Source organism: Lepus europaeus, chromosome 5 (genome assembly GCF_033115175.1).
Source record: "Lepus europaeus isolate LE1 chromosome 5, mLepTim1.pri, whole genome shotgun sequence".
Classification (NCBI taxonomy): Eukaryota; Metazoa; Chordata; class Mammalia; order Lagomorpha; family Leporidae; genus Lepus; species Lepus europaeus.
Window position 1 is genome coordinate 666,012 of NC_084831.1, and position 131,092 is coordinate 797,103.

Here is a 131,092-nt window from a genome sequence, read left to right on the forward strand (position 1 = left end):
GACGACGTCGGGAGAAGTTCCACCATTTTTCAGCGTTTTCACAAGTTCCGTTTATGCTGCCAGAAACCAGAAGTGAGGGACGAGACTGAACAGAAGTTAAATTTTTTATCATCTTTTTATAGGGAATTGCCCCAGAACTTCAAGTTTAAAAGAAAAACGGAGGAGGGGGAGTTTGGCTTGCGAGTTAACCCAAGCCCGGGGCACCTGCCTCCCGCGTGCGGAGTGCCTGGGTTCTACCTGGAGTCCAGCGTCCTGCTCAGGGCGCCCTGGAAGGCAGTAGGGGTGGCCCAGGCACTGGGGTCCCTGCCACCGGTGGGAGACCCAGCTGGACTTCTGCCTTGCTTGGGCCTCTGGGGAGTAAACCAGCAGATGGACGATTTGTCTCTCTCTTTATCTCTCGGTCTCTCTGCTTTTCCAACAGAATGGAGAAAAAAACAAAAACAAAAAACAAACAAGAAAAGCCCCTTCCACTTTCTTAGTTCTCTGGGTGTGGTGGGGGTCTGGCCAGCCCAGGCCGCGACGTGACCGCTCCGGGGCCGGAGTGAGTCCAGACCGCGGGACGTCGCACGTGAGCGGCGACAGAGCCCCCGCCCCCCGCCCGCCGTTCCTGGACCCTCCCCCTCAGCCCGCCCGCGTTCCAGGACCCCGGCCCTGGCTCGAGCAAGGGCCCCCGCCCCCAGCCCCGTCTGCTGCCCGCCGCCCCCACGTGGACACGCGGCTGCAGCGGGCCAGGGCAGCCGCCGGGGGTCCGGCCTTCGGGCGCGGGGCGGGGCCTGGGGCGGGGCCGACGCCAAGCTCCGCCCCCCGCCCCGCCGGTGCCGCCGCGTCGGCCGTGGAGGACAACTTCGCGCCGCCCGAGGCCGCCGGGCGTCCCGCGGAGCCGCCGGGGCGATGGCTTCGTTGCGCTGGCTGCTGCCTGCGCTCCTGCTGCTGCGCGCGCGGCCCCGCGGCGCCAGGTGAGCGGGGGTCCTGGCCCGAGGGCTCAGGGAGGGCGGGAGTCTGCACCCCGGGGCTGCAGCTGAGCGGTGGTCCCGGCTCGGGGGCGCCAGGAAGGCGAGGGTCCCCACCGGGGACACCTGGAGGGCAAGGGTCCGCACGTGAGTGGAGATCTCCGCACGGATTCGCCGCGGTACAGGGGTCTCCACCTGGGGGCACTTGGAGGGGCAGGAGTCCCTACCCGGGGAGCCAGAAATCTGGGGGCTCCGCGCGGGCCGAGACCGAGCTGGAGCGGAGCTGCGGACGCGAACCTAGGCGCGGGGACCGCGGGTCTCGGTCCCCGGTGTCCCCGCGGGCGCCCCTGCCGGCCGGCGCTGGCCGTTGGCCGATGCTGGCCGCAGCGCCCGGCCGCCCAGCTGCTGTCAGCATCCGCGGCCCCCTCCAGCGGGGGGAGAAGGGAGGAGAATCCGAGAACTGGGGCGGGGGCGCTCCCCTGCGGTGGGAGCAGGGCGGGACGCGGAGGCAGGTGCGTGGGCCGCTGGGGAGCTGGGGCCGGGTAGCCGTGGGCCCCCTTTCAGGAGCCACTGAGCTCCCGGTGAGTAGGTGGCCGGTGCCCAGCTGCCCGGCTGGGAGAAAGACCTCTGGGTCTCCGTGAAGTGCTAGCCGAGCTTGGGGGAAAGGTCCCAGCTGTGGCTCATGTGGGCTCCACTCTGCCCTCTGGGCGTCTGAATGGCCCCTGCACCCCTGGCCACCGTCCACAGCCCGCGAGAGGGGTCTTTCCTGGAATCATCTCTGTGCAAGCAAAACAGGCGGCCCGGCGAGGGGACTGCACCTGCCCGGCTGATGGCCCCTGGTGGCCGTTGGGACAAAATGGCTGGCCTCAGCCGCCGGTGTCTAGAGAACGGGGCGGGGGGGAGCTGGGGAAAAGGGGGTGTCACTTCCCTTGCTGGGGCAGGGGCCTGAGCCCAGAGGCCTGGGTCTGGCTGCAGGGCTGGAGACCACGGGAGCCGTGTCCTGCGGGACTCCCAGGTGACAGCAAGGGCCGGGGGTGAGGCGTGGCCAAGCTCATCCACGCTGGCTGGAGGGTCCAGCCCAGGCCCCCTCCACGGAGCCACGGCCTGAAGTCCCCCAGCTCTGAGCACACAGTTTGAGCCCAAGTTTGACTCCGAGACTCGCCGCCTGGTAAACCCCTCCCGGTGCTGGCTTCACGTTTGTGTGCCCTGCTCGCAGGGCCTCCAGATGCCCCTCCCAGTCCACGCGTGCACGGAGAGGCCTCCTGCAAGGCGCTGACCGGCGTCTGGCTCCCAGGGTGTCGCGTGCCGGGCACAGGGCCGCCGCACTGCCTCCCTCCCGTCAGCGTCAGGCTCCTCGTCCCTGGAGCTTTGCCGAGGGGTGGGGCCTGGTTCTAGCCAACCCTCCCCAGCCCAGATTCCTGTGGGCGCTGGCGGGGTCAGGGGCTGGGGCCTGCTTGGGGGCGGCCCTCCTGGGTTGCAGGCGCCCCGAGTCCCCGGAGAGGCTGAGCCGCGGTGCCTGCCGTGCCAGCTCACGGTCGCTGCTGCACGCGGCTCTTTGCCTTGGTAACTGAGATGCTGGCGGGCCTCGCGTTGCTCTAAAAGTGGAGCTGTCAGGATCCGTAGGCCGCGTGTGCGGGGGAGGATCCCACCGCAGTGCTGGGCTCGGTGATGCCCACCCTCCCCAGGGGCGCAGTGACGGGGGCGGCTTTGCTTCTGTGGGGTGGGGGCAGGAGGGAACCAGGCCCGATACCCAAGGTGCGCCCTGGGCAGAGGCCGTCGGTCCTCATGGTGCCCCTGGGGCCCGATGTGCTCGAATTTGAGTCTGAGTGTGGGCGCAGAGCCGCCTCCCCGAGGGCAGCCCCGAGGTCCCCATGTGTAGGGGGGGTGGACTAGGGAGCCCCTGCCCCTGCCAAGCTCCCCCAGCCCCGCCCGCTGCGGAGTTTGGGGCCGGTGCAGAGGGAAGGGGGTCGACGGGCAAGAGATGCGCCAGGGAGGACGTGGTCTCCTGGTGGCCTGGTTCCGGACAGGCTGGACGGCAGCTGGGCAGGTCCAAAAACAAAGCCCAATTCAAATCCCTTTGCCTCTGGCCTCAGGGGGACCTCCACTTGGCGTTCTTCATTGTAGGCCCAGGACTCCAGCTCTTTCCCCTGTCCCCAGCCCTGGCCCTGGGGACCAGCAGGGAGCAGCGGCTGACTGGGGTGGACAGCAGAGCCGCAGGCCTTGTCCAAGGTCACTTCCCCCACCCGTGACGATCAGAGGTTTGCAAAACGCCTTAGCAGAGGGACGTTCTGTTCAAAGACGGCTCCTTCAGAGCCCAGTCTGTGACAGAGACATGGCTCTGTGGGGGGGTGTCTGTGACAGAGACGTGGCTCTGGGGGGGGGGCGTCTGTGACAGAGATGTGGCTCTGTGGGGGGGTGTCTGTGACAGAGACGTGGCTCTGTGTGTGTGTGGGGCGTCTGTGACAGAGACGTGGCTCTGTGGGGGGGCGGTCTGTGACAGAGACGTGGCTCTGGGGGGGGGCGGTCTGTGACAGAGACGTGGCTCTGTGTGGGGGGGCGTCTGTGACAGAGACGTGGCTCTGGGGGGGCGGTCTGTGACAGAGACGTGGCTCTGTGGGGGGGTGTCTGTGACAGAGACGTGGCTCTGGGGGGGGCGTCTGTGACAGAGACGTGGCTCTGTGGGGGGGGCGTCTGTGACAGAGACGTGGCTCTGTGGGGGGGCGTCTGTGACAGAGACGTGGCTCTGTGGGGGGGGGCGGTCTGTGACAGAGACGTGGCTCTGTGGGGGGGGCGGTCTGTGACAGAGACGTGGCTCTGTGGGGGGGTGTCTGTGACAGAGACGTGGCTCTGGGGGGGCGTCTGTGACAGAGATGTGGCTCTGTGGGGGGGGCGGTCTGTGGAACAGAGAGACGTGGCTCTGTGGGGGGGCGTCTGTGACAGAGACGTGGCTCTGTGGAGGGGGGGCCTCTGTGACAGAGACGTGGCTCTGTGGGGGGGGCGTCTGTGACAGAGACGTGGCTCTGTGGGGGGGGCAGTCTGTGACAGAGACGTGGCTCTGTGGAGGGGGGGCCAGTCTGACAGAGACGTGGCTCTGTGGGGGGGCAGTCTGTGACAGAGACGTGGCTCTGTGGGGGGGGCGGTCTGTGACAGAGACGTGGCTCTGTGGGGGGTGTCTGTGACAGAGACGTGGCTCTGTGGGGGGGCGGTCTGTGACAGAGACGTGGCTCTGTGGGGGGGGGGCGTCTGTGACAGAGACGTGGCTCTGTGGGGGGGGCGTCTGTGACAGAGATGTGGCTCTGTGGGGGGGGGCGTCTGTGACAGAGACGTGGCTCTGTGGGGGGGGGGCGTCTGTGACAGAGACGTGGCTCTGTGTGTGTGGGGGGCGTCTGTGACAGAGACGTGGCTCTGTGGGGGGGCGTCTGTGACAGAGACGTGGCTCTGTGGGGGGGCGGTCTGTGACAGAGACGTGGCTCTGTGGGGGGGCGTCTGTGACAGAGACGTGGCTCTGTGGGGGGGCGTCTGTGACAGAGACATGGCTCTGTGGGGGGGGGGGCGTCTGTGACAGAGACGTGGCTCTGTGGGGGGGGCGTCTGTGACAGAGACGTGGCTCTTTGGGGGGGCGTCTGTGACAGAGACGTGGCTCTGTGTGTGTGTGGGGCGTCTGTGACAGAGACGTGGCTCTGTGTGTGGGGGGCGTCTGTGACAGAGACGTGGCTCTGTGGGGGGGGCGTCTGTGACAGAGACGTGGCTCTGTGGGGGGGCGTCTGTGACAGAGACGTGGCTCTGTGTGTGTGTGGGGCGTCTGTGACAGAGACGTGGCTCTGTGTGTGGGGGGCGTCTGTGACAGAGACGTGGCTCTGTGGGGGGGCAGTCTGTGACAGAGACGTGGCTCTGTGGAGGGGGGGCCAGTCTGTGACAGAGATGTGGCTCTGTGGGGGGGCAGTCTGTGACAGAGATGTGACTCTGTGGGGGGGGCGGTCTGTGGAACAGAGAGACGTGGCTCTGTGGGGGGGCAGTCTGTGACAGAGACGTGGCTCTGTGGGGGGGGGGCCGGTCTGTGACAGAGACGTGGCTCTGTGGGGGGGGCGGTCTGTGGAACAGAGAGACGTGGCTCTGTGCGGGGGGGGCGGTCTGTGACAGAGATGTGGCTCTGTGGAGGGGGGCCAGTCTGACAGAGACGTGGCTCTGTGTGTGGGGCGTCTGTGACAGAGACGTGGCTCTGTGGAGGGGGGGCCAGTCTGTGACAGAGACGTGGCTCTGTGGGGGGGCAGTCTGTGACAGAGATGTGGCTCTGTGGGGGGGGGCCAGTCTGTGGAACAGAGAGACGTGGCTCTGTGGAGGGGGGGCCCACTCCTGGTGCCTCTCAAACCCAGGCTGCTCCGGGGGCTTCTAGAACCCCCGAGAGTGTGATGTAAGGACCAGAGTCCAGGCAGGACGCACCGCCCGGCTCCCCAGGCACGCCTGTGGCCTCACCAGAATCCTGGCTCATCTCTCAGCTCCTCGTTCATGACCTCGAGTTGACCCGGGGGGAGGTCAGCCCTGGGAGGGGCCCCACCCCCTTCAATCCCGCCCTCAGCCTGGAGCCCTCCCTGCTGCCCCCTCTGGCCTCTCCCTGGACGCTCGTGCTCTCTGGCTTTGGGCTCTGGTGTGGCTTTCTCAGGGTGGTGGTCTCCTCCCCAGACTCCTGGCAGGCAGGGGCCTGACCTCCCCTACCACAACGCTTGTCAGTCTAAAGCCACTTGCCCGCCCCTCCCCCATGACACTCGGACCTCCACATGTGCCTGGTCTGTGACTCTGCCCATGGCGCAGCCACATTTCTGAAGTGGAGCCCACACCAGGGAGTCGGTCACCTGACGCGTGGACGGATGGGTAGACTGATAGATGGGTGGGTGGATGGGTGGATGGTGGGTAGGTAGTTAGATGGTGAATGGTTAGGAACAACTATTTTTTTAAAGATTTATTTTATTTTATTTATTTGGAAGAGTTACACAGAGAGAGGAGAGGCAGAGAGAGAGAAGTCTTCCATCTGCTGGTTCACTCCCCACATGGCCACAATGGCCGGAGCTGCACCGATCCAAAGCCAGGAGCCAGGAGCTTCTTCCAGGTCTCCCATGTGGGTGCAGGGGCCCAAGGACTTGGGCCATCTTCTGCTGCTTTCCCAGGCCACAGCAGAGAGCCGGATCAGAAGTAGAGCAGCCGGGTCCCCAACTGGCGCCCATGTGGATGCTGGCACTGCAGGCCAGGGCGTTAACCCGCTGCACCACAGCGCCTGCCCCAGGAACAACTTTTTAAAATGGTGTATGTGTTTACTTTTTGAAAGATAGGGAGAGATGTCTTCTATCTGCTCATCTGTTCCCCCCAAAGGCCCTCAACAGCCAGGGCTGGGCCAGGCTGAGGCCTGGAGCCAGGAGCTCCACCCAAGTCTCCCACGGGGTGGCAGGGACCCAGGTACTTGAGCCATCACACTGCCTCCCAGGGATCAAGTGGCGCTGGGTGGGGCAGAGAGGGAACAAGCCATCACTTGGGATGCCTGCGTCCCACGCTGGAGTGCTGGTTAGGGTCCCACCTCCGCCTCTGGTCCAGCCCCCTGCTGTTGTACCTGGGAAGGCAGCAGAGGGTGGCCCAAGTATTTGGACCCCTGCAGCTCCCACCTTTGGGTCCCGGGTGGGACACCCCACCCCCGCAGCCCAGCAGAATGAGCTCCCCTCCCCCACCCCTGCAAGGCCCAGGGCCAGGCTGAGCCATAGGAGCACTCGGCTGACGGGGGCGGGCCCCAGCATCCTGGCCACGCTTCTCTACTAACAACCACTCCTGGGGGCGGGGGTGGCGGGGAGTTCTCTGCCAGAGGCCGGCAGGGTGGCCGTGTGTCCCTGAGAGGGTCCTCCTGGGCAGCCTCCCCTGCGGGTCCATGGAGACGGGGGAGGCTGAGCACAGGACGGTGCAGGGGCTGAGGACGCCCTGGGCTCCCCTGTGTCCAACTCCTCATCCTGGCCCAGGTGCCCAGGCCGGTGCTGCCGCCCCGGGCCCTGTCGGTGACCACTTGGCCTTGTGTTCCCAGAGCCATGAACGATATTGGGGACTACGTGGGCTCCAACCTGGAGATCTCCTGGCTCCCCAACCTGGACGGGCTGGTGGAAGGCTATGCCCGCAACTTCCGGCCTGGCATCGGAGGTGAGGGGCCAGCTCAAGCAGTGGCTTGGCTGTGGGTGTGTGCCCGAAGGGCTCTGGGTCTCCCTGGGGGGCTCTGTTGGGTCGCAAGCCCCAGGCCCCCAGGGAAGCCGCAATGCGATGGCAGAGGCACACGGAGACCCAGCCCCCACAGAGGCCCCAGCTACGGCCACCCTGCTCTGCCGGGCTGGCCCTGGGTGGGGGGCCTGGCCTCAGCCTCCCCCCTTGCACTCCGTCCCCTCCTCACAGGCCCCCCTGTGAATGTGGCCCTCGCCCTGGAGGTGGCCAGCATCGACCACATCTCGGAGGTGAACATGGTAAGTGTGCAGCCGGCTGGCGCCCCGGGCTCGTGCCCCGGGCGAAGAGCAGGGGCTGAGCAGCACCCGCCCCGCCCGGCACAGGAGTACACCATGACCGTGTTCCTGCACCAGAGCTGGAGGGACAGCAGGCTCTCCTACAACCACACCAACGAGACCCTGGGCCTGGACAGCCGCTTCGTGGACAAGCTGTGGCTGCCCGACACGTTCATCGTGAACGCCAAGTCGGCCTGGTTCCACGACGTCACCGTGGAGAACAAGCTCATCCGGCTGCAGCCGGACGGCGTGGTCCTGTACAGCATCCGGTGAGCGGTCTGGGCGCAGGGCTGCTCCTGGCGGGCGCTGGGCGGGGGGCGTTTTGGCCCCCGGCCCTGGCGTCTGCTGGTGACGCCTCAGCTGCAGGGTCCCCAGGGCCGGAGCTCCTGGCACGTTAGGTCCGCATCTCCGAGTGGACGGTCTAGCGGCACGGAGCTTGTCTGCCAGGCCGTGCGAACCTCCGCTCTGTGCCGACAGCCCAGCCCCTGTCTCTGTCCCGTGCGTCTGGCGTCTGGCGCTGAGGTTCGTCCGAGCCGCTGCGAGCGTCACTCCCCTGCCTCCGCGCCCTGTGGTTGCTTCGTGCGCACGAGGGCGTCCGCCGCTGGTGACTGTGTGCTTTGCTCACACACGGGCCTACTGAAAATGGAGTTCTTTCTTAACATTGTCAAAAGCAGATTTTACGTAAGCTTTTGACTTCTGGCCGCCCCCGGGCCAGCAGGGCCCTGGGCAGCTCTGGGCCTGCTCCCACGTGGCCATCTGCAGCTGCTCGGGCCAGAGCTGGGCTGCTCCGGCTGGGCCCTGCCCCAGAGGTCCCCGGCCGAGCTGCACTTTGAAGGACGGACGGATAAAATCCCGTTCTTGAAGGCCCAAGCGCCCCCGGCCTTGAGCACGGCTCTCAGATATCAGAGAGCCTGAGAGGGCCCCTGAGCCCACCGTGGGCGGCAGGGGGCAGGGGAGCTGCCGGCTCCGGAGGGCTGGCCTTGCCCAGGTCCTCACTCCACGCTTGTCTGGGCAGAATCACCTCCACGGTGGCCTGCGACATGGACCTGGCCAAGTACCCCATGGACGAGCAGGAGTGCATGCTGGAGCTGGAGAGCTGTGAGTGGGCCGGGGGGGCCGGGGGGGGTGCCGACGAGGCAGTCGCAGGCCTGGGCAGGCCAGAGCGTGGACAAAGCCAGCTCAGGGGATAGGGCGGTGCCCAGGGCAAAGCTGTCACAGGAGTGGAAGGGGCCTTGGGGGGCGGTGGAGTGGGGAGAAGGCCGGGCTGAGGACTCCAGACGCCTGTGTGGCGCCGGCCCCGGCTGCCGGGACACGGTGTGCACCTGCTGACGATGGTGACCCTGCTTCTGCCTGCCTGGAGGTGCTGGGGGCTGGGCCCGTCCGGTCCTGCCCCTGAGGGCCTGGGGTGTGGGGCTGCCCGGGGCCGGGGCCCACTTGTGGGCCTGCCTGCAGATGGCTACTCTTCGGAGGACATCGTGTACTACTGGTCGGAAAACCAGGAGCAGATCCACGGGCTGGACAGGCTGCAGCTGGCCCAGTTCACCATCACCAGCTACCGCTTCGCCACGGAGCTGATGAACTTCAAGTCGGGTAACGCGGGCGCCTCCTGCTTGTGGCGGGACCCCGGCCGGCCGTGCAGGGCCCTGGGCGCAGCAGGAAAACCAGACTTCACAACCCGCCGAGGGGCACGGGCTCCCCCGGAACCAGGGCCTGGGGTGTGCGCCTTGCCGAGGTGGCCCTTTCTCCGTTCCCGGCCCTCGGGGTGTGGGGGCCTCTCTCAGGCCTCCCCTGGCCCTGCCTGTCCCCTCCACTCCTGCTGCCCCTTCCCCACCCTTCCGTGGGGCTGCGCTGTGCGGTGGGTGGCTGGCAGAGCCGGGGAGCCCTCGCCCCCTGCCCCGGGGAAGCCGAGGCACTGACAACGCTGGGCCTCCCCCATGCTCCCTCTGGGCGACCCTGCAGCCAGGCCTGGCCCGTCAGCCGGCGTGGGAGCTGGGGAGGGCAGGGTCCGGGGCCGCCCTTCAGCCTTGCAGTGGCCCCAGTGCCCACCACAGCCCCTCCTGCCCCGAGCCCCGGGGCGCAGCGGCCTGGTCTGACCGCAGGCCGTGCCCGCCCCCAGCCGGCCAGTTCCCCCGGCTCAGCCTGCACTTCCGCCTGCGGAGGAACCGTGGTGTCTACATCATCCAGTCCTACATGCCCTCCGTGCTCCTGGTGGCCATGTCCTGGGTCTCCTTTTGGATCAGCCAGGCCGCGGTGCCCGCCAGGGTGTCTCTAGGTAAAGCGGCCTCCCAGGGGCTGGCTGGAGGGCAGTGCCGGGGGCAGGACCCCCACCACGCCCGCCGTGAGCTCGGCGCCTCGTGCCAGCTGTCCGGGGCCAGCCTGCTCATCGGACTCTGACCTGCATGGAGTGGGGGGGCAGGGAGGCTGGTGGACCCTCGCTGTCTGGGGCCCAGGCCCACCGAGGCCGGGCTCCCACACGGCACTGCCCGCGTGACCCCCGCAGGCATCACCACGGTGCTGACCATGACCACGCTCATGGTCAGCGCCCGCTCCTCGCTGCCGCGGGCCTCGGCCATCAAGGCGCTGGACGTGTACTTCTGGATCTGCTACGTGTTCGTGTTTGCCGCCCTGGTGGAGTACGCCTTCGCACACTTCAATGCCGACTACAGGAGGAAGCGGAAGGCCAAGGTCAAGGTCACAAAGCCAAGGGCGGAGGTGAGGCGGAGTGCGTTCCCCAGGCCCCCGTGCAGGCCCCTCTTGTGACGGGGGCAGCTCTGGCGCCTCGCCTCGGCCCGCCGTGGTCGCGGCCGCCCTGACCCCAGCCCCTGCCCGGGCAGGTGGACGTGAGGAACGCGATCGTCCTCTTCTCCCTCTCGGCCGCCGGCGTCACCCAGGAGCTGGCCGTCTCCCGCCGGCCGTGCCGCGTCCCTGGGCACCTGCTGGGCTCCTACCGGTCAGTGGAGGTGGAGACGGGGGAGACCAAGGAGGAGGGGCCGCCCCGCCCCGGGGGCCCGGGGGGCCTCCGCGCCCGGTTCAAGCCCATCGGCGCCGACACCATCGACATCTACGCCCGCGCTGTCTTCCCCGCCGCCTTCGCGGCCGTCAACGTCGTGTACTGGGCAGCCTACACCATGTGAGGCGGCACGCGCCCCTCCCGCCAGGAAGACCCCGCTTGCCTGTTTCCCACTGGCCCTGGCAAACGAGGACCCCTGGGCCTCCCTGACTCCGACCGCAGCCTCCCCCAAAGCTGGCCTGCGGCTCTCTGCGGAGCGGCCGCCCTGGCTGCCAGGCCTCGCTCTATGGGGCGTTTGTGGACGGAGGTGGAGTGGGCGGTGGAAGCCGCGGGAGGCCACTGTCCCAGCATGGAATAAAGCCCTGGCCGGGGGCTGGCTCTGCTCCGACTGCACTGTGTCTTCTGGTGCCTGGACCACCCCCCACCTGCCTCCTCCCAGCCCGGGGCTCAGAGGATGCTCCTGGGTGGGGCCGTCTCTGCAGGCCCTCGGACCCTGCCCAGGCTCGCAGGGGGCTCGGGCCCAGGCAGCGGCTGACCTGGCTGGGGGACAGCTTGGGGAAGAGGAGTAGCTGGCCTTTGTAACAGCTGCAGGTGCGCAGGGGCGGGGCTCTCAAGTGGGCACAGCGGAAGGGAGGGAGCCCAGGGCTGGTGGAGGCCAGAGCCACGTGCTTCTGAGACCGGCCTGAGATCCCAGGGCTTGGGGCCAGCCTTGGGCCGGGCTGGAGGCCTGGAGAGCTTGAGGAGGCACTAACCCCTTGGCCTGTGGTCCCCAGCACCAGGGCACCGGGGCGGTGGTGACAGGAGCTCAGAGGCCCCAGCGACACCGGATAGATCCTCCCAGGAACTCAGGGTGATGGCGCTACAGCCTCTGACGAGCAGGCTTCCTGCTGGTCACTCTGTGCAGAAGAGGCATGGGGCAGCGTGCCGAGCAGCCGTCCGTGGCTGGGGTGTGGTGCAGGCCCGGCTGGAGGCCAGTGCCGGAGCACCAGGGTCCTTCTCAAAGCTCAGAGGGGCCACAGGCCAGCACCCACCGTCTACTTCTGATCAGGACCCCTCCCCTGCCAAGGACCCTCCCTCCCGGTGGTGGTGGTCCCTGCCCTAAAGGACGAGGCTGTTGGGGATGGGGTGGACGGGGCTGCAGTGACCGGGAGCTGCAAATGGAACGGAACGGGCCTTGGAGCCAGCAGAGAGCAGGTGGCCTCCCAGCAGAGACAGATCTGGGTCAGCGGCTGCGGGCACCTCCCGACGCGGGGAGGCAGGCGGGGCCCGGCCAGGGCGGGACACAGGGCAGTGACGTCCCCTGCTGTCCTTCTTCCCACCGTGGCAACCCGCAGAGCTGCCAGCCCAGATGGCGCACACGGCAGCCCGGCGGCCCCCTGCTGCCCGCGCGTCCTCTCACCCCGAGGGTGGACCTTTCCCGGGTGGCAGGGTCAGCGCTCCCTGGGCTTTGGGGGTGTGGGGGTGGGTGGGTGGGTTCCAGCTTTGCAGAGCTGCTGCGGGCCAGCAGGCTGAGCCCCTCTGGCCGGGACCCTGCCCCGCCCTGCGCCGCGCGCCGCCTCCCGCCCTCCTTTCGGCAGCTATTTAAAGCCAGCCTTTGTGCGGCCCCGGGCACCGCGGCCAGGCCCACCCGGGCAGCGCCTTTGCCGACTCCACAGCAGCCGCCGTGGCCGGCAGCCTGCGGGCTGCTCTTCTGCCCGCGTGCTCACAGGGCCGGGGAGGGGGCGGGAGGCTGGGCGCTTTGATGGCCGGCTCTCTTCCGGGGGGGGCCACAGCGAGGGCCGAGGGGATCCCCGTCTGCAGCCCCAGGAGCCGGCTCAGCACTGGGCAAGGCCGCTGGGGTCTTGCGTCTCACCCCCCAGGGATGGCCTTTGGGCACTGGCGGCTTCCTCACCCTGTCAGTCCCTGAGGCCACGTGAGAGGGGTGAGGGGGCAGCACCCAGCCCCTCTCCTGTGGCAAAGCCACGACCACGCCGGGGGTGGGGTCCTCATTTGCTGCTCGCCAAGCAGAGCCTGGGGTGAGGGCTTGGGTGCGGGGCGTGGGTCGGCTGCGTCCCTCCCAGCTCTGGTGGCCAAATCCAGCCTCAAGGTGTGGGTGCCTGGGTCCCGCTGGAGGCTCGGGGCAGGTTGGGGTGGGGGCGCGGGATCCGACCCAGGCCCTGTCCTGTTTTCCCGTGGGTGTCTCCTCCTGGTGTGGCGCCGCCTGGAGGGTCAGGCCCAGCCCACCCTGGGGCGACCTCTAAGGTCTGTGAAGGCCCTGCGGGGCGGGAATTTTGGGGACCCCATTCATCTTAGCACAGAGAGTGACCCCAGAGCCGCGGGCTGAGGTCACGGGGAGGCTGGGGTGTGAATCGTGAGGGGCCCCAGGGGGAGGGGTGGCCTTTCGAAGAGTGGGGGCTGGGGGATTTATCCTCCTTCACGGGCCACCCCCAGCCCCGCACGAGCCACCAGTGTCCGGCAACACCAGGGGGCGCTGTGGCCAGCACCAGGAGCTGCAGGGCTGCGGCTTGGGCACCAGGTCCAGCTCATCTGTGACTAAGCAACAGCCAGGAGAAGGCAGCCAGAGAGCCACTGGGAGGGCCATCTGTCCCCATGGGGCCACAGTCAGACTGGCCACTGCCTCCCCCACCCAGCCCGGCCGGCCAGCAGCCTGTGAGCTCAACTGCGATCGGTGGCCCTGGCCCGGTCGGGAGCTGCTGGCCACCTGCTCTCATCGCCGTCTTCGTCGTCGTCCCCTCTGTGCCCATCCAGAGTGGAGACCCAACAGGAGGCCCTGCTGCCTCCGGCGAGCTCTGGTTGCCCACGGGCAGTCCCTGGCGTCGTGCCGCCTCTGCCTGGGGGCTGGACTCTGCAGGGCGGGGGACAGGAGAGGGTTCTTGGGGCCCTGGGTGTGACCTCGGGTGGTCCCATGCACCCTCCGCATCTACGAGGGGCACGTGGGCCAGGGCTCCGTTTCTCGCTGGGCTTCCCTCAGCCACCTGCGCCTGGGGTCCTCCCTGCCCCGGCATCGCCATCGGCAGCCTCCAGCCTGCGAGCCTCCCGCCCCAGGGCCCAGGCGCTCTGATTGGCGGGGGCAGGGAGAGGCGTCCTGCCTGGTGGGGACCCCGGGCCCCTTCCCCGGGGTCTGGGAACTCCCGTAGCTCTGCAAGCGGCAGCTTTGTCACCCAGGGCCACCTTCCGGGAGCCCCCAGCTCCTCAGACCTCCTGGGGCCTCCCCGGCTTCCTCTGCAGCGTGGGGCAGCCGCGGTGCCTTCCTCCTGGTTGTCGTGGTCACCAGGCACAGGGCCCAGCGCCCAGCGCCACGCGGTGCCATTTTGCTGCTTGGCCAAGCACGTGGCTGCGATGGAACCTGATCAGCCGGGCTGGGGGAGAAATGTGAGGGCTTAGGCTTGGCTGCTCCTCTTCCAGGCCGGCTCTGCTGGGGCCCGGGAGTGCAGTGGAGTCTGGCCAGGTCCTCGGGCCCTGCACCCGCATGGGAGACCAGGAGAAGCGCCTGGCTCCTGGCTTCGGATCAGCGCAGCATTGTGGCCATCTAGAGAGTGAACCAGTGGATGGAAGACTCTCTCTCTGTCTCTCTCTCCTCTGCCTCTCTCTCTCTCTCCCTCTCTGTCTCTCTCTATCCCTCTCTGTGTAACTCTGCCTTCAAATAAATAAATAAATCTTGAAAAAGAAAGAAAAGAGAGCTCGTGCTTGGAGGACAGCCATCAGACCAGCAGAGGGTGTGGGGATCCCGGCCCTGTCAGCTCCTGTGCAACCCCGGGAGGGCGGGCCTCCGGGCGTGGCGCTGTCCGTCCACGAGGCCTCCCAGCCGAGACGCGGGGCGAGCCCACCTCCCCCAGGCCCGGGCTGCAGGAAGAGGCGAGCAGCCCTGGCCGGCAGCCACACGGGGTCAGAGGGCGGAGAGACGGCGGCTCCCCAGGGAACAGAGCTGCCAGGGAGCAACGCGGGGCTGCCCTGTGGGAGTTGCACCCTGCCAGAGGAAGGCGGGGTCAAAGGTGAAGCGAGGGGCCAGGCGCGGCTCTGCAATGAGCACCCGGAGGAGCAGCTCAGGGAGAGGGTTGGGGGGGGCATCCGTGCAGAGGCGTCTCCGCGGGAGGCTGTGGTTCTCCGAGTGCCCCAGGGTGTGTGTGAGAGTGTGTGCACACGTGTGTGAGAACATCACACGCATGAGAGCGTGAACACATATGTGTGAGCACACGTGTGTGAGCGTGTGCACGTTGTGTGCATGTGTGTGGGAGTATGTACACGCCTGTGAACATTGCACACATGTAGGAGAGTGCACACATGTGTGCATGTGTGTGAGCGTGTGCACGTGTGTGAGAGTGTGTACACGCCTGTGAACATCGCACACATGTAGAAGAGTGCACACGTGTGTGCACATGTGTGAGCGTGTTCACTGTGAGTGTGTGCACGTGTGTGAGTGTGTGCATGTGTGCAAGAGCTTGTACACACATGCATGAGTACATGTGCGCATGTATGAGAGCGTGCACACGTGTGTGAGCGCTGCATGTGTGCGCGCACATGTATGCACGTGTGGGCCCCTCCTTCACGGCCTGGGGCTCAACTTTTGGGGTTTGGCATGGGTGACTTCATGTTTTAGATGAAGATTTATTTATTTATTTATTTATTTGAAAGCAGAGCGACCTTGCTGGGCAGGGGTCACCAGGGGTCAGTGGGGCCGCAGCGGGCAGCTCCTGGAGGGGCAGTCTGGCCTCTGCCTGTGGGAGCCCCGGCCTTCGGAGACGAGGGGCCCCGGGAGCTGCTCCCTGCAGGGGAAGCTGGACGCTCTCCAGTGAGAGGCCCGGACACAGCCGGGCCACGTGGCCTTCCTGCTGGGCAGGGCCCTGGCCGCCCATCTGCTGGTTTGCCGGGGCCAGCATCAGTCGGCAGGGGGCCGCCTCCTTCCGTCCGGCCGGAGCTGCTCCCACCTGGCCGGAGCGAGTGCCAGGACGTGTGTGCTCGCCTCCATCCCAAAGGCCACGGCCCTGATGGTCACAGGGAGCCCACGATGGACTCGGGTCCCCTGTGCTTCTGGCTGCACTCACTTTGCCCTGGACGCCATGGCCGTCCCAGGTCCTGCCCTCCCGCCGTGGGCGCCACGGCCTCCAGGACTCGTCTGAGCGGAGCCCGAGCCCCGGCAGCGTCTGAGCAACGCCAGGTGTGGGGGGGCGTGGCCGCAGCCTGAGCTCCCCTCGACACACTGGGGGGAGGGGTGCAGCCCTGGGCAGGGGGCTCAGGCTGTGGGCTGGGAGACCCTGCCCACCCCACACCCCCCAGTCCCTCTCCGCGATCACTTGAGGTAACCACGATTTTGTCTATTTTTATGAAGCTAAAATAATACTCGTAGCAGCCCCACGCGCCTGCCTGCATTGCCATGGCGACCGTGGTCCTGGCACAGCCCCTCCGACCGGCTCCCACCAGGTCTTAAATAACCCCAGGCGGGGGATGGGGTGCCGGCGGGCAGGGTCCGACGCTGAGTGGCCACACAGGAGCGCAGCTGCCCATCCACCCACGAGGACCAGACGGGTCTGGCCCAGGCCCGGTCCTCAGTCCCCATGCAGGCCCCATCTGTGGCCATGTCCAGCCCAGAGAGAAAGCCGGGCAGCTCCCCTCCCACACCCTACAGCCTGGGTCCTGGAGCCGCCGCCTGGCTCAGAGGGGTCCTCCAAAGGGGCAGCACAACACAGCAGGTGCTGCTGGGTCCCAGCCGTGGGGCTGGGCCCCCGTGAGACTGGGGTGTGGGGAGCCCTGCCCAGCAGTGTCCAGGCCTTCCCTGCCGGGGCCTGGCGCCCTCCCAGCCCCTCTGCCCCTGCGCCCAGCTCCTACACAGCCCCTGCCTTGCGCTCTCCCCTGCTAGGTGGGGCCCCACCCAGCCTCCTCCAGGGCATGCACTTGACACACGGGTGTACACAAAGGATTCCACAGATGCACGCTGAACACGCGCACGCACATGTGTGCACACACGGGTTGTTGGGAACAGTCCTGGATTTTCTTTTTTTTTTTTTTGACAGGCAGAGTGGATAGTGAGAGAGAGACAGAGAGAAAGGTCTTCCTTTTGCCGTTGGTTCACCCTCCAATGGCCGCTGCGGTAGGCGCGCTGCGGCCGGTGCACCGCACTGATCCGGTGGCAGGAGCCAGGTGCTTATCCTGGTCTCCCATGGGGTGCAGGGCCCAAGCACTTGGGCCATCCTCCACTGCACTCCCTGGCCACAGCAGAGAGCTGGCCTGGAAGAGGGGCAACCTGGACAGGATCGGTGCCCCGACCGGGACTAGAACCCGGTGTGCCGGCGCCGCAAGGCGGAGGATTAGCCTAGTGAGCCGCGGCGCCGGCCCACAGTCCTGGATTTTCAACAGGGACCACGTAAAAGTAACCCCGTGACAGGGGTGACTGCTGAGGTGGCACCCTGGGGTCCATGCTGGAAGGGTCCTAGACCTGCCTGCTGGCCACCTTGAGGGTGGAGCTCCATCCACTGCAGGCCCTTGTTGGGGGGTCCAGGCCGGCCAGGGTTTTGAGGTTGCTGAGGGTCCCGAGTCCTGGACCCCAGGCTGGACAGAGCACCCCCCACATCTGCCACTCACCAGGACCCCCCAGGAGGCTGCCACCACCCAGGGAAGGAGCCCCTGCCTCCATGGCGCCCCTCCTGCGCCCTCTCCTGGGGAAGCCCAGTACTGCATGGGAGGGTCATGGGTGGAGCCGGGACCCAGCCTAGGGCCCTGCAGTGCCAGGCTAAATGTCAGCATGCAGGCTCCTGCCAGGAATGCAGGTGGGGCAGGTGCACCTGGGGCCGAGACGCTGAGTGAACATGCACCCAGGGTGCAGGCAGACACACGGACACAGACCCACAGACACAGACACACGGACACAGGCACAGGGACCCAGGGGTGCAGACGGACACAGACACAGGCACAGGGACCCAGGACCACAGGTGGGGCAGGTGCACCTGGGGCCGAGACGCCGAGTGAACATGGACCCAGGGTGCAGCAGACACACGGACACAGACCCACAGACACAGGCACATGGACACAGGCACATGGACACAGGCACAGGGACCCAGGGGTGCAGACACACAGGCTCAGACACAGGCACAGGGACCCAGGGGTGCAGACGGACACACGGACACAGCACACAGACACAGACACACGGACACAGGCACAGGGACCCACGGGTGAAGACAGACACACGGACTCAGATACAGGCACAGGAACACAGACACACGGACACAGGCACAGGGACCCACAGACATACAGACACAGGGCGCAGACACAGGCAGTTATACACCGGGACTCGGCCCAGCGGCCGGGGAGTGCAGCAGGTTAAGCCCCCACCTGAGATGCTGCAACCCGCCTGGAGGCGCCAGTTCGAGTCCCTGCTACTCCGCTCCGATCCAGCTCACTGCTGTGCCCGAGGGGAGCAGTGGTGGCCCAGGTGCTTGGGCCCCTGCACCCACATGGGAGACCCGATGCAGCTCCTGGCTCCTGGCTTTGGCTTGGCCCAGCCGGGACCACTGCAGCCATTCGGGGAGTGTCTCTCCCTCTCTCTTTGTCACTCTGCCTTTCGAATAAATGAATAAATCTTTTCTGAAAAACAGGCTCTTCACAACCTGTGGACACAGACACGTGTACACACACAGACACTGCACACACACGCGGGGGAAGTGGATGTCACCGTGTGACCCATGATCTGTGACACAGAAAGGAAACATCTGTGACACATGTCCTGTGCCGGTGTCCGCCGCGGCTCGCATGCCAGCACCTGTCAGTGAGCGCTCTGGGCTCTTCCTGTGCCCGCACGGCCGGTCGCACACTGGCAAGCCACCCCGCCCCGACCCCGCAGGCGCCTCCAGACACAAGTCCACATGCCGGTCCCTCTTCCTGGGGTCCCCCTCTGGAGGCGGGGTCAGAGGAGCGGGCTGGCCGCCTGTGTCTGTGACTTCGTCTTGTGCTGCTGAGCCCCGGCTCAGGACCTTGACGGAAGGAAACCGGGCGCAGGGCCGGCTGTGCCGCAGCAGAGCCAGGGACAGGCCCTCCCCCAGGGCCCCCTCGCCCTTCCCTCGGCTGCCACTGGGCGGCCACCCGGACCTGCACTGGCCAGGGGCGAGGCCCGGAAGTGGACCTCCCAGCTGTGCCTTCACCTCTGCCCACGTCCCTCCCCGTGGCCATTTCACACCCAGCCTGTGTCACCTGTGTCACCTAGGGGCACTTTCCATGCTGGAAACAACAGGTGTCTGTGGTCGGGAGAGGACAGTGGTCTGGGCCAGTTCTGTCCGGAGACGGCCGGGGTGGGAAGGACGCACCCTTGCTGCCCCAGGGCCCTGCCCTGCAGCTGCCCCTGCTCTGGGCTAGGGCTCCAAGTGTCACCTGCAGGCTCCGCCCACCCCAGGAGGCCCAGGCAGACCTGGAAACCTGAGCGGCAGCTCCAAGCCCAGCTCCCGCCAGGCCAGGCGCCCCAGCCTCCCCTCACCTGCGCTCCAGGGGACGGGGCCAGTGAGGCGGGGAGTAAACAGCCTGTTCTGTCACCAGGGCCTCCCCATGTGGCCTCGGCGACTCCTCCCCCTTGGCCCGCCCCCACCTGCCCAGAGGCTGCCCAGCCGGTCAGTGCTGGAGGAGGGGGCTGTGGACCCCGGGGGGCTCAGAGAAGTTTTCCACGAGCCCCTCCTCCTTGGGAACCTGCTATGTGGCCCTGGGGTGGGGTGCGGTGGGGAGTGGGACCCAGCAAGGCCTCCCCCAAGGTCAGGACCGCTGCCCACACCCCGCCCTCCAGAGCCAGACCAGAGGCCCCCTCTGGCCTCCCCTCATCGGGACAGGGGCTGGCACAGGGCTCCCTGCGGGGCGGCCAGGATCAGAGCCGGCACCTGCTTCCCTGGGTAGAAAGGGCTCCCGGGCCAGGCTTGCCCTTGTGTCCGGCAGGGCCTTGGGTGGGGCCTGTCCAAGAATGCTGTCCAGTGGACAGAGAGGGCCGTCCTGCCTGCAGGGGCAGACACTGTGGGGGGCAGTGGTGCTCTGGGGGTGTGGGGCCCTGTGGGGGGCAGTGACACTGGGGGTGTGGGGCCCTGTGGGGGGGCAGTGACACTGGGGGTGTGGGGCCCTGTGGGGGGGCAGTGGTGCCCTGGGGGTGTGGGGCCCTGTGGGGGGCAGTGACACTGGGGGTGTGGGGCCCTGTGGGGGGCAGTGGTGCTCTGGGGGTGTGGGGCCCTGTGGGGGGGCAGTGGTGCTCTGGGGGTGTGGGGCCCTGTGGGGGGCAGTGACACTGGGGGTGTGGGGCCCTGTGGGGGGCAGTGGTGCTCTGGGGGTGTGGGGCCCTGTGGGGGGGCAGTGACACTGGGGGTGTGGGGCCCTGTGGGGGGCAGTGGTGCTCTGGGGGTGTGGGGCCCTGTGGGGGGGCAGTGACACTGGGGGTGTGGGGCCCTGTGGGGGGCAGTGGTGCTCTGGGGGGTGTGGGCTCCCTGTGGGGGGCAGTGACACTGGGGGTGTGGGGCCCTGTGGGGGGCAGTGACACTGGAGGTGTGGGCCCCTGTGGGGGGCAGTGACACTGGGGGTGTGGGGCCCTGTGTGGGGCAGTGGTGCTCTGGGGGTGTGGGGCCCTGTGGGGGGCAGTGGTGCTCTGGGGGTGTGGGCTCCCTGTGGGGGGCAGTGACACTGGGGGTGTGGGGCCCTGTGGGGGGCAGTGACACTGGAGGTGTGGGCCCCTGTGGGGGGCAGTGACACTGGGGGTGTGGGCCCCTGTGGGGGGCAGTGGTGCTCTGGGGGTGTGGGGCCCTGTGGGGGGCAGTGGTGCTCTGAGGGTGTGGGGGCCCCTGTGGGGGGGCAGTGACACTGGGGGTGTGGGGCCCTGTGGGGGGGCAGTGGTGCTCTGGCCCTGAAGCCAGGTGCTCCTGGGGAGGTGGGGGAGGGGGACTGCAGGTGCCAAGGCCCTGGGGCAGCAGGGGGGGGGTGGGTGGCTACGGTGCCGTGAGCCAGGGTGGGGACTTGGCTTTTCTCCGAGAGTGAGGGGAACCTTTGGGGAACTTGGAACTCCTGATGGACAGATGGACGGACACACAGACTGGAGACAAGCCCGGCGTGGAGAGGGCGAGGCTTGGCCAGGGGTCACAGTGGAATCGAGGGCTCCACGTTGGGTGCTGGGACCGTGTTGGTGCAGCTGCCAGGGCCTGCAGACATAGAAATGTGTTGGAGGGAGGGGCCCCAAGGAACCCCTGGAAAGACCCTGGCCGGGCAGGGCTGGGGAGGAGGAGTGCCCAGGGGCAGGGGCCTCGGAGCTCGGAAGAGAACCGGCTGAAGCTGCAGTTCTCAAGTGGGGGCAGCCAAGGTCCGGTCAGGAGGAGAGTGACCCCTGAGGTGTGTGATCAAGTGCCCGCAGAGGGGAGGGGCAGAGTCTGTGCCACAGGGGCGCAGGGGGCGGGGCTGAGCGGAGGACCCGCAGCGCCTGGCCGGGCTCGGGGGCCTCAGCCACCGCTCGGGAGAGGACAGTGTCCACCAGGCCCTCCGCGGTCAGCCCACGGATCCGGACATGAAAGCTGAAGCACCGCGCAGGAGCGCCTGGCTCCCGCTGCCCGCCGATGCGCAGGTGCCGGCCGGGCTCTGCGGCCTGGGGGACCCTGGTGCAGCTCCTGGCTCCCGGCTCCGGCCTGGCCATGGCTGCTGCGGGCACTGGGGAGACCCAGCGGATGGAAGGTCTCTCTCTCTCTCTCTCTGTGCCTTTCCGAGACAACGCGGACGGCTGAGAAGCCCTTGCACCGGGTGTGGCCCGTTTCCCCCCGTCGCGGCGTCGGGCTCCGGGCTCCGCGGGCCGGGGCGGCCACACCTCGCTCTCCGCGGCCGCACGGCGCGGCCCCCGCCGGCTCCCTGCTGGCCGGACCGAGCCCGGGCCGGCGGGGCGGGGCCGGCCGCGCGCTCCCATTGGCCGCAGGTGCGGCCGCGCCCGCGCGCAGGTAGACACCTCCGCGCCCGCCATTGGGCGGTGCCGCGGGGTCCCCCGGGGATTGGCCCAGGTGGCCGCCCCGCCTCGCCCTCATTGGCCGCAGGTGCCACCGCCCCCGCCCCGGGACCGCCCGCCCCGGGACCGCCCGCCCCGCCGATTGGCCGGCCACTCGCCCGCGTCGGCCATATTCGGGACGGGCCGGAGCCCCGCGCGTCCCCCGCCCCCCGCGCGTCCCTGCCGACCGCGCCCCCGGCCCGCGCCGGGCTCCGAGGACGTGGCCCGTCCGGCCCGGGACTCCAGCACCGGCCGCTGCGCTCCGCGCTCCGGCCCCGCCATGGCCCGAGGGCGCGGGACGCGGCGCTGACGGCGGCCGGCGGGGCGCGCCATGCCCAGCAGGGCCGGCCCCAAGATGGACGGGAGCGGCGGCCGCGTCCGGCTGAAGGCGCACTACAGCGGGTGAGCGCGGGGCCGTCGGGGGCCGGGCCCCGGGCTCGGCGGGAGCGGCCCGCGGAAGCCTCCCGGGCGCGGCGGCCCGGTTGTTGACGTTTGCCCCGGGAGGTGGACCGCGGGGCGGACTGGACGGACGCCCGTCGGCGGGGACCAAAGTTTCCATCCGATTCTGGAAGCGAGGGCGGGGTTTGCGGACTTTCCGCCGCGCACCGAGTTTTAAAGCCGGGCCGGGACTTCGCTGCGGCCCGCGGTGCCCGGAGCGCCGCGCAATGGGGCGGGGAGCGGAGCCGCCGGCGGTCAGCGGCCCCAGGAGCGCAGGACGCTTGGCCGCCGCCCTGGGCAGCCGCGGCGCCTGGTGCTGCCGGAGGATCCTGGACAGCAGCCGGGGCGGCCGCGGCTTCCCGCTGAGGGTCGGCCTCGGGGTCCGGGGGTCCGGCACCCTCCTGGCGCCCACGGTGGCAAGCGGAGCCCCAGGCACGGGCGCAGGCGGCAGGGCTGGCACCTAGCGGGATCGCGCCCTGGAGGACACGGGTCAGCTTCTGGCCTCAGGGTGGACGTTGGGGGTCTGCAGTGGGGACTCAGGGGGCCGGCGTTTCTCCTGCGGTCCCCGGCCTCCTGCCGTGCTGCGCCTGGGAGGCCCCGGGGTGGGGGTTGGTGGGGTTGGTGCCGTTGGTGCCAGAGCCGGAGGGAGCAGGATTTCTGGGAGACTGACCGGCCAGGCCCCTGCCCCAGCAGGTCTCAGCCCTGGCTGGTGGAGTGTCCGCCCCGGGACGGAGGCCTCCGGCTCATGGATTCCATGCTGGGTGCCCCCAGCCTCTCCCAGGCTGTCCAGGTCCATCCTGGCCAGGAGCCAGCATTCTCAACAGGTGCTGCTCAGCAGTGCGGCCTGGTGGGAGGCACCCTGGGCTCTGACCTGGAGGACCCCCAGGCTCTGGGCTGGGCTGTTGGCCACCCCCTCCCTCTCTTTGGCCCCTGGGGAGGCTTCAGTTACTGGTGATGGGCAGGGGAAATTCAACCTGCGCACTCTGGTTTCTCGGCTGAGGCGGAGCCCCTCGCCCGTCCTTCCTCCCCCTCCCTTGCCTGCCCCTCTCTTTCCCTTCCCTTTTCCTCTTTTCCCTCCCCGCCCTTCCTCTCCCTCCCCTTCCTCTGCCTCCCTCCTCCCTCCCTCCATCCCCGCACCTTCCACGCTGAATGAAGTTCTGTCTGGCGGGAAACTGAGGCCTGGCCAGGTGGAGGCCCTTCTTTGGAAGGGGGGGGGGTCTTCGGCCACCCCTTCCCCTTTGTCCCCAGGGCCTTTCCCTGTCAGAGGGCCACCGGGAGCGAGAGGGTCCCCGGTGAGGGCGCCAGGCTTCAGGACCCTGCTGCTGCCTGCCCTGTGTCCAGCCCAGCTGGCGTCCTGGGGCCTTGGGCTTGAGGAGCTGGGCCCAGGACACGGGGGCCAGGGAGGGCTCACAGCAGCCCGCATGTCCCTGCCTGTGGCTGCTGGCACCGGAGGCCCACCCTCGCGCCCAGAGGGGCTGCTTCACCCAGGCCTGGGCGGGGGCTGGGCTGTGGTCCCCCGCGGCTGGGTCTTTGCCAGACCCTGGAGTTTCTGGGAGCTGCTGACCTGACCTCCGGTGCGGAGGCAGCAGGGGATGGGAAGAGGTCAAAGGTGAACCCCTGGGTCAGGCGGCCAGTGTGCGGGGCAGTTTGGGTGACCCCCACTGATGAGCCACATGACGGGCAGTGTGGCTGGGTAGGCAGCCGGGGGCACTTCCGGCCAGCACTGGGGTGGTCGTCCCGGGTGCCTGAGGCCAGGGGCTGCCGTGCAGAGGGACCCTGGGTGCCGGGGGCTCTGGGTGTTGTGTACAAAGCTCTGTGTAGAAACGTGCTGGGGTGTGCGTGAGCTCCGGCTCGGGCTGTGCTGGGCCTGGGGGTGAAGCGTGGGGGGAGGGCCTCCTTGTCCTTCAAGTAAACAAGTAAATAAGCAAGAACAGAGGGGCCTGTAGTAACCGAGGCCTCGTGGGGAGACGGGCAGCACCACGCAGGCACCCCTACCCCATCACTGGGGGGGCACCAGCAGACACCCCCACCCCTGCCCCACCCCTACCTCTGGGGGCACCAGGCAGACACACCCCCTACCCTGCCCCTACCTCTGGGGACACCATGCAGACACCCCTCCACCCCTACCTCTGGGGACACCATGCAGACACCCCTCCGCCCCTACCTCTGGGGGCACCATGCAGACATCCCTCCCCTGCCCCACCCCTACCTCTGGGGACACCAGCAGACACCCCCACCCCCACCCCTACCTCTGGGGACACCATGCAGACACCCCACCCCTACCTCTGGGGACACCATGCAGACACCCCTCCACCCCTACCTCTGGGGACACCATGCAGACACCCCCACCCCTACCTCTGGGGACACCATGCAAACACCCCTCCACCCCTACCTCTGGGGGCACCAGCAGACACCCCACCCCCGCCCCTACCTCTGGGGGCACCAGCAGACACCCCCACCCCTACCTCTGGGGACACCATGCAGACACCCCTCCACCCCTACCTCTGGGGACACCATGCAGACACCCCCACCCCTACCTCTGGGGACACCATGCAGACACCCCTCCACCCCTACCTCTGGGGGCACCAGCAGACACCCCACCCCCGCCCCTACCTCTGGGGGCACCAGCAGACACCCCCACCCCTACCTCTGGGGACACCATGCAGACACCCCCACCCCTACCTCTGAGGACACCATGCAGACACCCCCACCCCTACCTCTGGGGACACCGTGCAGACACACCCCCTACCCTGCCCCTACCTCTGGGGACACCATGCAGACACCCCTCCACCCCTACCTCTGGGGGCACCATGCAGACACCCCTCCACCCCTACCTCTGGGGACACCATGCAGACACCCCCACCCCACCTCTGGGGACACCATGCAGACACCCCTCCACCCCTATCTCTGGGGACACCATGCAGACACCCCTCCACCCCTACCTCTGGGGACACCATGCAGACACACCCCCTACCCTGCCCCTACCTCTGGGGACACCATGCAGACACCCCTCCACCCCTACCTCTGGGGGCACCATGCAGACACCCCACCCCCGCGCCCCTACCTCTGGGGACACCAGGCAAACACACCCCCTATCTCTGCCCCTACCTCTGGGGACACCATGTAGACACTCCCACCCCCACCCCTACCTCTGGGGACACTATGCAGACACCCCACCCCCGCCCCTACCTCTGGGGACACCAGGCAAACACACCCCCCACCTCTGCCCCTACCTCTGGGGGTACCATGCAGACACCTCCCACCCCACCCCTACCTTTGAGGACACCATGCAGATGCACCCCTACCATACCCCTACCTCTGGGGGTACCAAGCAGGTACACCCCCACCCCCACCCGTACCTCTGGGACACCATGCAGACACCCCTCCACCCCTACCTCTGGGGACACCATGCAGACACCCCCACCCCTACCTCTGGGGACACCAGGCAGGCACCTCCACCCCACCCCTATCTCTGGGGACACCATGCAGACACCCCCCACCCCTACCTCTGGGGGCACCACGCAGACACATACCCCTACCCCTACCTCTACCTCTGGGAACACCATGAAGACACCCCTGCCCTACCCCTACCTCTGGGGACACCATGCAGACACCCCCCCACCCCTATCTCTGGGGACACCATGCAGACACCCCCCCACCCCTATCTCTGGGGACACCAGGCAGGCACCCCCACCCCACCCCTACCTCTGGGGACACCATGCAGACACCCCCCCACCCCTACCTCTGGGGATACCAGGCAGACACCCCTCCACCCCTACCTCTGGGGACACCAGGCAGACACCCCCCCACCCCTATCTCTGCGGACACCAGGCAGGCACCCCCACCCCACCCCTACCTCTGGGGACACCATGCAGACACCCCCCCACCCCTACCTCTGGGGACACCATGCAGACACCCCCCACCCCTATCTCTGGGGACACCATGCAGACACCCCCCCACCCCTACCTCTGGGGACACCATGCAGACACCCCCCCACCCCTACCTCTGGGGACACCAGGCAGGCACCTCCACCCCACCCCTACCTCTGGGGACACCAGGCAGGCACCCTCACCCCACCCCTACCTCTGGGGACACCATGCAGACACCCCCCACCCCTACCTCTGGGGGCACCACGCAAACACACACCCCTACCCCTACCTCTACCTCTGGGAACACCATGAAGACACCCCTGCCCTACCCCTACCCTCTGGGGACACCATGCAGACACCCCCCCACCCCTATCTCTGGGGACACCATGCAGACACCCCCCCACCCCTACCTCTGGGGATACCAGGCAGGCACCCCACCCCCACCGCCGCGGGGGTTGGGTCCAAGCCTTCCAGCGCCTGTGCTTGGAGACTCCTGGACTGCGAGCTCTTGGTGAGGCTGCGATTCCTTCTCGGGCCTGGCCTTGAGGGAGTCCCTTCTGTCCACAGGTCGGGGCAGGAGGGGTGGGGCCACTGTCCCCTTCACCGGGTGTCCAGTCCCGCGGTGGTGGCCGCCTCCGACCTGGTCTTCCAGGGGCCCGTGCCCGTGGGGTCACAGCTGCAGGGCTGCCGCCTGCCATTCCCCCAGGGCTGAGAATTCCAGACCCCCCATTCATGCCCTGGGGTGTGGGAGGGGCTGTGGGTCCTTCACCTTAAAGAAGCCCGGGGGCGGGGGGGGGGCCTGCCCTCCCCATCCCCCAATGGTCACCTTTGGGCAGACGGAATCTGGGAGCCAGCAGGAGCCACTGTCTGGATTCCTCCTGGGGGCGTGGGGGGCCTCCCTGACCTTTGCTCCCAGGAGGTGGAATTTGTGCTGTTAATTTTTAAACACTGCACTCGGCCAGCGTTGCTGGTAAAGCCCCTGCCTGTGACCCCGGTGTAGCCCATGGGCGCCGGTTCGAGTCCTGGCTGCTCCACTTCGATCCAGCTCCCTGCTATAGCCTGGGAAAGCAGTGGAAGGTGGCCCAAGTGCTTGGGCCTTGGTACCCATGTGGGAGACCCTGATGAAGCTCCTGGCCTTGGCCTGGCCCAGCCCTGGCTGTTGCAGCCATCTGGGGAGTGGACCAGCCGGCGGAAGAGCTCTCTCTGGCACTCTGTTTTGTTTGGGACTGGGAGGGCTGTCGTCTTGGGCAGAATTTTGTCTCGTTGATCTGAGCAATGATGCGGTTCCTCGGGGATCCGCCTTTTTTTTTTGACAGGCAGAGTGGACAGTGAGAGACAGAGAGAAAGGTCTTCCTTTTGCCGTTGGTTCACCCTCCAATGGCTGCTGCGGCCGGCGCATCGCGCTGATCCGAAGCCAGGAGCCAGGTGCTTCTCCTGGTCTCCCATGGGGTGCAGGGCCCAAGCACTTGGGCCATCCTCCACTGCACTCCCGGGCCACAGCAGAGAGCTGGCCTGGAAGAGGAGCAACCGGGACAGAATCTGGCACCCCAACCGGGACTAGAACCCGGGGTGTCGGCGCCGCAGGCAAAGGATTAGCCTATTGAGCCGCAGCGCCGGCCAGGGATCCGCCTTCAGCCCCTGGTGACGGGCGTCCGTGTTCTCTTTGCCCAGGGACATCTTCATCACCAGCGTGGACGCGGCCACCACCTTCGAGGAGCTCTGTGAAGAAGTGAGGGACATGTGCGGCCTGCACCAGCACCACCCCCTCACCCTCAAGTGGGTGGACAGCGAAGGTGCGGCCCTGCCTTGCCCCGGACGCGGGCGCTGCTGTGGGCTCTGTGCCGTGCAGCGGGCAGGTCCTGCCTGCTCCGTCCTGTGCTGGGCGTCCCTGGCAGGTGGCTCGGCGAGGGGGAGCCCACCTCCCTCCCTCCCTCCCTCGCTCCCTCGCTCCCTCGCTCCCTCGCTCCCTCGCTGCCTCCTTTCCTCTCCCTCCTCTTTGTCCCCATCGCCCCCATGTCCTCCCCATATCACAGTCAGACACCCATCCTAGAATCTGGGGAGTGGGGAGTCCGTCCAGGGTGGACCCCTTCCCATTGGCTGACTGAGGATGCACCGAAGTGGGCGGAGCCTTGTGGAAGCTGTGTCTCTGTGTCCAGCCTCATGGTGGCCGTGTCTCTGTGTCCAGCCTCATGGTGGCCATGCCTTCCAGCCTCATGGTGGCCGTGTCTCTCTGTCCAGCCTCATGGTGGCCGTGTCTCTCTGTCCAGCCTCATGGTGGCCGTGTCTCTGTGTCCAGCCTCGTGGTGGCCGTGTCTCTGTGTCCAGCCTCGTGGTGGCCGTGTCTCTGTGTCCAGCCTCGTGGCGGCCGTGTCTTCCAGCCTCATGGTGGCCGTGTCTTCCAGCCTCATGGTGGCCGTGTCTCTCTGTCCAGCCTCGTGGCGGCCGTGTCTCTCTGTCCAGCCTCATGGTGGCCGTGTCTCTGTGTCCAGCCTCGTGGTGGCCGTGTCTCTGTGTCCAGCCTTGTGGTGGCCGTGTCTCTGTGTCCAGCCTCGTGGCGGCCGTGTCTTCCAGCCTCATGGTGGCCGTGTCTTCCAGCCTCATGGTGGCCATGTCTCTGTGTCCAGCATCGTGGCGGCCGTGTCTCTGTGTCCAGCCTCATGGTGGCCATGCCTTCCAGCCTCATGGTGGCCATGTCTCTGTGTCCAGCATCATGGTGGCCGTGTCTCTGTGTCCAGCCTCATGGTGGCCATGCCTTCCAGCCTCATGGTGGCCGTGTCTCTGTGTCCAGCCTCGTGGCGGCCGTGTCTCTGTGTCCAGCCTTGTGGTGGCCGTGTCTCTGTGTCCAGCCTCGTGGCGGCCGTGTCTCTGTGTCCAGCCTCGTGGTGGCCGTGTCTTCCAGCCTCATGGTGGCTGTGTCTCTCAGTGTCCAGCCACATTGGCTCTGGGTTCGCGGCTTGTGCTGTCCAGTGAGAGAGGACAAGGACCCTTCCCTGCTGTTGTTGCTCCTGTCCTGCTTAGTGGTCAGCGAGGGGTGGACTTGTGTCCCATCTGGGGGCTGGCTGGGTCTCACACAGGGGCTGTGGGCTGCGGCTGTCCCGGGACCGGTTTCGGGGTGGCTGAGCCCCAGCAGCCGACTCTGGCCTCGCATGCCCCCGACCTCCAGCGGTGTCCTTGCCCACACAGGTGACCCTTGCACGGTGTCCTCGCAGATGGAGCTGGGGGAGGCCTTCCGCCTGGCCGGCCAGCGCAGGGACGACGGGCTCATCCTTCACGGTGAGGGACGGCCGGCGGGGGGCCGGGGGCTGCCCACGTGGGCGCAGCTGTGCCTGGGACCAGGGGACAGAGGAGGCGTGGAGACCTCACCTTAACAGAACTGAAGGTGCTGGGTCCGTGCCGTCCGGTTTGGGTTTTCTCCCACCGTCTTGGTACTGCAAGGGGAGCTCGGTCCCCGGAGAGTCCAGCTGGGTGCGGGCGGGGGTCCTGGGCCCCTGCACCTGGCACCCCCACCTGTGCCCCTCCCTGGGCTCAGGCTGTCGGGTTGCCCGGCCTGCCTGCAGCTCTGGGATTGGGGTGGGGCCTGGGCTGCCCGCTCCTCGCTCCGCTGTCTGCCCCTCGGCCTTCCTGACAGCCGGTTTGCCGCTCTGCTTCCTGGGGGAGGTCGCAAGTGGCAACGGCTGCTGCAGCCACGTTTAACCCTTTCTGAGCCCCGGCTCCGAGCATCCATCGTGCAGGCCCAGAGTGTTAGGTGTTTAGTGCTGGGTGCTCCCTGTGCAGGCTCAGTGAGTGTTAGGTGTTTAGTGCTGGGTGCTCCCTGTGCAGGCTCAGTGAGTGTTAGGTGCTTGGTGCTGGGTGCTCCCTGTGCAGGCTCAGTGAGTGTTAGGTATTTAGTGCTGGGTGCTCCCATGCGTAGACTCAGTGAGTGTTAGGTGTTGAGTTCTGGGTGCTCTCGTGCGTAGACTCAGTGAGTGTTAGGTATTTAGTGCTGGGTGCTCCCATGCGTAGACTCAGTGAGTGTTAGGTGTTGAGTTCTGGGTGCTCCCGTGCGTAGACTCAGTGAGTGTTAGGTGTTTAGTGCTGATGCTCCCTGTGCAGGCTCAGTGAGTGTTAGGTGTTTAGTGCTGGGTGCTCCCTGTGCAGGCTCAGTGAGTGTTAGGTGTTGAGTTCTGGGTGCTCCCATGCGTGGACTCAGTGAGTGTTAGGTATTTAGTGCTGGGTGCTCCCGCGTGTAGACTCAGTGAGTGCTAGGTGTTTGGTGCTGGGTGCTCCCGCGCGTAGACTCAGTGAGTACTAGGTATTTGGTGCTGGGTGCTCCCTGTGCAGGCTCAGTGAGTGTTAGGTGTTTAGTGCTAGGTGCTCCCATGCGTAGACTCAGTGAGTGTTAGGTGTTTAGTGCTGGGTGCTCCCGTGTGTAGACTCAGTGAGTGCTAGGTATTTGGTGCTGGGTGCTCCCTGTGCAGGCTCAGTGAGTGTTAGGTGTTTAGTGCTGGGTGCTCCTGCGCGTAGACTCAGTGAGTGCTAGGTGTTTGGTGCTGGGTGCTCCCTGTGCAGGCTCAGTGAGTGCTAGGTGTTTAGTGCTGGGTGCTCCCTGTGCAGGCTCAGTGAGTGTTAGGTGTTTGGTGCTGGGTGCTCCCTGTGCAGGCTCAGTGAGTGTTAGGTGCTTGGTGCTGGGTGCTCCCTGTGCAGGCTCAGTGAGTGTTAGGTGTGTTTAGAGCTGGGTGCTCCCTGTGCAGGCTCAGTGAGTGCTAGGTGTTTAGTGCTGGGTGCTCCCTGTGCAGGCTCAGTGAGTGCTAGGTGTTTAGTGCTGGGTGCTCCCTGTGCAGGCTCAGTGAGTGTTAGGTGTTTAGTGCTGGGTGCTCCCTGTGCAGGCTCAGTGAGTGTTAGGTGTTTAGTGCTGGGTGCTCCCTGTGCAGGCTCAGTGAGTGTTAGGTGTTTGGTGCTGGGTGCTCCCATGCGTAGACTCAGTGCTAGGTGTTTAGTGCTGGGTGCTCCCGTGCGTAGACTCAGTGAGTGCTAGGTGTTGAGTTCTGGCTCTGCCCTGTGAGGCAGAGCCGGAGTCTGGGGGGCGTGGAGATTTCCTCCCTGTCCTGCGTTGCTGTCCCACCACGGGCTCCCCTGACGGTGCCTCCGGGACCCTCCCATGCTTTTGCCCTGAGGTTTCCAGGGGTCTCGCTCTCCCATCGGGGGTCTGGGCCGCCTGCATGGACGCTGACTCTGTCTCCCTCCCCTGCAGTGTTCCCCAGCACGCCGGAGCAGCCAGGCATGCCGTGTCCCGGGGAAGACAGTGAGTGCCCCCTGCCCCACCCCTGCTGCCTGCGAAGGCGGCGCTCGCCGTGACCCTCGCCCTGGCCTGGAGCCTGGCGATGCTGAGCCAGTGTCCGGAGGATTTCGGAGGCCCAGTGCCGTGGGCCCGCACGCTGGCTGCACGGGGAGTGGCCAGCCTGCTCACTTGATGGCAAAAATGCCGAGGGGCCTTGACCCATGGGAGGGAACGGGTCAGCCTGGGATGGTCAGGTGCTGGCCACGCCCCGCCTGAGTGGGGGCACTTTCCCTGGGTGTGAGGGATGGGCCGGAGGGGGCTTCTCGCCTGGGCAGGACCGGGTTTTGCCTGTGCTGGCCTCCAGGGCAGGGCCCCCTCCCAGCAGGGGTTCCCCAAGCCCAGCTCCCAGTGGGGGCTGAGGGTCGCACAGAGGCCAGGCGGGGATGAGTGTGGTGCCTGGGGGCTCCTGTGCCACCTGTGTGGGCAGCTTTCAGGTCCTTGCGCGCGTGGGTCTGGCCCTGGTGTGACCGTTCAGTGGGCATTGCCTGCGGCTGAGACCCTGTCCTCCACGCGTGTGGCCGTCAGGAAGGGTCTGGGCACCGTGGGCCTGCTGCTAAGGTGATCTTGGTGGAGACACTGCCCCACCCCAAGGGGCTCCGTCACTCAGGCCAGGGCCCCTGGGGGGATCCCTGCGAGTGGAGGTGGGGTGAGCCTAGGAGGTGGGGGTGGGGTGAGCCCAGGAGGTGGGGGTGGGGTGAGCCCAGGAGGTGGGGGTGGGGTGAGTCAAGGGAGGTGGAGGTGGGGTGAGCCGTGGGGGTGGGGTGAGCCGAGGCGGTGGGGGTGGGGTGAGCTGAGGAGGTGGGGGTGGGGTGAGCCCAGGAGGTGGGGGTGGGGTGAGCCGTGGAGGTGGAGGTGGAGGTGGGGTGAGCCATGGAGGTGGGGTGAGCTGGAGGTGGAGGTGGGGGTGGGGTGAGCCCAGGAGGTGGGGGTGGGGTGAGCCGAGGCAGGGGAGTGTGGAGCGCGTGGCCGAGCCTGCAGGAGGGCGCCATGGGCAGAGTGGGCCCTTGAGATGCTTTCCCAGGTGGCTGAGGCTGGGTGTGGGGGCAGGGCAGGCGCCTCCCTGCCCGCGGTCCCACTCCAGGCTCTGGCGTCCACCCACTGGGCACCCAACGAGCAGGAGTGACAAACAGTGCCAGCGTGAGAGTTCGGCTCCATCCTGCCACCAGTGGCCCCGTGGGTGGCGCCCTCCAGGTGTTCACGGCTTCCTGTCCACAAGCAGCGCTGCCCAGGGCCAGGGGTCAGTGTGAGGGCCGGCCTGCTGGGGCGTGGCGCTCACGAGGGCACCGGTGGAGGACGGTGGCAGCGGCAGGGGCTGAACACCTTCCGGCGCATTCCGCACATACTCCCCCCCTCACTTGTGAGTGCACTGGAGCGAAATATGCAGCCGCAGCCACTTGAGAACACTCACTCGTGGCGTCTGGTCCACTCACGGGGCTCTGTCTCCTCTGCCTGGCTGCGTACCTGTGACCTGCCCCAGCCCCGCCGCCCTCGGTACCACATGTAAGCAGGACCCCAGACCCACAGTCTCAGCGTGGTCACCATGGTAGCGGCTGAGTGAGGTCCCCCTGCTCGGCGGGACCTTGGGCGGCGAGAGACGCGTGGCGCTGGCCACACGCTGCTCTGGACACTGTCGGCCTTTGCTGCTCCTGTCCCTGCCTTCCACACTTGTTGCTTCCCAACAACCCCCATCCTGGCGGGCTGCCCGTGGCTCTTGGGCTGCCCGTGGGCTGTCCTCGCGGCTGGGCGTGGGCTCTTGTCCTGGCAGGCTGCCCGTGGCTCTCGCGGCTCTGAGGTCAGTAGAGTTGGGCATCTTTCAGGTGCTTCTCGGCCATTTGTTCATCCCCCTGGAGCAGTGTCTATGCAGGTCCTCTGCACGTAACATCCAGACACCTTTTGACGACATGAGGCAGACACAGGCGGGAGTGAGGGGAGCGAGTGGGATCTTCCACACCTGGGTGGGGCTGGGGCTGGGACCTCACTCACGTCTCCCATGGGGGTGGCAGGAGCCCCATCACACGAGCCACCACCAAGCCACCAGCACCGCGTCCCAGGTCTGCAGGGTAGAGAGCCGAGTCGGGCACCAGGCCCTGCACCCGGGGGGCCGAGTCAGGCGCCAGGCCCTGCACCCGGAGGGCCGAGTTGGGCACCAGGCCCTGCACCCGGGGGGCCGAGTTGGGCACCAGACCCTGCACCCAGAGAGCTGAGTCGGGCACCAGGCCCTGCACCCGGGGGGCCGAGTTGGGCACCAGGCCCTACACCCGGGGGGCCGAGTTGGGCGCCAGGCCCTGCACCGGGGACTCCCCGTGGGCTGTGGCGTCTTCACCAGCAGGCTGAGTGCCCTCTGCTGTGAGTGTGTTTTCCTGACAGCGAGTGCTGCCAGTTCTTTCTGTGAGAGTCCTTCAGAAAGTAGAGCTGAAAGATGCTCCCTTCGATGCAGGTCCTCACACTGCGCGTTTTCCGCGAACTTTCAGAGACCCCTGGAGTTCTGCGTGTTGAGTCCTTGCCCGATATACGATGTTTTCTCTCCTTTACTGGCTGAATTTTTACTCTATTAATACATTTTATTTTATTTTATTTTATTTTTTTTTTTTGACAGGCAGAGTGGACAGTGAGAGAGACAGAGAGAAAGGTCTTCCTTTTTGCCATTGGTTCACCCTCCAATGGACACTGTGGCCGGCGCACCGCGCTGATCCGAAGCCAGGAGCCAGGTGCTTCTCCTGGACTCCCATGGGGTGCAGGGCCCAAGCACTTGGGCCATCCTCCACTGCACTCCCTGGCCACAGCAGAGAGCTGGCCTGGAAGAGGGGCAACTGGGACAGAACCCGGTGTGCCAGCGCCGCTAGGCGGAGGATTAGCCTAGTGAGCCACGGCACCGGCCTGATAATACATTTTTAACAATTTATGAATTTATTAGAAAGGCAGAGTTACAGAGGCTGAGGCATAGAGACAGACAGAGGTCTTCCACCTGCTGGTTCACCTAGAGCCTCCTCCAGGTCTCCCACGGGGGTGCTGGGGCCCAAGCACTGGGCCATCTCCCGCTGCTCTCCCAGGCCACAGCAGAGAGCTGGCCTGGAAGAGGAGCAACCAGAACAGAATCCGGCGTCCCGACCGGGACTAGAGCCCGGTGTGCCGGTGCCGCAAGGCAGAGGATTAGCCTATTGAGCCACGGCGCCGGCCCCCAGTAATGCATTTTAAAAAATTATTTACTGGGGCTGGCATTGTAGCACAGTGGGTTAAGCCACCACCCACAATGCTAGTGTCCCATGCTGGTTCGAGTCCCGGCTGCTCCACTTCAGATTCAGCTCTCTGCTATGGCCTGGGAAAGCAGTGGAAGATGGCCCAAGTCCTTGGGCCCCTGCACCCACGTGGGAGACCTGGATGGAGTTCTAGGCTCCTGGCCTCGTCCTGGCCCAGCTTGGCTTTTGTAGCCATTTGGGGAGTGAACCAGCAGATAGAAGATCTCCCTCTCCCTCTCTCTCCCTCTGTCTGTAACTCTGCCTTTCAAACAAACAAGTCTTTTTTTTTTTTTTTTCCCAAAATATACTTGTTTGACTTACTTGGAAGGCAGAGAGACAGATCTTCCGGTCTGCCATCTGCTAGTTCACTCCCCATGTACCTACAAGCGCCGGGGCTGGGCCAGGCGGAGGCCTGGGGCTCCATCCAGGCTCCCACGTTGGGGGCAGGGCCCCCGGCACTCGGGCCACCATCTGTTGCCTCTCAGGGTTGGAAGCAGGCACGGGGATGTGGGTTGCAGGCGTGAGGGGCCACTGGCCTGCCACACCCGGCCACTGTCGCCTGGGGCCCTGTTGCGGGGTCGGCTCTGTCCTCTGGAACAGCACCGTCCTCTCCACTGGACATTGCTGGCACCCCTGAGGGGCCCTGAGGGATTACGTCTGGGCTCTGTCCTGTCTCCGTGGCCGGCCTGTCCGTCTGTCTGCCCACGGCAGTGCCACCCTTGTGATTGTTGCCTTTGTCGTGAGTTCTGCCACCAGGACCTGTGGGTCTTCCAGCTTTGTGCTTTTCCAGGGTCCCGGCGGCGGCTTTTCTGAGCCGGGGTTGGCTGGATCTGCTGAGTGGCCCGTCTGGACAGCTTTGCGCCGGCAGCCGTGGCCGGGGCCTGTCCCGCTGCCCTCTGCGTCCACGTCCCTGCAGTGTTTCTCACGGCTTGCCCCGAGTGTCTTTCACCGCCCGGGCCGGTTCCTGAGCGTTTTGTTCTGATGCTGTTGTAGGTGGGATTGTTCACGGTTGATGCCCAGAAAGCAGCCGATAGAGACAGAGGGGCAGCGACACGAGAGGGAGGGAGACAGGCAGAGAGAGGAGCCTCTGTCCGCTGGGCCGCCCCCAGACGTGTGCAGCAGCAGGACTGGGCCCCCGGGGCGGCAGAGACGCAGCTCCTTGAGCAGCGCCGGGACTCGATCCCAGGCCCTCGTGGGTGGGACGCTGGTGGCCAGGGCGCGGCCCGGCCGCCGGTCCCTGTGCCGAGCTCGTGTCCTCGTGCTGGGCTGCAGCCACCTACGTTTACGATTGTGCCGTCTGTGAGCCGACGATTTTACATCTCCTCTCCCGTGGCCTGCATGCGTGGACGTGGGAGGGCCAGTGTCCTTGCCTGCCCCCGGGCGGCTGGGGGCTCCTTGTTTCTGAGGGTTTCCCTCAGGAGGGCGCTGGGTTCTGCTGGGTGCCCCCCTTCGTCCTGGCAACCAGTGTCCTGCGTCGATGGACCTTGTGTCCCACGAAAAGTGCCACGTGGCCCTGGTGTGCCTCATTAACGTGGCGTCACATTGGCTTTGCTCCTGATCTGTGGGCAGCTGAGTGCGTCGGGGTTTCGCAGCGTGAGCGGGGTCAGCGTCGGCCGCTCCGAGTGTTGCTGAACTTGCCCACGGGGCTGCCTGGCCAGGGCGTCTCCGCCAACCGGTCTCAGGCCTGCCCAGGTCTCCGAGCGCCGGTCCCGGTCGATCTCTCTTTCCTCCAGGCTGTCAGGTTGTTCATGGAGCTCTTCGGAATCCTTGTCCTTTCCGAGGGGATTCTGGGGACGGCCCACTTGTGTCTGATGGAAGTGGTCCCACCCTCTCTGAGAGCCAGCCGCGGCCCCTCGCGCCCCAGTCACTCTGTCTCCTCTCTTTTCGTCGCTGGCCCCTCCTCCGACCTCTGGCTTTTCCCGGCCCGGAGCTGGACGCTGGTGGTGGGTTTGAGAGCACCCTTCCGTGTGGACGCCGGTCGGGGTGGACTTCCCGGTCAGTGCTAGGTCGCTGGGCCCCCGGGCTCTGTGGGTTCTCACTTCTGCTCACCTCTCGGAGTTCCGGGTTTCCACTGTGATTCTACCTTTGACCCGTCTTGTGTTTAATTTTCATGAATTTCCCAATTTTCTCTGTTACTGACTCATGTATTTATTGTTATTTGAGAGGGAGGCAGACAACAGATCTATCCACTGATTTTCTTCCCAAATATCTACAATGGCCAGGGCTGGGCCAGGGTGAGGCCGGGAGCCAGGAGCTCCATCCAGGTCTCCCCGTAGGTGCTAGGGCCCAGGTGTGCGTCAGCAGGGAGCTGGACTGGAAGGGGAGTGGCCGGGACTTGAACCCAGGGCACGGACGTCCCAGCCAGCGTCTAAACCACTGCCAGGACACTCGACGCCAACACTGGGTCGGACGCGGCCTGTGCGGTTGAGGTGCCTCAGAGGAAGCCTCAGAGGCAGTTCGGGGTCCCCCCTCCACGGTCAGACCTCAGTCCAGGCCGGGGCCCCGTGTGTGTGGACGTCAGGTTCATCTGTGGGGGTGCGGACAGTGGCTGGGCGCTCTGGTCAGCCACAGGGCTGGCCTTGTGTGTTCCGGGCACTGGGGGGGGACAGGCGGGACAGAGCAGGCGACGCCATAAGGGATCCAGGCTCCTGGTGGTTTGGTGGGCGGCAGGTCAGGACCTGCGGCAAGTCACGTGGTCTTGCATGGCTTGCTGGCACGGATGAGTGGCAGCCTTGTGGCCTGGGGGATGCAGTGGTCAGACCTGGGCCACGCACTGCAGGGACTGGTAGGCGTGGCTGCCCTCCTGGTGACACACGGCAGACGAGTCCCTAGCCCAGGAGCCATGGAGGCGAGATGCGTGTCCCCATCCCCCCTCTGTGCCTGTGGCCCCTGGGCCCCTGGGCCACCCTTGCCCGCCCAGACACAAGGCAGGGAGGCTGTAGGGAGCACCCAGCCCCAGCCTGTGCAGTGTCCAGTGCCACCGTGAGTCCTTGTGTCCTGGACACCCTGGCTTGTGGACACCTTGCTCCCGTCCTGCCTGTGTCCTCACATGGCCTTCCCTGGTCTCTTCTCACACGGATGCTGGATTTAGGGTGCATCTGGGTAGTCAGGGACAGAGCCCCCACCCGGCTCGTCTCAAGACCCTCAGCTGATGACATCGCCCACGGCTCTCAGCTTTCTGGGGTCACCATGAGCCCCACCACAGCGCTGCCCTCAGGTCCACCTGCCCCGTCTCCTCGTGGGGTTGGTGGGGCTGAGCCGAGGCTGGGGGGCCGTGGCCTGGGGCTGACGGTGGGTGGTGGGTTCACACCAGGCAGGGCGCTGGCCTGGCCCTGCTCGTCACAGCCCCACCCCCATGGCCCCGCCTGCCTTCCGACCCTGAAGCCGTGCCCTTCCTACACAGGTGAGCCTGCAGCAGCCCTGGGAGGGCAGGGGGCCGTGGCTGGGGCCAGTCCCAGCGGGCACGGTGGGAGCCTGAATGTCCATGGTGGCGTGTGGGCCCTGGGCTCTAACGTCCAGATGGCGCTCACTGCCGGCCCAACCCCAGCTCAGCCAGGAGCCTGCTGGGCCCGGTTTGTCCTCTGTAGGCGGGGCTGTGTGAGTAGTCGCCACTCAGGGAGACTCCCGCCGCATCCAGTAGGAGAGAACGTACCCCCCATGGAGTGCACGCCAGTCTGGGGTGGGGGTGGGGCTCCTGGGTGGCTGTTGGTGGGTGTTTGGTGAGTTGTCACACTGAGCTGTCGTTGGTTGTAGGTTTGGGGTTGATGCTTTGTTGTTGGTTAATGATGGGAGGTTGTTGGTTTGTTGTTTGCTGGGTGGTTGTTGAGATGTGAGTTGTTCGTTATCAGTGGGTGGGTTGTTGTTATTGGTGGGAGGTGGTAGTTTTGTGGTTTGCTGGGTGGTGGTTGAGATATGGGTTGTTGGTTATTGGTGGGTGGCAGTGGTTGTGGTTTTGTGGGTTGCTATTATTCATTCATTTATTTATTGACAGAGTTAGAGAGAGAGACAGAGAGTTATAGACAGAGAGAGACAGAGAGAAAGGTCTTCCTTCCGTTGGTTCACTCCCCTAATGACTGCTACGGCCGGTGCTGCGCCGATCCGAAGCCAGGAGCCAGGTGCTTCCTCCTGGTCTCCCGTGTGGGTGCAGCGCCCAAGCACTTGGGCCATCCTCCACTGCACTCCTGGGCCACAGCAGAGAGCTGGCCTGGAAGAGGGGCAACCGGGACTAGAACCCGGGGTGCTGGCCCCACAGGTGGAGGATTAGCCAAGTGAGCCATGGCACTGGCCTGGGTTGCTATTGAGATGTGAATTGTTGGTTACTGGTGATTGGGTTGTTGTTTATTGGTGGGTGGTGGTGGTTTTGTGGTTTTCTGGGTGACTGCTGAGATGTGGGTTGTTGGTTAATGGTGGCTGGGTTGTTGGTTGGATTTGGGGGTTGTTGGTGGCTTGTTGTGGTGGGTTCCTGGGTTGTTGGTTAATGGTGGCTGGGTTGTTGGATGGATTTGGGGGTTGTTGGTGGCTTGTTGTGGTGGGTTCCTGGGTCGTTGGTTATTGTGGGTGGTGGGTGGAGGGCTGCGAGCCAGCAGTGTCCTCCACGTGCGGCTGGGCAAGTTATCATGGAATCCTCTGGAATCCTTCGGAGCTAACAACTCGTGTGAGTCCCTGGAAGTTCTTTATTTATGGGTGTGTTTGTCCATTGTTTAGTAAAAACCCAATCTCATTCAGCTTTGTCTTCAATTATTTACAACAAACTGGAAAAGCTGGTTTTCCACCTAAAATAGGGCTCCAGGGAAGAGCAAGTGTGGGTTCAGCCTGGACGCCCTGGAGCCTGGTGTCCAGGGCGGACTTCAGGAGAGAAGGTGGCAGTGGGTGGGGCCGGCGTGCGTGGGCGTCACACGGGACACGTCTGCCTTCCCGCTCTAAGCCGCCTGTGGAAACGGTGGTCGTGCTGTTTAACGATTTCATTTTCCTTTATTTTCAAGATTGACTTAATAATTATTTGAAAGGCAGAGTCACAGAGAGATAGACGGATCCTTCATCCGCTGGCTCACTCCCCCAGATGGCCACAGCTGCCAGGGCTGGACCTAGCCACGCCTGGAGCCAGGAGCTTCGTCTGTGACCCCGTGTGGGCAGCAGGGTCCCGAGCATCTGGGCCATCACTGTGCCTCGCAGGTGCACTGGCGGGGAGCCCCGTGTGCGCGCGGATGCTGGCGGCCCCGATGCCACTTCTCAGTCGCGGTCCTGCTCTCTTGGGCTCTGCGGGCCACGTGCCCTCTCTCATGGCCGCACGGTGCAGCGCTGACGCTGTGTGGCAGCGGGGGCTGTTGCTGCCTGGGGGGCCTTGTGGGGCTCAGCACCCCAGTGCCCCTGCCTGCCAGGCTTCGGCCGCTGTGTCGTGTCGGGACCCAGGCTCACGTTTTCAGACGTGCCTCTGCACAGCGGCCCGGGAGCTGTGCTCTCTGGAGAAACGACCTAGGTCACACAGGGAGCAGCCGAAGGAGCTGGAGTTTGAACCCGGGCTTTGGCCAGCAGTCCACGCCCGAGTGCCGACAAACAGGTGGCCGAGCCCAGCTGTCCGGTGCTTAGGTTCTGTCCCGCAGCTGTGCTGAGGCCAGTATCAGGAGGGGCTTCCAGAGAAGGCTGTGGTCGCTGAGTTCCCAGGGGAGGGGCCTCCACGGCCACATGGGGGCACCAGGGGGGAGGCAGCGGGACAGAGAGAACCGTGTGGTTGCATGGGAAAGACTGGGTGTGGTGGTGGAGAACTCGGGCCGCCCAGCGTGAGTGGGAGCTGCAGCCCGGGGCCACTGGCTTGCCCTGGAAAGCCTGCTGAAGGGCAGCGCTGACCGAGTGCCAGGGCCACCCGGTGTGGGAAACAGGAAGAGCAGCGGGCGCTGTCGCCTCGCACCTGACGTCCCCTCCCCGGCCTCGCCCTGGCCCGTGCCGCGGTCCCCGGGGTGCGGGGTGCGGGGTGCGGGGCCGCCTCTGCTGTGCCGGCCGGCGTGGGTCAGCACCCCTCGGGCGGGCACGGTGGTCAGCGTGTGAGGTCCCGCGGGGCCAGGGGCCGCCCCCGCCTCGCGCTGGGCTGCGCGCGCCCCCGGCCTCCCCCGCGTCAGCCCCGGCGCTGCCCCGGCCCCGGCCCCGGCCCCCCGCGCCCCGCGCCCCGCGCCCCCGCCGGCGCCCCAGCCCCTGTTTGATGCGGAGCGCGCGTTTTCCTGTGACGTCAGCCCCTTCCCGGCCCGCCGCGCTGTAGCGCGCGCCTCAGCGCCTCCGCGCCTCCGCCGCCGGCCGCAGCTTCCCGGGGGAGCCGGCGCCACGGCCGGGCATGAGGAGGCAGGGGCGCGAGGGGCGGGCGGGCCGGCCCGCGCGCCGCTGAGGACCCGCCCGGCCTGCGGGAGGAGGATGCCCGGGAGCGCGGCCCCCGCCCCGTAGCGGAGCCCGCGGGAGAGGGTGAGGACCCGCAGGCCGGGGGCGCGCGGCGGGCGGCGGGCGGCGAGGCCGTTGTCCGCGCGGGTGACAGATGCGGGCGACGGCGGGGCCGGCGCGGGGTGCAGGGCGGCGGCCGCGGGCGCGGGTCCTGGGGCGGCGGCCGCGGGGCTGCGGGCCGCCGGTCACCTGTCTCCTCGGCCCGCGCCGCGCCGCGCCTGTGGTCTGGCCCGGCTCCGCGCTGACGCCAGCGTCGTGCTGGGGCCGGGGTGGCCGTGACGGCGGCGGCGTGCACGGCTCGCCCCAGCGGGTCCCGGGTGTCGGGGAGTGCGCGCGGCCTCCGCTCTCGCGTCCCGACATGGTTGGAGGTAGACCCGGGGCTGCGGGGCGGGGGGTTGCGGACGTCCATTTTGCAAGGTGTTTGTGGAAATAAAAGGAAAACAACAGAAACAACAGCAGCCTCCCTGCCGGCGCGGAGCTGCGGGGCGCCCCTCCCCCAGCCGCCGGGCCGGGGCTGCGGGTGGCTCCCGGGTTGGGATTCGGGAGCGCTGCGGGGCGGGGAGGGGGGAGCCCGAGCTGGAGGCGAGCTCGCCCGCCGGGCCAGGTGTCCGGAGCGGCTTGGTGCCGCACGGGCTGCACTGGCCGTGCCTGGCCCAGGCCAGCTCTCGGGTGTGAGTGCGTTGCCAGGGCACCGGCGCCGGCTCCTCCCTGCAGTCGGTGGGCTGCTGGCAGAGCCGAGATGGGGAGCAGAGGGCCCCCAACCCAGAGAGCCCTGGTGCACAGGGGCGGCCGGGCTGCTGGCGCCGAGTCTGGGTCTGCAGGGCCTCACCCCGTTCCCGTGCCGGCTCTGTGAAGTTATGTAAGGAGTTGTGCGCCCCTAGCCGGCGCGGGCTCTGCTCCCACCTTCCCGATGCCACCTTGGAGGCCACCACCCTGGCTCCCACTTTCCCGGGGGGTTGGGGGCACCTACGGGGAAGGCGCCCCATGTCTGCGTCCCACGTGTGCTGTCTCCAGCGTGGAGCTGGGGCCCGGGCAGCCTGACCGCCTCGAGCCAGCTGTGAGCCCTGCAGGGGATCCCACACGCGGCCCCCGCTGCCTCCCTCGCCCAGTTAGCCATGTGGTGAGGCCGAGGCCCGGCTGAGCACGGCACGGTCCCAGGACGCCTGTGGACGGAGCCCGGGGCAGCCCTGTGCCCTTGAGGGGAGGCCGGAGAGCGGCCTCGGGCTGGGCTGGGCTGGGCCAGGTCCTCGTTGCTCGGGGAAGGAGGGCTCTCGGGTCTGGGGGTCTTGGCACAGGGCAGCTCTGGCCTCTGGCTCCAGCCTCTTGCTCTTGTCCCCCTGCCGCCTCGTGCCACAGGCCCCTGCCTGTGCCATGCCCTGTGTTCTGGGCAGGGGAATGGCACTGCGGGGGTAGGGCCCCCAGCTGTGACTCCACGGAGCCAGCCGGACAGCCCAGCCCTGGCACCGTGGCTCAGGGAAGGGGTAGGTGGCGCCGGGTCCCGAGGCCGTGAGGCTGCGGCTCGCCTGCCCTCAGGCGCTGGGGTGAGACTCCGTCCGGAGCTTCCTGCCCGACAGTCACAGCTCCGCAGAAGCCCACTGGCGGATCTGGACATGGGGTGGTTTTAGGATCCCCCCGAATACACCAAGCAGGGCCCCTCCCCTGCAGCCACGGTCGCTGCCCTGCAGAGGGAGGCGAGAACGCCCTGCGGGAGCCATCAGAGCCTATGGCGGCCGTGCCCGTTCCCGCCAGTTCACGAGGCACAGGTGGGTGGTGCGGGGGGGGGGGGGGGGGGGAGACGGGAACCTGGCCTCGCCCTCGGTTGTTTAATTTTGTTTGAATGGCCCGTTTCACGGCTTGCTTTTTAAAATGTCGTCTGTTGGGGGCTTGGAGCCCTGGTCAGCTAGGTGTCTACCCCTCCCCGGGTCCCCCACCACCCTGGGTTGCTCCCTCGGTCTGCCCCTCTGTGGAACCGGTTGGTTGAGCGTTCGAAGGAGGCCGTTGTCGGCACAGGCGGGCGGCCCTGGGCCTGCTGCGCGCTGCGGGTGAAGTGTGGACGCACATGGGAGCTCGCAACTTGCACTTTTTGTCCCCAGGTGGGACAGGCTTGACAGGGAGATGCCTGCCCCCGCTTCAGGCTCCGGAGTCCTAAGAACGCGTTTGCGCGGCGGTTTCTAGACCTTTCCATCTGGGACGGTGCTGGTCTGGTCGGCTCCTGTGCCCTGGGGGGACCAGTGAGCGTTTGCAACCTGGGAGCCCTGCAGTGTTCCCGTGCGTGCCTGGGAATTCCGCGTGCTCCGCCCGTCCTCGGGACTCCGCGTGCTCCCGTGTCCTCACGTGTCCCCTGCTTGTGCAGCTCTGGTTGTGCTGATGCTGGTCCTGGTCCTCTCGGAGTTTTCTGGAAGTCCTCGTCCCGGGCCACCCTGAGCCACCTTGCGCCCAGGTGGGGGTTTAGTCCCCGCACTGCCAGGTGCCAAGGGGCTGGGCTGTGGTGTCTGGAGGTGCAGTCCCTGTGGTGGGTGCTGGTGGCTTGAAGGGTGGGGGGAGAGAGAGAAACACCACCTAGGCACACGCCTGTGAGGCCTGGCGCCCCCTGGGGACTCTGCCCACAGGGAGCCCTCAGCCGTGCACCTGCAGAGCGGGGAGCTGCACGACCCCCTTCTCTCTGCAGCGTGGCCTCAGGTGTCTGAGGACAGTGACGCGGGGAGACCGAGGCGCCCGCGGAAGCCACAGCCCTTCCCCCTCCTGCTGCCAGTCCCTCCCCTCCGGCAGGGCTGGGGCCTCCTGGCCCTCTCTCCTCTCCCTGCTGTCTGTGTCTCTCTCTCTGTGTGTGTCTCTCTCTCTTTCTCAGAAAGATTTATTTCCTTATTTGAGAGGCAGAGATAGAGAGATGTTCCATTCACTGGTTCACTCCCCACATGGCCACAGCGGCCAAGGCTGGGCCAGGCCAACGTGAGGAGCCAGGAGCTCCATCTGGTCTCCCGAGGGTGCAGGGGCCCTCGGGCCTGGGCCATCCTCTGCTGCTTTCCCAGGTGCAGTAGCAGGGAGCTGGATGGGAAGTGGAGCAGCCGGGGCTCAGACGTGCTCATGGAGGATCCGGCACTGAGGTGGTGGCCTGGTCTGCTATGCCACAGTGCCGGTCCCTCCCTGGTCCCTGCCCTGGGCCCCTGCCTTCCTCTCGTGGCCCGCTCTGTGACCTCAGCGTGGCCATGGCCTCATGGGACGTCTGATTCTGCGTCCGAGTGGACGTCCCCTCGGGTCGTGGAGGTGTGACTGCAGACAGATGCCATCTCAGTTTTTACATGTGTGGGGTTGATTTGCTTCTGGAAGTTTCTAGAATTTTCTCCGTATCCTCAGGTGGTGGTGCGGCCTGAATCCGGTGCTGGGAATGGCCAGGGTGGAAGCTTCAGTCGCCCGAGGACTGACCCTCTTTTGTCCTTGGGAGCTGCCCTGTTCCAGGCTGACCTGGACTGGCCCTCGGAGGGGCCTGCTGGCCGTCTTCTCGTCTGCCCGTTCGGCCGCCTGGCACGGGCAGGTTCAGGATTTCTCGTCCAGAGCATCCACGGAGTGTGTCCCTGAGACGTCCCACTTCCATGAGCTGTCTTGTGTCCTCTCAAGCCTCCTTTCTGAAGTGGAGCCCCCTGCCCGCTTCTGGGCTCACTCCCCGTGGCCAAGACACGGTGACATTGCTGGTGTGTTGTGGGCTCCCGGCTTCGTGTGGATGTCCCGCTAGTGCTCACGGCGCCCTGAGGCAGGCGAGAACGGGACCCAAGGCCCGCAGATGGGGTAGCCCAAATCACTCGGCTGGCGTGGCTGGGCCTGGGGCCTGCCGTTTGCCGCTGTGGCCCCCAGGGCACGGCTCCAGCGCCCTGCCCACTGATGCTGACAGGCGGTGAGGCCACTTGGCGGTGGAGTGGGTGGGGACACCGCTTTCTGGTGCTTTCCTCGGCCTCTTACGTGGCTGTTCCCACCCAGCTCCCTCTTGTCCACCTTGTGCCCGGAGGCCTTTCCCGGACTGTGGGCCCTCGCTTGCCTGCCCAGGTCCACTTAGCGGCCACAGCAGGGGAGCACCTGCCCGGGGCAGGCTGGGAGGAGCCCGGCCCCCCAGTGTGAGCTTCCAGCTGTGTGGGTGAGGAAGGGGCTCTGGGCACGGCCCCTGCTCGGCATCTGGCAGCCTGTGTCAGGGCCTCCACCCTTCCTTGGGGCCTGGTCCCTGTCCCCGTCCCAGCACTTGCCACCGCCACGCCCCTTGGCAAGGTTTGTGGTCCTGGCACTATGGTCCTGCCGGGGCTCTCAGTGTTCACCGGGACTAACTTTCCTGAAGCCAAATCACACAGGACACTGGCGCTGGGAGAGACCCCTGTGGGCGGCTGTGGCCGTGGCCTGGGTGGGCAGAGGATGGAGGCAGTGTTGGGGTGTGTGTGGCCTTTCCTGTTTGCTGTGGATCCGTGTGCGTTGGGAAGAGGGGGTCAGGCTGGGTGGCCCGGGTGGGGGGGGGGGCTTAAGCATGCGGCTTTGCTGGACCAAGGTCTGTTTTTTTTAATAGACTTTATTTTTCAGTGCTTCCTTGGGTCCATGGGAAAACCCAGGTGGTAGCAGGGGGCCCAGAGCCCTGTCCATTCAGTGCAGTGCCTCAGTGACGGCGGGGGGCCCGGCTCGGCCTCCTCCCTCCCTCGTGTCTTCCCCCTGCCCTTGGGGTGTCCTGGCATCCCTGGGGCGTCCTGGGGCGCTCTTCTCGGGGGCAGACGGTGGCTTCAGGTTGGGGCCGTGGCAGCTCTCGGGCTGTGGTGGCCCTGGTGCTGCCATGGCCTGCTGCTTCCTCCCTGAGGCTGCGCCCCCCTCTGCCCTCTGGACAGAGTCGCTGTGTAGCCCCGTGGCCCTGGGTGCGAGGGGTAAGGCATCCACGTGATCGCTGCCGTGGCCACACAGGGGCGCTCTCCTCTCCCGTTGGCTCGCTGCTTGAGTGATCTGTGCCAGTGTGGACGCACGGGCATGGTTAGAACCCAGTTGTTCCAGCCTTGGGCTCTGGGATGTTGGTGGGGGTGGGAGTGAGGGGAATGAGGGCCAGGCCCCAGCAGGGGTGGGGAGGGAGGGTGTATGGACAGGGTAGGGGCCACAGGATGCCCGCAGGGCCCAGGTCAGCAAGAGGGCCTTAGATGTAGGGGGCCGTGAGAGGGTCCTGGGGGTCAGGGGCCTGGGGAGATGAGCGGCCCAGCTCCGGGCCCTGACCGTGCCTCTCTGTGTCTGCTGTTCTCGGGCTGTGCCCCTCTTGGTTCACCCTCTGCGGACGGACGGGCGAGATCCTCTTGTCCTGGTCTCCTGTCCACCCTGCAGCGCCTTTCGCACCGACCGCTGTGGCTCCCTCAGGTTTCCAGATCACGCCAGGAAGGTGCTTCGGACACACAAGGGGTCAGCACACTTTGCCCAGCCTGCCCTGTGCCGGGTCCACCAGGAGGGCGGGAGGGGCCCTGTGCTGTGTCCACCAGGACAGAGGGGCTGGGAGGGGCCCTGTGCCGTGTCCACCAGGACAGAGGGGCTGGGAGGGGCCCTGTGCCGTGTCCACCAGGACAGAGAGGCTGGGAGGGGCCCTGTGCCGTGTCCACCAGGACAGAGAGGCCAGGAAGGGCCCTGTGCCGTGTCCACCAGGAGGGCGGGAGGGGCCCTGTGCCGTGTCCACCAGGAGGGCGGGAGGGGCCCTGTGCCGTGTCCACCAGGACAGAGGGGCTGGGAGGGGCCCTGTGCCGTGTCCACCAGGAGGGCGGGAGGGGCCCTGTGCCGTGTCCACCAGGACAGAGAGGCTGGGAGGGGCCCTGTGCCGTGTCCACCAGGACAGAGAGGCCGGGAAGGGCCCTGTGCCGTGTCCACCAGGAGGGCGGGAGGGGCTGGGAGGGGCCCTGTGCTGTGTCCACCAGGAGGGCGGGAGGGGCTGGGAGGGGCCCTGTGCCGTGTCCACCAGGAGGGCGGGAGGGGCCCTGTGCTGTGTCTACCAGGAGGGTGGGAGGGGCCCTGTGCCGTGTCCACCAGGACAGAGGGGCTGGGAGGGGCCCTGTGCCATGTCCACCAGGAGGGCGGGAGGGGCTGGGAGGGGCCCTGTGCCGTGTCCACCAGGACAGAGGGGCTGGGAAGGGCCCTGTGCTGTGTCCACCAGGACAGAGAGGCTGGGAGGGGCCCTGTGCCGTGTCCACCAGGAGGGCGGGAGGGGCCCTGTGCCGTGTCCACCAGGACAGAGGGGCTGGGAGGGGCCCTGTGCCGTGTCCACCAGGAGGGCGGGAGGGGCTGGGAGGGGCCCTGTGCTGTGTCCACCAGGAGGGCGGGAGGGGCCCTGTGCTATGTCTACTAGGAGGGTGGAGGGGCCAGGAGGGGGCCCTGGCGCTGCTTCCTGAGCGTCGTCCCACATGGGCTCGTGGCCCCATGGCTGTTCCACGTGGACGTGGCGTGTGCCACCTTTCCAGTTGATCTTTGTGCCTTAAAGAATAAGGCACTGCAGGAAGGTGAATTGGTGTGGGAACCATCACCGGTTCCTCCCTGCGGCTGACTCCTTCGTGCCTGGTGCTGAGTGCCCAACACCCACTCTCTGGGGAAGGGCAAGGTGCAATGGGGAGCCTAGGCCGATTCCCCGGGTGTGAGCTCCCGCACGGCCGATTCCCCAGTGTGAACTCTGGCACAGCCGATTCCCCGGGTGTGAGCTCCCCCACGGCCGATTCCCCAGTGTGAACTCCCGCACAGCTGATTCCCCGGGTGTGAGCTCCCGCACGGCCGATTCCCCGGGTGTGAGCTCCCGCACGGCCGATTCCCCGGGTGTGAGCTCCCGCACAGCCGATTCCCCAGTGTGAACTCCCGCACGGCTGATTCCCCGGGTGTGAGCTCCCACACGGCCAATTCCCCAGTGTGAGCTCCCGCATGGCCGATTCCCCAGTGTGAACTCCGGCACGGCCGATTCCCCGGGTGTGAGCTCCCGCACAGCCGATTCCCCGGGTGTGAGCTCCCACACGGCCGATTCCCCGGGTGTGAGCTCCCGCATGGCCGATTCCCCAGTGTGAACTCTGGCACAGCCGATTCCCCGGGTGTGAGCTCCCGCACAGCCGATTCCCCGGGTGTGAGCTCCCGCATGGCCGATTCCCCAGTGTGAACTCTGGCACAGCCGATTCCCCGGGTGTGAGCTCCCGCACAGCCGATTCCCCGGGTGTGAGCTCCTGCACAGCCGATGCCCCAGTGTGAACTCCCGCACAGCCGATTCCCCGGGTGTGAGCTCCCGCACAGCCGATTCCCCGGGTGTGAGCTCCCGCACGGCCAATTCCCCAGTGTGAGCTCCCGCATGGCCGATTCCCCAGGTGTGAGCTCCCGCATGGCCGATTCCCCAGGTGTGAGCTCCTGCACAGCCGATTCCCCGGGTGTGAGCTCCCGCACAGCCGATTCCCCGGGTGTGAGCTCCCGCACAGCCGATTCCCCGGGTGTGAGCTCCCGCATGGCCAATTCCCCAGTGTGAACTCTGGCATAGCCGATTCCCCAGGTGTGAGCTCCCGCACGGCCGATTCCCCGGGTGTGAGCTTCCACACGGCCGATGCCCCAGTGTGAACTCCCGCACAGCCGATTCCCCGGGTGTGAGCTCTGGTACAGCCGATTTCCCGGGTGTGAGCTCCCGCACAGCTGCCTTTGTGACGGCAACACCAGCAGATTTGGGGGGAGATGTGCACAGTCGGCCCTCGAGAGCGCTTCCAGCCCCCTACGCCCTGTCCCTGGGTTGGGGGCTCCTCTGTTGGGGAGGTGACGAGGGACCCATCTGTGGGCTCATCACTGGAGCGTCAGAGCCCACGTCTGTGGTGTCTGACTCGGGAGCTCACAGCAGGGCATCCGTCCCGCCACCCTGCCCCTCCACAGAGCAGACTTACAAAGATGGCGGGCAGCAGTTGAAGGACAGGTGTCACACCTGGGCGCGGACCATCCTGGCGCTGTAGGTCTGAGGGTGAGGTCTCCTCCGGGGCTGCCACACCGTGGAGTCCGGTGGTGGATTCCTTGTCCCAGTTCTCAAATGATGTCATTCAGTCTTTGGCTTGCGCTGACCTAGAAGCATTGAAGTATTTTTAATTAGAGAGAGAGAGACAGAGAGAGAGAGAGAGAGACAGGGAGGGGGGAGAGACAGAGGGAGAGAGGGAGAGACAGAGAGGGTCTCCGTATGCTTTTGGTTCATTCGCCAAATACTTGCAGCACCCAGGGCTGGGCCAGACCAGCGCTGGACCCTTGAACCCAGCCGTGGTCTCCCACGTGGGTGGTGGGGATCCACGTGCTTGAGCCACCCCCCGATGCCCCCAGAGTGGGCACCGGCAGGAAGTGGGAGTCAGGGCAGACCACCACCCCAACCACTGGGCCACACCCGCCCTCGCGTGGCTGAGTGGGCTGCGTGTTGGGTGTGCAGTATCTGGGGCAGCACGGGGGAGCTGCTTGATGGTGCAGACCCGGGGCTGTCTCCCAGGCCCCTGTCCACTGCCGGCCCAGGCTGGGGGCAGGGCTGGTGGTCTCGGGAGCCCCCACTACGCTCATGAAAATCCTTGAGGTCATTTGGGGTACGTGAGCTTTAGCTACCAGTATTTCTTTACTCTGGAAATTTAAAATGAGTAATCTTTATGTCTTCATTGAGTTGAAAATTGTAAACCCATTACATGCTAACATAAATAACATAATTTTAATGAAAAATGGCTGTTTTCTAAGACAACCCCCCCAGGAAAGGAAAATGTAGTGAGGGGGTGGCTATACTGTTGTGGCTGGCTGGTGGCCGGCTCTGGGCTCCCGTGGCCGGCTCTGGGCTCCCGTGGCCGGCTCTGGGCTCCGTGGCCGGCTCTGGGCTCCCGTGGCCTGCTCTGGGCTCCCGTGGCTGGCTCTGGGCTCCGTGGCCGGCTCTGGGCTCCCGTGGCCTGCTCTGGGCTCCCGTGGCTGGCTCTGGGCTCCGTGGCCGGCTCTGGGCTCCCGTGGCTGGCTCTGGGCTCCGTGGCCGGCTCTGGGCTCCGTGGCCAGCTCTGGGCTTCCGTGGCCGGCTCTGGGCTCCGTGGCCGGCTCTGGGCTCCCGTGGCCGGCTCTGGGCTCCCGTGGCCGGCTCTGGGCTCCGTGGCCGGCTCTGGGCTCCGTGGCCGGCTCTGGGCTCTGTGGCCGGCTCTGGGCTCCGTGGCCGGCTCTGGTAAACGTGGACTCCTCCTTTGTTCTTTCTCTGAGACAACCGTCGCTATTCGTCAGCCTCCCTGTCACTCACTGATCTCTGGCAATCTTTCAAAATTGGTGGGAGACGCCCCCTGCCCTTGAAATCATCAGCCAACATGGCCCCCACGGGTCTCTGGGGACCCCCCCGGGGCCCTGGCCCCACCTGGGCTCAGCCTCTTACCCCTGCCCCCTCATCTAAGAGCACAGTACACACCATCCTGTGTCCTGTGTGTTGGGTGTATAGGATTTGGGGGGCATGGGGGTGCTGCTGGGCAATGCCCCTGCCCGTGTCCCTGTGTTTGCTCCCCCTGCCCTGGTTTCTGCCTGGGCATTCTGAGTCCACTGCTTCAGCAGCCACGGCACCTGGGCTGCCGGAGCCGACCTGCACGGCTGTGTCCTGTCACCAGGTGGGGGTCAGGCACTGAAGGTGGGACAGGTTTCAGACGGCTGTTTGCACCCCCAGATTGACACGAGTGGGCTTGCGTGCAGTGGGATCCCGCCATCGGCTGGGCGAGGAGGGCAGGGTGTTGTGTGTCTAGAAGGTTCTGTGCCTGTCTGCACCACCCGTTGCAGGCAGAGGTTCAGCAGGGAATGGTGTGGCCAGAGGGCGCTGGGAGCCTGGCGTCTTCTGAGAGTGAATGACGGACGGAGGAGTTGGAAGAGCCTGGCTCCACTCCGGTTCTCCTCCAGACCCCTGGGCTTTGCTGCTTAGACATCTGGAATGTTCTGTGTCGTGAAGTGCTCCCGCGGGGGGCGTTTTCCTGAAGGACGTGGGACTGTGCGGCAGTGACCCACGGCCACGGCCACAGCCAGACAAGCCAGAGTGAAACACAGCAGAGGAAGCGTGGCTGCGCCACACGTGGCACCGGGCACAGCGTCGGCCCCTCCTCGGAATCGGAGCTTGGCCAGGGACAGGGCTCGGCTTCACCCCTGGCTCCCGGCTGCATGGCTGCACCTCCCCTTTGCCGTGGCCGGTGTTTGTTTATGGCAGTTCTCAGAATCTTGTCTGGAGGCGGCATGTGGGAGGGTCTCAGTCCCTCCCGCCCAGATCCGGGTTTGCCTGACCCCGGCCGTGCCGTCAGGGTTCCTTGTCCTGCCCCGCGAGGAGCAGCCGTCCTCCCCACTCCCAGTGGGATGGCAAGATTCCCAAAGGTTGAGTTTGTGGTACCACCTCTGCCGTCGCTCGTCACTTGTTGGAGACTAACTGCCCGACGTGGCTGACGAGAGCTTCGCGGAGCGGGTGTGCGCCGCCTGGCCATCGGGTTCCGGGCTCATCTCTGGGTCTCCCTGCCCCAGGCTGGGACCGGCTGTTTCTCCTAGGAGCCGGCTTCCTCTGTCTGGGGCGTGGTGTTCGGGTGCCAGTCCACGTGCTCACTGCTTCTGGGACGTGGCAGCTGCCAGGGCTGTGTGTGTGCCCACGTGAGTGATCTGTGCTCAGTGCAGGCTGTGGGCTCCACCCTGCAGTCCTGGGTTCGGTTTCCTTTCCCTGTGCTGTGGCTCCAAATGCCGGTGCCACGGGTTCAGAACCACTCCACACAGAGCCGAGAGGACACAGGGTGCTCACGGTTCCCGTGCAGTTCTGTCTGTGGGACGAAGCCCATGGTGTGGGGTGCACCCTGCAGACCTCCGCGGGGCTCTTTCTCCCATTGTTACAGTGCTGTGCACAGTGGGGTCCACGTGCTGCTCACACCCGTGTTACCGGCTCTCCTCCACTCTGACTTGTCGTTCATTCATTCATTTTATTTATTTATCTATTTGTAAGGCAGAGTTACAGACAGAGAGAGAGCGACCCTTCTATCCACTGGTTCACTGGCAAAATGGCCACAGCAGCCAGGTCAGCCAGGCCGCAGCCAGGAGCTCCATCCGGGTTCCCACGTGGTGCAGGGGCCCGAGCATCCGGCATCTTCCGCTGCTCTCCCCGCTGGGTCACAAGTGGAGCAGCCGGGACTCAAGGTGCAGCTCCGGTGCAAGCGGTGGCTTAGCCCGCGGAGCCACGCGCTGGCCCATGTGCTGACTTTACACAAGTGGATGAAATGCACGACTTGATTCAATGTTTTTATGAAAATGCATGAGGGGCCGGCGCCGTGGCCTAGCGGGTGAAGTCGCTGCCTGCAGTGCCAGCGTCCCTTGTGGATGCTGCTCCACTTCCCATCTAGCTCTCTGCTACGGCCTGGGAAAGCAGTGGAAGATGGCCCAAGTGCTTGGGCCCCTGCACCCACGTGGGAGACCTGGATGAGCTCCTGGCTCCTGGCTTCGGATTGGTGCAGCTTCTGCTGTTGCGGCCAGTTGGGGAGTGAACCAGTGGATGGAAGACCTCTCTCTCTCTCTCTCTCTCTCTCTCTCTGCCTCTCCTTCTCTCTCTGTGTAACTATGACTTTCAAATAAATAAATAAATCTTAAAAACACACACACACACAAAGCTTTCTGTAAAGAGCGAAGTGTGAAGACTGTGTCTGTGGGCTGAGGCCCGGCCGGACCTTGCGTCTGGGTTCCGCGGCACCTGTGTCTCTGCCGTGGGCGGCTTGGGCCTCATCAGTCCCCCAGGAGATTCTGGCTTGTCATTCCAAGAACAAGACAGGGCTCTGGGCCATCTGGGGTTTCCCTAAGAGGGGCTCCTCCCAGCGACCCATGCACCAGGAGGGGCCGTGTTTGGCCTCGGACAGCGTTGGGGTCCCTGGAGCAGCCTCCAGGCCAAGTGGTGACTGGCACGTGTTGGCCGCTGGGCCCAGGGTTGAAGGCGCCCTTTGTCCGGCCTGCTGAGGCCCTCCTGAATGGCAGCTTTCTCCCCTGCTGCGGGGGGTGGGGCCGGGGAGCTGGGCTGTGGTTCTGCCTGTCCCTAGCACAGCCCCAGGGAGGTCACCTCCTGGCTCCTCCTCCACCTGGCCGGGCCCCACCCCCGCACCAGCCAGGCAGCCAGCAAAGCCAGGACCGCAGCCCCGCTGCCCCTCACAGCCTCCACCTCCCCCATCCCGGGAATCTCTGCTCAGAGACCTTCCAGTGGCCCCCGCTCACCTGGGCCCCACTCCAGGTGCCTGGGGTGATGCTGTGACCCCCCCTTCTCCTTCCTGGGAGCCTCCCGGACACTGTGGCTCCCAGCAGCCTGGGGCTCCACCCCCCTCTCCTCCCTGGAGCACAGACGTCCGATTGGCCTAATACTTACACGCCGTGACGGAAGGACGCTTACAGTCCTCCCTAGTTAGGAGCCCCCGGTTCCTGACTCCACGCCCACGGGCCCCGGGGCCCCCATGCTGCCTCCGAGTGACGGTAACACCCAGTTGCTCTGCAGAAAGATACATGTGCATTTCTTTTTCTTTTTCTTTTTTTATTGGACAGGCAGAGTGGACAGTGAGAGAGACAGAGAGAAAGGTCTTCCTTTGCCTTTGGTTCACCCTCCAATGGCCGCCGCGGCCTGCGCACCGCGCTGATCCGAAGCCAGGAGCCAGGTGCTTCTCCTGGACTCCCATGGGGTGCAGGGCCCAAGCACTTGGGCCATCCTCCACTGCCTTCCCGGGCCATAGCAGAGAGCTGGCCTGGAAGAGGGGCAACCGGGACAGAATCCGGCGCCCTGACCGGGACTAGAACCCAGTGTGCCGGTGCCTCAGGTGGAGGATTAGCCTAGTGAGCCGCGGCACCGGCCACATGTGCATTTTTTAAAAGAATTTATTTTCTGTGTTTCATTCCCCAAATGCCCTAAACCGCCCGGGGAAGGCAGCTCAGTGCAGGCCCCTGGGGTGGCAGGAGCCCGGGCGCTCGTCCGAGGCTCACAGGTGCCTGGCAGGAAGCTGCAGTCAGATCCAGAGCTGGGAATCAGACCTGCACTTTGATAGGCAAGGCCAGAGCCCACCCGGGGGGTTTGTGCTTTAGAACCTATGAGACGAGGGCGCCTGTGTCGGGGGCTCTCCCCGAGACATGGCCGCAGCTGTGTTTCAGTCTCCCGGGAACCACGTGGTACTGGGGTGCTGGGCGTGCGCTGGTCCTGTCCCCCATCCCATGGTCCTGTTGTGCTCCAGTGGTGTCCGGCGTGTTCTGGTTTGTTCCAACATGTTCCCACGCATACCACAGCTGTGCATCCCCCCGCTCCACCCTGCTCAACGTGGGTTCAAGGACCTTGGAGTCAGAATGAGGCTGGTTCTGCCCTAGCCAGACAAGCACCCGGCAGTCACCTCTCACCACATTCTCCACGGTGTGCCACGTGTGCGCAGAGCCACAGGCAAGGGGTGCTTGTGGCTGGGGGCCTGGGGCAGGTGGGACGTCATGGTATCCATTACGGGCCCTCATTCGGTGGTCAGCCAGGGAGGCCGCTGGGTCCTGGGCCAGCTGGGGGCTGGCAGGACTCGGGGTCTGAAGAGGGTGCTAACCTGGTCAGGGTGTCTGTGAGGGGTGGGAGATGGGGAGATCCCTGACGTGAGGGAGGGGCACTTGAGCCGACACTGTGAGAGGGGTGGGCTCTGTGACCAGACCTGGAAGTGGTGTTCAGGACGGACTCGGGACACTGGGATCGGATGGGCGCTGTTGGTGTGAGGGTGGCGGGGTGAGCGCTGCTCGGTCACAGCAGTGGGGGTTGAGGGCAGCCACGCTCCTCTGTTTGGGGGCCACCCAGGCCCTAGGGTCATGGGTGGGTGGGCAGCGAGGGTGTCGTGGGTTTCAGGTCAGGCCCAGGGTGCCCCACGGGCATCTCCTCCTGTGGCTGCATCTTGCTTGGAAAAGGAATCCTGGTGGAAACGTTGCTGGGCCCCACCCCCACTCCCACCCCGGGGCTACAAATCCATGCCCCTTCTGTGGCTCCCTGGCCTGTGGCTGGCAGGTCCTGTCCTCTCTGGTCTTCCCGCAGCCACTGCTGGCCACTCCCGCTCTGTGGAAGCAACCCCCGGGCGTGGGGGCGGCCACAGTGAGGCTCCTGCAGCCCCCCGCCCCGAGCTCCTGTGTGTGGCGTGGGCTCGCGTGTGGAGAGCCGCCCTGGTTCTCGTGTTCTCCTGGGCTCCCGAGACCCGGCTTCGTTGTGCCCGGGCCCCAGGGGAAGATTGGGCTCGGAGGCTCCGGTGCCAGTTAACACGTTCAAAATAGCGTCAGCGGTGAGTGTTCGTCTTGTCCACATTTATCATTGCTGCTTAGAGTGGCTGAGCGGGCCGCCGCGGGCCCGGGCTTGGCTGCTGTTTCTCGTGCTCCTGAGGTCGCCTGGAGGCCTTTGGCTCACGGTGGTGGCAGAGACCAGCGAGTGAGGACCGGGGTCCCAGGGGGTGGTGCTGGGGGGCAGACAGGAGGCGGGTCTCCCCCGGGTGTGCAGCTGGCGTCTTCCTCCTCGTGGGTGCCCGTCTCACCAGAATGCCGGTCGCCATGGAGCCCGAGTGGTGGCCGCACAGTGGGTCATCTGCAGGACCTGACAGCAGAGGTCTCAGCTAGACGGGGTCGGTCTCAGCTAGACGGGGTCGGTCTCAGCTAGACGGGGTTGGTCTTGGCTAGACGGGGTTGGTCTTGGCTAGACGGGGTCGGTCTCAGCTAGACGGGGTTGGTCTTGGCTAGACGGGGTCGGTCTCGGCTAGACGGGGTCGGTCTCGGCTAGACGGGGTTGGTCTTGGCTAGACGGGGTCGGTCTCGGCTAGACGGGGTCGGTCTCGGCTAGACGGGGTTGGTCTTGGCTAGACGGGGTCGGTCTCGGCTAGACGGGGTTGGTCTTGGCTAGACGGGGTCGGTCTCGGCTAGACGGGGTCGGTCTCGGCTAGACGGGGTCGGTCTCGGCTAGACGGGGTCGGTCTCGGCTAGATGGGGTCGGTCTCGGCTAGACGGGGTCGGTCTCGGCTAGACGGGGTTGGTCTTGGCTAGACGGGGTCGGTCTTGGCTAGACGGGGTCGGTCTTGGCTAGACGGGGTCGGTCTCGGCTAGATGGGGTCGGTCTCGGCTAGACGGGGTCGGTCTCGGCTAGATGGGGTCGGTCTCGGCTAGACGGGGTCGGTCTTGGCTAGACGGGGTCGGTCTTGGCTAGACGGGGTCGGTCTCGGCTAGACGGGGTTGGTCTCGGCTAGACGGGGTTGGTCTCGGCTAGATGGGGTTGGCCTCTCCTGGACAGGGTTAGCCTAGGCTAGATGGGGTCGGCCTCCACTGGGGCCTCGGCTGGGCAAGGCTCCCAACAGGGCCTGCGGGGCTTCCATGCCAGCCCTGGCCCCCACTGCCCGCAGCCTTGTAGTTGACCCCATGTGAGCGCCCAGACAGGGCCTGGCTGACTGGTGAGTGTGGTGTGGGTGCCATGTGCCAGGCTGGTGCCTGGAAACCCCCAGGGCACCGCCACCCCAACGATGTCACTTGACTGTGATGTCCACGTCCTCAGCGGGTCCTGCCAGAGCTCCTGGCCCCAGCGGTGGCTCTGGTCACCCCCGGGGGTCCCTGTGCTCTCAGGTGCAGCCCGTGGCTCCCTCAGCTCTGTTCCCTGGGGGCAGTTTCACAGGAGACCTGCCGTGGCCTCTGAGCCACTGCGTGCGCCACGAGCAGCCGCCCAGGGCGGACTCCGAGGCCAGGATTCCAGCGACCCTGGTGTGGGTGTTTCTCTTGCTTCTTTTGTTTTTGTTTTTTGGCTTTTAACATTTAGTTTCTTTATTTTCAGGGTTTTTCTATGCAAATATTTTAACAGTATTAATTTTTTAAAGTTTTACTTAAAAGAGTGATAGATGGGGGGATAGAGGGAGAGAGAGAGGGAGAGAGAGAGAGAGAGCGAGCTTCCATCCGATGTTCACTCCCAGGCTGAGCCACCTGGGTGCAGGCACTGGCGCCATCTTCCACTGCTTTCCCAGGCCATAGCAGAGAGCTGAGTTAGAAATGGAGCAGCCGGGTCTCGAACCGGCGCTGATGTGGGAAGCCAGCATTGTAGGTGACGGCTTCACCGCAGTGCCGGGCCCTTGTTCTGTTCCTTGTGGTAACACACTAGGGACCCACCTCGTCAGCCATCTCCAGGAGTGCCGGCCAGCTGTTAAAGGACACTCAAGTCGCACAGCTGAGCTCTCCAAGTTTGTCACCGTGAAAACTCAGACTGCCCACGCAACACGGACTTCCGATCCGTCCTGGGAACCGGATTGCCTGAGCTCCCGGTGGCCGCCGGTGGAACCACACCGAGCCTGTCTCTTCTGACTCGCTTGTTTCAGGGCTTGGTGCCCTCCAGTGTCTGGCACATAGGCCTGTCCGTGGTCTCGTGGCTGCTGTGAGTGTGGGCGCGTGGGTGTCTGTGTCATGGGTGTGTGGGTATCTGTCATGGGCACATGGGTGTCTGTGTAATGGGTGCATGGGTGTCTGAGTGAGCCTGGGCGTAAGAGTATGATGGGTGTGGGTGTCTGATGGGCGCGTGGGTGTCTGATGGGTGCGTGGGTGTCTGTGTAATGGGTGTGTGGGTGTCTGTGATGGGTGTGTGGGTGTGTGATGGGTGTGTGGGTGTGTGATGGGTGTGTGGGTGTCTGAGTGACAGGTGTGTGGGTGTTTGATGGGCGTGTGGGTGTTTGAGTGACAGGCATGTGGGTGTCTGTGACGGGTGAGGGTGTCTGAGCCTGGGCACGTGGGTGTGACATGTGTGGGTGTCGAGTGATGGGCAGGTGTGTGTGATGGGCGTGGCCGTCCGGTGCCTGCCCTGCTCTGGTTCAGCTGGGCGCTCTCACTTCATGGGGCTTCCAGGCTGTTCTCCGCCGAACTGCGTTTCCACAGCTGCTCCTGTGCAGCCTCCCCGCGCCCGTCTGTCCCCGCGCCCGTCTGTCCCCACGCCCGTCTGTCCCCGCGCCTGTCTGTCCCCGCGCCTGTCTGTCCCCGCACCTGTCTGTCCCCGCGCCCGTCTGTCCCCGCGCCTGTCTGTCCCCGCGCCTGTCTGTCCCCGCGCCCGTCTATCCCCGCGCCTGTCTGTCCCCGCGCCCGTCTGTCCCCGCGCCCGTCTGTCCCCGCGCCCGTCTATCCCCGCGCCTGTCTGTCCCCGCGCCCGTCTGTCCCCGCACCTGTCTGTCCCCGCGCCCGTCTGTCCCCGCGCCCGTCTGTCCCCGCGCCTGTCTGTCCCCACGCCCGTCTGTCCCCGCGCCCGTCTGTCCCCGCGCCCGTCTGTCCCCGTGCCTGTCTGTCCCCGCGCCTGTCTGTCCCCGTGCCTGTCTGTCCCCGCGCCCGTCTGTCCCCGCGCCCGTCTGTCCCCGCGCCTGTCTCTGTCCCCGCGCCTGTCTCTGTCCCCAACCTGTCTCTGTCCCCACGCCCGTCTGTCCCCGCGCCTGTCTCTGTCCCCGCGCCCGTCTGTCCCCATGCCCGTCTGTCCCCGCGCCCGTCTGTCCCCGCACCCGTCTGTCCCCGCGCCCGTCTGTCCCCGCGCCTGTCTCTGTCCCCGCGCCCGTCTGTCCCCGCGCCCGTCTGTCCCCGCGCCTGTCTCTGTCCCCAACCTGTCTCTGTCCCCACGCCCGTCTGTCCCCGCGCCTGTCTCTGTCCCCGCGCCCGTCTGTCCCCATGCCCGTCTGTCCCCGCGCCCGTCTGTCCCCGCACCCGTCTGTCCCCGCGCCCGTCTGTCCCCGCGCCTGTCTCTGTCCCCGCGCCCGTCTGTCCCCGCGCCCGTCTGTCCCCGCGCCCGTCTATCCCCGCGCCCGTCTGTCCCCGCGCCCGTCTGTCCCCGCGCCCGTCTGTCCCCGCGCCCGTCTGTCCCCGTGCCTGTCTCTGTCCCCGTGCCTGTCTCTGTCCCCGCGCCCGTCTGTCCCCGCGCCTGTCTCTGTCCCCGCGCCCGTCTGTCCCCGTGCCTGTCTCTGTCCCCGCGCCCGTCTGTCCCCGCGCCTGTCTCTGTCCCCGCGCCCGTCTGTCCCCGCGCCCGTCTGTCCCCGTGCCCGTCTGTCCCCGCGCCTGTCTGTCCCTGTGCCCGTCTGTCCCCGCGCCTGTCTGTCCCCGTGCCCGTCTGTTCCCGCGCCTGTCTCTGTCCCCGCGCCCGTCTGTCCCCGCACCCGTCTGTCCCCGCGCCCGTCTGTCCCCGCGCCCGTCTGTCCCCGCGCCTGTCTCTGTCCCCGCGCCCGTCTGTCCCCGCGCCCGTCTATCCCCACGCCCGTCTGTCCCCGCGCCCGTCTGTCCCCGCGCCTGTCTCTATCCCCGCGCCTGTCTGTCCCCGCGCCCGTCTGTCCCCGCGCCTGTCTGTCCCCGCGCCCGTCTGTCCCCGTGCCCGTCTGTCCCCGCGCCTGTCTCTGTCCCCGCGCCTGTCTCTGTCCCCGCGCCCGTCTGTCCCCGCGCCCGTCTGTCCCCGCGCCTGTCTCTGTCCCCGTGCCTGTCTCTGTCCCCGCGCCCGTCTGTCCCCGCGCCTGTCTCTGTCCCCGCGCCTGTCTGTCCCCGCGCCTGTCTGTCCCCGCGCCCGTCTGTCCCCGCGCCTGTCTGTCCCCGCGCCTGTCTGTCCCCGTGCCTGTCTCTGTCCCCGCGCCTGTCTGTCCCCGCGCCCGTCTGTCCCCGCGCCTGTCTCTGTCCCCGCGCCTGTCTGTCCCCGCGCCCGTCTGTCCCCGCGCCTGTCTGTCCCCGCGCCTGTCTCTGTCCCCGTGCCTGTCTCTGTCCCCGCGCCCGTCTGTCCCCGCGCCCGTCTGTCCCCGCGCCTGTCTGTCCCCGCGCCCGTCTGTCCCCGCGCCTGTCTGTCCCCGCGCCCGTCTGTCCCCGCGCCTGTCTGTCCCCGCGCCTGTCTCTGTCCCCGTGCCTGTCTCTGTCCCCGCGCCCGTCTGTCCCCGCGCCCGTCTGTCCCCGCGCCTGTCTCTGTCCCCGCGCCTGTCTCTGTCCCCGCGCCCGTCTGTCCCCGCGCCTGTCTGTCCCCGCGCCCGTCTGTCCCCGCGCCTGTCTGTCCCCGCGCCCGTCTGTCCCCGCGCCTGTCTCTGTCCCCGCGCCTGTCTGTCCCCGCGCCCGTCTGTCCCCGCGCCCGTCTGTCCCCGCGCCTGTCTCTGTCCCCGCGCCTGTCTCTGTCCCCGTGCCTGTCTCTGTCCCCGCGCCCGTCTGTCCCCGCGCCTGTCTCTGTCCCCACGCCCGTCTGTTCCCGCGCCTGTCTCTGTCCCCGTGCCTGTCTCTGTCCCCGCGCCCGTCTGTCCCCGCACCCGTCTGTCCCCGCGCCCGTCTGTCCCCGCGCCCGTCTGTCCCCGCGCCTGTCTCTGTCCCCGCGCCCGTCTGTCCCCGCGCCCGTCTATCCCCGCGCCCGTCTGTCCCCGTGCCCGTCTGTCCCCGCGCCTGTCTCTGTCCCCGTGCCTGTCTCTGTCCCCGCGCCCGTCTGTCCCCGCGCCCGTCTGTCCCCGCGCCCGTCTGTCCCCGCGCCTGTCTCTGTCCCCGCGCCCGTCTGTCCCCGCGCCTGTCTGTCCCCGCGCCTGTCTGTCCCCGCGCCCGTCTGTCCCCGCGCCCGTCTGTCCCCGCGCCTGTCTGTCCCCGCGCCCGTCTGTCCCCGCGCCTGTCTGTCCCCGCGCCTGTCTGTCCCCGCGCCTGTCTCTGTCCCCGCGCCCGTCTGTCCCCGTGCCCGTCTGTCCCCGCGCCTGTCTCTGTCCCCGCGCCCGTCTGTCCCCGCGCCTGTCTCTGTCCCCGCGCCCGTCTGTCCCCGTGCCCGTCTGTCCCCGCGCCTGTCTCTGTCCCCGCGCCCGTCTGTCCCCGCGCCTGTCTCTGTCCCCGCGCCCGTCTGTCCCCGCGCCTGTCTCTGTCCCCGCGCCCGTCTGTCCCCGCGCCTGTCTCTGTCCCCGCGCCTGTCTGTCCCTGCGCCTGTCTCTGTCTCCGTGCCCGTCTGTCCCCGCGCCCGTCTGTCCCCGCGCCTGTCTCTGTCCCCGCGCCCGTCTGTCCCCGCGCCTGTCTCTGTCCCCGCGCCTGTCTCTGTCCCCGCGCCTGTCTGTCCCCGCGCCCATCTGTCCTCGCGTCTGTCTGTCCCCGCGCCTGTCTCCGTCCCCACACCTGTCTGTCCCCACGCCTGTCTCTGTCCCCACACCTGTCTGTCCCTGTGCCCGTCTGTCCCCGCACCTGTCTCTGTCCCCGTGCCCATCTATCCTCGCGTTTGTCTGTCCCTGCGCCTGTCTCTGTCTCCGTGCCCGTCTGTCCTCGCGTCTGTCTGTCCCCGTGCTTGTCTCTGTCCCCAACCTGTCTCTGTCCCCACGCCTGTCTCTGTTCCCGTGCCTGTCTGTCCCCACGCCTGTCTCTGTCCCCACGCCTGTCTCTGTTCCCGTGCCTGTCTGTCCCCACGCCTGTCTCTGTCCCCGCGCCCGTCTGTCCTCGTGTCTGTCCCCGCGCCTGTCTCTGTCCCCGCGCCCGTCTGTCCTCGTGTCTGTCCCCGTGCCTGTCTCTGTCCCCAACCTGTCTCTGTCCCCACACCTGTCTCTGTCCCTGTGCCTGTCTGTCCCCGCGCCTGTCTCTGTCCCCGCGCCTGTCTCTGTCCCCACACCTGTCTCTGTCCCTGTGCCTGTCTGTCCCCGCGCCTGTCTCTGTCCCCGTGCCTGTCTCTGTCCCCACACCTGTCTCTGTCCCTGTGCCCGTCTGTCCCCGCGCCTGTCTCTGTCCCCGCGCCTGTCTCTGTCCCCGCGCCCATCTGTCCTCGCGTCTGTCTGTCCCCGCGCCTGTCTCCGTCCCCACACCTGTCTGTCCCCACGCCTGTCTCTGTCCCCACACCTGTCTGTCCCTGTGCCCGTCTGTCCCCGCACCTGTCTCTGTCCCCGTGCCCATCTATCCTCGCGTTTGTCTGTCCCCGCGCCTGTCTCTGTCCCCGCGCCTGTCTGTCCCCGCGCCTGTCTCTGTCCCCGCGCCTGTCTCTGTCCCCGCGCCCGTCTGTCCCCGTGCCCGTCTGTCCCCGCGCCTGTCTCTGTCCCCGCACCTGTCTGACTCCGTGCTCTGTTCTCGTGGTAGTGGCCACCCTAGCGGGAAGCGGCTTCTCTGGGGTCTGGATGGCTTCTCTTCCGTGAGCGGCGGTGTCTGGAGAAATGACTGTTGTGGGCCTTTGCTTTCACCTGCTGGTTCACTTCCCGAATTCCTGTGCCAGCTGAAGCTGGGGGCCGAGAACTCAGACTGGGTCTCCCACGTGGGTGACGGGGACACAGACACTTGCACCATCCCCCTCCCCTGCCACCCACCATCTTCTGGTGTGAGGTGAATTCTGGACGAGAGCCGTGGAGGCCAGGACAGCCCTGCGCTGCCCGAGACGACGGCACAGGTGAAGGGCAGTGGTCAGTCCTGCCTGGGGGCCCTGTGTGCCCAGGGACAGCCTGGACACCCTGGCAGGGCTGGGCTGGGGCCCTGACCGGCCCAGGTCTCCCCTTGGCGCTGCTGTCTTCCTGGGGCAGCGGCGGGCCCGGGGCCGTCAGCGCTGGAAGGTATGGGGGCCCAGGGGCCGTGAGGCTCGGTGGGTTCGTTCCTCGCACTGGGAGCTGCTCCTGCTGTCTGGTAAGCCAAGCCCCGCTCACTCACGGACTTCGGCTGCGAGCCTTCACACCTCACTGTTCTTAGCATTGAGGGAGGTTTACCCGGCAAAGGCAGAGTCCACAGCTCTCAGAGAGCGGACAGTGAGGGCTGAAGGGGAGGGCAGTTCAGGGCCCTCTGCTCGGAGCCAGGACAGCTGAGACTGACCCTGCCTGGGGTCAGGGAGGGGTAGCACCCAGGACCACGGTGGGGGTTGGCAGGGAGCTGAGGGTGCCGGGATCACCGGGCCGGCTGGGAAGGGAACCAGATCTCAGTCCCAGCTGAGAAGAGAGGAGGCCACCAACATCTCAACAAAGCAGGTCCTGGGCGCTGCCCCGCCCGTGTCCGTGAGAGCCAGGCCCTCACCCTGCCGCTCCAGCGCAGCTCCGGCTCCAGGACACAGAAACGCTGGGTGACAGGTTAGGGGCTGCGAGGGAGCCGCCCCACGGGGAGGCTCCACTCCAGCTCAGACCCTGGCTGGGGAGAAGTGGGTAGTGCAGAGGCCAGGCCGGCAGTGGCAGCTCCCTGGAGAAGCACCTGCTCCCACGTGTGGACGCAGTGTGGACAGGTGTGGGTGGGCTCAAGTGTAACGAGTGTTGGTGTGTACTGTTGGCTGTGGACGGGTGTGGGCAGGCAGGGGTGTGGGTGGGTGTGGACAGGTGTGTGCAGGTGGGGTGTGGGCAGGTGTGGGTGGGCTCAAGTGTTGGTGTGTACCATTGGCTGTGGACAGGTGTGGGTGGGTGTGGACAGGTGTGGGAGGGCAGGGGTGTGGACAGGCCGGGGTGTGGATGGGTGTGTGCAGGTAGGGGTGTGGTGGGTGGGGGCGGGCAGGAGTGTGGATGTGAGTGTGTGCAGGTAGGGGTGTGGGTGGGTGCGGGCAAGCAGGGGTGTGGACCAGAGGGGATGTAGACGGCTGTGGGCGGGCAAGAGTGTGTGTGGGTGTGTGCAGGCAAGGGTGTGGTGGGTGTGGGTGTGGGTACCTGGAGTTGGGTGTGGACGTCCATCTGTAGCTGCTGGCTGGTTTCTCAGGCCCCCGCTGCCGCCTTGGGCTCCCACTTGGAACTGGCCTCTCTCTGGACACCCTGTCTGTCCCTGGGCAGAGCAGACCGTGCGTCTGGGGCTGGACCCGCAGGACTTCTGCCAGGCTGCTGCCGACGGCTGTCGAGGGGCAGCAAGCCCACGGTCTCATGTGTGGCCCTGGCGCCTGTCTCTCTAGGGTGGGGGGATTGGGGTTGGGGCTGCCTCTAGCGGGTGTCCCTGGGGTCGGCCATGTTGGGATGCTGGCACCCTCCCCATGGGTGCTGCTCGTCTGTGCAGGGCTCCATTTCCGTGCCCATGGGAGGTGGGCAGAGAAGAGGGAGACGGCAGGGAGGACCCCCAGAGCTCCCAGTGCCTACCAGGCGCCCGGGTTGGGAGGGCAGCACCAGGGGCCTGGAGCCCTTGTTTTTCTCAGGAGTTCGCAGTCTGGGTCAGTTTTTTGTTGTTTGTTTGTTTGTTTGTTTGTTTACAGGCAGAGTGGACAGAGACAGAGAGAAAGGTCTTCCTTTGCCGTTGGTTCACCCTCCAATGGCCGCCGTGGCCGGCGCACCGCGCTGATCCGAAGCCAGGAGCCAGGTGCTTCTCCTGGTCTCCCATGGGGTGCAGGGCCCAAGCACTCGGGCCATCCTCCACTGCCTTCCTGGGCCACAGCAGAGAGCTGGCCTGGAAGAGGGGCAACCGGGACAGAATCCGGCGCCCCGACCGGGACTAGAACCTGGGGTGCCGGCACCGCAGGCGGAGGATTAGCCTGTTGAGCCGCGGCGCCGGACCCCGGGTCAGTCTTCAGAGCTCCTGCCCCCACCCCCTTGGGTGGCCGAGTCCCCTTCCTTGGGGACCGGGGCGGCCCCCTTGGCCCTCAGGTGCAGGTCCTTGTCTCTGACACACGGATGCGCACACGCATGAGACGCGGGAACAGCGGGAGCCCGCGCTGAAGTGGGGGTGCAGCGTGGATGACGCCTGGTGGGGGGGCGGGTCCTCATGTGAGGGCAGGCTCTGGGGAGGGGACACGGCCACGCGGGGCTGGGGGTGCGGGTCTTCGGTAGGGGTGGGTCCTCATGTGGAGGCAGGCCCTGGCATGTAGGGAGGGTCTTCATGTGGGGGTGGGTCCTGGCGTGGAGGTGGGTCCTGGCATGTGGGGAGGGTCTTCATGTGGGGGCGGGTCCTGGCATGTGGGGAGGGTCTTCATGTGGGGGCGGGTCCTGGCATGTGGGGGCGGGTCCTGGCATATGGGGTGGGTCCTGGCGTGGGGCGGGCCCTGGGCAGGCTCTGCTGTGAGCCGAGACGACAGGGCGCAGGTCACCCCCGTGGTCTGGAGGCACAGATGCCGGGGCTTTGGGCACAGTGTCCGGGAGCTTGGTGACTGCCCGTTTTCTGGCCTTTTGAGGCAGTCTGAGGGGTCATGGCATCAGGTGCGTGATGGCAGTGGGAGTGACAGCCCAGGCGATGCGGTGTTCCCGGCCTCGTGGCTACCGTGGTGATTCCTGGCTGGCAGCCCGGGGGAAGGCGGCCCGGTTCCCGTCTCTGACCCCTGCCCGTGTCCTTGCCTGGGGCAGCAGCGCCCCCCCCCCTTGTCTCAGGTGAGGGTGCGCAGGGCCCTCTGCACACAGGCTCACTGCCAGGGCCTTTCCCATGCTGGCTGCATCTCCCACCCTCAGGCTCCACCCCCGCCCCCACCCCCCTATAAAAAGCGCTGTCCTGGGCTCACCCAGCTCTGCCCTTGCCCCTGCGACGGCTGCCACCCCCGACTTGTCCTCCACAGCTCCTGAGCCCCTGCCGTGCCTGGGCTGCTGCGCTTGTGAGTCACCTGGGGGCCACGTCCACGCAGAGTCCCCTGGGGTGCACCTGTGTGCCCCGGTGCCCCATCAGGCCGTTCACCTTTGCTTCCCAGACTGTTGGGTTCTGGGGTGACCCTGCCGGGTTCCTGGGCCCCGCCCACGGCACCTGCTGTCCTGGTGGAGCCCTTGTTTGCAGGTGGCAGCTCCCTGTGGCGGGCATGTGGTGGCCAGGGCAGTGGACCACGCCTTGTGCTGTCTTCTGCGTCCAGGACAGAGTCCACTGCTCTCCACCCCTGTCTGTAGGAGGCAGTGACCAGGGCCCTGGGGATGAAGGGGCAGTGACAGACCGTGGGAGGAGGCCCGTGGAACCATGAGGGCCCAGCCTTCCTCACGGTCACCTGCTCAGGAAAGGAGGAAGACGATGGCCTGGGAGTTGTCTGCCCGTGGCCCCTGTGGGTCCCGACCCCGGCCCAGCTGCACCCTCCCAGCCCAGAACCTCACTCACCCAGACACAGCCAACCTGGCACTGGACGACCGTGGGAGGCAGAGCTGAGGACTTCAGGCCTGGACCCCTGGGGCCAGCTTGGCCCCCAGCCCAGGCAGCTGCTCGCTGCTTCTGTCCCCTGGAGCTGGGAGCTGGGCTGGTGGGGCCGCTGTGTCCTCCTCAGCCCCTCCAGGGACAGGGCTGCGGCTCTGAAGCCACTGACCCCTCCCAGCGTCCCCTCTGTTCCCGCGATGACCTGTGGGGAATGAGGGTCAGGCTTGCAGCCGAGCAGCAGGACAGACAGCTGCCTGGACTCGCCGTGCACTGGACCCTCCACGCCCCGGACGCTGCCGGTGACAGCAGGGCCCGAGCTCAGGGAGAGGCCAGGCAGACCGGGCCGACAGAGGATCTGGGAGGCACAGCAGGTCCCCTCTTCTCCGGGGCACGGTCCCTGGTGACGGACAGGCAGGACGGCGCGCAAGGGGCTGCAGGGCTATGTACTGCCCCGTGGGTGCAGCTGAGTTTCTCAAAGTTGGGAGAGGCTCTTCGCTTCACTCTGGGAAATGTGAACATGAAGTGTGCTGCTTTTTACCCGGGTGATCAGCCAGAGCGTCCTCCACGCGGGGTGGACCGGGGCAGTCAGCGCTGCAGCCCAGCCCCTGGGGGGTGACTCGGCGCCCCCCACTCCTGCCCTTGAGCCTCTGGTTGCTCTGATGGGGGAGGGGTGCCGATGTGGCCTGGGGCTGCTGGCTGGGGTCCCTCGGTTCTGCACCATCACAGCAGAACTTGGGGGTCCAAGGTGAGTGGTAGAGAACCCCGCAGCTGCCGCTGCCACAGAAATCTCCTCTTTAAATTTTTTTAGGGGCCAACGCTGTGGCACAGCAGGTTAACGCCCTGGCCTAAAGCGCCAGCATCCCATATGGGCGCTGGTTTGAGACCTGGTTGTTCCATTTCCGATCCAGCTGTCTGCTATGGCCTGGGAAAGCAGTGGAAGGTGGCCCAAGTGCTTGGGCCCCTGCACCCAAGTGGGAGACCTGGATGAGCTCCTGGCTCCTGGCTTTGGATCGGTGCAGTTCCAGCCATTATGGCCATCTGCGGAGTGAACCAGCAGGTAGAAGGCCTCTCTCTCTCTCTCTGCTTCTCCTCTCTCTTTGTAATTCTGACTTTCAAATAAATATATAAATCTTAAAAAATAAATTAAAAGAAATGTATTGAAAGAGCAGCACAGAGAGAGAGAGATGGACCTTCGATCCGCTGGCTCACTCCCCAAATGCCTGCAGCAGCCGGGGCTGGGCCAGGCTGCAGCCAGGAGCCTGGCGCTCCATCCACATCTCCCACCGGGGTGGCAGGGACACAGTATTTGGGCCACCATCTGCTGCCTCCTGGGGCGCACGTGAGCAGGGAGCTGAGTGCCCTGGTGTGGGATGTGGTGTCCCAAGCATGGCTGAACCCCCTGTGCTACACCCCCGCCCCCATGCTCCCCGTTTAGGTGGTCCCCCTTGTTCCCTCCCCTTGACCCACCGAGGCGTCCACTGCCACGGACCTGACAGCACTGCCACAGCCTGTGTGTGGCCCCTGGGGGGGGTCTGTTGGAGCCTGTGTGTGGCCCCTGGGGGGGTGTCGGAGCCTGTGTGTGGCCCCTGGGGGGGTAGTCGGAGCCTGTGTGTGGCCCCTGGGGGGGTAGTCGGAGCCTGTGTGTGGCCCCTGGGGGGGTAGTCGGAGCCTGTGTGTGGCCCCTGGGGGGGTAGTCGGAGCCTGTGTGTGGCCCCTGGGGTGGTAGTCGGAGCCTGTGTGTGGCCCCTGGGGGGGTAGTCGGAGCCTGTGTGTGGCCCCTGGGGGGGTAGTCGGAGCCTGTGTGTGGCCCCTGGGGGGGTCTGTCAGAGCCTGTGTGTGGCCCTTGGCGGGGTGTCGGAGCCTGTGTGTGGCCCCGGGGGGGGTCTGTCGGAGCCTGTGTGTGGCCCCGGGGGGGTCTGTCGGAGCCTGTGTGTGGCCCCTGGGGGGGTGTCGGAGCCTGTGTGTGGCCGCTGGGGGTCTGTCAGAGCCTGTGTGTGGCCCCTGGGGGGGTCTGTCTGAGCCTGTGTGTGGCCTTGGAGGGGGGGTCTGTCGGAGCCTGTGTGTGGCCCTGGGGGGGGGTCTGTCAGAGCCTGTGTGTGGCCCCTGGGGGGGTGTCGGAGCCTGTGTGTGGCCCTGGGGGGGTCTGTCAGAGCCTGTGTGTGGCCCCTGGGGGGGGGGGTGTCGGAGCCTGTGTGTAGCCCCTGGGGGGGTCTGTCGGAGCCTGTGTGTGGCCCCGGGGGGGGGGTCGGAGCCTCCAGCTGGTGCCACATTCCTGGGACCGGGAAGCTACTTTGTGCCCCGTTATCAGTGGGCGGTGCCACCTGTCTCCTGAGCTGTCGGAGGCGATAGACGTGGAGTTGCAGGGCGTGCCGGCAGGGGAGGTGCCCTCGTGCCCCCTGGAGCCCCCTCGTCCACTGCTCTACTCTGTGGGCATCCAGGGCACCCGTGGCCATGAGGCTGGGCACAGCGGAAGGACAGCCCCGCCCCCAAGTCACCCTTGTGAGTGGGCAGACCAGCTGAAGGCCACGTTGTGCCTCATGGAAGTGGCCACCACAGAGGGGCCAGGACACAGGCCTGGGAGACTCGGGAGCCCTCAGAGGGAGAGGCCCTGGGGGTGCCCCAGGTCCCCGTGAGTCGTGCGCTGAGCTGTTCAGGCATCACGTCGGTGAAATGCTGGTGTGACCTACTTCTGTTAGCGTTAAGTGGGACGTCGCTTGTCCCCGTCGGCCTAGCCAGGTCACCTGCGAGGGACAGGTCTGGACCTGGCGTGAGAGCCTCGGTGTTCTCACCTTCCAGGAGAGCGGACGGCGGCCAGGCTGGCGGGCGTCTGCCCAGCCCTCACCCCCGAGTGCCCACGGGCTGACCTTCCCTGTGAGTCAGCCCGCAGTGTGCCGCGTGGGAGATACCCACGTGCCGACGTGCGGCCAGCCCGTCCGCGGCACTGGGAGCTGGAAGCAAGCAGGTGCTTATTGCAAAGCAGGGAGCAAGGGGCTGAGGCCACCACTGTGTCCCAGCTCCCCCGAGGGGTCGAGAGGTCGAGGGTCGAGGTGAAGGCTCCTGGGGACAGAAGTGGGGGTCGGAAGGCGTGTCGTCTGTTCGGCTCGTGGGCGGGCCCCTGGCTGGTGCGCTGTGCCCGTGGCCCTCTGATTGGCTGGTGATGCTGTCCCTTAGGGAATTTTGATGATGGGAGAGGGGGTGCAGGCGCAGGTGGCTGCTGCTTGCCCAGATCTCGACTGGACATCAAGATGTTGCCAGCAGGGCGAGGAACAACCTCCTGTCTGGTTCTGGATCCCCGAGGGGATGGCTGCCCTGGTCCTGCAGGCTGGAGGCTGAGACCAGGACCCGCCGGTGGCCGCGGTGCCAGGGCTTGGTTCCATGGTGAGGGGCTTTGTATGCCTTGGGGCTGAGCCTGTAGGGAGCTGTCCACGGCCTCACGCGGTCCCTGCGTCTCCGTGGGAACCGTTCCCGGGGTTGGTTTCCGTCAGTTTGTATAGAGAAATGTGATTGTCTCACATTGAGCTCGGCGGCCTCGGGCGCCCACCTGCTGACCCTGTCACTGTAGACTCTGCGTTCCCCGAAATCCTCGGCGCTGCCTGGCAGTTGCCGCCTTCCCCTGGCTGTCGTCTTGTTTCCCAGACACTGTTAGTTTTCCAAAATCGCGTGGCATAAAAGTGGTGAGGCCGCGTCCCGTGTGCCTGCGTTAGGGGACGTTCCGGATTTTGTGCGCTTTCCCCTTGCAAATCCGTCACCAAATTAAGGGGCCTGCTCTGCTCCCGTTCGGAAGTGTTCGCCGTGCGTGGTGTTGGAGGTCACCGGGTGCCGCTCGTCCTGTGTCTGGGAAGACGGGCACGCGGATCTGGACCGGCTCTGCCTGACTGGCACGGGCTTCAATCTGCTGGTCTGCTGTCTGATACCTTTGCAGCCGTTGGCTGGCGAGGTTGCCTGGCTCTGCTGTGCTGTAATGGATGCTGTTGAGAGGCACTGGCCTGGGAGCAGCAACCGAACTTGTTTCTCGTAAACGGGAAGGTGCCGTGTAAGGTGGATGCCTTTGACTTGTAAAGATTAATTTATCTACTTGGGGGGGGGGGGTCCTCCATCCACTGGTTCACACCCCAAATGGCCGCAACAGCTGGAGCTGGGCCAGGCTGAAGCCAGGGGCCGGGAGCTTCTGCCAGGTCTCCCACACAGCTGCAGGGGCCCAAGCATCTTCCGGTGCTTTATCAGGAAGCTGGATAGGAAGTGGAGCCGGGACTCGGGTGTGGGATGCCAGCACCGCAGGTTAGTAGCTTGTTTACTTGTGAGCGTCTCCCTTACGCATGGTTCCCGTGAAATAGCATCAGACTCCGCGCTCTCACCTTTATCAAGTTGTGTCTTCGAGGATTTTTAAAATCTCAGTTGTTACATTTGCATACTTCAAAATAGAAGTAATTGAACACGTAAAAAAGACAGGAGCAGGAATCAATGAAGTAAGCAAAAATAATTAGCAAAGCCGAAAGAGTTGGTTATTTGAAAAGATAAATGTGATCAATGTCTAGCAAGACTGGTACAGAGAAGGGGAGGAGGAAGCCAGAAATTACCAAGAGCAGAGTGAGGCCACACGCTGAGCAGGACCTGGGGCAGCAGACTGGGCTCCGTGCGCAGGCGCAGCCAGGTTCCAGACGGGTGCCGTGGCTCCCACACCTGTCAGAGACCCAGATGAGCTCTTGGCTCCGGGCTTCAGCCTGGCCCAGCCCTGGTCCTTGTGGCCGTTTGGGGAGTGACCCAGTGGATGAAGATCTGCCTGTCTCTGCTGGGCCAGGCCGGAACCCGGAGCCTGGAGCCTGGAGCCCAGTCCAGCTCTCATGTGGGTGCTGGGGCCCAGGCACCTGGGCCATCATCTGCGCCTGCCCCGGGCACAGTAGCAGGGAACTGGATCAGAAGTGGAGCAGCTAGGACTTGAACCAGTGCCGGCAGGGATGTGGGGATCCTAGATGGTGGCTTAGCCCCTTGTGCCACGATGTCGGCAGGGCTCCCATCTCAGTAGCCTGGTCCTTTGTGTTCTTTGGGTCTGGTTAGCTGTTCTGCCCGTTGTTCGTGGAGATGGATGTGAAACCCTCGACTTCTCCAGTGTGCACGAGGTGTTGTTCCCTGTCGGCAGTTGCCGGGCCGCGTCCTGCGGTGCCGTGGTCGTGGGCCGAGTGGCGTCCTCTGTGATCTCGGCAGGTGCCTTTTTTACATTTCGGTTGTGATGCTCAGAGGACACACTCCATATGCTCCGCCTTCTTTTTACTTTTTCAATTATTTATTCCTTTTATTTATTTGAAAGGCAGAGAGTGAGACAGAGACAGACGGATCTCCCCTCCGGGGGTTCACTCTTCAGGTGCCCACGGCAGCCGGATCCGGGGATCCGAAACTCGTTCCTGCCTCCCACGTGGGTGGCAGGGACCTCGCCTGCTGCCCCCAGGGTGCACATGAGCAAGAAGCTGGGATCCAGAGCGGGGGCAGCTCACGAACCCAGGTCAGGCACCACCGCGCGGGCGTCTGAGCCACTCCAGACGCCCGCCCTGCTGGGCTCCTTCGCAGTCTGTGAGCCTGCGCTCTCCGGCTGTGTCACTGCCCGCCAGGTGCCCAGTGCACACTGTCGGGCACGGGGTTCTGACGGGGCGTGGCTGAGTCTTGCATGGATCTTTTCTGTCTGTTTCTTTTGGGTCTGCCCCGGCATCAGTTCCTGAGTGAGATGTGTCAACTGTCTGCAACCTGGAGGATTTGTGGATTTCTCCTTGGATTGTTGAGGTTTTCCTTGCGTGTTCTGTGTTGGGTGAACGGCTTGGTGTTGCTGCCTCTTGATGGGACGCCTTTGTGTGGCTCTGTGGAGTGAGAAGCGTCACAGGTGCTTCTAGATGTAGGACGAGGTCACCTCCTGGCCTCCGACTGCACCTGACGGCCTCACACCCTGGCTGGGCAGTGCAGCCATCACTGCCCAGGCCCAGGATTGCAAGAGGGGAGTGGACCTCACGCTGCTGCCTGGGGGAAAGATTGGATTCAGATGATTTCCACTGAGTACGTTTTGTTTCTCACCATCCTGAGGTCAGAAAGTTGCAAAGTCCAACCACTGCCATGTAGGGGGCGCTGTGCCATCCTGTCCTCTCCCTCCTGTGGGTGCAGGTGCAGGTGCACTGTGTGTGTGTGCAGTGGGGCTGTGCCATCCTGTCCTCTCCCTCCTGTGGGTGCAGGTGCAGGTGCACTGTGTGTGTGTGTGCAGTGGGGGCTGTGCCGTCCTGTGGGTACAGGTGCACTGTGTGTGTGTGCAGTGGGGCTGTGCCGTCCTGTGGGTACAGGTGCACTGTGTGTGTGTGCAGTGGGGCTGTGCCGTCCTGTGGGTGCAGGTGCACTGTGTGTGTGTGCAGTGGGGCTGTGCCGTCCTGTGGGTGCAGGTGCACTGTGTGTGTGTGCAGTGGGGCTGTGCCGTCCTGTGGGTGCAGGTGCACTGTGTGTGTGTGCAGTGGGGCTGTGCCGTCCTGTGGGTGCAGGTGCACTGTGTGTGTGTGCAGTGGGGCTGTGCCGTCCTGTGGGTGCAGGTGCACTGTGTGTGTGTGCAGTGGGGCTGTGCCGTCACGTGGTGCGGGTACAGGTGCACTGTGGGTGTGCAGTGGGGGGATTCAGCATTCCTGTGGCCTTTTCCTCTCAGTCCCCCCTAGCCTCTGTGGGGTGGGCTCCAGGACCCCCGTCAGATACTGGAGCCCACTGGTGCAGCAGCTCCTCGTGCAGAGGGCCGCCCTGTGTAGCCTGTGCATGCCCATGCAGACCGTAATTATTTCTAGTGAAGACTAGCGCGCTGTGAGTGTTACAGGCAGCTGATGCCTGTGTTTCTGGGCGATGATGACAATGACAAAGTCTGGACTTCAGCACAGCCACTGATTCAGGCTGGATTCCACAGCACAGGGGAGCAGCCGTGCGGCTTCTGTTCGGAAGGTTTTTCTCTGAAGCCGGTAGATTCCCTGGCTGCAGATCTGTGCATCCCAAAGCCCCAGTGTGCTGTGCGCGTCTTGGGCCGTGCTCTCGACACGGCAGAAGTCCGTGCTCTCCAGCCAGGGCAGAGCCGTCCGTCGGTTCTCGTGGGAGCCGGCCGCCGCGCCACACTTGGACTCCGTGTCACGTTTCCCTAACCTGTCCTTGCTCTTCTCCTGTTCCTTTCGGGTTAATCAAGTGTTTCTGTCACATGTCCTCTCTCTCAAGAGCTGTAAGAAACTCCTTGAACAGCTCCCTTGGAAGCTGAGGGCGCAGCCCTGCCTCCGCCCAGGCTGCTCTTCCTTCAGCCTGGGGAGCTGGCGTGGCCGGCGTGGGGCGGAGCTGCAGGCCCTGCCTTGGCAGCCGCCGAGTTCTCACGTTTGCTCCCCCTCTTCTCCCCCTTGGGTCCCTGCTGGGGGACTCCATCCCCCACCCAGGTCCCTGTCACTGCCCCAGCACCTGGGACAGCACCAGCGGCCGGAGTGGCCCCGGGTGGCGGGAATAACCCAGATCCCGTTCACTGAGCCTCCCGGGAGCCCCGAGCCAGCGCTGGGCGTCAGGTGTGCCCAGGGTTGAAGGGGCAGGCCAGCAGGCTGAGCCAGGCAAATGGGGTGACCCTCCTGAGCCCCCGACGGCAGTGGCTAGAGGTCGCGGGGATGGTGCACGTTGCCTGGGAGCCTCCGGTGGGACGTGTGGCCAGTTGAGAGCCGAGCCCTGCCCTGCGGTCAGCCGCTGCAACCCTGGCCCGTTCCCCGGGGGTGGCCGCCTGAGAGTGCCCCACGCCGCCACACCCAGGCGCCGGTTCCTCACCGTGGGTTTTGTGTCAGGTATGCTCAGTGTGAGCTGGAGCGAGCTGTCCTCGTGGGAGACCCCGCCCTCCCGGGGCCTAGAGTCTGGTGGAAATCAGTGGTGGGAGGGGGGGAACCCAGCTGAGAGGCAGCGGCTGCCCCTCTGTGGGCGCCCAGGGCCTGAGAGCCCCCCGCCCCCGTCCTCTGACTGCCGGAGGAGGTCAGGTGTCCCAGGGACTGGCCCTGTGGGCTGACCCGTGTGGGCCCCATGGGGCTCCACGGCCGACCTGCGCCCTTTGCATGGCCCGGTGCTGGGCCGGTGTTGTGCCAGGGTCGTGCCCTGCTGCAGGGGACCTGGCGGCCCCGCCCCATGCTTGCTCCTGGATCTGGGGCTGCCATGGTTTGTTCACAGCCTGTTGCAGAGCTGAGTTTTAGAAAATGTGTTTTATTCGCTTGTCAGAGTGCTCAAGACGCCACATCGCCATGGAAACCAGCTCGTTAGCATGCCTGCGCCCAGCCTAATTATCGAAATTCAAAGGCAAGCAGAGAGCTCCTGGGGGTTGTGGGAGTTAGGGGAGAAAAGGAGAAGCAGCCCACGCCCTCCTGATGGCAGCGCCTGGCTGTCAGGCTGAACCCAGCTCCTCCCCGCGGACCCAGCTACTCCTCCCTGACCCAGCTCCTCCCCGCGGACCCAGCTACTCCTCCCTGACCCAGCTCCTCCCCGCTGACCCAGCTACGCCCCGCTGACCCAGCCTCCCCCTCCTCCTCCCTGACCCAGCCTCCCCCTCCTCCCTGACCCAGCCCTGCGCGTGCCCCAGCCAGTGTGAGGCCCTGTCTGCCCAGCGGCCAGCACGCAGTGTCTGACCCGCAGGGGAAGCCGAGCTTCTCCACGTCTCCTGCCTGGAGAGGAGCCAGGTGACCACGCAGATGGCTCTGTCTCTGCCGCCCAGGAACAGGCCGTCATCCCCCCAATCTGGGTCCCCTCGGCCTGCAGGGTGGGGCAGTGCTCGGTGTGCACCCCTCCCGTCCTCGCGGCCCAGGCCCAGGGAGCCATGGGGCTCTGCCTGCAGAGTGCCGGGGGAGCCGTGGGGCTCTGCCTGCAGAGTGCCGGGGGAGCCGTGGGGCTCTGTGCCTGCAGAGTGCCGGGGGAGCCGTGGGGCTCTGCCTGCAGAGTGCTGGGGGAGCCGTGGGGCTCTGCCTGCAGAGTGCCGGGGGAGCCGTGGGGCTCTGTGCCTGCAGAGTGCCGGGGGAGCCGTGGGGCTCTGTGCCTGCAGAGTGCCGGGGGAGCCGTAGAATCTTGGTGGCAGCATGGTGGGGTGTGGACTTTTCAAGAGGGTGCTCGGGTCAGACGCGGGCGGAGGAGGCCATGGCCAGGCCCAGGCCCAGTGTGAAGGCACCAGGAGGGTCCGACGGGGGTGGGGGACGTTGTGTCAGTGCCCGGCCAGCCCTCCCCGGGACGCACGGTCAGCAGCAGCAAGGCCAAGCACCTGGCTTCAGTCGCGACGTCACGGCCGGTGTGAGTGGCAGCTGACGGCAGCAGTGTGGAGCCCTGTGTTCCCTTTCCTGTTTTAGCACAAACCTAAAACCTAAAGCTGCTGTGAGAGTCGGTTATCAAAGAAGAGAGCTGGGAGCTGGGCATTTGACCCGAGACACCCGCCGCCCCCATAGGAGGGCCTGGGCTGGGCTCCCGGCTCCCTGCTGACGCACCTGGGTCCCTGGGTTAAGTCCCAGCCTCCCGGCTTCAGCCTGGCCCAGCCCCAGCTGCTGCGGGCACCTGGGAGCGACCCCATACATGAGCCCCGTCTGTCTCTTTGCCTTTCAAATGAAATGAAAATAAATTAACCAAAGAAACGAAGCATCGCGACAAGAGAGGCCTTCGCCGCCATCGAAGCAGGGCTGGGACCTGACCCAGGCCAGAGGCCCCACGTCCTGACCGCCAGGCCTGACGTGACGCGCCGCTTATTGTCTTGCTGGTTAGCTCCCTAATGGGGCCACTGGCTTATGGGACCCCAGGACTTGCCTGTGGACGTCGGGAGGCCCCTGAGCTGCCCGTGGCTGGACGCAGGCCACATGGCGGACAGTGCTCCCTCAGACACCACATGTCTGTCTGTCCGTCTTCTCCTCTGTGGGCTGCGGGATCTTCAAATGTTCTAGAATGCTCCCTGGGCCCATTTGGTGTCGGGGCACATAAGCTGGGGGACACGACTGAGCCACTGTTCCCCTCCACAGAGGAGCCAGGTTCCCCAGGGCGCCCCTCCTCGGCAGCCTGGGGCTGCGGGCATGGCCTTGTGCTGTCCCCCGGGCATCCGTCTGTCCTCTGGGAGGTGCCTTGTTCTCGCCGTTCCACTCGAGGTTGACGGATGTCCAGCAGGGTCCTGAGCCACTGGGCCTTTCTCGGCCATGTGTGGGTGTCTCCTGCTGGCGGGTGCTCAGGTCTCCCCGGCCCCCTTCCCAGCTCGTGCTGTTTGTGTTTGCGTGGTTAGTACCCCGCCCTTCCCGCTGCGCTCTGGCCACTTCTGTCTGAGTGCCGGTTTTCTGAAGGGACTTGTGTTCAGGGTGCGGCCCCCGGTTGCAAGTTCCTGACTTCGGGTGCAGGGGGCGCCGATCTGTGGCGTCAGGACCCCGCCCCACGGCCTCGCTGAGCTTCGTTCCCAGGCCCCTTCCCCAGATGCAGCCCTGGGGCCGGGCGCGGGGACCCCGCTGGCCCGCTGGCTCCGCTGTGACCAACTTGAAGGACACCAGGCAGGTGCATTTCGTTTTATTTTTTAGTTGTTTATTGTTTCTATTTGTTTGAAAGAGAGCCCGACAGAGAAAGAACGAGACACAGAATGGTTCACTTCCCAAGTGGCCACCAACAGCGGGGGCTGGGCCAGGCAAGAGCCGGGAGCCAGGAGCTCCATGCAGGCTCCCATGGGGGTGGCAGGGACCCAGGATCTTGAACCACCACCCGCTGCCTCCTGGGGTGCGTTGGCAGGAAGCTGGGTTGGAGGCAGGGTCGGGATTCAGACCCCGCACTCCTGACGGGGTGTGGGCTCCCCAGGCGGCTGTCAGTCAGTGGCACCACAGCACCCGTCCCCGGGGGGCGGATTTCAGGCTTCGTCGTGGCACTGGGTCCCGGTGTGGCCCCCCGGGGCTGCGTTGCTCTCTGTCCCAGTCCCTCCGTGCCCTTCACCCTTTCTCGGGGATGGGGGTGTTGGGGGTGTTGTGAAGGACACTGAGGGACAGTCAGGACCACAGCCGTGGAGGCGGGGACCCGCTGGGCTGAGCCATGTGGGGCTCACAGGTGCCCTCAGAGCCGGGGGGGCATTCGGACCAGGGGTGCTGCTGCTCCTGTTGCTGGGGCGAGGGGGCTGCCCCCCCACTGCAGCCGGGGTGGCCTGTCCGTGGTAGGAAGCCTTGGGGACCCTGGTGATGCCCAGGGCCGCGGCAGCCGGTGCCAGCAGGGCTGGGTGCCCAGGAGAGGAGCAGGCTCTGCAGCCGCCCTGCCTGACGGCCGCAGGTTCCAAGTGCTGGTGATTCGCTTGCTATAAAGACATTCCGTGAGAGTTTCCATTCCAGTGTGTTCCCGGCACCTCCACCGGGCTCATGAAAGTCTCCTTTTATGAAAGCACAAAGCGCGCCATTGTGCACCGCGCTTCCGAAGGTTTGGTGTTGCCTGGGTCCGTGTCAGCGCCGTGGGGCCGCCGGGTGCGCCCACGGTTCCAGCCCGGGTTCCGCTCGGGTGGTTTCGGGGAGCCCGTGCTGCTGACCACGAGTGTGACCATGGGTGCTCCGAGGGCCTGGTCCTCCTGCCCCGAGATCTGCCAGGGCCGCGGGAGCCCTGGCCTGGAGCCCTGAGGCCTGGCGCCTCCCGGCCCCGGGTGAGTTGTGGCGATGCGGCCAGTGGCTTCAGGCTGGCCAAGGGCCCCGGGCCAGGCTCCCTGCTCCGACGCTTCAGTCCTCTGGGAGAAAGGGCCTGTTTGTCAGAGGGAAGGAGTGAGGGCAGAAGGGGGGGCCGCCGGCCTCGCGTGGGTGCCGTGCCTGCTCACCTGGTGCCGACCCGGCAGCCGTGGCTGCGACGACAAAATCGTGTGAGGAGGAGAGAGCCAGCCCTGCCTGGACGCTGTCACTTCAGCTCCCGCTTCCCTCGGCCCCAGGGGGGTGTGGCCTGTCCCCGCAGGGCCGCGCTGGGGCTGCGATGCTGTCTCCTTACCCCTTTCTCACTCCCTTCCCAGAATCCATCTACCGCCGCGGAGCCAGAAGATGGAGGAAGCTGTACCGTGCCAACGGCCATCTCTTCCAAGCCAAGCGCTTTAACAGGGTGAGTGCCCAGCCCGGGGCCCCGCCTCTGTGGGTTCCCCCCGCCCCCGGGGAAGGGGACAGCGCTGCCTGCCCAGGGCTGTGGGCTCCTTCCAGACACGCGGGAGCCCCCCAGGGCTTCCCCCGACCAGTGCCATGCGCATCCCGGCGTCCCCTGGCTGCCCGGGTGACATAATCCTCCACCTGGGCCCAGCCTGCTTGTGTGGGGGGCGGGACTAGGGTGCTCGACACGTGGCGCCCGCCAGCGTGTTCTTGGCTGCACATGGGGTCTCCCGTGAGCCCTGGAGGCGCCAGCCCCCGTCCTCCTCAGCCTCTGTCCTCCCACGGCTGCCCGCCCAGCGCATTCCCGAGGATGCACGCCTCCTCCCCTGGGCTCCTGGTGCCTTAGCCTGTGCTCTGGGAACGACGTGGTGGCTTGTGGTTCTGTGCCGCGGTGTGGAGCCAGCTGCCTTGGTGGCCCCCGGGCGTGGAGGGGGTACACGGAAGCGTGCGGGCCTGTCCCTGCAGCAGGACCCTGCGAGGGTCCCCATCAGCCCTCATGGGCCACGGAACTGCCCAGTGAGCCCCTGGCTCCTGTGCCACGCTGTGCCAACGTGGCCGCACCGGCAGCCCCTGCTCCGTGGGGGGTGGAGGCAGCTCCATCGCTGGTTCGAGTGCCAGCTGTCACCTCCTCATCAAGGTGCCACTCCCTCTGCCTCAGCCCCCCCTCCATGAAGTGAAGACGATGGAGCAGCCACGTGGGTGGGAGTTGTGGTACGAGAGCCGCGTCGGGCGGCGCTGCGCTTGGGCCACGGCTGCTGTCCCTGCCTCGTGCTCCCACACGTGCCTGTCACGCCGTCCCAAGTCATCACGGAGCCTCCTCTGGACCACGGGGCGGCCCTGAGTATGAGCCGTGTCCCGGGCCCTATCGTGGCGAGAACGTGGCTCGCACCACTCTCGCCCCCCCGGAGCTGATGTGGGAGGCCGGGCTCCTGTGTGAGGGGCGTGGGCAGAGCAGCACTCAGGAAGGTGAGTCGGTGCAGAGCAGAGCCCAGCAGACTGCCTGGAGGAGGTGTCTGGTCTTACTGCCTGGAGGTTAGCATAGTGGTGCTGGAGCAGGATGCGGGAGGCCCAGGAGGGCACCAGCAGAGCCTGGGGGTCCCGGAGGCCGAGGTGAGAGGCCTGGTGGTCAGGGGAGCGTGGCTGGAAGTGGCCATGGTGAGGGTCACAGTGCAGAAACTGCCCTCCCGGATCTGCCTGCCAGGGCCTGCACTGGTGTCCCTGGGCTACTGGGACAAAGCCCCCTGCCCAGGGCTCCTCCAAACGCCCCTCCTTCGCCTGCCCCAGTGTCTGCTGCTGCTTGGCCCTGGGCCTACTCCTGCCTTGTCCTCACCAGCAGTCAGTGTGTGTGTGTCCCTGGGCTCACCAGGATCGGTCACTGAACAGGGCCCACCTCGCCCGGTGTGTCTTCGCTTCAACCCTTGGCACCTGCAGGGACGTGAGAAGCCCACCCCTGGGTCCTGGGCAGACGTGTCCCCAGGGAGGGCACCATTCAGCCCCGTGCCTGCCATGGGGCCTCGGCACACGGTGGGCACTGCCAGGCACCAGTGTTCCTTCGTTGGACTCAGTGATGGTAGGAAGCTCGCCAGGAGAGAGCCGGGGGCCTCAGTAGAGACTCAGGGCCAGGGCCCTGTTCCCCAGAATTGAACAGGAGCCCACGAGCCAGGTGTGGATGGTGGGAGAGCCGCAGGTGTCACTGTGGGAGGCGGGCCGAGTGGGGCGGGGCTGACCAGACAGGACGATGCCGGCCACACCCGTCCCCTAGCGCACACGTGTGCTCAGAAGACAACCAGCCATTCTGGGACCTGCTGGCTTCTCCCTGTGAACCCAGGCGCCGGCCCTGCTCTGGCCTCGGTCAGATCTGACAGTGAGGTCATGGAGAGGATTCTTGGGCCTTTGCTCACCTTCGCTCGTGGCCTGTTCCTGCTGCCGGCCGCTGGGAAGATTGCCGCTGCCTGGCGAGCGCCTCCCTTCCTGCCCCTCCACGCCACGCTCGGCAAATATCGCCACGCCAGGTGGCCGCAGCCCGGCAGTTTACAGCTGGCTCCCCGACCAGCCCATGTCCTCACAGGATAGACCAGCACCAAGAGCACTGGGCCACTCCGCCTGCCCCTGCCTGCCCCCGCCTGCCCCGGCCCCCATCAGTGCGTGGCCGCAGGTGGCTGGGCTGAGACCCGGCATGCTAGCTCCCCACCTCGTCCCTGGGCTCTGCGTTCTATCTGATGCCCGTGAGGTCCTCTGGCCCGGCCTCCAGGCTGCCCTGGCACTGTCACTCAGTAATTACAGGGCTGTCAGACCTGCTGCCTCTCAGTTGAAAGGGGCACTGTGGGACTTGGCAGGACCTAAAGGGGATGAGACACCCACTGAGGAGACCCAGGACACCGCGAGTGAGTGGGCGCCACCGCTGGGGCCCAGAGCTCCCTGCCTGCCTCAGCTCACTGACGTCCCTTAGACCCTTCTAGAAGGAACAGGTGCAGCTGTGACGATGGAAGGGGGAGACCAGCACACTTCTGGGGAAGGGGAGGGGGTGCCCCCCCCCAGTAAAGGGTGCCCTGGACGGGGCGACAGGGAGGCTGGTCAGGCCCGGCCGGGAACCCATTTCCCGCAGAGGGGCAGGACCCACCGCCACGGCGGGTGGGGGACCCAGGCTCTGTGCGGCGTCAGGGTCAGCGGCCGGTGGAACATCTCTGGTTTCTGCAAAGCACACCCAGGAAGATGTGGCAGACACACCTGGAGTGACAGCTGAGGCCAGGGCGGCCAGGGCGGCTCCTCGGGCTGGGGACACGGGAGTGGCCACGAAGTCGGGTGTTACGAAGCCTGGGTGGGGAAACTCCCTTCGCTCCAGCTGGCCCCGGAGACAGGGTGGAGAGCAGCTCGGTACCGCCAGCAGGCTCGGCGGGCATCCTTTCCTGAGGCGAGCATCCGTCCCGAACCTTAGCCGTCGCGGTGCTGCTGGGTTCAAACTGCAGCCTGCACGGCTCAGGACCGCGCTTCAGGGCTCGGGGGTCCGGTGTGTTTGTAGAGGAGACGCCTGGGCAGGTTTACAGCTGGAGCCGCAGGAAGAGCTCCGGCCATCTCCCTCCGTAGGCGAGAGTGCCGCAGACAGCCGGAGCAGCCGCCGTCCGGGCTTGGTGTCAGGGGTCCACTCTGCTTCCTCGTCTCCTCTGTGAGGCCACGGCGTCGGCGGGCACCAGAGGCGTCACAAGTGGCACAGCCCTGGTGTCGCCATGTGTGCCACAGTGGATGCTCACCCTGGGGCGGGGGCACAGGACCCAGCTCTGGGGAGCATGCTCAGAAGACAGCGCTGGCTCTGAGAGGCTCCCGTCTGGTGTGTGAGGAGGTCCGCACGGCATCAGAAGTGGGGCCAGTACCTGGACCCTGGCTGTAAACTGACCGCCCCCGCCCGGGGCCCTAGCCCACAGCAGCTGATGGCCCCGTCCTGGGGCTGCTGGGGCCTCTGCCGGCAGCACGGCTAGCTGGTGGACAGTCCAACACCTTTGGCCTTTGCTTGAGGAGCCATGTGGTCCCTGGGGAGTAGGGGGCAGGGAGAGCATGCTGGGAGGTGCTGCCCAGGCTCTGCCAGCTGCCAGGGGCTTCTCCCCGGCCTGCTGGGCCGAGCAGCTCTTGGGAGGGCCAGGGAGACATGTACCCTGGCTTCGGCCCCAGGCTCATTCCCACACTCAGCTGTGGCATCGCGCTCTGAGGCGGCAGCAGCTACTCGGCACACAGGTGGATGTGGCTGTGTCCAATAAAACTTTATTTACAACACGGGTGACGACTGGGTGTGAGCCTGGTGTCATCTGCCCACCCTGAGACTGGAAGATTGGAGCTGCTGTTCTCTAGAGTCCCAAGCCCTGAGGGAAGAGGTTCGGCCTGGCGGGGGACCCTGCCCCCACCCCACTGTCGGCATAAAACGGCCCAGCCCTTGGCTGACGGACAGACGAGAGTCGAGCTGCCTCCCCCATGTCTCAGTGGGGTGAAGAGGCCGGAACCCCAGGCCGGGCCTCACCCGGGCAGGGCCCCAGCCCAGCAGAGCCCCGCGTGGCGGCCAAAGCGAGCACAGCTCCTCTTCAGCTGACGCCCGCAGTGGATGCACCGGGCATCTGAGCTCGCGATCCAGAACCAGGAGCGTGGGAAACGGGGCGCCCTGAGCCGGAGCCCAGGCCAGCGGGTAGAAGTGGACTGTGTTTTTTTGTTTTATTTGATAGGTAGAGTTATAGACAGTGAGAGAGAGAGACAGAGAGAAAGGTCTTCCTTCTGTTGGTTCACCCCCCAAATGGCCGCCGTGGCCGGCGCTGCGCCGATCCAAAGCCAGGAGCCAGGTGTCTCTTCCTGGTCTCCCATGCAGGTACAGGGCCCAAGCACTTGGGCCATCCTCCACTGCCCTCCCAGGCCACATCAGAGAGCTGGACTGGAAGAGGAGCAACCGAGACTAGAACCCAGTGCCCATATGGGATGCCGGCACCACAGGCGGAGGATTAGCCAAGTGAGCCACGGCGCCGGCCCCGAAAGTGGACTGTGTTTAAGACCTGCAGCGCAGCAGGGAGCAGACGTGAGGTGCGGCCACGTTGGTCTCCGTCCACGTGAACCTAAGCTGTTTGACGTAACGGCACATTTCCTGAGCTGCTGACAACTCCAAGGTAGACCAGAAACCAGGGCTGTGGCACAGGTGTGGTAGCCTCAGGTCCCTGTGGCCTGGCCCCAGGCGGCAGCTCCCCGAGCAGAGTCCTTGTTAGCTTGGGGGATGGGAGGGCGGCACCTGGTGGCTGTGAATTGGCCCTGCGTGTTCTTAGCACACAGATGAGGACCCAGAGCAGGCCTGGGGGAGGCCAGCGCGTCAGCAGCGCGGTGTCGAAGCCGCTCTCCTGCACGGCTCCAGGGCGGCTGCTGCAGGGGACAGTGGCAGTGGACGGGCAGATCTCAGTGCCGGTGTGGAGCCAGGGTGACCGCAACCCAAGCTCGGGTGGAGCCCCCCAGCCCCTGCTACACCCAGCCACCCCCAGACGTCCCAGACCTGGGTCCATTCCCTTGTGACCGTGGTGACATGGGCAACACAGGAGCTTTGGGAGGACCCACCTTCCTGCCCTCTGCCGGAGTTGAAAGCAGAGTTGTGTGCGTGTCAGCATTTCCCTGGGCTCCTGCCGGCAGAGCCCAGTCCTGGGTGCAGGTCCCACCACCCTGACCGCAGTGCACGTGGTGTGCACGCGGCTGGGGCGGGGCAGGTGCGCCCCACACCCCCTGAGAGGAGCTCAGCCCACACTGCACGGCCCGGCTGTGCTCCTCGCACTCTCAGGCCCACTAGCAAGAGTTGTTAAAGTGGTGAAGGAGGGCAGGAGCAGGAAGTTCTAGAGGAAAACAGGAAGGAGACCAGGCCCCGCGGACGCGCGCGGCGCGCCTGTGACCGTGACGGTGGGAGACCAGGCCCCGCGGACGCGCGGCGCGCCTGTGACCGTGACCGTGGGAGACCAGGCCCCGCGGACGCGCGCGGCGCGCCTGTGACCGTGACGGTGGGAGACCAGGCCCCGCGGACGCGCGGCGCGCCTGTGACCGTGACGGTGGGAGACCAGGCCCCGCGGACGCGCGGCGCGCCTGTGACCGTGACGGTGGGAGACCAGGCCCCGCGGACGCGCGCGGCGCGCCTGTGACCGTGACGGTGGGAGACCAGGCCCCGCGGACGCGCGCGGCGCGCCTGTGACCGTGACGGTGGGAGACCAGGCCCCGCGGACGCGCGGCGCGCCTGTGACCGTGACGGTGGGAGACCAGGCCCCGCGGACGCGCGCGGCGCGCCTGTGACCGTGACCGTGGGAGACCAGGCCCCGCGGACGCGCGCGGCGCGCCTGTGACCGTGACCGTGGGAGACCAGGCCCCGCGGACGCGCGCGGCGCGCCTGTGACCGTGACGGTGGGAGACCAGGCCCCGCGGACGCGCGCGGCGCGCCTGTGACCGTGACGGTGGGAGACCAGGCCCCGCGGACGCGCGGCGCGCCTGTGACCGTGACCGTGGGAGACCAGGCCCCGCGGACGCGCGCGGCGCGCCTGTGACCGTGACGGTGGGAGACCAGGCCCCGCGGACGCGCGGCGCGCCTGTGACCGTGACGGTGGGAGACCAGGCCCCGCGGACGCGCGGCGCGCCTGTGACCGTGACGGTGGGAGACCAGGCCCCGCGGACGCGCGCTGCGCGCCTGTGACCGTGATGGAGCCTTGGACATAGATAACGGACGCCTGCCCTGGCTCGGGAGACCTTGGTTCTGTGCCTTTTGTAAAATTTAAAAAATTCATGGAAACATCAGGAAACAAGCCAGTGGCTCAGAGAGGAACAGAGAAAGGCCGTGAAGTGGCACTGAGACCTCGCAAGCTGTCCTGTGGGCCGGCGCCAGCCAAGCAGGTTTTCTCCAAGGTTCTCCCTGGTGGGGTCTGCAGGGGGCTCCCCCCCCCAACTAGACCCAGCCCAGCAGGCACTGCAGCCCCTGGCCTCGGCACCACTGTCCGGTGGGCCCTCGCAGAGAGGGGTCCAGGCCTCTCCTTGGGGCCTTTGGGTCCTGCAGCCCTGGGGTGGGCCCTTGAGGAGGCAGCTGGCCTCTCGCCCTGGCCGGCAGCTCCGTCTCGGGAGCCCTGGGCGTCTGGGGGAGCAGGCCCTGGCTGACAGCTCTGTCTGCTGTTCTCACCCACAGAGAGCGTACTGTGGCCAGTGCAGCGAAAGGATATGGGGCCTCGCAAGGCAGGGCTACAGGTGCATCAACTGCAAACTGCTGGTCCATAAGCGTTGCCACGGCCTCGTCCCGCTGACCTGCAGGAGGCATATGGTGAGTCGGGCCTGGAGGCCCCGCCCTTGTCTGAGCTGACCGCACGAACCTGGACCTCTGTCCAGAGGGGTCGTGGCACCGTCCTCACCACTAGCCAGGCATGAGGAGGGGTCACCCGGGTACTGCACTGAGGACCCCAGGCAGCATCTGGGACAGGACCCTCTGAGTGCCCCCCCCATGCACTTGAGAGGCTCCAGAACCCTCTGCAATGCTGGGGGGGTGGTGGACAGGGGAGTGGGGGAGGCTGGGAGGGTGGACAGGGGAGCAGGGGAGGCTGGAGGAGTGGACAGGGGAGCCAGAGAGGCAGGGGGTGGACAGGGGAGTGGGGGAGGCTGGAGGAGTGGACAGGGGAGCTAGAGAGTCAGGGGGTGGACAGGGGAGTGGGGGAGGCTGGGGGGGTAGACAGGGGAGCCAGAGAGGCAGGGGGTGGACAGGGGAGTGGGGGAGGCTGGGGGGTAGACAGGGGAGTGGGGGAGGCAGGGGGAGTGGACAGGGGGAGCTAGGGGGGTGGACAAGCGAGCAGGGGGCTCACCCCACCCGGTTGATGCAGCTCTGAGAGCTGCAGACAGACAGTCAGGTCTGACGCACAGAAACCACACCCTTCCCGCATGGCTCGGGAAGCCCGAGGACCCCGCCTGGGCCCCTGTGGGTAGCTGGTGACTGGCCTGGGCTCAAGGCGCCCCCTGCGCCTCCCCTGCAGGTTGGGGTTTGAAGAGTCCGTTGGTGACCTGCTGACCAGCCTGTGTCTCAGAACCACAGGAGTGGGCACCTGGCCTGGATGTTCAGTCCTCTGCGCCCGGCTGGCATCCTTGCCATGGCACACGGTGGGCTCCATCTGGGAGGGTGGCTCCCCTGCGTGTGCTGTATGCAGAGGGGGAAGGCGCCCCCTTATGGGACAGGAAGAGTTTAGACCCGCCTCTCACCCCAGTGTTGCCGGGTGAGTCAGCTACAAGCTGGAACGGAGTGTGCCCTTTGACCCCACAGATCCACTCTAGGCTAGGCCAGTGAGAGCAGCCCCAGAGAGGCCAGTGCGTGGGACTGAATGACCACCACTGGGAGTCGCCTCCATTGTAAGATCAACCCTGGGTGCCCTGGCTGCCGACCACACAGGACGCAGTGCGTGAGGGGAGACGGGAGTGCAGGATTGAAGCGCCCACTCCACGCAGCACCTGCAGGGAAGGGTGGAGCGTGGGTGGTGGTCACCTGTCGGTCACTCATGTCACGCATCCGGTACAGCCAGATATGTCCACTGTGCCACAGTACTCCAGAGAGCACTGCAGGATGGAATTCAGAAGCCTGGGGCCGGGCGTGGCTCAGCAGGACCCCACATCCCAGATGGGGGCCGGACGTGGCTCAGCAGGACCCCACATCCCAGATGGGGGCAGGGCGTGGCTTAGGAGGACCCCACATCCCAGATGGGGGCCGGGCGTGGCTCAGCAGGACCCCACATCCCAGATGGGGGCCGGGCGTGGCTCAGCAGGACCCCACATCCCAGATGGGGGCAGGGCGTGGCTTAGGAGGACCCCACATCCCAGATGGGGGCAGGGCGTGGCTCAGCAGGACCCCACATCCCAGATGGGGGCCGGGCGTGGCTCAGGAGGACCCCACATCCCAGATGGGGGCCGGGTGTGGCTCAGCAGGACCCCACATCCCAGATGGGGCAGGGTGTGGCTCAGCAGGACCCCACATCCCAGATGGGGGCCGGGCGTGGCTCAGCAGGACCCCACATCCCAGATGGGGGCAGGGCGTGGCTTAGGAGGACCCCACATCCCAGATGGGGCAGGGCGTGGCTCAGCAGGACCCCACATCCCAGATGGGGGCCGGACGTGGCTCAGCAGGACCCCACATCCCAGATGGGGGCCGGACGTGGCTCAGCAGGACCCCACATCCCAGATGGGGGCAGGGCGTGGCTTAGGAGGACCCCACATCCCAGATGGGGGCCGGGCGTGGCTCAGCAGGACCCCACATCCCAGATGGGGGCCGGACGTGGCTCAGCAGGACCCCACATCCCAGATGGGGGCAGGGCGTGGCTTAGGAGGACCCCACATCCCAGATGGGGGCCGGGCGTGGCTCAGCAGGACCCCACATCCCAGATGGGGGCAGGGCGTGGCTCAGCAGGACCCCACATCCCAGATGGGGGCTGGGCGTGGCTTAGGAGGACCCCACATCCCAGATGGGGGCCGGGCGTGGCTCAGCAGGACCCCACATCCCAGATGGGGGCCGGGCTCAGCAGGACCCCACATCCCAGATGGGGGCCGGGCGTGGCTTAGGAGGACCCCACATCCCAGATGGGGGCAGGGCGTGGCTCAGCAGGACCCCACATCCCAGATGGGGGCTGGGCGTGGCTTAGGAGGACCCCACATCCCAGATGGGGGCCGGGCGTGGCTCAGCAGGACCCCACATCCCAGATGGGGGCCGGGCTCAGCAGGACCCCACATCCCAGATGGGGGCCGGGCCTGGCTTAGGAGGACCCCACATCCCAGATGGGGGCCGGGCTCAGCAGGACCCCACATCCCAGATGGGGGCCGGGCGTGGCTTAGGAGGACCCCACATCCCAGATGGGGGCAGGGCGTGGCTCAGCAGGACCCCACATCCCAGATGGGGGCCGGGCTCAGCAGGACCCCACATCCCAGATGGGGGCCGGGCGTGGCTTAGGAGGACCCCACATCCCAGATGGGGGCCGGGCGTGGCTCAGCAGGACCCCACATCCCAGATGGGGCAGGGCGTGGCTTAGGAGGACCCCACATCCCAGATGGGGCAGGGCGTGGCTTAGGAGGACCCCACATCCCAGATGGGGGCAGGGCGTGGCTCAGCAGGACCCCACATCCCAGATGGGGGCTGGGCGTGGCTTAGGAGGACCCCACATCCCAGATGGGGGCCGGGCGTGGCTCAGCAGGACCCCACATCCCAGATGGGGCAGGGTGTGGCTCAGCAGGACCCCACATCCCAGATGGGGGCCGGGCGTGGCTTAGGAGGACCCCACATCCCAGATGGGGGCCGGGCCTGGCTTAGGAGGACCCCACATCCGAGATGGGGCCGGGCGTGGCTCAGCAGGACCCCACATCCCAGATGGGGCCGGGCGTGGCTTAGGAGGACCCCACATCCCAGATGGGGGCCGGGCTCAGCAGGACCCCACATCCCAGATGGGGGCCGGGCGTGGCTTAGGAGGACCCCACATCCCAGATGGGGGCCGGGCGTGGCTTAGGAGGACCCCACATCCCAGATGGGGCAGGGCGTGGCTCAGCAGGACCCCACATCCCAGATGGGGGCTGGGCGTGGCTCAGCAGGACCCCACATCCCAGATGGGGGCCGGGCGTGGCTCAGCAGGACCCCACATCCCAGATGGGGGCTGGGTGTGGCTTAGGAGGACCCCACATCCCAGATGGGGCAGGGTGTGGCTCAGCAGGACCCCACATCCCAGATGGGGGCCGGGCATGGCTCAGCAGGACCCCACATCCCAGATGGGGCAGGGCGTGGCTTAGGAGGACCCCACATCCCAGATGGGGCAGGGCGTGGCTTAGGAGGACCCCACATCCCAGATGGGGCCGGGCGTGGCTCAGCAGGACCCCACATCCCAGATGGGGCCGGGCGTGGCTTAGGACCCCACATCCCAGATGGGGGCTGGGTGTGGCTTAGGAGGACCCCACATCCCAGATGGGGCAGGGTGTGGCTCAGCAGGACCCCACATCCCAGATGGGGGCCGGGCATGGCTCAGCAGGACCCCACATCCCAGATGGGGCAGGGCGTGGCTTAGGAGGACCCCACATCCCAGATGGGGCAGGGCGTGGCTTAGGAGGACCCCACATCCCAGATGGGGCCGGGTGTGGCTCAGCAGGACCCCACATCCCAGATGGGGCCGGGCGTGGCTTAGAAGGACCCCACATCCCAGATGGGGGCTGGGTGTGGCTTAGGAGGACCCCACATCCCAGATGGGGCCGGGCGTGGCTTAGGAGGACCCCACATCCCAGATGGGGCAGGGCGTGGCTCAGCAGGACCCCACATCCCAGATGGGGGCTGGGCGTGGCTCAGCAGGACCCCACATCCCAGATGGGGGCCGGGCGTGGCTCAGCAGGACCCCACATCCCAGATGGGGGCTGGGCATGGCTCAGCAGGACCCCACATCCCAGATGGGGCAGGGTGTGGCTCAGCAGGACCCCACATCCCAGATGGGGGCCGGGCATGGCTCAGCAGGACCCCACATCCCAGATGGGGCAGGGCGTGGCTTAGGAGGACCCCACATCCCAGATGGGGCAGGGCGTGGCTTAGGAGGACCCCACATCCCAGATGGGGCCGGGCGTGGCTCAGCAGGACCCCACATCCCAGATGGGGCCGGGCGTGGCTTAGGACCCCACATCCCAGATGGGGCAGGGCGTGGCTTAGGAGGACCCCACATCCCAGATGGGGCAGGGCGTGGCTTAGGAGGACCCCACATCCCAGATGGGGCCGGGTGTGGCTCAGCAGGACCCCACATCCCAGATGGGGCCGGGCGTGGCTTAGGAGGACCCCACATCCCAGATGGGGGCTGGGTGTGGCTTAGGAGGACCCCACATCCCAGATGGGGCCGGGCGTGGCTTAGGAGGACCCCACATCCCAGATGGGGCAGGGCGTGGCTCAGCAGGACCCCACATCCCAGATGGGGCCGGGCGTGGCTCAGCAGGACCCCACATCCCAGAGGCCTGCGTTCTGCACTGGCCTGGTCCCCTGGCTCCAGCTTCCTGCAGGCTCCAGTGGTTGGGTTCCTGCCACCCGTGGGGGGCGCGGGGGGCCTCCTGGCTCTGGTGCCAGCCCCTCCCCACCGTCACGGGCACCTGAGGAGGAATCGGTGCATGGGAGCTTGCTCACTCTCTCTCCCACTGCCTCTCAAATTACCAAGGGAAAAAAAATTTTAAGGGTGGGTTTATTTTGGTACAAGACATTTTTAAATCCACACATGTGAGGAATCTTCCAAAAGTTCATGAAAAATACATTTTATGAAAAGATTATGCACAGATTTTTAAAAATTTCTGTACCAAAATAAATTTTTCTTCTGATTCCATTTTCCATGAATTTTGTGAAGTCCCTCGCACAGGTCACGGGGTGGGGAGTATGCAGAGCCGTGTGATGAGGTCAGGGGTCAGGAGTGTGCAGGGGCGCGTGGTGAGGTCATGGGAATGTGTGGCGAGGTCAGAGGTCACAGGAGCGTGTGCAGAGCCGCGTGGTGAGGTCACAGGGTCAGGAGTGTGTAGAGCCGCGTGGTGAGGTCACGGGGTCGGGAGTGTGCAGGGGCACGTGGTGAGGTCACGGGAGCATGTGGTGAGGTCAGAGGTCACAGGAGCGTGTGCAGAGCCACGTGGTGAGGTCACAGGGTCAGGAGTGTGTAGAGCCGCGTGGTGAGGTCACGGGGTCGGGAGTGTGCAGGGGCACGTGGTGAGGTCACGGGAGCATGTGGTGAGGTCAGAGGTCACAGGAGCGTGTGCAGAGCCATGTGGTGACCCTGCCCTGTGGTCTCCTGGGCAGGATTCTGTCATGCCTTCCCAAGAGCCTCCAGTAGACGACCAGAGTGACGACGCGGACCTTCCTTCTGAGGAGACTGACGGAAGTAGGTGCCGCCCTCTCCCTGCTGGGCTGAGCGCAGCCCCTCACCCTGGGCCCTGCCAGCCTCCCTGACCCACTGAGCTGAGGGTCGGCGTGCTGTGGGCACATGAGGGCCTTGGGCGGGGACATCGCCATGAGGTGTGGGGTGGGCGGGGACATCGCCATGAGTGCCCGGGTGGGCGGGGACATCGCCATGAGTGCCCGGGTGGGCGGGGACATCGCCATGAGGTGCCCCGGGTGGGCGGGGACATCGCCATGAGGTGCCCCGGGTGGGCGGGGACATCGCCATGAGGTGCCCCGGGTGGGCGGGGACATCGCCATGAGTGCCCCGGGTGGGCGGGGACATCGCCATGAGTGCCCCGGGTGGGCGGGGACATCGCCATGAGTGCCGGGGTGGGCGGGGACATCGCCATGAGTGCCGGGGTGGGCGGGGACATCGCCATGAGGTGCCCGGGTGGGCGGGGACATCGCCATGAGTGCCCCGGGTGGGCGGGGACATCGCCATGAGTGCCGGGGTGGGCGGGGGACATCGCCATGAGTGCCCCGGGTGGGCGGGGACATCGCCATGAGGTGTGGGGTGGGCGGGGACATCGCCATGAGTGCCCCGGGTGGGCGGGGGACATCGCCATGAGTGCCGGGTGGGCGGGGACATCGCCATGAGGTGCCCGGGTGGGCGGGGACGTCGCCATGAGTGCCGGGTGGGCGGGGACGTCGCCATGAGGTGCCGGGGTGGGCGGGGACGTCGCCATGAGGTGTGGGGTGGGCGGGGACATCGCCATGAGGTGCCCGGGTGGGCGGGGACATCGCCATGAGTGCCCGGGTGGGCGGGGACATCGTCATGAGGTGCCAGGGTGGGCGGGGACATCGCCATGAGTGCCCGGGTGGGCGGGGACATCGCCATGAGGTGCCCCGGGTGGGCGGGGACATCGCCATGAGTGCCCGGGTGGGCGGGGACATCGCCATGAGGTGCCCCGGGTGGGCGGGGACATCGCCATGAGTGCCCCGGGTGGGCGGGGACATCGCCATGAGTGCCCCGGGTGGGCGGGGACATCGCCATGAGTGCCGGGGTGGGCGGGGACATCGCCATGAGTGCCGGGGTGGGCGGGGACATCGCCATGAGGTGCCCGGGTGGGCGGGGACATCGCCATGAGTGCCCCGGGTGGGCGGGGACATCGCCATGAGTGCCGGGGTGGGCGGGGACATCGCCATGAGTGCCCCGGGTGGGCGGGGACATCGCCATGAGGTGTGGGGTGGGCGGGGACATCGCCATGAGTGCCCCGGGTGGGCGGGGACATCGCCATGAGTGCCGGGTGGGCGGGGACATCGCCATGAGGTGCCCGGGTGGGCGGGGACGTCGCCATGAGTGCCGGGTGGGCGGGGACGTCGCCATGAGGTGCCGGGGTGGGCGGGGACGTCGCCATGAGGTGTGGGGTGGGCGGGGACATCGCCATGAGTGCCGGGGTGGGCGGGGACATCGCCATGAGGTGCCAGGGTGGGCGGGGACATCGCCATGAGTGCCCGGGTGGGGTCTGTGCACCCAGTGCCGACTCCAGGAGTTCAGCCAGCAGCCAGCAGGCGGCGCCCTCAGCCTGGTCCCCAGGGAGCCCTCGCCGGCTGCCTGCACACGCGGGGCAGCCGCTTCCTCCCTGAGTTTTTCTCTCCGGCGTGGAAGGGGCTTCCAGTTCAGAAGCATCCGGAGCCGTGCGGGCTGGGGCCGGCGTGAGCCGCAGCTCTGGGCAGGGCTCTGTCCCCGGAGGGCCGAGGGGGGCCGGACAAAGGGCACGGGCGCCCGGCCACACCCGGAGGTCTACACAGCGCCAGGCCGCGCCCCGTGGCCAGAGGTCTGGGGCCGGGAGGCGCCCCGTGGCCGGGGGTCTGGGCCCGGGGGTCTGGGCCCGGGAGGCGCCCTGTGGCCGGGGGTCTGGGGGCCGGGGGTCTGGGCCCGGGGGTCTGGGGTCCAGGAGGCGCCCCGTGGCCGGAGGTCTGGGGCCGGGAGGCGCCCTATGGCCGGGGGTCTGGGGGCCGGGGGTCTGGGGTCCAGGAGGCGCCCCGTGGCTGGAGGTCTGGGGCCGGGAGGCGCCCTATGGCCGGGGGTCTGGGCCCGGGAGGCGCCCCGTGGCCAGGGGTCTGGGGGCCGGGGGTCGCCCCATGGCCGGGTGTCTGGGGGCCCGGGAGGCGCCCCGTGGCCGGAGGTCTGGGGGGCCGGGGGGCGCCCGGTGGCCGGGGGTCTGGGGCCCGGGGGTCTGGGCCCGGGAGGCGCCCTGTGGCCGGGGGTCTGGGGGCCGGGGATCTGGGCCCCGGGGGTCTGGGGTCCAGGAGGCGCCCCGTGGCCGGAGGTCTGGGGCCGGGAGGCGCCCTATGGCCGGGGGTCTGGGGCCGGGGGTCTGGGCCCGGGAGGCGCCCCGTGGCGGGGGTCTGGGGGCCGGGGGTCGCCCCATGGCCGGGGGTCTGGGGGCCCGGGAGGTGCCCCGTGGCCGGAGGTCTGGGGGCCGGGGGGCGCCCGGTGGCCGGGGGTCTGGGGCCCGGGGGTCTCTGGGGTCCAGGGGTCTGGGAGTCCGGGGGGGCCCCGGCAGGTGGGGCCGCCGCTCCCGGCCTGAGGCGGCTCTGCTCTCCCTTCAGTCGCTTTCATCTCCACCCGGAAGCAGGACAGCGGCAAGGAGGACGCCGAGGTGAGTGCCGCGGTGGGCGGGCACGTCCATGCCACCCCCCAGGGGCTGGGTGTGGGGGCCGGCGGGGCGGGGCGGCGGGGCCTCCAGAGAGCAGGGCCCCGCCCCCTCCAGCAGGGCCCGCCCCTCCAGCAGGGCCCGCCCCTCCAGCAGGGCCCCGCCCCCTCCAGCAGGGCCCGCCCCTCCAGCAGGGCCCGCCCCTCCAGCAGGGCCCCGCCCCCTCCAGCAGGGCCCGTCCCCTCCAGCAGGGCCCCCCCCTCCAGCAGGGCCCGCCCCCTCCAGCAGGGCCCGCCCCTCCAGCAGGCCCCGTCCCCTCCAGCAGGGCCCGCCCCCTCCAGCAGGGCCCGCCCCTCCAGCAGGCCCCGCCCCCTCCAGCAGGGCCCGCCCCCTCCAACAGGGCCCCCCCTCCAGCAGGGCCCGCCCCCTCCAGCAGGCCCCGCCCCCTCCAGCAGGGCCCCATCCCGCGGCCGCATTGTGCGTGGCCCCCGCCCTGACACGCGCCCCCCCCAGGACCTCAAGCCCGTGATCGACGGCGTGGACGGCATCAAAATCTCTCAGGGGCTCGGGCTGCAGGACTTCGACCTCATCAGGGTCATCGGGCGCGGGAGCTACGCCAAGGTCCTCCTGGTGCGGCTCAAGAAGAACGGCCAGGTCTACGCCATGAAGGTCGTCAAGAAGGAGCTGGTCCACGACGACGAGGTGAGCGCCCCACGCGTGCGCCACCACACGGAGGCCGCACACGGACCGCGCGTGCGCTGCTCCCACGGACGACACACATCCCACGCGTGCGCTGGTCTCATGGAGGACGCACATGTACCGCCCATGCGCGGCCCCCACGGACGACGCACACATCCCACGCGTGCACTGCCCCCACGGACGACGCACACATCCCGCGCGTGCGCTGTTCCCATGAAGGCCGCGCCCGGGACGCGCATGTGCTGGTCTCGTGGCGGCTGCGCGTGAGGCGGGCGCGTCCGCGGGGGCTCCCGGGCCTGAGGTGTTCGCCAGCTGCGGTGGCGGTCGCGGTCTCAGGGTCGTGGTCGCCGGCTGCGTGCTCGGCGGGGTCCCACGTCGCGTTGATGGCCTCTCTCTAACCCTCCTCCGCCTTGGTGCTGCCTGAAGGGCGCGGAGAGGGAGCGGATGCCCGCGTGGCCGGAGCTCCCCCGTGGGAGGCGGGGCCCGGGCCTGGCAGGAAGCGGGCACCGCGCCCCCCAAGCCTGTGTGCTCTGGAGGGCCGCACCCCCAGGGCGAGGGGCGCCCCTTGGCCCGTGGGAGCGGGGAAGGGGCCCCGCAGAGGAGCTGTGGGGTGGGCAGCGAGCAGGCCTGGGGTCCTGGGCTCCGAGATGGGACTGGGCCTTTCCCGAGCCCGTCCCAGGGTCAGGGGCACGGAGCCGGGGACAGCGGAGCAGGCCCCCAGGGTCCCCGTCCCTGAGCCTCGTCTCCCCGACGGCTTCCCTGCCCCTCAGTGGGGGGGGGACCCAGGGAGCCCTGGGCCTCATCAGTGGGGGGGGACCCAGGGAGCCCCAGGCCCCATCAGTGGAGGGGGGACCCAGGGAGCCCCAGGCCCCATCAGGTGGGGAGTCACCCAGGAAGCCCCAGGCTCCATCAGTGTGGGGGGGGGGTGACCCAGGGAGCCCCGGGCCCCATCAGGTGGATGAGGTGACCCAGGGAGCCCCAGGCCCCATCAGTGGAGGGGGACCCAGGGAGCCCCGGGCCCCATCAGTGGGGGGGGACCCAGGGAGCCCCGGGCCCCATCAGTGGGGGATGACCCAGGGAGCCCCAGGCCCCATCAGGTGGATGAGGTGACCCAGGGAGCCCCGGGCCCCATCAGTGGGGGATGACCCAGGGAGCCCCAGGCCCCATCAGTGGGGGGGGACCCAGGGAGCCCCAGGCCCCATCAGTGGGGGGGGGACCCAGGGAGCCCCAGGCCCCATCAGTGGGGGGGGACCCAGGGAGCCCCAGGCCCCATCAGTGGGGGGGGGACCCAGGGAGCCCCAGGCCCCATCAGTGGGGGGGGACCCAGGGAGCCCCGGGCCCCATCAGTGGGGGGGGACCCAGGGAGCCCCGGGCCCCATCAGTGGGGGATGACCCAGGGAGCCCCAGGCCCCATCAGGTGGATGAGGTGACCCAGGGAGCCCCGGGCCCCATCAGTGGGGGATGACCCAGGGAGCCCCAGGCCCCATCAGTGGGGGGGGACCCAGGGAGCCCCAGGCCCCATCAGTGGGGGGGGGACCCAGGGAGCCCCAGGCCCCATCAGTGGGGGGGGACCCAGGGAGCCCCAGGCCCCATCAGGTGGATGAGGTGATCCAGGGAGCCCCAGGCCCCCTCAGTGGGGGGCGACCCAGGGAGCCCCAGGCCTCCAGCTCTGCCTTCTGGAGCTGTGTGGAGTCCCCGTGGCGAGTCGGGGAAGGATTTAAAAAAAAATTCTTATGTATTGGAAAGGCAGAGACAGAGAGAGATCCTGCGCTGACCGACACTCAAAATGCTGCAGTGGCCAGGGCTGGGCCAGGCTGAGGTCGGGCGCCAGGAGCTTGGTCTCAGTGTCCCGTGCGGTGTCAGGGGCCCAGGAACTCGGGCGTCATCGCCCCTTCCCTGGCGCGTTAGCAGGGGCTGCATCAGAAGCTGAGCAGCCGGGACTCAAACCAGCACATGGGATGTCGGCGTTGCAACCCGTGGTCTAACCTGCTGCCGCGCAGCCCGGCCCCGTGGCATCGGATCCGCAGCCCTTCGCTGAGTCCGGTGTGAACCGGGAGGGAGGCACCCACAGTGGGAGCTGGAGGCGGCCGTGGGCTTCCGTGCAGGCGCTCGGGTCGCGGCCGTGGGCCCGGGGAGGCTGCTGAGCCCCCTCGGCCTCCTCGTCCCCTCAACGTCCCAAAACCGCCCGGGGAGGAGGTGGAGGAGGCCGCGGAACGGGCGGGCGGGTGGTGGGGTGACGGGGCCAGTGGAGGAGTGTTTTTTTTCTTTTTTTAAGATTTACTTATTTGAGAGGCAGAGTTACAGGCAGGGACCTTCCATCCGCTGGTTCACTCCCCAGTGGCCGCAGTGGCTGAGCTGATCCGATCCGAAGCCAGGAGCCCGGAGCTTCTTCCGGTCTCCCACGTGGGAGCAGGGCGAGCATGTGGGCGTCTTCCACTGCTTTCCAGGCTGTTAGCCGGGAGCTGGGTCTGAAGAGGAGCAGGCGGGACACAAACCAGCGCCCGTAAGGGACGCCACACCACAGGCGGAGGCTAAGCCCGCTCCGCCACAGCGCGGCCCAGGGCGCCCCTCTGAGGGACTGTTCCTCCGCTGCCTGCTCCCCAGAGCCGCAGCCACAGCCCTGGTCTCTGCTGCAGGACATCGACTGGGTGCAGACGGAGAAGCACGTGTTCGAACAGGCGTCCGGCAACCCCTTCCTGGTCGGCCTGCACTCCTGCTTCCAGACAACGAGTCGGTAAGGGGGAGGCTCGTGGGGGCAGTCTGCCTGGGGCTCCGGCTGCCGGCCAGAGAGTTCTGGGTCCAAGCAGGATGCTTTTGGGGTCATCAGACGCACCTTGTTCTCCCTGGTTGTTGTCCTAGTAAGGAAGTGAGCCACCAGGCGCAGGCCCAGGGCCTGGGGCCGGGTGAGCCACAGCCGGGGAAGCAGCGGCCCAAGCGCTGGGTCTCTGGGCGAGCAGCCCCGGCAGCTTCTCTCACGAGCCCTGGACCCGCGTGTGCTGCGGCAGAGCCTGGCGGTCCGCGGTCTCAGACGTGTGTCCTGTTGGAAGTCCTTGTCCGGTTGGCTTGGCCTCTCCCAGTGTGTTTCTTTGAAAATCATGAACTGCTCAGCGTTGAGGCCCCCAGGCTGCCCTGGGTTAGACGACTCCCTGGGAGGACTCCCAGGTCTCCCCCACAGCCCTGCTCACCGCCCGGATTCTCTGCAGAGATGGGATTCGAAGAAGTGAGTCAAAGCCCGGTGTCGGTTCCGGAAACACCGTCACAGACGCACTCAGCCGCCTGGACACCCTGTGGCCCGGCCAGGGTGGGGTAAAGTCAGCCCCCCGGGCGTAGCCTTTGTGCACAGCCAGGGGAGCGCAGCCGGGGCGTCGAGGTCAGCGTGGGCTGCAGGTGTCCTGAACACCACAGGCTCTGGCCCTCAGTGACCCCTTCTTGGCAGAGTGCTTTTTTTTTTTTTAAGATTTACTTATTTATTTGAAAGGCAGAGTTACAGAGGGACAGGGAGAGACAGGTCTTCCATCCTCTGGTTCACTCCTCAAAGGGCTGCAGCAGCTGGAGCTGGGCCAGGTCGAGGCCAGGAGCTTCTTCCAGGTCCCCTACGGGGGTGCAGGGGCCCAAGCACTTGGGCCATCCTCTGCTGCTTTCCCAGACCACAGCAGGGAGCTGGATCGAAGTGGAGCAGCCGGGACTCGAACCAGTGCCCATGTGGACACAGGTGGTGCAGGGGTGGCCTAACCTGCTCCGCCACAGTGCTGGCCCCTAGTTTCTGTTACTTTCCCCGCACGAACTTGCACATAGGAAGCGTCGATCATTACAACTGCATGTCCACCTGCACTTGTGCGGGGCCACAAGTCTCTGGTGTATAAACAGAGCCTGGGGAGCCTGCGCCCCCGGTCTCCCGTGTGGTCCCCACTGTGCAGCCCCTCAGCGCTGCCTCTTCCACCAAGCTTGCAAGACTTCTGCAGTGTTCGCGCCCGCAGCCGAGAGGCCGCGCCCAGGAAGAACTAACAGTCTGGTTCCTTTTCCTGTTTTTTCTTTACTGAACTCGCCGCGTTCCAGGCCTCTCTCCCCGCCCTTGCGGCTCTGTTTTCACCCTGGTGCGCCAGACGTGTGCTGCGCTGTACCGCACTGACACGAGTCCCTCGGAGCTCAGCAGTGTTCAAGACCTGGCCCTTGTGTCGGCGGTAGGGAAGGATGTAAAGTCACGTTTCTTCTACAAACAACAAGAACGTGTGGAAAGTTCCAACCTGCTCAGGAGCCCGGGGCAGAGCCGCAGCCGGGCACGGCACCGGCTGGGGACGCGCTTGGGGTCGGTTGTCCTCTCACCCGCCAGGCCTGTCGGCGTCGTGCTCCACTGTCCTGTGCATCCTACAGGCTTGGAAAATGCCTCAGAGGCCACGACAGAGCCCGGAAACCGGGCGGAAGTATGCCTTCCCCAGAGGACGCCTGGCGCCCACACGGCACAGTGCAGCCCCTGAACCGCAGCTGGCTGCTCTGGAAAGTGGGCAGGGACGCCCACCCCCCCATAGCGTCGCCGGGGGAGTCAGCAGCGAGGCCCTGCTGCCGTGAGCCCTGTTCATGACCCAGACACTGTGAGCCCCGAGGGGTGGCTGGTGACACAGTGCCCGTGGCCACCGCCAGGGCGTGCACGTACCTGCCGCCCACCCTGGGGGGAGAGGGCTTTGCCCGCCGTGTGCGTGGCACCTTGGTCGCACACGGTGTTTGCAGCGTTGGTGGGAACCTTCTGTTGCTAGGCCAGCTGCCCGCCAGTGTGACCCTGTTCCCACAGAATCGCACGCAGCCGGGACCGGTTTCTCCTGGGCAGCCCCAAGTCTGGCACATGAAGCGGCACATGTGTGCGCATCAGCCCGGTGTTTCGCGGGGGCTCAGGGCGGGGAAGGATGTGGATTTCTCCCACTCCCCCCGGGTCAGGCCGTGCCCATGCTGGGCGGCCACACCGGTCCCTGAGACCTGGGGTCGGCTCTGACGTCACCACACGTGCAGCTTTGGTGCAGACAAGGACGATGGCGTCTGTAGCTCAAACGCACCGTTCGGTGGAGAGACCGTGTTCCACGTCCGGACCGCGGCCTTCTCCGAAGCAGAGGACACGGCCGCGTCAGCTTTTCCAGGGAGACCGGAGGTGCTCTGGGGCTCAGCCGGAAGCCCGGTTCTGTCCCCACTCCGGGGCGTCAGCACCCGGGCGTTCTCTCTCCAGGTGCTGCTGCGCGTCCGGCGGCTGCCTGCCTGCCGGACCGAGCCTGTGACTGCTGGCTTCGTCCCCTGAGCCTCGGCCACGCCGTGGCTGTGCTGCACGTGGCGTGGAGCAGACGCGCCCTTGTAGGTCGCGGGAGTGGACTGCCCCCGGTCATGCAGCGGTGCCGCTGGCCCCTCGTCCCGCACCGTTCCTAACTTGAGGTTAGAAACTGCCGTAGCTCTGGAGAGAGCCTCCCGCCGCGCACGCCCGCAGGGTCCGCCCACTGGGACACCCGTGTGACGGCAGACGTGCGCAGTGTCACCTGGACGGCTGTGCGCGCTGCGCCGTGGGCGGGGCCCGAGCCGTGGGTGCGCACAGGCCTCCTGTGTGTTGGCTCAGAAGCGTCAGACGTGGACTGCAGTCGTCTTTATCTGCAGACAAAAAATCATGGGGGCTCAGCGTTTTGAGACGCGGGGCCAGCACTGTGGAGTACAGGGCAAGCCGCTGGCTGCAGTGCTGGCGTCCCACACGGGCGCTGGTTCAAACCCAGCCGATCCAGCTCCCACCCAGCTTCCTGCCAACGTGCCTGCGAGAGCAGTGGAGGATGGCCCGGTGCTTGGGCCCTGCACCGTGTGAGAGACTGGAAGAAGCTCCTGGGTGCTGGCTTCAGCCTGGCGCAGCCGTTTGGGGAGTGAAGCAGCAGGTGGAAACCATCCCCCATTCTCTGTGTGTGTGTGTGTGTGTAACTCTCTGACTTTTACATAAAACAAAGCAGAACCCTTCACTGTTACTGTAGCTTGGTCAGCGTCGCAGAGTAAGGGAGCTCCACCTGCCGGTGGCTGCGGCCCTGGGCCAGCGGCACCGACGAGACCTCTGCTGTGACTCCCAGGGTGCGCTTCGCCCTGGTAGAAGAGGACACTGCCTCTGGTTTTCCGTGTCTGTGTCTCGGTTTTTCCCACGACAGTGTGTTGGTCACCTTGCTCCAGGTGTGTCTCTGTTGGTGTTCTTACTGGGGCCAGTGTGGGCTTCAGCGGGTAAAGCTGCCACTTGCAGCTCCAGCGTCTCCTATCAGAGCACGTGGTACAGGCCCAGGCTTCTCTGGGCTTGCCGAGCTCACCGCTAAGGCACCTGGGAGGCAGACGTCGATGACACCCGTGCCTAGGCCCCTGCTAACCCTGTGGAGAGCACGGATGGAGCTCCTGGCTCCTGGCTGCAGCCTGGCCCTGGCTGTTCCAGCCATTTGGGGAGTGACCCAGTGGTTGGAAGATCCCTGACCCTCTCTGTGAACTGTGATTTTCAAATACTGGAATCTAAAAAAGAGAGAGAGAGAGAGAGAGAGAAAGAAAGGGAAAGAGAGAGAGAAAGAAAAATTCTTCAGGAAAAAAAAAAGTCCCCGAGCGCAACGTTCCCACGTGCCGATGGCGGGCTCTGGCCGCTGCAGGCGACCTTGTGTCGGTGTTGTCGGTGAGCTGGAGTGACTCGGGGTACAGGAGGACGCGTGGGTTCTGCGAGACCACAGTGCCTGTTCTCCAGGGGACCTGAACTTGTTACCCTCTGGGGTGCGGGAGCCGGCACTGGGACAGAGGGACGGCCACAGGCAGGCCCCGGCACCGCAGCTGTGTTAGTAAAACTTCTCAGACGCACTTGAGAAAGTTTTTTAAAAAAATAGGATTAAAAGTGCTTCTTCCAATGCGAAAAAGAATCTCCTACGACAGTGCATACTACTTTTCGTTACATGCATGTCCGGGAGTTGTGGAGGCTTGTGTTCGCAGAGGGCAGTGTGGGCGAGGTCAGGGTCACAGTTCCGAGTGAGTGAAGGCGTTCCCAGTGGGGCGCGGCTCGCGCGGGCCGGCCTCCCACCTGAAGGCGTTCTCCAGGGCTGCCCAGGTACTTGGCAGGCAGGCTGTCTGTGCCGGCACCTTGACCTCTGTCCTGTTCACTGCCCGGAGCCACCCAGTGTGCCAGTGCGTTGTCAGCTCCGTGGACCCGGGGGGGACCAGCCATGTTTGCCTTTCCTCCTGTACCCCCTCCTCCACTGAGAGCAACAAATGCCCAGGGGCAGAGAAGTGACGCAGACTCCACCCAGCACCAGGGCACCTCTGGGAAGTCGTGTGTGGACGTAACCTCGAACCCAGATCTTAGGAAACGGGAGAGGGATCTTGGCAGTGGGGGAGACCACTCGGCCAGGTCAGCTGTTGGGAGAGGTGAAGGCCCCTGCACAGTGAGCAGGAGGAGGCCCAGATGCCACCCCTGGCCCGACCTCCCCCAACCCCCAGCTGCGGCCTCAGCTCCGCCACGCAGAGGGCTGGTGGCATCTCACGCGCACGTGGCCAGGTCGCGAGCAGTGCCGTCTGCAGCCTGTGGAGGAGCCAGGCTGCCTCAGTCCTCCAGCCCCTTCCTGCCTTCCCTGGTGAACAGCCTCCTGGCAGCTCTGCCAGCCCCTCCTCCCCACCCCCACCCTGGCCTCAAACTGCCCCCTGCACTCCTGGGCCCGCCCCTGCTTCCCGAGGCCAGAGCAGCCGGTGGGTGGCAGAGGTGAGCCCTCCATGCTGTCCTCACCTGGCCAGGGCGCCTGCCTGCCGGCCCTGGCTGGTCCCTTGGCCGGGCTCTGCCTCCTGAGTGGCTCTGCAGCCCTCAGCTCCCCTGCCTCACCCCATCCTGGCCTCGCCTCCTGCCCACACAGCCCCACCTGGGGCCTCTGGCCAGCACCCTGCCTTATTCCCGCCGTTTTTACCCTAAGACTGGCCTGGCACCATTGGAGAGCGAGTAGGGGTGACGTGAATGAAAGTGCAAGTCTTTGTTTTCTGAAACAGTTGCACTGGCTCGCTCTTCCTGGTGGCCGAGTCCACTGCCCGGGCAGCGCCTTGGACAGGCGGGGGCAGGGGCTGGGCCCAGGGCAGCCAGGAACGCCATAGGCTCGGGAGGGCGGGGCTGACCCCTGCCACTGGGTGTCGCCAGCCTGCCCTGTGCCCTCTCCTGCTAGGTTGTTCCTGGTCATAGAGTACGTCAACGGAGGCGACCTCATGTTCCACATGCAGAGACAGAGGAAGCTCCCGGAGGAGCACGCCAGGTGGGTGCCACACGTGGCCAGGTGGGTGCCACACACGGCCAGGGGGGTGCCACACGCGGCCAGGTGGGTTCCACACGTGGCCAGGTGGGTGCCACACGTGGCCAGGTGGGTGCCACGGCCAGGCAGGTGCCACACACGGCCAGGCGGGTGCCACACACGGCCAGGCGGGTGCCACGGCCAGGTGGGTGCCACACATGGCCAGGTGGGTGCCACACGCGGCCAGGTGGGTGCCACAGCCAGGCGGGTGCCACACACGGCCAGGCGGGTGCCACAGCCAGGTGGGTGCCACACACGGCCAGGTGGGTGCCACACACGGCCAGGCGGGTGCCACGGCCAGGTGGGTGCCACAGCCAGGTGGGCGCAGGCTGTGCAGAGGGGGCACGTGTGTGGGCCCCTTCTTCGGGAGGTCAGCAGAGTTGAAGGAGACAATATTGGGGAAGCGGCAGAGGCTGCCACCTGCTCCCCAGTGACAGACCCCCAGCAGGGGCCGTGAAGTCCTTGGCATCGAAGCTCAGCTCGGGCAGAGGCGGGTGCTTCCTGGGGCCGCCTCTGGGTGTGGTCCCCTTTTCCCTGTGTCTGACCCTGGGGGCCAAGTTCCAGCTGCGCTCCGCTGAGCGCGGCGTGGCAGGTGTCCCTGTAGCATCGGGAGGAAGCAGTTTTCAGAGGGCGTGTTCCGTCCTGCAGTCTGACGGCCGCGTGGGGCCTGCGTGGGCCCACGGGCGCTCGAGGGGCGGGGGGCGGCCTGTCTCAAGCGCATCACCTCTTCCTGCTCCCACACGCGCCCTCTCCTTCATTTCCTCACTTGAAAGAGATTTCCAGGCGGCTTTGTGGGTCTCCTCGGATCCCCCATGGGGGAAACGCGCGCAGTAAACCAGGTGTTAGCCACACGCAGCGCCAGCCTGGCCATCGTCACCGCTTTCCAGCCATCGTCTGCCTCCAGGAATTCCTCACCCTGCCCGTGCGGGCTCCGTCCCCACTGAGCACCCGGCCCTGCCCAGGGCCTCCTGCAGAGGCAGCCGCGGTGCCCGGCCGTCCCCCATCCCCTGCTGCAGCCCGGGCCGGTGTTTCCTCCCGGTGAGCACGGCCCCGCCGTGTCCGTCCGTGCACACTTGGGCTGCTTTACCTCTCAGCTCTTGGAGCCGGGCTGCGGTGACCGTGGGTGTGCCGGGGCCTGAGTCCGTGCGGTCGGCTCTCGCGTGCACCTGTGCAGGAGCACGGCTGCCGTGTCCTCCGACGTCCACGGCTCCCCAGCTGCCGCACCGCCGGGGCCTCTGCTTGTTCCTCTCCTCCGGCAGCGGCACCTCACTGTGGTTTGGTTTGTGTCTCCCCAAGGGTTGGTGGCGTAGCACATCTGTTTTGAGTCCTGTTGGCCCCACGCTCGGTGGTAGTGAGGGGAGCAGCTGGGGCGGCACAGCCCTCCCGGCTGGAACCCCGGAGGAGGCCGCAGGCTGTGTCGCGGTCCCCAGGCTGACGACAGGACGCCCACCCCCAGGTTCTACGCCGCGGAGATCTGCATCGCCCTGAACTTCCTGCACGAGAGAGGGATCATCTACCGGGACCTGAAGCTGGACAACGTCCTGCTGGACGCCGAGGGCCACATCAAGCTCACGGACTACGGCATGTGCAAGGTGGGCGGCGCGGCCTCCGGGCTCGGGCGGCGCCCTCCTCCCCAGAGCACTGACGAGGTGGCTGTCCCCACAGGAAGGCCTGGGCCCCGGCGACACGACCAGCACTTTCTGTGGGACCCCAAATTACATCGCCCCAGAAATCCTGCGGGGAGAAGAGTACGGTGAGCACGTGGGGCACGGGTGGGGGCAGGGAGACCACCTTGCCCCCCAGAACCCTCCCCGGTGAGGTCATTTCGGCAAGAGTGGGGCAGGCAGGAGCCAGCCCAGCAGCTGGGAAGGGACTATCCGTGTGTCACTCCAGAACTAACACACAAGCGCACACGTGCACACGTTTGCGCGTACCCTCTCCACCTGGACGTCATCACCCACGCAAGCCCCAACCCCGTGTGTCTCCTTGGGGGAGGAGTCTGGACGGGGCCCTCCCATTACGTGGGGAGGAGACACGGGGTGCAAAGGCGAGCCCTGCCGGGGAGCAGCAGGCTCCGCCCAGGCGGCTGTGCAGGGGCAGGCAAGGGCGGGGGCTTCCTCAGGACCCCAGCCCTGTGGCCCAGGAGCACCTTTCTGCCCCTTGACTGGGGGGGACACAGTGTACGGTGTATGCTGGGCAGCCTGCCTGTGCACGTATGTGCTGTGCACCTGCACCGTGTGTGTGACCCACGTGTGAATGTGTATTGTGCATGTGCACATGTGTGTGATAACGTGTACCTCGGTGCTGTGCACACGTGTGCAGCCTGCCTGTGCACGTATGTGCTGTGCACCCGTACCATGTGTGTGACCCACGTGTGAATGTGTATTGTGCATGTGCACATGTGCGTGATAACGTGTACCTCGGTGCTGTGCACACGTGTGCAGCCTGCCTGTGTGCGTATGTGCTGTGCACCTGCACCGTGGATGACCTGCATGGGCTCATACTGTGCCTGTGCATACGTGTGCAGCCCGCTCATCAGTGCCCGGCGTGCATGTGTGTACCCATGTGGGTGTAACGTGTTCACCCGCGTGTCTGTGCCTGTGCACTGTGTGTTGGGGGGGGTGTTTGTGTGCACCTGTGTGTTGTCCATGAGGTTTCTAACGAAGCATGTCTCCGGTGTGGCTTTAGGGCCGTGGTGGCGGGGGTGGGCACTGGTCCTCGGGGGTAGCTGGGCTCCCGGAATCACCCAGTGGCTAGAAGAGGAAGGACAGCAGTTGGTGGAACCAGAACGCTGCCCTCACATGACCGGGGCAGCAAGCAGGTGGACGGTGGGCAGTGCCAGCGCCCAGACAGCTGGTGCCCGTGGGCGGGCGGACGTCCCTCCCACGCCCCCACGTCGTCCACTGCGGCACGCTCCCCACCAGTGCTTGAGCTCCTGTCTCAGAATGGGCATTTGTGGGGTCAGTCACGTACGAGGCAGACTGGACGGCTCTTCACGTGGGGCGAGGTGTGGGGTCAGAGGTGCCCAGTGACCCCCTGGGAAACCCACAGTGTCAGGTCAGCTTTGAGGCCTGAGCAGGCGTCTGCGCTCTGGCTGGTAACGCTGGGGAAGCGGACGCTGCCTCCTCCAAAGACCGGAGATCCTGCCCCAGCCCCACCGGAGAGGTGGGGAGGGTCACGCCCGCCTGACGGCCGCCCGCTCTGCCCCAGGGTTCAGCGTGGACTGGTGGGCGCTGGGCGTTCTCATGTTTGAGATGATGGCCGGGCGCTCCCCCTTCGACATCATCACCGACAACCCTGACATGAACACGGAGGACTACCTTTTCCAAGGTGCGTGGGCCCGGCCCTCCTTGCCCCGCAGATGTGTGGACGAGGGGCCCGGGCTCCCGCGTGCATTCCCCTGGCCAGTTCCCTTCCCGCACATTGGCTCTCAGAGTCTCGCAAGCTAGAGGACAGCCGTGGGTCCCCAGGAAAGAGTCTGCCCTGGCCAGGTGCCCATCTGGAGCAAAACACAGCCCTTGCCCTCCTGCGCCTGGCCCAGAGTTAGTTGGGAGCCCAGTGCAGGACCTGTGGCGCCCTCTAGTGGCCCATTGCGGAGGCTTCCACCAGCCCACCTGGCCAGAGGCAGCTGGTTCCTGCCGGGTGGTGCAGCTGGAGGCCTGGGAGGACAGAGCAGTGGGAAGGGGCTGGGGGCCCCCAGCACCCAAAGCCCCGATCGGAAATGCCGCCCGGGCCTCGCCCTTGCAGTCATCCTGGAGAAGCCGATCCGGATCCCCCGGTTCCTGTCCGTCAAGGCCTCCCACGTCTTGAAAGGCTTTTTAAACAAGGTGCGCTCTGCTCCCAAGCATCCCCCGCAGGGTGGTGGGGGCGGGGCTGCAGGGGCTGCAGTGGGGCGGGCGCGTGCCAGCTGTGGGTTCGCAAGTCTGCATTTGTGTCCTCAATTCACAGAGTAAAGCCACGGGGGCGGGGTGCAGGAGGCTGCGTGGGGAGTGGGGGTACAGGAGGCTGGCATGGGGGGTACAGGAGGCCAGCGTGGGGAGTGGGGGTACAGGAGGACGGCGTGGGGGGTACAGGAGGCCAGCGTGGGGAGTGGGGGTACAGGAGGCTGGCGTGGGGAGTACAGGAGGCCGGCGTGGGGAGTGGGGGTACAGGAGGCTGGTGTGGGGGGTGCAGGAGGCTGGCATGGGGGGTACAGGAGGCCGGCGTGGGGAATGGGGGTACAGGAGGCTGGTGTGGGGAGTACAGGAGGCCGGCGTGGGGAGTGGGGGTACAGGAGGCCGGCGTGGGGGGGTGGGGGGTGCAGGAGGCTGGCGTGGGGGGTGCAGGAGGCTGGCGTGGGGGGGTGTGGGGGGTGCAGGAGGCTGGCATGGGGGGTACAGGAGGCCGGCTTGGGGAGTGGGGGTGCAGGAGGCTGGCGTGGGGAGTGGGGGTACAGGAGGACGGCGTGGGGGGTACAGGAGGCCAGCGTGGGGAGTGGGGGTACAGGAGGCTGGCGTGGGGAGTACAGGAGGCCGGCGTGGGGAGTGGGGGTACAGGAGGCTGGTGTGGGGGGTGCAGGAGGCTGGCATGGGGGGTACAGGAGGCCGGCGTGGGGAATGGGGGTACAGGAGGCTGGTGTGGGGAGTACAGGAGGCCGGCGTGGGGAGTGGGGGTACAGGAGGCCGGCGTGGGGGGGTGGGGGGTGCAGGAGGCTGGCGTGGGGGGTGCAGGAGGCTGGCGTGGGGGGGTGTGGGGGGTGCAGGAGGCTGGCATGGGGGGTACAGGAGGCCGGCTTGGGGAGTGGGGGTGCAGGAGGCTGGCGTGGGGAGTGGGGGTGCAGGAGGACGGCGTGGGGGGTACAGGAGGCCGGCGTGGGGCGTAGGGGCTGCAGGAGGCTGGCGTGGGGGTGCAGGAGGGCAGTGTAGTGGGGTGCAGGAGGCCAGCATGGGGCATGGGGGTGCAGGAGGGCGGGGCTGGTTCCCTGTGCTCAGAGGCACTTGGATCTCTGGGGAAGCAGGGCCACCTCTGCCTGGCCTGATTTGTCCTTTGACCTCTCACCCCTAGGACCCCAAAGAGAGGCTTGGTTGCCGGCCACAGACTGGTTTTTCTGATATCAAATCTCACGCGTTTTTCCGCAGCATAGACTGGGACCTGGTAAGGCAGCACGTCTGGCGGGCGGGCAGGGCCGGGGCGGGCGGGCGGGTAGGGCTGGGGTGAGTGACTGCAGGGTCCCTCCCCGCAGGACCCATCCGTAAGGGGGGGGTGGGCACTGCCCTCAGAGCCCCCACAGGGAACCGGAGACAGCTTGGAGCCTGTGGCTGGTGCTTCCCAGCCATCGCCATCGCGGCTGCACTGGGCTGGCCAGTGGCACCCGGGTTGGCCTTCCATGCTATGGTTCCTGGGGCAAAGGAAAATGGAATCTCAAGATAGATAAACAGTCACAAAGTTCCCGAAATACACCTTTATGTGCTCTCTTGAGGATGTAAAACATTAGGTAGCTTATCAAGTCAACTTTTGTAAAAGATTCATTTATTTGTTTGAAAAGCGGAGTGGCACACAGAGAGAGATCTTCCACCTGCTAGGCCACTCCCCGAATGGCCCCGTCAGCCAGCACTGGACCAGGCTGAAGCCAGGAGCCTGGAACTCCGTCTGGGTCTCCCATGTGGAGGGGAGGGGCCTAAGCACTTGGGCCATCACCACTGCCTTCCAGGCCGTTAGCAGGGAGCTGGATCAGACGTGGAGCAGCCGGGACTCGAACCAGCGCCCGTGTGGGTGCTGGCACCACAGCGCTGGTCCCCTCCAACCCGAGCTCTCAGGGAGAAAGCCGTGCTCCGTGGTGGGCGCCCCTCCTGCCTGGGCTCTTCCCTTTGGGCACAGCGACTGTTGGCCATGTGCCAGGGCGTTGCATCTCTGGGGTGTGTGGGACCCTCGGAGGAGGGGGGAAGCCGCTGTCCCTCCCTCGCGCCCTCTGGGTCCGCAGGAGCGCAGCACCCCTGTGGGTGAGCGAGAGGACGAGCCAGAGTGCACGCTGGTGCCATGATGAGGCTGGGTAATCCCCAGGAACACCGCCACAGCTCTGGAGCCCCAGGCCAAGGCACCTGCCAGCGTGCAGGAAGGGGAGGATGGTGCCTGGAACGCCGCCACCCCCAGGGGGCGCTGTCCTCGGGCACCCGCCCTGCTCCCCCGGGACCCGCGGCCCCACACTGCACCGGGGATGAGTCCCAGCACCCTGAGACCGTCTGAGCACAGGTGTGGGCACACGGCCCTCGGCCCCTCTCGGCTCAGGGCTGCCGTGGCCATTTCCTGCTGCCCGCTTCTCCTGCCCGTGGGCCCTGTAATTTGAAGTTGGCATCTAAACCATCAGGGCTCGCTGATGGAGGACAAGCCCCGCGGGGTGGGGGCCCACGCGCTGGCCTGGGCGGAGGTGACGCAGACCCAGCACCTCCCTGACCAGGTTCCAGGTGTCCCGGCCACGCCCTGCCCCCACCCCTCCCAGCATGTTTCAGTGCAGCTGGGACTTGTGGGTATTTTGTCATAATTTTTAAAAAAGACTTATGTATTTGAAGAGCAGAGTTAGAGACGGGGAGAGAGCGGGGTCTGCCATCCTCTGGGTCACGCCACCAAATGGCCACATTGGCCAGAGCGGGGCCGACCTGAAGCCAGGAACTGCTTCGGGGTCTCCCACGCGGGCGCAGGGGCCGAGCACTTGGACCAGCCTCCCTTTCCCAGGTGCACTGGCGGCTTCCACCCGCTGCGTCCCAGTGCCCGCCCCTTATCCTAAACTTTGCATGTTAAGGAACAACACAGCATTCAGACCAGGCGCTGTCGAGACCCTGGGTCTGCGGCTGGCGTGTGCGCTCCGTCCAGCAGGGAGCGCGCCCGTCTCGCCCGTGGGCGTGTGCGCTCCGTCCAGCAGGGAGCGCGCCCGTCTCGCCCGTGGGCGTGTGAGCTCCATCAGCAGGGAGCGCGCCCGTCTCGCCCGTGGGCGTGTGAGCTCCGTCCAGCAGGGAGCGCGCCCGTCTCGCCCGTGGGTGAGCTCTGTCCAGCAGGGAGCGCACCCGTCTCGCCCGTGGGCGTGTGAGCTCCATCAGCAGGGAGCGCGCCCGTCTCGCCCGTGGGCGTGTGAGCTCTGTCCAGCAGGGAGCGCGCCCGTCTCGCCCGTGGGCGTGTGAGCTCTGTCCAGCAGGGAGCGCGCCCGTCTCGCCCGTGGGCGTGTGCGCTCAGTCCAGCAGGGAGCGCGCCTGTCTCGCCCGTGGGCGTGTGAGCTCCATCAGCAGGCTCACCGCCCGTCTCGCCCGTGGGCGTGTGAGCTCCGTCCAGCAGGGAGCGCGCCCGTCTCGCCCGTGGGCGTGTGAGCTCTGTCCAGCAGGCTCACCGCCGTGTCGCCTGTTCCCCCAGCTGGAGAAGAAGCAGGCGCTGCCCCCGTTCCAGCCACAGATCACGGACGACTACGGCCTGGACAACTTCGACACGCAGTTCACCAGCGAGCCTGTGCAGCTGACCCCAGACGACGAGTGAGTGCCACCGCCTGCCGCAGGGCGGCCCCCGCTTCCTGCCCCGGGCTGGGGGCGGAGGGAGGAGCCCGCGGGGATGCCGCCACCCCTCCCCTGCGCTTCCAGGGACGTCATCAAGAGGATCGACCAGTCCGAGTTCGAAGGCTTCGAGTACATCAACCCACTCCTGCTCTCCACTGAGGAGTCCGTGTGAGGCCGCGCAGCCCCGCCGTGGACACGCCTGTGAATGACCCTTGACCTTTATCCTGAACCACAGCATATGCATGCCAGGCTGGGCACGAGGCTCAGGACCGGCCGGCGCCCGGGCCCAGCGAGGCAGGCTCCGCGCCGCGGGTGCCGAGGGCAGACTTGCACGGCCCTCAGACACAGAACTCGGTGCCCCGACCTCTGCGCCAGGAAGCTGGCGTGTCCTGTCCCGAGGAATAAAATGTGCCGATGATGTCCGGCCTCCCTGGCGCCTTTATTCCGCGAGCCCCGCCGCGCCCCCGCTGCGGCACCAGGACGCGGAGCTGCGAGTCGTGGTAAGTGGAGGCGTCTGGCGGGCGTTGTCCGCGGAGCGCGGGCCGCGGGGAGGAAAACCGGGTACAGGTTCTGAAGCGTTGCTCACCAAAGCACCAGTAGACCAAAAGACAGCAGGCAGAATTCCAAACTAAAGCTGCACAAAATATATTTCTGGAAACAGCCGAGCCTCCGTTCTGTCTTGTGTTACGTGGATTTCTGGAAACTTCATCACTAACACAAAGCTCAGAGGACTCCAGGGGACTCACGCGCGCCAAACCCTCGCCCGGCCACCGCCTCGGCGAGGGACAGCTGGACGCGGCCCGGCCGGCCCGAGGGCAGGCACTGGGGTTTGGGTCTTTGCGCGCCCTTAGCATGGACGGGCGCTGCGGTGCGGCCGTGGCGGAAGGGGAGGGGGCTCCCGCCCCACCCGGGCCAGGCCTTGGTGGGGTGGGGTGGGGTGATGTGGCCACAAGCCGCCCTACCCCACCCCACTCCCATCACCACCCGCGCGCCGCGGTGAGGCCGGCAGTCTGGGGGAGGGCACCCCGCCCCACACTCCGCCTTCCCAGGGCTGAGCTCAATGCCGCAGCCTCACACCCGGGCCTGGGACGCTAGGGTGGGACGGGGACACGCGGGGCCCCCCAGCCTGCGTCCCCAGGCCCAGGCTCCGCATGCTGCAGGCTTCGGACACCGCTGCCCCCAGCCTGGGCTTCTGGCCACAAGTCAGGGTGCGTTTCAACCAGCACCCCCACTCTCCCAGGAACGGTGTCAGGCCCCGGCCACCAGACGCCTTCCCGGGAGGGGCTCCCCGTGTGGCCGCCGTGTGCAGGACGTGAACGTGCCCAGCAGGAGGGAGGTTTTTGCATGCATGGATTTTCATAAAGTGATGGCTGTGTCAGTGTAGCCTGGGAACAGCTCCCGACTCCCGACGTCGTGGCGAAGGGCTCAGCAGGGGCCGTGGGCTTGCTTGGTGGACGCGTGGAGCCCAGGGTGCTTCCCACCCCCAGACTGCAATGAAAATGCTCATATAGGAAGCAAAGGTTGCCAAGCCAACAGACCTTTTAAAAATTTATTTGAAAGAGTAACCGAGCGTGAGCTGCTGTCCACGGGTTCACTCCGCGTATGGTCGCAGTGGCCAGGCCCAGGCCAGTCGAGCCAGGAGCCCAGAACTCCATGCAGGTCCATGGCTGGCGGGGACCCAGGTGCCCCCACCGCCAGGCGCACCGCTGCCCCGACACCGTCCCGGGCTCGCAGCAGGGGGAGGTGCAGACTCCCCAGCTGGCCGCTGCCGCACCCCAGCCTCCCTGCCAGGGCCACACGTGCTGCCCCATCAGAGTCCAGTCCGGCCACAGCAGCCCCGGCCCCGTGCCATCCCCATCTTGCGTATTCGGAACGGCGGCGGCTGTGGGCCCGGGGCTCTCAGGGTCGGTGGGGGCCCTGGGCGGTCAGCATCCGAGTGCACCTGGCTCAGGTGCTGTTCCCTCGTGACATGACTGCCCCCCCCTTGGAGCAGCCTCTCAGGTACCCGGGCTACAGTGAGGGAACGTGGGCTAACATGGTCAGGAGCGCGTGGCAGTGCCGGCCAGTCCTGGTCGTGGGACCCTGGTGTGCAGACCTGGGGGGTGGGCACCTGCACGCCTCCCTCTGCCGCTGGGCTCCAGGACTTGCGCCAGCGGCCCCCTGCCCGCACTCGGGCTCTGGCCCTGGGGCAGGTCCCACCCTCGGCCTCCCAGGTCTGAGGCCCCCGGGGTCTCTGCTGGTTCCCCAGAAATCCTCGGGTGGGGCAGGTCCCACCCACATCCCAGTGCCTGGTCCCAGTCCTGGCTCCTCTGCACCTGACCCAGACGCGTGCTCAGGCAGACGGCGACGGCCCTGGGGGCCCGGGGCCCTGCCCCCGTGTGGGACCTGGAGGGAGCTCCTGGCTCCAGCCTGGCCCAGCCCTGGCCGTTACAGGCACGTGGGAGGTCTGCCGTCGACGGGCGATCGGTCTCGTGTCCCTCTCCTCTGAGTTCCCTGGAGAACCCTAGGCCACGCCTGGCCTTCTGCTCAGTGGATGAATCTCAGTGTCCGTGCCTTTTCCAAAAAGGAAAGTGCACATCTCCCGGTGTTCACCCGGAGTCTTCACGTCGTGCCTGGACGGGGCAGGACCCTGGCCAGGCCCAGAGCACCGCAAGGACCCATCGCGCAGAGGCCACCCCGGCCACGCCCACCGCCAAGGCCCCTTCACACCGCTGATCGCGAGCCCCAGGTGGGCTGAAGTCACGTCCTTCTCCAGGCACTGGGGTCGGCGCCAGCACTGTGGGGTCTGAGGGCCGCCCCTGGGTCCTCGCGCGGCATGGACAGCGCTGCAGAGCCCGGGGCGACCCCTTCAGCCCCGCCCTCAAAGGCCCCACTTCCGCCACCGTCACCGTGGGGACCAGGATTCCAGAGCCGCGTCGCAGAGGGACACGGGGAACAGCTGTGCCCCACGTTCACCTCGGCACAAGGAACGCGGGGGCGACGGTGGGGGGGGGACAGGACGGGGGGGGCGACAGGACGGGGGGGGGCGACAGGACAGGGGGTAGAGGGCGACAGGGCGGGGCCGCCTGCCCTGCCCCCGGCCAGCGCCCATCCCAGAGGAGCCCAGGCCTCCGCCTCCTGAGATGCCGGTGCAGCCCTCGGCCCAAGCCTGCACGGGCAGAGCGTGGCTCCAGCGGTCACCACACCACGTCTTCCGTGCTCTCCGCCAGGCACTGGGCAAGGTGGCTGTCAATGTCCAGCTGCGCCAGCCTGCAAGAGAAGACGGTCATGGCCACCCCCACCCGGCCAGAGCCCGGCCTGGGCGCTCTGCTGGGCCCAGCAGCCTTGGACTGGGGGGAGCGTCCCTCCAGCTCCCAGGCCCACCCAGGTTTCTGTGGCTGAGCTCGGGGACCCGGCCTGGGGCCTTCCTGAGAAGTGACCCCAAGCCCACTGCAGCACAGGGGATGGCGCCTCCCATAGGGCCTGGCCCTCCCCGCGCCGTCCGGTCTCCACCAGTAAGCGGCCAGGCCAGCCCTGCCCAGCCCCCAGCCGGGAAGGAGCACGCGTGCCCGTGGGACAGAGTCCAGCACAGAGGCCACAGCCCGTGTCCCCGTGCTGAATCGAGCCCCAGCCGCTCCGCGCTTCCTGCTCGCTCGCTCGGGAGCTCCTGGCTCCAGCCTGGCTGCCACCTGGCCCGTGAGCCAGTGAAGATCTCCCTCCTCCCGGGCGGAGGACCGAGGCGCCGGGGAGAGCCCCCAGCCCCGGCCTCCCTGAGACACTGAGGGGCTCCCAGGAGGCAGTGCTGCGGCCCCGGCACCTGCGGGGGAGAGCTGGATGGAGCTCCAGGCTCCTGGCTTCAGCCTGGCCCTGCCCTCACTGTAGCGGCCACCTGGGGCGTGAGCCAGCAGAGGTGCTGTCGCTGTCTCTCCCCCGCTCGCTCTGCCTTTCAACTAAATTTTTAAATAAATAAGTAAAATCCAAGGGCACCCAGGCAGGGGGGGATTCCCGCGGACCCCCCCCCAGCAACGCGAGCTTTTCTTCCCCACATCTGCGGCCCGCCCTGGGCTCCTGCCGAGCCTGGGGGCGGGCGGCTGGCACGGGACAGCAGGGGCTTGGCCCAGCACCTGCCACCGGCCCTGGACAGGAGCAGCACCAGAGGGCGAGCCCCGGAGACAACCCCGGCACCTGCCGGCTCCAGCTCTGTGGACCCCCGAGACCGCACGCGGAGACCAATCCCGCACCTGCCGCCAGGCTGCAGGCCTGTTCTGGCCACGACTCCCCCAGCGACGGCCCAGCGTCTGTCTCATGCATGTCCTGAAGGTGCAGATGGCGCGCGAGGGGCCGCCTGCAACGCCACAACCCCAGTGCGCAGGCCCCGCACCCACGTGGGAGACCAGGAAGCAGTGCCGGGGAGGGGACCAGGGTGGAGACTCCGTCCCTGCCCCTTGGTGCCAGGCGCCCGCACCCACACCTGCCCACTGTGCGGCTGCCTGTGCTTCCAGAGCCCGAGGACCCCGGCCTAACTCTGTATCTGAAAGAGGCAGTCTCCGCCCACTGGGTCACTCCCCAGATGGCCAGGCCAGGGGCAGGAGCTCCATCTGTGTCTCCCGGACGGGTGCAGGGGGCCAAGCACTTGGGCCATGTCTGCTGCCTCCCAGGCCGTCAGCAGAGCTGCACTGGGAGCCGAGCAGCCTGGGTTCACACAGCACTCGCAGGGGGAGGAGGCTGCAATCCAGGGAGGGCCAGGAACCTGACACCTGCCAGCCAGCGCCTGCAGAGCCACTGAGCTCTGACTCCACATCGGTGTCCGGGCCAGGATCCCACCTGGGGCCCAAGCACAAGAGCCAAGGCCCCACCGGGAACCGGCAGCCCAAATGCAAGGTTTAACTTCTTGCCAAAACCAGGTTCAAACCCCTAATTTAAAAAGAATTTAGGGGCCGGTGCTGCTGCATAAAGCCCCCACCTGCAGTGCCGCCATCCCATGTGGGCGCCGGTTCTAGTCCCGGCTGCTCCACTCTGATCCAGCTCTCTGCTGTGGACTGGGAAAGCAGTAGAAGATGCCCAAGTGCTTGGGCCCCTGCACCCATGTGGGAGACCTGGGAGAGGCTCCTGGCTCCTGACTGGCGCAGCTCCGGCCGTTGCAGACATTTGGGGAGTGAACCAGCGGATGGAAGACCTCTCCCTCTGTGTGTGTCTCTCTCTGTCTCTCTGTAACTCTACCTTTCGAATAAATAAATAAGTCTTAAAAATACATATATGTACTTTATTTAAAAGACTTACTTGATGGGCAGAGTTGCAGAGAGGTCTTCTTTTTTTTTTTTTTTGACAGGCAGAGTAGACAGTGAGAGAGAGACAGAGAAAGGTCTTCCTTTTGCCGTTGGTTCACCTTCCAATGGCCGCTACGGTAGGCGCGCTGCGGCCGGCACACCGCGCTGATCCGATGGCAGGAGCCAGGTGCTTCTCCTGGTCTCCCATGGGGTGCAGGGCCCAGGAACCTGGGCCATCCTCCACTGCACTCCCTGGCCACAGCAGAGAGCTGGCCTGGAAGAGGGGCAACCGGGACAGGATCGGTGCCCCGACCGGGACTAGAACCCGGTGTGCCGGCGCCACAAGGTGGAGGATTAGCCTAGTGAGCCGCGGCGCTGGCCGAGAGGTCTTCTATCCGCGGGTTCACTCCCCTGTTGGCCTCCACAGCAGGGCTGGGCCAGGCCGAAGCCGGAGCAACAAACTCCCGGGTCTCCCACGCGGGTGCAGCAGCCCAGCGCCGGACCGTCTCCCGCTGCCTCCCCCGGCCACCAGCAGAGCTGGATCGCAGTGGAGCAGCTGGCACTGCAGCTAGGCCACTGTGCCACAGCGCCAGCCCCAATATATACGCTTTTTAAAAAAGAAAACGCTCGGGCTGGCGCTGTGGCACAGCGGGTAAAGCCGCCGTCTGCAGCGCCGGCATCCCATATGGGCGCCAGTTCAAGTCCCGGCTGCTCCACTTCCCATCCAGCTCTCTGCTGTGGCCCGGGAAAGCAGTGGAGGATGGCCCAAGTCCTTGGGCCCCTGCACCCACGTGGGAGGCCCAGAAGAAGCTCCTGGCTCCTGGCTTCGTCCTGGCCCGGGGAGTGAACCAGCGATGGAAGACCTCCTTCTCCCTCCCTCTCTCTCTCTGTGTAACTCTAAGTTAATTAATTAATCTTCAAAAACAATGCACTGGACCAGAAGCTCAGAGTGAAGGACACCCCGCCCGCGGGGCCCCAGCAGGACACTGGTGCAGGGACCATAGTGTGGGCCCAGGCCAGCTCCCTGCACGCCGCCCACACAGCCTGAGGCAGGGGTCGGGGAGCCGGCCAGCCCCCACCTGCACCCCGCACCATGGCAGACCTGGGGCCTGCACTCAGCTCCGCACGGGAGCGCCTGGCTTCCCGCCAACGCGCACCGGGGACGCCCGGGCGCCCACTCGGGTCCCTGCCACCCACGGGGGAGGCCCGGCCCCGCCCTGGCGGCTGGAGCCACCTGGGCAGCGAGCTTCCTCCCTCTGCCTCTCCGCCGGCAGCTTCCCTGTCCCTTAGCTGCCGGGCTGAGCTGGGTGCCCCGGCTGCGGTTTCCACGGGGGGGAGGGGGGGGCCTGGGGTCGCAGGGCGGGCCAGGGCTGGGGTCTGCAGGGCGAGGCTGGGGTCACAGGGCTGGACTGGGGTCGCAGAACTGGGCTGGGGTCACAGGACGGGGCAGGGCTGGGGTCCGAAGGACGGGGCTGGGGTCGCAGGGCGGGGCGGGGTCGCACTCACCCGGGGCCAAACTCCCTCTGGCACATCGGGCAGCTCCGCAGGGCCGGCGGCCTCCTCACGTCCGGCCGGCCGGGGGTCCCGGGCCACTCGGAGGCGGGGGCTGCCGCCCCGCGGAGCAGACGGTAGGAGCAGCGCGAGCCCCTCGCGGGCTGCGGGAACGGCGTCCAGCTGAAGGTCTGGGGTCCGACGGAGAAGGCCTCGCCGGGGTCCGCGGGCTGCGGGCCGCGTCCCGGCTCCTGCAAGGCAGGGGTCGTCGCGCTGCGCCCAACCCGGCCCCCCCCGGCGGCCCGCGGCCCCGCGCGCTCACCTGGCCGGGGAAGGCGGGCAGCGGCGGCAGCTCGCCGTCCGGGCGCAGGTCCGCGCTCACCGTGCGCAGCAGCGTGGCCCACAGCTCGCACTCGCCGCCGGCCAGGAACCAGGGGCGGCCGCTGCGGGCAGGGCGGCAGGGGCGCGTCGGCGCGGGGCGGGCAGGCCGGGGGCACGGAGGGGGCGAGCCCGGGCCCCGGCCGCGCCCCCGCCCCGCCCCGCACTCACCCGCCCTCCGCGGCCGGCCTCCGGCGGCTCAACCGCAACCGCGGCCTCTTGGCCGCCTCCATCAGCCCCGAGCGCGGCCGCACCGGAAAAGGACGCCGGCGGAGCCCCGCCCCGGATGCCGCCCCGGCCCCGCCCCAAGGACCCAGGCCCCGCCCCCAATGAGCCCCGCCCTCCAGGGCCCCGCCCCAATGACCAAGGCCCCGCCCCCAAGGAGCCCCCGCCCTCCAGGGCCCCGCCCCCACACGGGGCCCCGCCCTCCAGGGCCCCGCCCACACGGAGCCCCGCCCGGCCCCGCCCCCCGTCAGCACTCGCCCGGTCCTGGGCTCCGCGCATGGACAAAAGCCCCCCCCCCCTCGAGACCCACCCGCAGCCGGCCGAGCGGCCCCCGGGAGGCTCCCGCCGCCCACTCCTCAGGCCGCGAGTTGCACCGCCTCGGACAAGGTCGAGCCCAAGGTGTCCCGACCCCACCCTTGGGGAAGCTGAGGCCGGGGTCCTTCCCTCCCAGAGAGAGGAGGGGTGGGGCCACCCAGCCGGCTGCTGCGCCCCCAGGAGGAGGCTTCCCCGGTAGGGGCAGCGCCCAGGAGCCCCGGGAACCGTGTCCCCTGAGAGTACCGCGGCCGCAGGCCGGCCCTGGCCCTGGAGGCCTGGCCGTCCCCCCAGGAGGGCTGGTCACGCGGTGACGCGCCGCCACGCAGCGTCCTTAGCAGGAGCCCACGCTGTGCAGACGAGCCTGGGCCCCTAACACCCTGCGTGGACCCGGCCGCCGGCCCTGCGGCCCCCGCAGGCTCCGTCCAAGGCCGCCACGTGGTGGCAGCAGAAGCCCAGGCACCCTGTGCCGGCCCTGGCTGCACCTGGTGCTCCGTGGGCCCAGCCTTCCCTAGCCCCTCTGGGCCCCTGCGGGGACCCCTACCTGCCTGAGGCCTGCAGGGCCGAGTGGCAGCCCCACAACAGGGCACGGGCGCCCTTGCTGGTTCCCGCCATCCCCACCCCAGAAGCCTGGGCTGTGCTGGGGCCAGCGCCCCCCGCCCTCCTCCCGTCAGCATGCTGCCCCTCCAGGCCTAGTCTCCTGCCCTCCCAAACGGCCTGGAGGTCGGCAGTCTGTGGAGCCTGCTGGGCCCGGGGGCGTCACCGGGCCTCAGGTTGTCCTGTATCCCCGCTGACCCGAAGCGTGGGAGCAGGCCTGCACCCCACGTGCCCGAGGGGCCCAGCAGGACGAGCGGGCGTCTGCGAGCGTGCACCCCTGCAGGCAGTGCTCTCAGGAGGGCCCTGGAGGGGGTGACCTGGGGTCGGGCTGCTCTCAGGTGAGGGAGGCCCCGGGGTGAGGTTGCAGGTGGTGGATGACCAGACTCCCACGTGGCCTGTGTCCAGGGTCCCTGACTGGTTCCCTGCTGGCCCTGGCTCCAACGTCCCAGCTCTCGGCCTCTCCTGGGAGCGTCGCCACACTCCCTGCCAGGGAGCCGTCCCAGCCCTTCCTCTCCCTCCCACACTTCGGTTCCCCCAACCAAGGTCCCACTGTTGGACCTGGAGGGTGGCCCGGCCTGCTCCTAGTCCCTGTCCCCAGGCAGCCCCGTGGTCCAGTGCCAGCCTGCCCCGGGGCAGCCTCTGGAGCTGCCCCCCAGCCGCTCTCTGCCCGTGCGTGGGGCAGAGACGTGTGTGCAGCAGGAACAGGTGTGCACCTGCTGTGCCCAAGCTTTCCGGGTGGGAAGACACAGCCCACCCCACCCCGGGAACCCAGACACCAGCGCCCGCCCAGGGCCTGCAGCATCCTGGTCCCTCCCAGCCCCTCCTGGGCACGCCAGGTCCCCTCCTCCACAGACCTCAGATGGCCCAGCTTCCTCACACAGGGGGCCCGGCCACTTGGTCCCAGAGGGGCAGAATAGGGGAGGGGTCTCAAGTGGCCCAGATGGCCACAGGTGCCCTGAGACCAGGGAGGCACAGGAGGGGCCCCCACCTGGCCTCAGCTGTGCCACAGGGTCCACTTAAGCAGCGGCTCTCAGAGGAGAGGCCTTGGGACAAGGAACAGGCCCAGTGGAGACAGCCATCCTCCTGGGGCTCCACTGGACAGAGGGCCGGGCGGGAGAAGGCAGGGGTGACCTCTGCCTCACTTGTCAGGAATCACCCCCCACCCCGGAACGACCCCCTGGCAGCCACCTGCCTGCCCGGCCTGCACGGGGACCAGCCCCTCCGAGACCCTCCGGAGGGAGAAACGGGCGACGAGCCCTCCCACAAGCCCTCCCCGCGTGGGGCGGGTGACGGGGGCGTCAGAGCTGAGCTGGGTAAGAGGCAAGAGGCTTTCACACACACACACACACACACACACCCCAGATTCCCTCACCTATCTGAAAGGCAGAGTTACAGAGCGGGGGGGGGGGGGGGGACGGAGAGGTCCTCCGTCTGCTGGTTCACTCCCGGAACCAAAACAGCCAGGCTGGGCCCGGGTGAAGCCAGGAGCCCGGAGCTCCATCCCGGTCGCCCACGCGGGCTCAGCGGCCCAAACACGGAGCCATCTTCTGCTGCCTTCCCAGACGCACTAGCCTGGGGCTGGTGGGAAGTGGAGCAGCTGGGACTTGAACCGGTGCCCACGTGGGCTGCTGGCGCTGCGGGTGGCGGTTTAACCCCGTGCCGGGGGCTCACTGCGTCCGAGAAGGAACTGAGCCTACGGGAAGTTGGTTTCTGGCTGGGACGGACACGTGCTGCAGAGACAAGTCTTTTAGGAGCAAAACTCGCACTCAGGGCAGAGAGTGGTCAGGGGTGCACCCTCCCCCCCCCGCACCTGCAGCCTGACTGGGCTGGAGCCTCCCCCTCCTCGTCTTGGCTTTGAACGTGATCACATGATGCATTCGGGGAGGACGAGCCAGGCCTTTCTCCAAGGAGCCAGTTCCAGGAAGGGGGTGAGATGGGCTGGCCAGCAGGTCCCCCAGCAAGGAGCACCCTCCTGGTGGACTGGATGGGCTCCTCGCTCTGGCTTCTGCAGCACTGGCCCCCGGGGTCACAGCCGGGGCTCCCCACGCGCCTCCACGCCAGCACAGGGCTGGCCAGCACCAGCCCCGGTCAGCTTCCCAGCCGCACCCCGGCCCACTTGGCTCCCCAACACCCTCCTTGGTTTCTTGGGGTTGGTTCAGCACCCTAGAAACTCCGTCAAGACCCGGGCAGTGAGCAGAGCAGGCCCGGGGCCAGCCCAGCCCAGGAAGCAGCAGCACATGTGTCCACTGGGTACAGCGGGTGGGCACGCCCGGGCACTGGACGTGTCAGGTGGCAGAGGTGCCCTAGCGGTGCCCACTGGCTGGACACAGCTAGAGGCCTAGGCGAGCTACCAGGCAGCGGGCTGTGCTCCCCACACCTGCTGGCCAGCGCGTGCCAGCAGGCAAAGCTGCCTGGAGCCAGGCGCCGTGGCATTTACGGGGTGCGGGAGTGCCAGGCAGACAGGCTGTGTGTGACGTTGCCTGGGAGACGTTGTAGGAGAGCAAGCGTTTGGGCCCCCACCTGGGGTGCAGAGCGGGTTGGGGCTGCCTCAGGGCTTTAGTGGGGCAGGCTGTGGCCGGGACCTGCCGGCACTCGGCGGGCCGCCAGCCGGAGCCCAGTGCAGCCCGCAGCTCCTGGCCCCAGGGGCCCAGCAGCCAGGGGCACCTCAGGAAGGAGTCCGGCCCCGCTTCTGTCCCAAGCCGTCTCCTGGGCACCCCGAGCAGCACCACTCTCCAGCGTTTACAGCTGTCCACACCCCAGGCAAATGCTGTCTGCGGCTCACAGCCCTGCAGCAGATCCTGCTCGCCCCAGGCCCCCTCCCCAGCCTCCCTCTCCACCCCTTAGCCCTGCGGGGCTGTTCTGCGGGGCTGGGGTGTTGGTTCCTTCCCCCGCTGTGAACCCAGCCCTTGTCCGGAGTCTCATGGGTGCCCTGGCCCAGAGCAGTCAGCCGACCGACCCTCCCGGTGGGGGACTCTGGGCACCCACCCCCCAGGGAAGGGCAGGCAGCGACCAGGCTTCGGAGAGCTGTGGACCTAGCAGCGTCCACCCAATTTGTGTCCCCCGGCGACCTGGGAAAGTAGGCGTCGCCAAATTAGCACGGGTTAGGCTTGGCCCTCCGTCCACCATGACTACAAGAAAAGGAAACCTGGACTCGGAGACCCCGTGAGGAGGCCAGGGCCCCGGCCCCCTCCCCCGCGGGACCCCTTGGTGTGGACTCGGGCTTGCAGCCACCCCGCCATCCGGCAGTGGCCACTGTACTCCCGACACTCACGGGGCTCCCTGGGCCTTTCGGGGCTGTGTCCCACCCTAACCCTGGACCTGAAGACTTGGTGCGGTTCGGGGTGGGCGAGCTGAGTGCCAGGATCTCCCAGCGTCACAGAGCCGCACAGCGGGGAGGGGGTCAGCGCTGGGTGGGGGAGGGGTCACCTTGCTGTGCCCAGCTCTGCTCCGCCCGGTGTCTCTCTCTCAGCGCTAACCTGCCCATCACTCCCTGGGCTGGAGCTGGCCAGTGCCCCGAGCCCGTTCCTGGGGTGGAGGGGGGCAGGCCCCTCAGACCCACCCAGGACACAGGCAGGCTCTGCCTGCCCTCTCTGAACCACCCCCTAAACGCTCTGACCCGTGGGCAGCCTGGTGCTGGGCCTCTGGCCTCATACCTGCCCGGTCCTTCTGTGTCCAGGCAGCCAGCCCATCACAGAGGCCCGGGGTCCTCCGACCACTTGTCAGAGCCACAAGACAGTGAACCCCCAGCTGGACGGACACCAGGCCTTGGTGCTGCTGCCCTGGGGTGGCCCGGGGTGGGGGGAGGTCTTGCTGACTCAGCAGCACCCGGTGGCACCCCGCTGGGGGTCGTGAGTCAGCGTGAACTGAGCCCCTCGCTCCCTGAGCACCCTGGAGGCTGACCCACGAACAGGCAGCCAGCGAGGGCTGCTCCTGCCATGCCGGGGCCCCAGGTACACACAGGCTGCCCCCCATGCTGTGGGCCCCTGGAGACCCTTAGGGAAAGAGCCGCCCCTCCACGCCTGGCCAACCCCTCGTGGTCTCCCTCAAACAGTACCCCCCGCCGGCCACCACCTCTGCAGCCAGACATGGGCCGGCGTCCCTCGGTGTTGCCAACCCCGGGTGCCCCCAGGCGCTCGCCCTGCCTGCTCTGGCTGCTGTCTGTGGGCTGGCACATTCTGGATGGTTCTGGATGGAGCTGACCCGCAGGGGCTGCCTCTGAATCCCCTCTGCCCACCTCCCTTAGAGCTGCGACACCCCCCCCCCCCGGGAGTGCCCTGGGGCCGATCAGCTCGCTCAGACAGCCTGGAAGTGGAGAGACAGGCGCCTGGAGCTCCTCTCCAGGGGTCCCTGCAGCCGCGTGCATGGCCTGGAGGCCGGCCACCCCCCCGAGTCTGACGATGGCCGCCCAGACACCCAGAGCCGTGGGTGACCTGCAGCGCCATCCTGCAGATACGCCACTGAGCAAGCAGCCGTGGCCAGCCGTGGCCGCCGGTCACCCGCCGGCTGCCCCGGCCTCCCTCTGCCCTCAGGCCTGCCCCCACCCTCCCGGCCTCTGTCCATCTGCGGGCCCTGCCAGCCCCGCCTCCGGGCCCCTCCCACTCCCCCGCCCCTCCCCAGCATCCCCCACGCCTAAGTCCCGCCCCAGCCCCGCCCTCAGCCCCTCCCACGCCCGCCCCCGGCCCCTCCTGCAGCTCATCCCACACCCGCCGCCTCCCCTCCCGGGCCCCGCCCGCCGACGGCCTCTGGGCCTGGGTCCAGCGCTGCCCGCCCCGCTGCCAGGCCGGGGTCCGAGCCCGCGCTTCCCGCTCGTGAGAGACGCCCTGGGGCGGCCTTGTCCCCGCAGGACCGAAAAGCCAGCGGAGGCCCATTGAAAGTTGCAGCCTCGCCCCAGGCCCCCGCATCTGCCGGCCCCCGCGCGCGTCCTTTTGTTCCTGGGCCGCGCCTCAGGGCCCCCGCGACCGCGTGCTGGGGGCGCCCCTACCCCGCGCTGTGCTCCGTGGGGGCTCTGACAGTCCCCACGAGACGACCCCAAGGGTGCCCAGCCCCAGGGGCCCGGCTCGGGAGGGTGCAAGGTCTCTGGCCTCAGTTTCCCTCCGTCCCTTCCGGCCTCAGGGCCGGGGTGGTCTTGACTGCATGACCGTGTCCAGCAGACCCTGTCCCAGGGCCGCTGACCGCATAGCCCCCAGTGGAGGTGCCTCGCCCTGTGGCCGGGGTCGCCGGCCCTGTGCTGCCCGGAATCCTGGACGCTGCTGTCCCCTCGGCTGGGGCGCTGGAGCTGCCCCGGCTGGACTTGCGGGCTGCCCAGGGGGCAGCTTGGCTGCGGGCGTCCCTGGGTGTGACCCGGGGGCTCCTCGCCGGGGCCCTGGCGCTCAAGCTCCCCTGGGACCCGGTCCCGGCAGCCCCCCAGCCCCCTGCCCCCATAGGAGATGGGGTAGGGTTTTTGCTCAAGGGCAAATCAGGGTAAAAAGAGGTTACGGGAGGGGTGGATTTTTCCCTGTGAACCAGCGCGATGCTGGAAAAAAAAAGGTTTGAAAACTGAGAAGCGGTGCATTCTGGAATGGAAGTGAGTCAGGCGAGGGGGCCTGACTCCTGCCTGGCTTGAAGGGGCTGTGGCCACAGCTCCGGGGCACCCGGCGGGGCTGGGGCCTGTGGGGACCCCAGGGACGCCGCCCGGGGGTGGGAGCGGATGAGGAAGCCGAGCCAGGGCCGGGAGCCCGACCGTCCTGGGGCACTCGCACAGTGCCCGCCGGGCCCGGCAGACTCCGCTCGGCAAGCCGCGGTGCGTGCTCCCCGCGGGGGCCGAGGGCAGTGGTCGGAGCAAGTGTTGGGGGGGCCTGGTCCCGGCCCATCCCCACTGGAACCTCGTCCCTGACGAAGCCTCTTGGATTTTTCCGGCCTTGGGTTGAGCCTCAGAGTTGCAGGCGGGCTGCGTGTGTGTGCGTGCATGTGTGTGTGCGTGCGTGTGTGCATGTGCGTGCGTGTGCGTGCGTGCCCATGTCCCGGGTTCTGAGCCCCAGAGCTGAGTGCCAAGGCTGTCCCTTGTTTCCTGCAGGTGAAACTGAGTCCGGGCCAGGGCTCCGCCGTGCATCCAGCGTGCGTCACTGGCCTCGGAGCGCCCACTCCTGGGCTGGGTGGCCCTGTGGTCCTCGGGCCCCGCCTCCCCAGCGTGCCTGGCGCTCTGGCCGCCCCCACCCTCCTTCCCTCCCCCTCCCCCCTCTCCTGGCAAGCAGACCCAATCCTAACTTGTTGTTAACTTCTCCCCCGCAGTTGTCCGAGAGCCCTTCCAAGTTAAATATTACTCATGGAGCCCAGCGCCCTGGGCAGCCCGGCCTGGAGGGGCGCGGCCGAGGAAGGGACCAGGCGGAGGCCGCCTTGGCCTCCCTGGAGCGCCGCCGGGGACCAGGACGGGCATCCGCAGCCCAGACCGAAGTCACTCGAGGTGCTGTTTGCTTAACCCCCAGGCTGGGTCACGGTGGGCAGGGCGGGGAGGGGCCGGCAGGGGCCCCAGGGGGGCGTGGGCTGGGCCAGGGACAGGCCCTCCCCGCGGCTCAGCCGGTCACCCCAGCCCTGAGCCAGGCGAGGGGCGAGGCTGGGAACAAACTGTTCAGAGAAACAGCCTTGTCTGCGTCCAGCCGACCCTCAGCGAGCGCGGAGGCAAGGACGGTACCTGGGGCGGCCGGGAGGGCCCAGCCCCGCTACCCCGCTCTATGGGGTCTCCCGGCTCAGTGCGGCGCCCAGTCCCCGGGAAGCCCGGCCAGAGGTTAACGACAGAGAGGCAGCCTGCGCCTCCTGCCCCAGGGCCCCTGCATGGCTGTCCCCCTGCCGCCCTCGCCCCCCCAGCTCTGAGCTGGGTCCAGCGGGCCTTGCAGGAGGTGGCTATGGCGGGTGAAGCTGTGACTGTGACACTGGCAGCCCGTCTGGGCACCGGGTCGTGCCTCAGCTGCTCTGTTTCCACCCCTGGGAAAACAGCGGAAGATGGCCCAGGTGTTGGTGCTGCCGCCTCCCATGTGGCTCCTGGCTTCAGCCCGGCCCAGCCCTGGCCATGGGGGCCTTTGAGGAGCCAAGCGGTGGACGCAAGATTGAGCCTCTGCCTTGTGTCTCTTTCTGTAACTCTGCGTTTCAAACAAATAAAATAATTTTTTTTTTAAAAAAAGGAGCGTGCCACTTGGTCCAGCAAAGAGCAGTGTCCCCTGGGACCCTGAGAACGGGCACTTGTCAGAGGAAGGCCCTCGAGGAACCCGATAGAAAACAGTGGTTCCCCCCCCCGCACGGGGTCCCGCGCCCACCGCCCCTCCAGGCCACAGCCCTGCAGCCCCTGTCTGAGCAGGACAGGCCTGGCTGGCCCAGGGCCCAGTGGAGACCCCAGATGTCAGGAGGGAGGAGCTGGCTGGACCCATATAACCCCAGGGTGTCAGGGTGGAGGGGGCATCTCAGGCAGGCCCGCCAGGCCAGGAGCGGGCCACACACACTCCATGGGCCGCCCTCCTGCCCTCACAGCCCCCGGGGCCCCGCGCCCTCCGTCCTGCCTTCTGTGTAGACAGAGCACACCAGCAGGTGCGTCCCTGGACGAGCGTCCACCTCCCAGGTACAGCCAGGTCCTGTCTGGGAGCAGAGTTGCCTGCCAGGTTCCTGGACACTCCTGGGGCCTCCTCCAGGCGCTTGTCCCCGGGGCAGGGCTGGTGTGCAGGACCCACCTGGGGCCAGTCCCTAGGCCACGCTCTCTGCACACCTGGGTGGTAACCGGGTCTGTGTGGGACTCTGGAGCCGGCCGCCCACCTGCCTGCCTCGTGCCCGGACCTGCGGCCGCGCCTGCCGACGTGAGACGCAGGCGAGTTGGGACTTCACGCCTGAAAGTGAGCAGGAATGAGCGCCTGGAAACCCCTCCAGCACCAGCACCGTGGAGGCTCAGCCGCTCCCAGCCCCACAGCCCTGGGCCCCCTCCCCTCGAACCCCCAGGGCCTGGGTTTGGGGCTGAGGCCAGATGGGGGTGGGCCTGGAGCTTAATCAGCCTCAGAGACAGGAGGCGCGGGCCCTGGCTGGGGACAGGACCCCAGGCAAGGTGGCAGGCCTCGGCAAGCTCAGGGGCCCAGTGGGGCGGTGTCCTCCCGGCGTGCTGAGGGCAGACGGGGAGCTTCCGGAGCTCGTGTCCATCCTGCAGGGCTGGAGGACTTCTCGGTCATCCCAGCAAATGTCCGCTCCCACGCAGAACACAGCCCCGGACGGGCGCTCTGTGCGGGCGGCCACCCTCCCCCCCCAGCATGGTCATAGGCGGCCATCAGCCCCGAGTGTCCCCAACCTCCGCTGGGGATGAGGCACGGCCTCAGCCATGGGGGGCCACAACCCCTGCCCAGCTGCGTGATCAAGACCCAGGTGTGGGGCGGGGCCGGGGCCCTGGGGCCTGTGTGGGCTGGATGCCCACGGGCACTATAGCGGGTGCCGGGCACACCAGGCCATGGGCTGTCCCTGGCTCCAGCTGTGTCCCTGGGCTCCTTGGGGTCCTACCACTGTTGCCACCTCTCTCAGGAAGGCGTTCCTGAGGCAGGGCCGTGGGGGGGCTTCCCAGGCCAGACAGGCTGCTGCCTGCCCGGTGCCAGCCCTGTCCCTCCTCCCTCCCCAGCCACGACGGCCCGTGGTGGCTCCGCAGGGCAGGGGTCCCGGAGTCCTGGGCAGGGGGACCACTTCTGGGTCAGATGCCCCCTGCCACCCCACAGCAGGGCTGCTTGGAGGGGCAGGAGAAGGCTGGACACTGGCCTGGGGTCCTGACCGTGGCCCGGCTGTGGCCCACAGACCCTTGGATCTCTGGGGGAGGCCTGAGCAGGGTGTGGGAGGGGTCCCTCGGCCTGAGGCAGCAGCGCCTTGGAGGCCTGGGCTCCAGGAAGGGGAACGGTGACATCATTGCCGCCCGGAGTCTGCTGTTTGGAGGCGTCGCCATGGAGACCGGAAGGCTCAGGGTGGGTAAAAATAGCAAACCCGAGAGGGTGTGAGTTCCAAGAAGCAGTCGCTGGAGAGAGGAATACGCGGTTCTGGCTGCTGGCGCAGGGCAGGGGCCCGCGGGCTGCCCTGGAGCTTTGTCCCTGCGCAGGGCGTGGCAGCGGCTCCCCGGGGCGACCACGAGCACATCCCCTTTCCTGTGGATGCCGCGGCACCCAGGCCCTCCGCAGGGGCCTCCCTTCCGCGCAGAGGGGAAGGAGCCTGGCCCCGCGTGCTTGGCTTCCCAGGCCCTCCCCGGCCGGAACTCTGCTCCACTGCGGGGGCCTGGATGCCCTCTGCTCCCCCCCCCCCCCCCCCCGGTCTTGGAGCGGGGAAGGCACAGGGCAGCCAGAGGCCCGGGAATCGGTCTGCAGTCCCATCCCACAGGAGGCCTGAGGGCCCTGGGCTGTTCCCCACACCCTCCCCCGCCCCCAGCCTCCTCTGGCCAAAGTGGCACGGGGTGGGCCCTTCCCCTAAGGAGGCCGAACCCAGCTGAGATGTCGCAGGCCCAGGGTCCTGGGGGAGCAGGTGCGCCACTCAGGATGGGAGAGGCCCCGGGGAGCCCGCAAGGCTGGCTGGGCGGGGCCAAGTGTGGGAGACCTGCTGACCCCTCTTGGGCCCGCACCGGAGCCCTCAGAGCAGCCAGGGTAGGGGACACACAGGGGTCCCTCCTCGCATGCCCAGGCTCCCCGAGGCCCACAGGGATGGGAGCTCCCCCCAGACAGCCCCTGTATGCCTCCTACACCCAGCAAGTGGGGAGACTGGGACCAGGCCCCTGTAGGGGAGGGGGCTCTGGGCCAGCCAGGGCTGCAAGGCGAGGGGGGCCTGGGCTAGGAACCTACTGGGGAAAGGGCCCTGGAGGCAGCATGGTGGCCATGGCCAGGCCTTGGTGCAGGCACAACGGTGGCCACGCTGGTCGCTCCCCATGCAGGTTCCTGGACAGGCAGCTACAGGCCCAGGCCTACCCTGCTCCCCACGCTGGGCAGGTGCAGCAGGCCGTGATGTCTGAGGAAGGGGCCCTCACTCAGGACCATCCCAGCAGTAGCTCTGGGAGCCCTGGGAGGGGTCGCCTTGACTTCCTGGATGCCCTCTGCCCCCTGCCCTCTGCCCTCCAACCCCTTGCCAGGACTCACAGCCAGGGCAGAGGCCCACTCCGTGGACGGCCCCCGGGCAGGCCTGGACCCAAGGCCCTTGGGCTGCCTGCCCCCCCGTCCCCCTCCCAGAGACCCAGCCACACCCGGAAGTCTCTCTCTGCCTCCCTGGGGTGGGCTGGGTGCCCTCACCCTGCGTCAGGCCCAAATTCCAGGGGCACCCTGGACACAAGGCCTCTTCTGGGGCCAGCCCAGCCTGCACGCCAGCTCCTGCCAGGGGTCTCGGGTGAGAAGGGGGATTCAGGAAGGCTGCGGCAGGGACCCCCAGGGCCCCGGGAGCAGCAGGGGTCTCTAGGGCAATGCCCCCGGGCCACGTGGTAGCCATCTCCCCAAGAACCCTGGAGGATAGGGGGCCCCGACTGGGGCTGTTGGCCCTGCCAGTGAGGCCTGCACACCTGTCCCCAGAGCCTCTCCATGGACACTGTCTGTCCCCACAGGCGCCGTGGAGGCCCCTCCCGGGTGCCCTAGGAAAGGTAGCCCCCACCCAGCACAGGGAGAGTGAGCCCGGGCAGGGGATTGGAGGATCAGGGCTGCCCAGGGCCGTGCGGGGAGCCCAGTGTGGGGCAGTCCGCCTGGCAGGGTGGTGGGAGGGGACCTGATGGGGTCGTGACCCCGAGGTAGGGAAGCAGGGGCTGGGGTTCCCCGCTCCCTATGCCACCGCTGGGAGGTAAAGTAGGGGCCCCGGCAGGTGGGGCCTGCACAGAGGGGTCTGGGCTTGAGAGCTCACTCTGCTCTGTCCCCTCTCAGCCACACCCCCACCTGTGCCCTGCGTGCAGTGACAGCTCGGTCTCCCGGGGCTCCCAGCCCCCCCCCCCCGCCGCCGCCACCGCACCTGCCCTGGCCTCTGGACGCACCCCTGCGACACGGAAAGTGGCACCACCACTGTCAGTGCCACTGTGGCTGCTGTGGCTGCGGCACCTGAGCCTCCGGTTGTCACCAGTAGCCACACAGCCCGGCACCATGGGGTCAGAAGAGCTGCCGGAGGGGCCTGCGTTGGGGCACAGCTGGTGAAGCCACCGCTGGCGAAGCCGGCACCCCATGGCAGAGCGCTGGCTCCAGTCCTCGCTGCTCTGCTTCGACCCAGCGCCCTGCCAACCTGGGAGGCAGCAGACGACAGCCCAAGTGCTAGGGCCCCTGCACCCACGTGGGAGGCGTGGATGGAGGTCCAGGGGCCTGGCTTCGGCCTGGACCGGCCCGCGCCGTTGTGACCATTCTGGCAATGGGCCTGCAGATCAAGATCTCTCTGTCTCTGTCTCTCCCTTCCTGCCTCTCAAATACACAAATCCAGAAAACGACCCCAGTGCTGCCGGAATCCTGTGCACAGGACGGGGCAGCCCTGCCCGCTCCCTGCGCTATCCAGCGGTGCCCAGTGCTGTGTCCTGGGAAAGGGAAGCCGGGAGGGCCCAGAGGACGCCCGTGACGCCCAGGCCGCAGGCCCTGGCTGGCCCTCTGCCCCACAGCTCCACGGCCCCCTGCACCTCACGTGACCTCGTTAGCCGAGTCTGCACCCGAGCTGTGGCCTCAGGCCCGGCCATGGGGAGCGCTGCAGGGCACGGGACGAGGCGGCCACCCTGTGATCGGTGGTGTGGCTGCAGCCCGGGGCAGGCCGAGGCCGGCACGGCGCACATTCCAGGGCGGCACAGGACGCTTCGGGGAGCAGGCTCCGGTGGGCGGGACGCCCGCTCGGGCTCTCCTCTCAGTCTGGCCTTGGGGACTGTCCCACGGGCTGTGTCCAGGGTGCGGACGCCTCCCCAGGGCCGGGCCGTGGGCCACTCCGGGTGGGAGCCCTGGCTCCTGCTCACTCCTCCAGCCGGTGCTGCCTCCCCGCGCTCCCCATGGCGGGGCTCTCCCACCGGGGCAAGCCTGGTGCTTGGTTGTGCGCCCGCAGGGAGTCGGCCTTACTGCGGCTCCCAGAACTGCCTGCCACCCTGCCCAGCCCTCAGAGGCTCGGCGGCCCCATCATGGCCCTGTCGGCTTTGCCCAGCAGTGGCGGCCGGGCCTGGCCGTGGTAGGAGGCCTCCAGGCAGGCAGTGCTGGGGGGCAGAAGAGGAACCCCCACTCCTGCCTCCCACATTCATGAGCTCAGCCGCCGTGCGCTGGGTGTCCCCTCCGGTTCCCAGTGGCTGCCCACGGCAGGTGCTCGGCTCAGGGCTGTCTGTGAGGCAGGACTTGACTGCCAGCCGGTGCTGGGCCCACAGATGACCCCAGCAGCTCAGGGGAGACCTGGGGCCCACGGACACCAGCAGCCCGTGCTCATGGCCGACCCCACAGGACCCCCACGGGCGGGGGGCTCTCCCTGCTGGAACGGCCCAGGAGGAAACACGAGGGAGGGTCGGCAAAACCGAGAGCAGCTGCTTTAGAAACCAGAAAATGCGCACAGGAAGAGCGCGTGAACTGGGCTCAGGCTGGGCAGACGCAGGCCGAGCGCCGCGCCAGCCACGTCCAGGGGCTGTGAGTGACAGGCCGTCGGCGGCGCTGTGTGATCCCCGGCTTGGTCTTTCATCAATGGCTGAGTCAGAGTCTGTTCTACACGGTCCCCGGCCAGGGGATGGGAGCCCACCTTCCTCTGTTGTTTCTTTTTAGTGCAGGGTCCTGGTTTGTTTGTTTGTTTCGTTCTTACCAAAGAAATGCAGACACTCAGATAAAAGGAACAAAAATAACTCAAAAAGTTAGGAGGATTTCCTCCGCCTTGCGGCACCGGCACACCGGGTTCTAGTCCCGGTCGGGGCACCAATCCTGTCCAGGTTGCCCCTCTTCCAGGCCAGCTCTCTGCTGTGGCCAGGGAGTGCAGTGTAGGATAGCCCAAGTGCTTGGGCCCTGCACCCCATGGGGGACCAGGATAAGCACCTGGTTCCTGCCATCGGATCAGCGCGGTGCGCCAGCCGCAGCATGCCAGCCGCGGCGGCCATTGGAGGGTGAACCAACGGCAAAGGAAGACCTTTCTCTCTCTCTGTCTCTCTCTCACTGTCCACTCTGCCTGTCAAAAAAAAAAAAAAGTTAGGAGGATTTCAGGCTGTAGGGCTCACCAGCCCCTCCGGCAGTGCCCTGGCCTCTTTCCATCCTTCAGCTGTTTCTTATGTTTCTTTTTTAAAAAGTGTATTTTTTTTTTTTTTGATAGGCAGAGTTAGACAGTGAAAGAGAGAGACAGAGAGAAAGATCTTCCTTCCGTTGGTTCACCCCCCCCAAATGGCCACTATGGCCAGTGCTGTGCCGATCCGAAGCCAGGAGCCAGGTGCTTCCTCCTGGTCTCCCATGGGGTGCAGGGCCCAAGCACTTGGGCCATCCTCCACTGCCCTCCTGGGCCACAGCAGAGAGCTGGACTGGAAGAGGAGCAACTGGGACTAGAACCCAGGGTGCCGGCACCGCAGGCAGAGGATTAGCCAAGTGAGCCGCAGCGCCGGCTAAAGTGTATTTATTT

The 131,092-nt window shown here is 66.9% G+C and overlaps 3 protein-coding genes across 4 annotated transcripts; 2 read left to right on the top strand and 1 right to left on the bottom strand.

Annotated features, from left to right (window-relative positions):
- The first annotated feature begins 891 nt into the window (after positions 1-891).
- Positions 892-10,798, top strand: GABRD (gamma-aminobutyric acid type A receptor subunit delta). Its single transcript, XM_062193062.1, has 9 exons — positions 892-956; positions 7,009-7,121; positions 7,368-7,435; positions 7,520-7,740; positions 8,487-8,569; positions 8,924-9,061; positions 9,588-9,743; positions 9,972-10,183; positions 10,306-10,798. The coding sequence occupies exons 1-9, from the start codon at positions 892-894 to the stop codon at positions 10,603-10,605; spliced, it is 1,356 nt and encodes a 451-aa protein (XP_062049046.1). The 3' UTR covers positions 10,606-10,798.
- A 10,914-nt stretch (positions 10,799-21,712) lies between these two features.
- PRKCZ (protein kinase C zeta) lies at positions 21,713-109,724 on the top strand. Its single transcript, XM_062190304.1, has 18 exons — positions 21,713-21,852; positions 27,429-27,550; positions 28,941-29,030; positions 30,988-31,038; positions 77,632-77,717; positions 84,426-84,557; positions 90,054-90,135; positions 92,751-92,800; positions 93,308-93,496; positions 96,130-96,227; positions 101,668-101,754; positions 103,247-103,382; positions 103,456-103,543; positions 105,001-105,120; positions 105,538-105,617; positions 106,834-106,923; positions 109,168-109,283; positions 109,389-109,724. Exons 1-18 carry the CDS (start codon positions 21,782-21,784, stop codon positions 109,474-109,476), a joined length of 1,776 nt encoding a protein of 591 aa, XP_062046288.1. The 5' UTR covers positions 21,713-21,781; the 3' UTR covers positions 109,477-109,724.
- Positions 109,725-110,839: 1,115 nt separating this feature from the next.
- Positions 110,840-116,675, bottom strand: FAAP20 (FA core complex associated protein 20). Of its 2 annotated transcripts, none has more exons than XM_062190306.1 (4): positions 116,591-116,675; positions 116,424-116,484; positions 116,057-116,292; positions 110,840-112,553 (listed from the first exon to the last, which is right to left on the bottom strand). In XM_062190306.1, exons 1-4 carry the CDS (start codon positions 116,650-116,652, stop codon positions 112,481-112,483), a joined length of 432 nt encoding a protein of 143 aa, XP_062046290.1. In that variant the 5' UTR covers positions 116,653-116,675; the 3' UTR covers positions 110,840-112,480. The 2 variants fall into 2 exon arrangements, with proteins under 2 accessions (XP_062046290.1, XP_062046289.1); XM_062190305.1 differs by having other exon boundaries at positions 116,364-116,484.
- Between the last annotated feature and the right edge of the window lie 14,417 nt (positions 116,676-131,092).

What these genes read in the sequence shown, in the direction of transcription:
- GABRD (XM_062193062.1), top strand. Translation starts at nt 892, where the DNA reads ATGGCTTCGTTGCGCTGGCTGCTGCCTGCGCTCCTGCTGCTGCGCGCG. An exon ending in ACATCTCGGAGGTGAACATG is followed by an intron (nt 7,436 to 7,519) that starts GTAAGTGTGCAG and finishes CGCCCGGCACAG; the next exon opens with GAGTACACCATGACCGTGTT. An exon ending in GCTGATGAACTTCAAGTCGG is followed by an intron (nt 9,062 to 9,587) that starts GTAACGCGGGCG and finishes GCCCGCCCCCAG; the next exon opens with CCGGCCAGTTCCCCCGGCTC.
- PRKCZ (XM_062190304.1), top strand. Translation starts at nt 21,782, where the DNA reads ATGCCCAGCAGGGCCGGCCCCAAGATGGACGGGAGCGGCGGCCGCGTC. An exon ending in TGCTTCCAGACAACGAGTCG is followed by an intron (nt 96,228 to 101,667) that starts GTAAGGGGGAGG and finishes CTCTCCTGCTAG; the next exon opens with GTTGTTCCTGGTCATAGAGT. An exon ending in CTCCCGGAGGAGCACGCCAG is followed by an intron (nt 101,755 to 103,246) that starts GTGGGTGCCACA and finishes GCCCACCCCCAG; the next exon opens with GTTCTACGCCGCGGAGATCT.
- FAAP20 (XM_062190305.1), bottom strand. Translation starts at nt 116,652, where the DNA reads ATGGAGGCGGCCAAGAGGCCGCGGTTGCGGTTGAGCCGCCGGAGGCCG. An exon ending in AGGCCGGCCGCGGAGGGCGG is followed by an intron (nt 116,485 to 116,590) that starts GTGAGTGCGGGG and finishes CCCTGCCCGCAG; the next exon opens with CGGCCGCCCCTGGTTCCTGG. An exon ending in CAGAGGGAGTTTGGCCCCGG is followed by an intron (nt 112,554 to 116,056) that starts GTGAGTGCGACC and finishes CTTCTCTTGCAG; the next exon opens with GCTGGCGCAGCTGGACATTG.